The sequence below is a fragment of the Sciurus carolinensis genome, chromosome 7, assembly GCF_902686445.1.
Source record: "Sciurus carolinensis chromosome 7, mSciCar1.2, whole genome shotgun sequence".
Taxonomy (NCBI): Eukaryota; Metazoa; Chordata; class Mammalia; order Rodentia; family Sciuridae; genus Sciurus; species Sciurus carolinensis.
Window position 1 is genome coordinate 37,297,870 of NC_062219.1, and position 121,896 is coordinate 37,419,765.

At 36.5% G+C, this 121,896-nt stretch overlaps 2 protein-coding genes across 6 annotated transcripts; both read left to right on the top strand.

The window, feature by feature from the left end:
• The first annotated feature begins 31,957 nt into the window (after positions 1-31,957).
• Positions 31,958-80,445, top strand: Soga3 (SOGA family member 3). Of its 3 annotated transcripts, XM_047558666.1 has the most exons (8): positions 31,958-32,504; positions 34,425-35,545; positions 36,004-36,228; positions 37,937-38,095; positions 72,012-72,083; positions 77,767-78,942; positions 79,649-79,687; positions 80,313-80,435. In XM_047558666.1, exons 2-7 carry the CDS (start codon positions 34,442-34,444, stop codon positions 79,661-79,663), a joined length of 2,751 nt encoding a protein of 916 aa, XP_047414622.1. In that variant the 5' UTR covers positions 31,958-32,504; positions 34,425-34,441; the 3' UTR covers positions 79,664-79,687; positions 80,313-80,435. The 3 variants fall into 3 exon arrangements, with proteins under 3 accessions (XP_047414622.1, XP_047414620.1, XP_047414621.1); XM_047558664.1 differs by lacking the exon at positions 79,649-79,687 and having other exon boundaries at positions 80,313-80,445; XM_047558665.1 differs by lacking the exon at positions 79,649-79,687 and having other exon boundaries at positions 77,767-78,933; positions 80,313-80,438.
• A 42-nt stretch (positions 80,446-80,487) lies between these two features.
• On the top strand, positions 80,488-112,146 carry Kiaa0408 (KIAA0408 ortholog). 3 transcript variants are annotated; one of them, XM_047558670.1, is made up of 7 exons: positions 80,488-80,625; positions 97,261-97,511; positions 101,477-101,836; positions 101,925-102,004; positions 104,276-104,679; positions 104,917-105,614; positions 107,718-112,146. In XM_047558670.1, exons 2-7 carry the CDS (start codon positions 97,377-97,379, stop codon positions 107,889-107,891), a joined length of 1,851 nt encoding a protein of 616 aa, XP_047414626.1. In that variant the 5' UTR covers positions 80,488-80,625; positions 97,261-97,376; the 3' UTR covers positions 107,892-112,146. The 3 variants fall into 3 exon arrangements, with proteins under 3 accessions (XP_047414626.1, XP_047414624.1, XP_047414625.1); XM_047558668.1 differs by having other exon boundaries at positions 104,276-105,614; XM_047558669.1 differs by lacking the exon at positions 80,488-80,625 and adding an exon at positions 91,808-92,010 and having other exon boundaries at positions 104,276-105,614.
• The last annotated feature ends 9,750 nt before the right edge of the window (positions 112,147-121,896 follow it).

Here is a 121,896-nt window from a genome sequence, read left to right on the forward strand (position 1 = left end):
TAAAAGCATGAGTAGCTTTCAAAAGTATTACTAGTACCAAAATTTAGTACTGAAGCTTTACTAGTACTGAAGAGTAACTTTTTTTGATGCCTTCATAAGATTTTTTCTAAAAATTACAGTGTCCTAAAATATACATAATTTTCATAGACAGCAATCAAACATTGGATATTTTCTTCTTCCTTAACAGTATCTCTGTAAGAAGGCAATACAAAGTCCATTGGCAATCTTGACAAGGAAGTCTCAATTAACCATGCCCCTCCAATCAGACTGTAGGAGCCTGGTTTTGCAAGAGCAGGATGCACAGCCAGGAAGAAATCAAAAGGTGGTGTTCAGGTGCTGCCACCATGTGACAAAAAAGATTAGGCACAGCGTCCCTAGTAAAAGACCAAGGAGAAACACAAAGAGGCTTCCACTGCTATCTTTGCAGTCACTTATGCACAGTCCACACCTGCCATGTGGGAAATTATTTATTCAATCATTTATTTATCAGTACAGATAATAGATTTATTTTTATAACAAGGGTTCAATAGATACTTTGTTGTTCACTTTCTTGCCCAAATTGATCTAGTTTTAGCCTTGGAGAGTTCTTTCAGTTGTCTTCTATGCTTCTTTGACATGTCCCTATCATTGTGTTTTATGTACCTTGTGGGGTTTTTGTTTATTTGTTGTTGTTGTTGTGTTTTCAGCACTTTGTTTTCTGGTGGTATGAGATAGTCAGGTTCATCTCCCAGGTTTATTTGCTGCAGTCTAAGTATCAATCATTTTTTCCAAGGTATCCTGGTTTCTTATATTAAAGAATGGTATTAGAAACAAAGGTCTGGGCACTGGGTGTGCTCATTATTACTGTGGTGTCATTTCTTCTAGGATCTCTAAGCTAATAGAACCTAGAAATAAGTGTTTATATGCCAACCCATGTTCCTACAACTATTTCTCTAAATATCTATCTGTATCTCTATTAAGCTAAACAGGAGTTTATATTGGTGTCTTTAACTCCAGATCAATAACAATGTACACTATTCTAGCCTTTGCCCTTTGCTTGTCTGTGACATCCAACTCCAAAATTAAGAAACCAAGTTCCCATTATCTGTTATGCATTTACTTAATTATTCAGTTCTCAGGTATGTTCAGGTATTTCAGAATTGTTGACCCATACTCCATGGACGCACTATTAACAAATGGAGTATAGTGCTTATGTATAGCTCTGTTAGCCTTTATTCCACTCAGTTGCATAGAACTTAGGTCAGCATTTGGTAAGGTTATTGCATAATTTCATAGAACAAAAGTTTTAAATCTCAATGAAATGAAGTAACATTTATTTTTCTTTCACTTATCATCACTTTGGTATTATATCTAAGATTCATCACCAAAACCAGGGCATATCAATTTTCCCCTGTCTTCTTTCAGAGGTTTGACAGCATTAGGTATTATGTTTAGGTCTATGAACTATACTGAGTTAATTTTTGCCTAAAGTGCAAAGTCTAGGTCTAAGTTCCTATTTTTGCCTTGGAATATTCAATTTTCCCCTCACCATTTGTTAAAACAATATGTTCTTCAGTAAAGTGCCTGTGTACTTGTGTCAAAATTAGTAGAGCATATTTGAGTGAGCTTCTTTTGGGGTTGTCTATTCTCTTGCCATTGGTCTATATGCCTAGTTTTCTTTCAGTCTATATCACTGTGTCTTGATTACTGTAGGGTTATCATAGGACTTGAAATTACATTGTGTGAACCCCTCAGCTTTGTTCTTCTTTCTCACTATTGTTTTCTGTCTAATGTCCTTTTCTTTTATATGTAAATTTTCAAATAAAATTCTCATTGTCTACAAAAAGTTTACTGAGATTTCGATTGAAATTATTTTAAATCTGTAGTTCGAGTTGGTAAGAATTGACAATAAAGAATCTCCTAATCAACTAATATAATTGTCTCTCCATTTGTTTATAATTTTTCATCATTTTTTGTAGTTTTCCACATGCACACCCATATATATTTTGTTAGATTTGCACCCAAACATTTGCATTTGTAATTACATCATGGTGACTGGCTGGCTTGTTTCCTTGCTGGCTTTATCCTTGCAGTGCTGGGTATTTAACAAAGGGACTCATGCATGCTAAGCAAGCACTCTACTACTAAACTACATCCTCAATCCTGGTGATTTTTTCTTTTTGATTTTTGCAAAAGGAGGTCTCCTTATTTTGCTGAGTGAGCTTATATTATCCTCCCACCTCAGCCTCCTGAGTAACGAGGACACTAGGTGTGTTCCACCATGCTTGGCTATATTATGCTTCTTATTCCTCATTCCAGTTATTGTTATGGATTGACCTTATGCTGTTCAACCTAGATATGTTCTCTTATTCATTCCAAGGAAATTTTGTTGTTGTTGTTGTTGTTGTTTTTAATTTCTCTGACATTTTCTACATACAGAATCATATCATCTGCAAATAAAGATAGAGGAATTTTTTTATTTATTTACAATCTGTAGACATTTTATTTCTTTCCTGTCTTATTGCACACACTTGTGCTTCTAGTAAGATAATGATTAAAGATGGCTAAAAAAAAAATAAATGGCCTTCCCCCTTAAGAGGAAGATGTCCAGTTTCTCACCATTAAGTATATTGTTAGTTGTAGTTTTCTATAAATATCCTTTACCAAGTTAACAAAGCTGTCCTATATTCCTATTCTTCTAAAAATTCTTATCCTGAATGGGTATTAGACTTAATCAAATTATTTTTTAATCCTTTGATATAATCATATGATATTTCTTTTCTAGGCATCAAAATTAATTGATTTTTGAATATTGAACCAGTTTTGTGTTTATGAAATGAACCCCACTTAATTATGATAAATTATTTTACATATTGCGGAATTCAGCTTGTTAGTATTTTGTTAATTAATTTTTGTCAGTATTCATAAGAAAGTCTGTAAGAATATTTTTCTTGTAATGTCTTTATTTGGTTTTGGTTTTAGAGTAATGTTGCCATCATAAAATGAAATAAGAAATATATCCTCAATTAAGTTTTGGGATGATATTATAGATAATTATTATTTCTTTCCTAGTTTTTGTAGAGAATTTACTTGTGGAGCTGAATCAGGTACTTTCTTTTCTAAAAGGTTTTAAATTATTATTTAATGTCTTTAGTGCATAAATGTATATAAGGATTTTAATGTTATTCTATTCTCTTTGAATTGGTTTTTCTAGTTTTTGTCCTTCAAACAATTCACCCAAGGACTGGGGTTGTGACTCAGTAGTGGAGCACTAGCCTGGCATGTGTGAGGCAATGGGTTCAATCCTCAGCTTCACGTAAAAATAAATAAATAAAATGAAGGTATTGTGTTCATCTACAACTAAAATTTTTTTTTAAAAAATGCAACATTACCAAAGTTTTTTAAATTGGCCCACTTTTCTAATTATCAAAATTAGAAATTAAGTTTTTGTCCCTAAAATATAGAGAATGCTTTAAGCATCCACAAGCTCAATAGCAATGACCCTCTTTCATTTGTGATATAATAATTCATGACTTCTCCCTAAATCTTTGTCTTGGTTAACCTTGCTAGAGGTTTATATATTTATTGATCTTTTCAAATAATCAGTTTTTGTCTTTAAATTTACACTCTCACTTTTATTATCTTTCTACATAACAAGTTTATAGTAATAGATTTGAGACAAAGTATGTCCTCATACCGGGATGAAATTAAGTGAAAATAATAACAGAAAATTAACTGGAAAATCCCCAAATATTTGGAGATTAAACACATTTCTGAATAATAATAGGTTCAAAGGAGTAGTCTCAAAATAACTTAAAATATAGTTTGAAATCAAAATGAAAATATGCCAGTGAAGATTAGTGAGATATATTAAAAGTCATGCTTCAGTGGAAATTTATAGCTTTAAATGCTTGTAGAGGTATTTAAAATATCTAAAATTAATAACCTATGACTCCACTTTAGGAGACTAAAGAAAATTGAGTGAATTTAAAAATGAGCCTGTTTTGATCTCTGCTATTATCTCTGAAGTTGTCAGGGATTCATTGTCTTCAAATCTCATTACTCAAATAAACTTTAAGACCTGAAGCACACACCAAAAAATTCCGATCATCGTCATGAGGTATAAAGTTTTCTTACCAGCTTCTAGGAAAATGACCTTTTCCCATTTCTTTTCTTACTTTGTTGGCCCATTCTGATTGTCAAATCAAGCCTGTGTACTCACTCACCATGTAGGATTGGTAGAAGAGGATTACCCTGTGGTCCAGTCATACCAATGATGTTAGGAAATATGGCCTTCACTATGTATTATTCCCCACTAAAGAAATGTTATCATTTGAGTGTGATAAGTAGAATCCCTTTTCTCAAGTATGGGTTGTTATTTCAGCTTTGAGCCACTAGGTGGGGATGAGTTACATGGAGAAGAGTAAAACACAAACCTGGGATAGGGGTTAGTTTCCTAGCAATGTAGACTTAGCACTTAGTAGCTTGCTTCATCCTCTCTCCCCAGAGCTAAGGGGCCAAGACAGCAAGTTTTAAATGAACAGAAAAGTAATCTTGAAGTAAGTAAGAGTTTTAAAACTTTAGAATAGGCAGTGTCATTAAATATATAATTCAAAATACTCACACTTCCTAGGAAACTGAGGTCTAGTCTAGAGATAAGGATTTTCCCAAAACAACTTGTTGGGTTAGGAATAGAACCAGGCCTAGAGTCTAAGTTTTACAGATCTTTATCTGGCACTTTTGTTTGCAAAACTGGTGCCCTGTGACAGAGGGTAAGCTGGAGATGGTTGTGGCCACAAGGAAGAAGAAGCAGTTCCAGGGAACAGGTGGGCCTTTCCATCCATGGAGTGGCCGCATCATTGAAGCTACCAACCAGCAGGAAGCTTGCAGATGCCCTTTGGAAAAATGATTCAGTCTAAGAAACTACCAACTTGGTAAATCTTGATAGGGGACAGAGAGATGTATGTGGCAGAAGCATGAGGTTAAAGGAATAATTTTATAAAATGGACCCGCTGTGCCACCACTACATGCTATAGCCCTGGCTGGCTTGAGTCAACAGGAAATGTTACATTCCTCAGCAAACTACCTGCTATCTGCAGGAGAAATGCAGACCCCAAAATGCCAATAAGTAGAGCACAAGTTATCCTGAAGAGGGAAACTTTTGTGTCTCTTACACAAACCAGATCCCAGAACTCAGGGACATAAGCATAATTCTCCCTAACAATAAAATCTATAATAACAGTTTCCACTTAGAATGGGTCAGCATGGGCCAAATGACTTGAAGTTGTCATGGCAGCGAGGACTTGAAAATTTGGTATCATGCTGCTGTCAGTCAAAAATCAAGAGGCAAATCTAGACAGGATTCTCTGGAAATTTCCCTGGGATCCACATAAAACTGGAGGGCAGGAAAGGCATGCTGTCCCTCTCCTCTCTGAGAGGACCGACTGTCTCCCTGAGTTCCCCTTTTTCCCTTTCCTATTCCTTCTAATAAACTCATGCCTTACTGGGAGTAATGGCATACATCTATACCCAGCAGATTGGGAGACTGAGGCAGACAGGTTGTAAGTTCAAGGACAGCCTCAGCAACTTAATGAGGCCCTAAGCAACTAAGGGAAACCCTGTCTCAAAATTAAAAATGAAAAGGGCTGGGGATGTGTTAAGTGCCCCTGGGTTCAATCCCTGGTACCAAAAATAAATTAATTAATAAGTAATTAATAACATAAAGTCATACATTTTACTCTGAGTGACATGTCTGAAATATTTCTGACTTGATCACAAGAATTGATGAATGGGGTCAAATAGGGGTCTCTGTGCTGCTTCAGTTTCCCAGCAGATCCCAGCCCTGAAACAATCTTACTATCCAGTCTGTGTCATTGATGATTATACGCTTGGGAACTTTTCAGAATTCTGATATATCGGGGGCGATCCAAGATGGCGGCCTAGAGGGAGACTGCACCCCCGGTCGCTCCAGAACCCAGGAGTTAAGAAGGGGAGGCATTGAGAGACTCGGACTGAAGTGGAGCCACGGGTGAGTCTGCCCACTGGGTAAAGCTCGGCCCGGGTGGCAGGCCCAGATAGAGGTGGCTTATTGGAGCCGGGCAGGGCAGCTAGAGTCATCCACAGGCAGTCCTGCGCACTCCGGCGGTGGGCCCCGCCCACACAGCCAGCTTCTCCAGGTTCTCGGAACGGAACTGGCCCGCTAGTGAGAGCCTGTCTGAACAGAGCACGCTCCGAGTCCCGGAGCCCCTGCAGTGCAGTGTACTCCTGCAAAGAACCAGCGGAGAGCCTCGATCTGCAGTCAGCCTCAGGGATAAGGGCAGGGCAGCCGGAGACCTCTTCAGGCGGCTCTGCCCACTCCGGCTGCGGGCTCTCTTCACGGGGCGATCCAAGATGGCGGCCTAGAGGGAGACTGCACCTCCGGTCGCTCCACAACCCAGGAGTTAAGAAGGGGAGGCATTGAGAGACTCGAACTGAAGTGGAGCCACGGGTGAGTCTGCCCACTGGGTAAAGCTCAGCCCGGGTGGCAGGCCCAGATAGAGGTGGCTTAGCAGAGCCGGGCAGGGCAGCTTGAGTCTTCCCAAGGTAGTCTTCCACACTCCGGCAGTGGGCTCTTCCCACACGGCCAGCTGCACGGTGCAGGCCCACAGTGAGAGCATTTCCACACAGAGCCAGTTCCAAAACGTGGAACCAGTAGGGGGCTAGGGGCAGTATTCTTCGAATGAGCTGCTTTATCAGATTCCTCCAAGACATCAGGCTACTGAAGGCTGGGAGGTGATACACTGGAAATCTACTGGGACACTATAAGCCAATAGTGGAAAACTGCAATATCTCAGGGTCCCACTGACAACTGACCATTATGAGAAAACAAGGGAAGAAAATGTCCCAAACAAACCTAGATACTACATCAATAAAACCCAATGACAGCAGAGCAGAAGAAATGTCAGAAAGGGAGTTCAGAATGTACGTAATTAAAACGATCAGGGAAGCTAATGAGGAGATGAAAGAGCAAATGCAGGCATTGAAGGAGGAGATGAAAGAGCAAATGCAGGCATTAAATGATCGCACCAATCAACAGTTAAAAGACCAAATACGGGAAGCAAGAGATCATTTCAATAAAGAGTTAGAGATACTGAAAAAAAACCAAACTGAAATCCTTGAAATGAAGGAAACAATAAACCAAGTTAAAAACTCCATAGAAAGCATATCCAATAGGATAGAACACCTGGAAGACAGAACCTCAGACACTGAAGACAAAATATTTAACCTTGAAAACAAAGTGGAACAAACAGAGAAGATGGTAAGAAATCATGAACAGAATCTCCAAGAACTATGGGATATCATGAAAAGGCCAAATTTGAGAATTATTGGGATTGAGGAAGGCTTAGAGAAACAAACCAAAGGAATGAACAATCTATTCAATGAAATAATAACAGAAAATTTCCCAAATCTGAAGAACGAAATGGAAAACCAAGTACAAGAGGCTTATAGAACTCCAAACATACAAAATTACAACAGACCCACACCAAGGCACATTATTATGAAAATACCTAACATACAAAATAAAGACAGAATTTTAAAGGCCGCGAGAGAAAAGAATCAAATTACATTCAGAGGGAAACCAATAAGAATATCAGCAGATTTTTCAATCCAGACCCTAAAAGCTAGAAGGGCCTGGAACAACATATACCAAGCCCTGAAAGAAAATGGATGCCAACCAAGAATCTTATACCCAGCAAAACTTACCTTCAAATTTGACGATGAAATAAGATCCTTCCATGATAAACAAAAGCTAAAGGAATTTACAAAAAGAAAGCCAGCATTACAGAACATTCTCAGCAAAATATTCCATGAGGAAGAGATGAAAAACAACGATGCAAATCAGCAACAGGAGGCGCTAGCCTAAAGGAATAGCCAAATAAAGGAGAAACCGAATCATGTCAAAAACAAATATGAGTCAATTGACTGGGAATACAAATCATATCACAATAATAACCCTGAATGTTAATGGCCTGAATTCATCAATCAAAAGACACAGACTGGCAGATTGGATTAAAAAGAAAAATCCAACAATATGCTGCCTGCAAGAGACACATCTCATAGAAAGAGACACCCATAGACTAAAGGTGAAAGGATGGGGAAAAACATACCATGCACACGGACACAGCAAAAAAGCTGGAGTATCCATCCTCATCTCAGATAATGTGGACTTCAAACCAAAACTAGTCAGAAGGGATAAAGAAGGACACTACATGCTGCTTAAGGGAAGCATAAATCAGCAAGACATAACAATCATAAATATCTATGCCCCGAACATTGGCTCATCCACGTACGTCAAACAAATCCTTCTCAATTCCAGAAATCAAATAGACCACAACACAATAATACTAGGCGATTTTAACACACCTCTCTCACCACTGGATAGATCGTCCAAACAAAAATTGAATAAAGAAACTATAGATCTCAACAACACAATCAGCAATTTAGACTTAACGGACATATATAGAATATACCATCCAACAAAGAACGAATACACTTTCTTCTCAGCAGCACATGGATCCTTCTCTAAAATAGACCATATTTTATGCCACAAAGCTACTGTTAGTAAATACAAGAAGATAGAGATACTACCTTGTACTCTATCAGATCATAACGGATTGAAATTAGAAATAAATGACAGAATAAAAAACAGAAACTTCTCCAATACCTGGAGACTAAATAATACACTATTATATGATGAATGGATAACAGAAGACATCAGGAGGGAAATAAAAAAATTCTTAGAAGTAAACGAGAACAAAGACACATCATATCTAAATCTCTGGGACACTATGAAAGCAGTACTTAGAGGAAGATTTATTTCATGGGGTGCATTCAAAAAAAGAAGTAGAAATCAACAAATAAACGAGTTAACACTACAGCTCAAAGCACTAGAAAAAGAAGAGCAGACCAATACCAAAAGTAGTAGAAGACAGGAAATAGTTAAAATCAGAGCCGAAATCAACGAAATCGAAACAAAAGAAACAATCGGAAAAATTAATAAAATAAATAGTTGGTTCTTTGAAAAAATAAATAAAATTGATAAACCCTTAGCCACACTAACAAAGAGAAAAAGGGAGAAAACTCAAATTACTAAAATTCGGAATGAACAAGGAAACATCACAACAGACACGAGTGAAATACAAAACATAATTAGAAGCTATTTCGAAAATCTATACTCCAACAAAACAGAAAACCTTGAAGACATCAACAAATTTCTAGAGACATATGAACTACCTAAACTGAATGAGGAGGACATACACAACTTAAATAAACCAATTTCAAGCAATGAAATAGAAGAGGTCATCAAAAGCCTACCAACAAAGAAAAGTCCAGGACCAGATGGGTTCTCAGCCGAGTTCTATAAAACCTTTAAAGAAGAGCTCATTCCAATACTCCTCAAACTATTCCATGAAATAGAAGAGGAGGGAACCCTACCAAACTCGTTCTATGAAGCCAATATCACCCTGATACCTAAACCAGACAGAGACACATCAAGGAAAGAAAATTTCAGACCAATATCCTTAATGAACATCGATGCAAAAATTCTCAACAAAATTTTAGCAAATCGCATACAAATATATATTAAAAAGATAGTGCACCACGATCAAGTGGGTTTTATCCCAGGGATGCAAGGTTGGTTCAACATTCGGAAATCAATAAATGTCATTCACCATATCAACAGACTTAAAGTTAAGAATCACATGATTATTTCAATAGATGCAGAAAAAGCATTTGATAAAATACAGCATCCCTTCATGCTCAAAACACTAGAAAAAATTGGGGTAATGGGAACATTCCTAAACATTATAAAGGCCATCTACGCTAAGCCCATGGCTAATATCATTCTAAATGGTGAAAAACTGAAAGCGTTCCCCCTAAAAACTGGAACAAGGCAGGGATGCCCTCTTTTACCGCTTCTATTCAACATCGTCCTTGAGACTCTAGCCAGAGCAATCAGACAAACCAAAGAAATTAAAGGGATACGAATAGGAAAAGAAGAACTCAAACTATCCCTGTTCGCTGATGACATGATTATATATTTAGAGGAACCTGGAAATTCCACCAGAAAACTTTTAGAACTCATAAGTGAATTCAGTAAAGTAGCAGGTTACAAGATCAATGCTCATAAATCCAATGCATTTTTATACATAAGTGATGAATCTTCAGAAAGAGAAATTAGGAAAACTACTCCATTCACAATAGCATCGAAAAAAATAAAATACTTGGGAATCAATCTCACAAAAGAGGTGAAAGACCTCTACAATGAGAACTACAGAACACTAAAGAAAGAAATTCAAGAAAACCTTAGAAGATGGAAAGATCTCCCATGTTCCTGGATAGGCAGAATTAATATCGTCAAAATGGCTATACTACCTAAAGTTCTATACAGATTCAATGCAATTCCAATTAAAATCCCAATGATGTACCTCGCAGAAATAGAGCAAGCAATTATGAAATTCATCTGGAAGAATAAAAAACCTAGAATAGCTAAAGCAATCCTCAGTAGCAAGAGCGAAGCAGGGGGTATTGCAATACCAGATCTTCAACTCTACTACAAAGCAATAGTAACAAAAACGGCATGGTATTGGTACCAAAATAGACAGGTAGATCAATGGTACAGAATAGAGGACATGGACACAAACCCAAATAAATACAATTTTCTCATACTAGACAAAGGTTCCAACAATATGCAATGGAGAAAAGATAGCCTCTTCAACAAATGGTGCTGGGAAAACTGGAAAACTATATGCAATAGAATGAAACTAAACCCCTATCTCTCACCCTACACAAAACTCAACTCAAAATGGATCAAGGACCTCGGAATCAGACCAGAGACCCTGCATCTTATAGAAGAAAAAGTAGGTCCAAATCTTCAACTTGTTGGCTCAGGATCAGATTCCTTAACAGGACTCCCATAGCACAAGAAATAAAAGCAAGAATAAACAACTGGGATAGATTCAAACTAAAAAGCTTTCTCTCAGCAAAGGAAACTATCAGAAATGTGAAGAGAGAACCTACAGAGTGGGAGAATATCTTTGCCAACCATACCTCAGATAGAGCGCTAATTTCCAGAATCTATAAAGAACTCAAAAAACTCTACACGAAGAATACAAATAATCCAATCAACAAATGGGCTAAGGAAATGAACAGACACTTCACAGAAGAAGATGTACAAGTAATCACCAGATATATGAAAAAATGTTCAACATCCCTAGTAATAAGGGAAATGCAAATCAAAACTACCCTAAGATTTCATCTCACCCCAATTAGAATGGCGATTATCAAGAATACAAGCAACAATAGGTGTTGGCGAGGATATGGTGAAAAAGGAACACTCATACATTGCTGGTGGGGTTGCAAATTAGTGCAACCACTCTGGAAAGCAGTGTGGAGATTCCTCAGAAAGCTTGGAATGGAAACACCATTTGACCCAGCTATCCCACTCCTTGGCCTATACCCAAAGGACTTAAAATCAGCATACTACAGAGATACAGCCACATCAATGTTCATTGCTGCTCAATTCACCATAGCCAGATTGTGGAACCAACCTAGATGTCCTTCAGTTGATGAATGGATAAAGAAACTGTGGCATATTTATACAATGGAATATTACTCCGCAATGAAGAACGATAAAATTATGGCATTTGTAGGCAAATGGTCGAAATTGGAGAATATCATGCTAAGTGAGATAAGCCAATCTCAAAAAACTAAAGGACGAATGATCTCGCTGATAAGCGGATGAGGACATATAATGGGGGGTGGGAGGGGCTAGCATTAGGTTTAGGGTTAGGTTTAGAGTTAGGCTAAGGAGAGCAGTAAGAATGAAGGAAAGAAGGACTGTGTAGAGGGAAAAGAGGGGTGGGAGGGGTGGGAGGGGTGGAAGGGGTGGGGGGGAGGGGAAAAATATAATAAACATCATTACCCTATGTAAACGTAAAAAAAAATAAATAAATAAAAAAAAAAAAAAAAGAATAAGAAAAAAAAAAAAAAAAAAAAAAAAAAGAATTCTGATATATCAAGTTCCTTTAATCTGAAAACTATTGAAGAGGGTGATAATATTTTCAGGGTTTTTTTTTTTTTTTTAATTGTGATAACAGCTTAGTTATATAACAGTTTCAGTGAGCCTGAAAGTGGGGGAGTCAGTATAAATGCTCAGGATAACTAGGACAAAGACATGTCATGCTGAAATTCAGTTCCTGAAAAATAATACTATCACATCTTTAACACAGTCATAATAATGAATTAATGTGAAATTGTAGTATAGAGAAGACAATAGAAGGATTTAGAATTAATTTGACGCATCAGCCAGTTCTTACCTTGAAAATCAGGGAACTGGGTCAAAAAAAAAAAAGCAGAGAATTAGTTGAGGAAAATGAAAAAAGAAATAGGAAAGATTCTAAGCAAGAGGTGTAGACAGAGAGAATAGGTTTGGGTTAGGGACTGGAGTGTTGTGTAGCTTTACTAAAGGAATAAAATGAGAATATTCGCTGTTTGCAGAAACAGGATATGAGAACAGAAGTTGGAGTGCAATGATGTAGAGGCAGCATTCAAATTCATTTGAATTTTGAACTAAGTTTAAAAGTGTATGAACAAAAGAGAAAAGAGTTTTTCAAAGAAAAGAGTTTCCTTTGGTAGAAGAAACTAGTTTGATCAAGTATTACAAAATTATTTAATGTCCTTATCATACACAGGGGGAAAGTTTCTACATAAAACAAAAATTCTATGCATGAACTTTCATAGAAGAGAAATCATCCCCCTCCTCTCTCCATCCCCCATGATTCCCATGAAACCTAACAAAACACCATCCTGCCAAAAATGTGATTCAAACAATGACGACATTTCACTATAAAAGACACAAGGAAAGCTAGTGCTGCAATACATGGGATCACAGTAGTAAGTCTTTTGAAAAATCAGGCATTAATATGCACAAAACCACAGTGGTCCCACTGGAAAAATACTTCTTATTCACCCAGAATAATAAGAGGATTTTCCTCCTAGTTAGTATTCTGTGTTGATGTAAAATTCAACTTTGTTTCTTAGGAAAGGTCTTTACTAACATTAAGAAAATTTTTTTAAAAAATTCAGCAATAATTTAAGTAAGAAATACTCTTTCAGTACATATACTTGATTTTCACTATTCTTGGAAAGGAACAATTTATTAGTGTACATATTTTCACTTTATAAACACAGTTTTTATCCCAATGCTTATCAAATTAAGCCAGATAATATTTTTAAGGAAGCTACCATCCCTGATATGTTAGAAGCTAAACTGTAATGAATTATTTCTACCTGTCTTTATTACTTAATGGAGGATTCATATATATTTTGACACTTGAAAACTATGATAAATTTTACTTTTTGAATATGATAAATTTTTACTTTTCTAAGCATTTCAAGTGGGTTGGGTGAGCTTATTTGTTTACATAACATTCTGTCGAAATTCCAAATAACTATTACAAAAAGTAAGGGAATTCAGAAAAGGGTAACTTCAAGCAATCTCTAGAAGATGTGAAACTAATGAGATTGAACTTGGTATACGGCAAGCACTTCACTCACTCACCTGGAAAATCAATGCACAATTTTCAATAAGATCTGAAAACATAATCAAGCTTTACTGGGCTGGGAATGTAGGTAAGGCTAGCCTACAGCAGAGCAGATGGTAACGGAGGAAGGGCAAAGAGGGCTTTCTACCTCACCCTGTACATATGGCAGCCCTGGAGGCTGGTTTACAGGCTGTCACTTCCATCTTGCACTCGGCCCAGAAGGTAAAACGGTAAATGAATACAACAGGAAATATTATATTATATTTGATTGAAAAAATAAACGAAACCTATGATTGGAATCATAGAGAAGGTGAAATAAATATATATGATATCATATATGATATCATAAACATTCTATTACTGTTCAGCATTGTTTAGAAAGTTTTAACAAAGAAAGAAAGGGAAAAAGGGGGAAAAGAACTGATGGAAGGAAGGAAAGGAAATCTGTAGAGCATTCAAATTGAAAAAGAAGACCAATTTATGATCACTTACAAGCAATCAAATCATTTACCAAACAAATCCAAGACAAATAATGAGAAAAGAAAAAAGAAAAGGTAGAAAAATCTAGGCTTTTCAACCTTTGGAGAAAATAAAATCAAAGAAAGAAAATAGAAAAGGAAAAAAGATATTTGGTAATGGTTAAAGAACAAACCTACAGATGGAACATAAGAAGAAGACAAGAAATTGACCCAAGTATTTGAAAAATCTGGCATGTGATAAAAATGGAGTTTCAAATAATCTTGATTTTTGAACTGTATATTGGTCTCAGTTTCTGAAAAATCCAACTAGAACACTATCTCTGAAAAAATAAATGCTACCTCAAACCAAAAATAAATAAGAGGAAGGAAGAGGAAGAAGAGGAGGAGGAGGAGGAAAGAAAAGAAGCAGATAAAAAGGAAAGAAAAACATTTTTAAAAGAGTTAATGAAAACATGTAATTATAGAAATAGTAAGATAAAACACTGGAAACTCATTTCAGATCAAGAGAACCCTATCAAGTTATGTCACCAAAAGAGAATCCAAAAATGAACTTGAGAAGATCATTTTTTATGTAAAAGGAAACCTACTATACAGGAAGTGAAGATGTGAGAATGGGCTAGAGTAACCCACTGATTTCCAGCATCTGTTGTATGTCCTTCATGTTGAGCCCTTCATAAGCAGAGTGAATGGAGACTTTGATGACCATAGGTAACCAGAGCAGATAGAACAGATCCAGGAAGTCCCATGACAAGTCTTCAGATACATGCTTTTCAGCACTGGATCAAATATGGTGCTGCTTCAGTCTGCCCCAGGACACTTGGAACAGGGACCACCAAGGCAGACTAGTGGAAGAGGTTACTTAGATAAACAAAGACAGTGGGTATTTCACAAGGTCATTCATACAAAAGTATATCAGCTATCCGAAGAAATCAATTTATGAAAACATCCAGGGGAACTTGTGTTGTCTAAGAAGTTCTAAACATATGTTTAGATTTATTTATTTCTTAGTTATTTATGTCTTTCAGGGGTCTAACTTCACGAAAATGAGGACCATAAAGGGATTGCTGTACAAGTCAGTAGCAGTCTCTCATGGCATGGCATTGTCTGAAGAAAACATGATAGAAACATCCTTATTCAATTTTCTTCTTCAGGACAGGCATTGAAAGAACCCAAGAAGAAATGGATGGCATGAGGTTAATACAGTGCTGTGTCACTGGGGATGTATAACCCATACCTGCGCTAATTGTCACTCATTACTTCATTCTTAAGCCCACCTATGTTTCCCAGAATGCAGGTTCCCATACCAGACTATACATTGCAAACCTTGACATCTGGTTCTTTTCATATTGTACCTGAGAGTAAGTGCCTATTTTCTGCAAGATAATTTATCCCAGTTATTTTCAAAGTTATTGCAATGTTAGCACAAAAATGAGTTTTACAAATATTAATTATAATTTAGTGCTATTCTCTTGCTGAGCCATAAAATGTGTAAATATATGTTATTATAAATATATTTTCAATTTACAATGACTTTATAAAGATCACCTGAAAAAAAAAAAAACAACCTGCCTCAGATGTTACAAAATGAAATATCTGTAATGCTGAAATTCTCTAGATCATCACTAGATGGTACTATATAACTTATTCAAACTGGTATATTCTTCCTTGATTTGCTATTCTCTGCTTAAGACTTTGGGGATGGTTTCTTAGCAATTTCAAGTCCAATCACAATTATTATTTATCAACTTCTATAGACAATATCAAGTAATATTGTATTAGCTGAGTGACCTTGGACAAGTCACTTATCTTCCTTCTTTCTCAGTTTCCTCATCTATTAAGTATGCAGAAGATTTTGGTTCTGGTATAGAATTCCACAACATCGTGTCCTGATCTTGGTTGAATCTACCAAGCATGCTTCTATGACCTGAGAAAAGTGATTCAGAATCCTACCTGAGATTTTTCAAACTTGACTTAGGAAAAACTACCTTGTGTCTCCCTGGTAGTAGGAGCAGAAAGATGTGAAATGCTGGTTCTGAGGGAAGCTGATCTTGAGAAGGGGGAAAACATGAAACTGTAATGCAAAGAATAGCAGAGACAACAGGATGAGATAAGGAGTCCTGGCAGTCAGTGTTCATGTTCCTGGTTCTGGCTATTCCTGAAGCCCACAGCAGACCTACCTGTCCAGGAGATTACTCATTCTTTAATCATATTCAATAACATGGTGTCCTTCTAGTAAATACTTATTTTGCTCCAGCTACTTTGAGGTTACAGAGACTTTAACAAAAGGAATTCTTACCAATCCAGGTAGTTACTCAAGAGAATAGTCATTCAAGAGAGTAACTGAACAATTTAAGTCCTTACCTTATAGTCTGTTTAACTCCCATCATATTTAATAATACCAAAATAGGGAAAATGCGAAAGAGGGAAAAGGCAAAAGAAAGAGAATAAGATTGAAGCAGCTCACTAAAACTGACAAAAAGCTTGAAGGGATACACCTGCTTAACATGCCAAGCACTTTGCATGTGGGTGTTACCTCATAAAGCCATCACTAAAATCCTAAAAGTCTAAATGACTCAGCCTTCCCAGATACTCTGTTACTGAGGATTTCAATAGTTGTGGAAGGTAGGTGAATGGTGTAATTTTATTTTGTTCATTTATAAAGGTCCAGATTTGACCATTATAAACTAACAGGGTAGGGGCTAGGACTGTGGTTCAGTGGTAGAGTGCTTGCCTAGCATGTGTACGGCACTGGGTTCTATTCTCAGTACCACATACAAATAAATGAAAAAAAAAAAAAAAGATTCATCAACAACTAATAAAAACATTTTAAAAAATAAAATAAAACATAACATAATAATAGGGTAAGCGTATCTTTTAATGTTAAGTTCTCAGAAATCAAAAACCAAAGGTAATAGCAAAAGATACTAGGAGTTCTAGTCCAGTGCAGAACCTCAAAGCAATAAACCAATTCGGTATTGGATTTCCTCTCTCTCTCTCTCTCTCTCTCTCTCTCTCTGTGTGTGTGTGTGTGTGTGTGTCTAAAAACTACAGGATCTCGAGAATCCATTTTTCCAGTGTAGTACTTATAAAAACTCCTAGAATGAGAACAGAGCAATGGGGACTCATTGATTGGTTTTTTTTTTTTTTTTTTTTTTTTTTTTTTTTTTGGTGCTGAGGATTGAACCCAGGACCTTTTGTTTACAAGGCAAGCACTCTACCGCCCGAGCTATCTCCCCAGCCCCTCATTGATTGGTTTTATGACTCTGTTGGAGTCAGCAGAACCATTCCCTAAACTGGAGCTGACTAGTATGCAGGTCAAGTTACAACTACCTGCTTTGTGGTGGAACAATAAAATACAACAGAAGTAAAAACATGACTTGAAAAAGACACAGTTCTTATCACTTCGAAAGTGCTGTGTTCAACCCCCCTTCTCCAAGTCTTTGCAATAAGAAATACTATGGGTTAAATTTTTTTTTTTTTTAAAGATTCTTTCAGATATGACACTATTTTCCCCTGGACTAGGATGGTAGCAGTGAAAGTGGTAAGGAAAGGGGTTTCTATTAGAAATTTATTTTGTAAGGAGAGCTGACAAGATTTCGTGACTGACTGGGGTGGTGTGGTGTGCGAGGAGAAAGGAACCAAAGACTTTGAATTAAATAACTAGAAAGATGGTGTTTCTACTACCTGACAATGGAGAACTACTGAAGGTATCCAGTCATGCCTTCACAGAAAGATTGTGTGTTTCAGTTTGCCCTCCTTCCTGCACTTGTGCTATAACTCTCAATTCCTTTGCTTAAATTCATCTTCCCAGTCACAGTATTCTCATTAGTTAAAAACACTCAAAATGAATCACTCAAAATTCATGAAGTTTTGCCCCAGAAACTGAGAAGCATATGATGTGGCTTCACAAATTCCTAACCAATAGGTGAGAAAAACAATATGGTAATATAACAATATAATTCACATATGCAAATCTTTCTGGAAGGAATGCAAAGAATACTGATTAGGTTGAGAGACATGGTACCATGTAATGATGAGCGAGACAGTGCTGCTCTCAAGAAGCTTAGAACTTGTGTTGAGAGTTCAAGGACTGGAATCCACCTTTTTTGATGGGGATATAAAAAGTTTTTTCAAAATACATCAAATGAAAAAAATAATGAAACACCAAAATTAAAATGAAAAGAGATCAGTGTCAGTCAGGGGAATTAAGGAAATAGGTCAACCTGCAGTTTTTTCAAGGCTGGTGTGAGTAATTTAATTTCATGATGCTTTCCCTAATGCGATGCCCCTCCAGTAAGTTTCCTCATCACCTACATATAACCAGCAATAGTCCGATTTGCATTTACATTTAGGTTTGCTTAGAAGCACGCATTAGTTGCACTCTGGAGTTTGAATTTGAAAGCATAAGTTTCATCTTGTTTAACTTTTTTTTAACTTTATAAACACTAACCTGTGTGGAAAAGTTACATTTATTCTCGAATGCTGTAAAATGTCTGATATTACTTAAAAGTGCCATTGAAAAGGGAAAGGAACAGGGAGTCTTTCCAAAAGTCCAGGAAATGTCCTTCTTTTGTAAAATGCGCTTTATAAACCAAGATAGAAATATACTAAGTGTTCAAGAGAATCAGTTAAGTAATGTTATTGTGAAACTGTAACAGGCAATGGCACTACTTTACACATTGTATGCAATTTGAATCAATCTTGAAATGTATGGTGTAAACACTACTTCTATCAGGCATTTCATGATATTCTAATTTCTTCTGACATGTTTCTGATGTAAAGCATGAATGAAGACTGATTTTTCTATACCTCTTCAGTGGGAGTGAGCATTACTCTTGACATGCAGTCAGAAGACTTGTTTTGCTCCAGTTCTTCAGTTTACTAATCTTGTGTTCTTTGACAACTCAGACTTTAGCAATTTGATCTCTCATCTAGGAAATAGAGGAATTGTTTTGTTGTTGTTGTCTTTTTTTTTTTTTTTTTTTTTGCAGTGCTGGGGATGGAACCCAGGGCCTTGTGCTTGCAAGGCAAGCACTCTAACGACTGAGTTATCTCCCCAACCCGGAAATAGAGGTATTAATCCCTGCCTATTTCATATATAACTAGGTTGTAATGAAGATTTAAAAAAACAGTATATGGAAACATTATCAATTTGAAAGCATTACACAAAGGTAACTCTTTTCATTCAGCACTAAAACATGCAATTAGACTAGTTCTGTATTCTCCTAGGAAAAAGGCGATTGATTAAAATGGGGTATTCCATCTCAGATGGCTGACACCAATACGATGTCTGGATATGAGGTGTTCCCCAAAAACTTCATGTGGCAATGCAGAAACATTAATCGGTGAGATGATTAGATTATTACAGCTGCAACTTCATTGGTGGATTAATCCATTTGATGGATTAATAATTTCAGTGAAATATTGACTGACAATTATAGGCAGGTGGGGCAAGACCATAGAAAGTAGGTCACTGTCGGCATGCCCTTAGGGATTATATTTTGTCCTTGGTTCTTCATTTTTTCTCTCTGCTTTCCAATTGTCATGAGCTAATCAGTTTTTTTGCCACACCCCTCTGCTATGACATTCTGCCCTATCTCAGTCCCAGAGCAATGGAGTTGGCCAACCACGGGCTGAACCTCTAAACTGTGACCCCACCAAACGAACTTTTCCTCCTCTGAGTTTTTCTTGGCACATATTTTTTTCACAGTGACACAAAGCTGCCTAATGCAGACACTTTGCTAGTTTTGTTTTTCTCATTATGTAGGTGCGCACATTTGTGTGCACATACATATACATATATATTTCAAAGAAAATATTCTTCTGTGTTTTTATGTCTCAAACCATCAATGATCTTTTATCTTTTAAAGGTTCTGAGGTTGGAAAAATAATTAAAAATAGTCACTGCACAGTGCTGATGTTTCCCTTTGAATCAGATACTTCTTAGTTATTCAAGTAGTATTTGAGGTTATCATAAGAAGGTAAATTGACTTGTCATTTTTATTATATTTTGTAATGCATGAGGAAAAGAAAAGGTTAAAAAAGAGCAAAGAAAAAAATCATTCAAGTGAGGTAAATTGGTTCACCTACATTTCAAGTAGCTCAAAATACATAAAATGTAGTTAATTTAATGGCAGATCTACTGAATATTATATCTCTTCTCTTTGTCCCTTTTTATTCATTTATTTGTTACCATAACAATTTTATATTATCCATTTTTAAGGATATCAAAATGCTTTTCATATCCTTCATTTCTAAACAAAATATAAAATAATAAATGAGAAAGCAATGTGTTAACTTTGTGTCAATTTGACAAAATGAGATAATCAACTTAAAAGAAGGAAAAGCATATTTTAGCTCATGGTTTCAGAGGTTTCAGACCGTAGTCACTTGCTCAGTTGCTGTTGGGCCCACGAAGAGGAAATACCTCATGCTGGGTGTGTTGCGTGGTAGAGGTTTGTTTTCACCTCATGTTATCTGGGAAACTAAGAAAGGAGAGGAAGAACCAGGGTCTCTACATCCCCTTTGAGGGCATACCATCAATAACCTAACTTCCTTCCACTAGGCCCCACCTCCTCAAGGTTCCAATATTTCTCAGTAGCATCACAGATTGGGGACCAAGCCTTCAACACCTTGGACCTTTAGTAGAAATTCACAATCCAAACTATAGATTCTGTCTCTATTCCCCAAAGGCTTGTGTCTATCTCACAGTGAAAAATACATTCAGTCTATCTCCAGGAGACCGCAGTGTCTTCAGAGTTTTAGTATTCCTTGAAAGTCCAGTCTAAAGCATCCTCTCAGACCCAAGACAAACTCTTTAGATGTGAAATCTTGTAAAGTTCTAAAGGAAAAGTTATATACTTGCCAGATATATGTTACAGGACAAAATTTCCTATTCTGAAAGGGAAAAATAGGAAAATAACAAGTCAGACGAAGGCAAAACTAAAACCCAGAAGTGCAAATATTAAACCCTATAGCTCCATGTCCAGCATCTAAGCACATGGTGGAATGATATGAGCTTTAAAGGGCAGTCCCTCCCCTACAGCATCAATGACTGCTGTCCATATGGCCATTCTCTTGTGCTGTCTTTGCTCACTGAGCAGCTTTTCAGAAGGAATTCCATGTTTCTGGTATCTCTAACTTCCTGAGTTCTCCATTGAAGATTCAGTTTCACTTCCACATCACACATTGCTCTGTCAGAGGCTGCTTTCAGGGAATCCAAACCAGTTACCTACTACTATGCCTCACAAGCTTTCCTTTGAAATATAGGTGGAGACTCCATGACCCCATAACTCTTACATTCTGTATACCTGCAAAACTAGCATAATACAAACAATGCCAAAGTCTGCCCCTGGTGTGAGTGGTAACTCAGCCCACTTGGATAATGGCTGCAGTAACCCCCCAAATGTCTTGAAAACTGAACGTGGTAAACAAATACCATGGAAACAATTCCCTATGTAGCCCTGTGATAGCAATCTGGAGGCTCTCTTCTCAAAAGGAAGTATTTGAAAGGAGTTTAGACTTTTTACACCTTTAAGTAAACTTTGGGGCACATTGAAGATCCAAACTGTAGCAAGAGATTACAATAGAATCTATAGAGTATTCACCTGTATGATAGAGACAAAAGTCAACTAATAATAGTTTTTGTATATAGCAGTAAATAATTAGAAAATAAAGTTTTATAGTATACTTTTTATAATTGAAAAAAATTTCTAATTCCTAACTGAAACTAAAACTGAAAGAAACTGCAACACTATAAAAATCCTGAAATATTACTCAGGGATACCTTTAAAAGTCAAAATTAGTAGATTTTGTTCCCATGAAAAAAATTCTAATACTATAAAAAACATTAATTTTCCCAAATAAATGTACAAAGTCAGATAATGACAGTATTGAAACTTGACAAGCTAATTCTACAGTTCACCTAAAAGAGAAAATGGATATGAATACATAAGAAAGGATTTAAATAAATCTAAAGGTATTTGCCTTACCAGATATCAAGTTGGTGTATAATTCATCATCATTAAGAAAGAATAGGTTAGCATAGAAATAGATCAATAAGCAGAGTAGATAGTGTCAAAATATATATATTAATATCGAAAGTTAGAATATTAAAAAATTCATAAAATCATGTATTCTGGAGTCAGAATGCCTGGATTCAATTCTTTTCTTTTCTTTTTTTCTTTGGCTCCAGGATTTTAACTCAGGGGTGCTTAACCACTGAGCCACATCCCCAACCCTTTTTATTTTTAATTTTGAGACAGGTTCTCCCTAAGTTACTGAGACTGACCTTGAACTTGCTATCCTCCTGCCTCAGCCTCCTTAGTCACTGCAATTACAAGTGTGTGCTACTGTACCTGCCTAGATTCAAATCTTATTCTGACACCAATGGGCTATGTCACCATTGGATAATTAGTAACCTAAATTTCTGTCTGTATAAAATGGGTCTATTTATAGGATTAAATTATTAGTTTTTTTATTGAGATGAACTTTCTATGCAAAATGCAAAGCCTCATAGCTAGAAATACAATGAATAAAAATGTATCTGCATATTAACTTAAAATATTGTCTGCAACACCATAATCCAAAAAAGTAAAAAAAACAGTCTAGGGAAAATATTTATGAATAGATTATATGAAAACATATTATGCAGATTTTTAAAAAATCTCCTAAAAATCAATAAGGAAATTGAATACAGTAGTAAAACAAGTAAGGGAGATAAAAGTCACTTCAAAAACAAATGATATATTTAAAAATGCTTAAAATTACTAATAATCCAGGAAATGTATGTCAAATAAAATTATATATAGTTTTAAAATCTAATATTCTAGCAATAGTTCTAAAAATCTAGTTTTATCAAAAAGATTTTAAAAAATCCTCTCATGCACTATCAGTAATAAAATTAATTAATGGCACTTTAGAGATTGTAAGCTCATGGCCCACAAATGACAGAGGCCGGAGACAGGAAGCAAATCTCAGATCAGCAAGCTTTCCTTTATTCTGTAGCAAAGTCCATCAGTCACCCATGGAAGGGTTCATTTTCTGGGTATGGAGCTGGCCCCTGAGTTACAGAAGGAGTCTGGGTTTTATAGTTTCATTGGAGACTGTGGACATGCAGTTTTGACAATCAGGGGCTAGTTGCACAGGTTAAAACTTTAACTTAGGAGAGTAGCTGTAAAAAGGCTGAAATTGGTTATTTGGGGAGATAGGAGTCCAGAACCCGAGGGATGAGTATTCAAATTTTGCCCATTGTTTTACTTTCTTTGGGATCCATTGTTTCCCAGAGTTTCAGCATCTGCTGTGCTTTTAGTTAGGACTAATTTGTGATGGGCGAAGGTCAAAGTTCAGGGCCCAGCATTCAGTATTTGCCTCCTTCCTTCAAGATGCATTGGGGTTAGAAAGGGGTAAATGTTTGCATTTGGTGGAGATGCTGGGGATGAAAGTTTGCTTTATCCCCTCAGGGTCCATTGTTATTGGGAAAGTGTACACTGGGAGAGGTTTAATGTTTGGTCAATTACCCCTCCCTCCTCCCAAGCCACATAGTCCCTCCATTTTTCTTGGGGAGCTATCTTGTAGGAATATTATTTTCCATAATCTTTCAAAGCGTATAAAAGCATATCTTCACAAAATTAAAGGAGGATGTATTTCAATAAGTAATTCACTTTTAAATATCGATTTCACAGAACAGAGGTGCACAGGGTTTATGTGCAAATTGAAGTTTTTTTATATTATTATTTGTAACAATAAGTCATAAAAAATAAATATTTACAACTTTTTGGTATATTCAACAGTATGTGTATTAAGCAGCAATTGAAAAATAAGGCATATCTGTATGATTTATAGGGAAAAGTATCTAACTCCTATTGTTAAGTTAAAATAAAGTATGTTTTAGGAGTATCACAGCATAATCACATTTTGCTTTCAAACCATGTATTTGTAATACAAATTCATAAGCAAGATCCTCAACACATACAATAAACTCTCAACAATGAACTCTTTTGTGTTAGCAAATGAAATGAGGGAAAGATGTGACAGTAAACTTTAAGATTTTAGTCTAAATACTTCCACATTTTAAAATTATTTCATAATAACATATATAGTCAGTATTTATGTAAATAGATGAATAAATAATATCTGGTAGATATTTCTATTCTGCAAGACTTCTTTTCAGCTATTTATGATTTGCATCCCCACAAAATGTTCAGTATCGCTGATTTCTCCAAGATTTTCCACCAACAAAGAACTTTAACTTTCCCTCTAGTACCCCTGAGACCCAGCCTCTTATTCTGAAAGTCTTAATTCAGATTGCTCCTCATCAGCAGTGTGCCTTATCTACTATATAGGCCTATGCCTATCAGGAATTCAACTTGTAGTGGCTATATCAACTCCAGCTCTTTCTCTCAATTACTACCTCGAGTCTATCTGTATAATTGTGTGTTTCCTGAGAGCATCCAATTGTGTCTCCTTTCTGACCATAGTAAAATCTTCATCAGTAGTAAGGATTCTGGGGGTTCTTGGATCTTTCATGAAGCCTGATTTTCCTCAGTAATTATTTTAGTATGAACTGTTCCCATAAGTTGCTACAACTGATTCAGATTGTTCAAAGTGCCATGCTACAGTGTCATGGTATCGTGTCATAAGTAGATAGTGATCTTTTCTCCCGCCTGCTAATTTCTACTAGGCATCCTCATGACTCTGCATATTAACCAGGACCATTTGAAGGTCACTTTGCCCCTGGTTCAGAGTCAAAGTCATTGTTTGCTTTGAGAATGAAGTACAAGTCCATTGGGCACCTCAGCATCACTATCTAGTTTGATTTCTATACATTCCTCCCTACTAATATATTGCTTAGTTTCACGCTTTAATCTCACATGTGTAAGTTATTTAGTCATATTTTGTGACTTGCTTCTTTTCCTTAGCACTACATTCCTGAGAACCATCTGTTTTGTTTATAACTATAGTCCATTCATTTCCAGCATTCTACAGGAATACATTGAATGAATATATTATGATTTTACTATTCATGTACTTTTGAAGTTTTTGATGTTACAAATGTCTCTATGAATGCATATCCTGGTAAGCATATGAGATTTTCTATCACTGTGATTAGACGTATCAAATTGTAGAAACTTGTACCTTCCCAATTTCTGCATAACATCGCAGTTTCTCAAAGTGACTGCATTCATTTATACTCATACCAGCCATACAAACCTTCCTGTTGTTCCAAATCCATTGCAGCATTTAGTTTTACCAGAATTTTCTATAACATTTTAGAAGTATGATTGAAGTATATGGAAAATGCATTTTCCTGATATTTAAATAATTTTAAAATTCTGCCTTTCACATTAATACACAAATCCATTGTCAAATCATGTTTACGATATTATAGCATGTCTAAGTTTCTTTCATCTTTAGAGGCAACCATTTGTTTAGCACCATTTATTAAATATCTCATTATTTCCTGGTGACTTTAATGCTACTCTTGTAACTTACCAAGTCTCTTTCTCTAGTTTCTCTATCCCTGAGTCAATAGTTAATTAAATTTTCTACTATAAATATCAATATTTGTTAGGGCATGTCAACTCACTTGGTAACACGATTATGCTTGGATCTAGACACTTAAGAATAAAATACTAAATTTTACAAAATAAGTCTATGGTATTTTGATTGGTATTATTTGAATCTACCAATCAATTAGGAAAAATTTGACATAATTAAGTCAGAGTCCTATCAACATCTATTAACATCAATCTCTTAATTGACTTAGATCTTATTTAATTTTTCTGAAAGAAGTTGTTTTAGTCAGCTTTTTTGCTGCTGTGACTAAATGATCTGACCAGCACAATTATAGAGGAGGAAAGGTTTATTCGAGGGTTCTTGTTTTCAGAAGTCTTAGTTCATAGAAGGCCGGCTCCATTCCTCAGGCTTGAAGTGAGGCAGAACATCATGGCAGAAGATTGTGGCAAAGGGAAGCAGCTTGCATCATCAGGAAGCAGAGAGAAAGGCTCCACCTTCCAGATACAAATATATAACCAAGTGCCACACCCAAAATCCAATCTCCTACAGTCACACCCTACCATTTCAATTAATTCCATCAAGGAATAATTGACTAATTGGGTTAAGACTCTTACAACACAATCATTTCTCCTCTGAACCATCCTGCATTTTCTCACTTGTGAGCTTTTGGGGGACACCTCACATCCAAACGATAATAGAATTTTATCACCTCCCCAAAAAGATATATTTCTTGTGACTTTTATTAATAAACACACTATATATTTTGAGGCTATGATAATGTACATCTTTTAAAATGTTTTGTTTGTTTCTGGTGTAATGACATGCATTGTAATTGATGCCTTTATTACACAACAATATTTCCTAACAAGTGTCAATCATTTATAGATTCTTTAAAGTTTTTGGTAGATATGCTATCAATGTAGAACATAAAGTTATGACCAATTGTGCCTCCATTCCAATCCTTTAAATTAGTTTTTCTTTCATTGTTTCCCTGTAGAAACTTTAGCACAATATTACATAAAAATAAAGATAGTAGGTCTCCATGTCTGGGTTCTAATTTTAAATTGAATGTTTCTAATCAATCATCAAGTGTGCTACTTGCTATGGATAATTTTTGTCAATATATCATATCAACATAATTTTTATTTATTCCTAATTTCATAATTTTTAATTATCACTATTTTTAATTCAGTATTACACAAATGGGTCTTAGACTTAAAATAAATTTAAAACCAAAAGATTGGAAATCAGGAAATTAATATCATTTTCATATGATGTAATTATCTACTTAAGAAACAAATTATTCTCCAGAAAAAAATTTTTTATAAAGAATAAAGGAATAAGGCAAAATGTGTAAATATAAAGTAATTACATATATATAAATGCACACATTTGACCCCTTTAGATCTATTTCTCAAACCAGAGACTGGCCCAGATTGGCTTTGTCAGATGGCCCCATAGCTCTATGATTTTCATTTAACCAGCCAATGGAGAGTGCAAGCAGGAGACCAGAGGCAGGAAGGAAGCTGAAGTATTCAGTGAATATGCATGAACATTTACCTCAAACCCCTCACAGTGAGATCACCTTGAGCTGGTTATGTCATTCAATAGGAAACTACTGTTCTTTTCAAGGTAGCATGCTCCAAACATATATTTTTCTAGGTTGCAGTGACTGCTCTGTCTTCTCATCCTTTTAATGTGATGGTCAATGGTGCCATTTTTTCTTACCAAGTATGGTGATAGCATTTCACTCTTACTCAACCACAGTTTACTGAAATATCCATTATGATTTTTCCTACATTTTTTTCTATAATGGGATCAACTGAATGTTAGACTATTACCTTTGCAGTTTCCTTAATATTAAGTGTATAATATAAAAGTTTGCCATATTCATATACAACTTGTACTAAAATATACAATGAAATATAGAGTAACTTAGGATATTTATTATTCCTATTGCTTTGGCATAATGAGAATTGATCTATTGTGCTCATCTTAAGGCATAATAATTATCAATGAATGCTGAGAATTGCAGGAAGATACAAGATAGTTGAGATAAAGGTTATTAAAATGCTTATATAGAAAATTCAATGATTTCGAGTTATTAAGCTAGTGATATTAGAGGAAAATTTAATGATGATTCTGAAAGCATATAGCATTTATATAATAAATATCAGACTTGTTAAAAATCTCCACTAAGATTAAGATAAGATTGAAAATGAGGCCAATTTGAAATCAGTCATTGAAAAATATAATGGCTACACATTGGGTTGAATTATGAAAACTGAATATTCATGAGCATTTGCAGTAGTAATGTAATAGAAGTTTGACTATCAAGTCTCAACTGCAAATGTAACAACAGCAGAGACATGGATAACTAAACCACACATGGCAAAGGCAATTTCTCTCATTCGAAATAATTTATCTGATATAAGAATTAAACTAAAAGGTTTTGGTCATAATGTTAAACAGTAATGTTAAACTCTCACACGTATGCATTAACTTCGAGTGATTATAGAATAGCCTTTATTTTGATGCCTAAAATTAAGCTAAACCCAAAGTATAATAAGGTTTTGGTAGGCTGCTTAGATCTAAAAGGATGAATCACAGTGTTTACAACCCAAAAAGTCTATGATTCATTATAATCAAAAGTAATCTAGACAACAAATGTGGTGTGTGACATATGCCAGTAAAGGTCAAAGCAATGGCACATCATCAAGCTAAATTACTCTAAAAATTAAAGGATGGATCCAGAAACATCAGCTATTTTTTTTTTTCTGTTTGGACTTTACCAGTCAATTTGTACATATTTATCAGCTTCAATATGTCCAACTCTTCCTAGAGTTATCAAGAGAAACAGGAGTATTATCTTAAGATATTTACCATCTAGATGAATGATTATAAAATAATCCAAGATGACCACATTTTTCTATCAGTGTGACATTTTTTGTGTGCTACTGGGGACTAAATACAGGAGTGTTCTGCCTCTGTGCTACTTTTCCAATCCTTTTTAAAATCTTATTTTGAAACAGGGTCTTGATAAGCCCCTTGAACTTGAGATCCTCTTGCTTCAACCAGCAGAGTAGCTGGGTTTATTAGGCATAAAACACCATGGCCAAATGACATTAATTAACTTTATAGAAATTTGGGAATTATACAATTTGATTAATTAATGTAGTTATATTTATAAAATATTAATAGTAAAAATTATAGCTAATATTTATTGCCAGTTTATACTGCCAGACACATTGTAATCATTTACCATTGGTTATGATTACCACCTTCCATGCACATGATAAAGGACTACCTTCATCATTTTGTAATAGTAACCACTCAAGTTAGATACTATTATAACATGAATTAAGTAATATGTATTGCATATATGAGTACCCAAATGAATAAATAAGCTTTAAAGACTGAGGCTAGAAAATTTAACTAACTGACCTAAGTTTACATTATGGAAAGATTTGAAACTTAGACCGAACTTTAAAATATGGGCAGATTTTGGACAGAAGAGGAAGAACATGTGAAATAGAAGGAATAGCAAGAAAAGAGGAAGACAAGCAGAATGAACCTATATGTTTATGAGTAAAAGAGACAAAAAAAAAAATCTAAGAAGGTCAGGGAGGTGGATAGTGAAGTAGTAGGGAGAGCATTTGAGTACAGGATGGAAATGGTGCATTTCCTTGATGTCTAGGAAGAAGAGTTTGAACTATCAGCAGAGTGACATGAGGAAAGTATCATTTAAGAAAGGTGTAAAAAAAAAAAAAAGAAAGGTGAAAACTGGCAGCATTAGCACTATGGATTTGGCAAAAAGAATCTAGCATTTAGTATAAGAAGCATTTGCAGCAGTCTAACAGAAATTTGCAACAGGCTAAACAGAATTGTGAAGTCTGGATTTTGATATTGTTGCAAAGGAAATAAAGAAGAAAAGATAATATAAAAGTTTTTGAAAGAGGGGCTGAAAGTTTAGCTCAGTGGCAGAGTACTTGCCTAGCATGCAAAATCAGGCTTATACATATAGATTTGTAAATTGTGGTATTTTAAAAAGGCACTAAAGACAAATAAGAAGCAGGCTTGATGGAGGAAAGAACTAAGTTTAAGTTCACAGTAAAAGTGAACTTGAATAAATCACTTAACATCTCTGAAATTCAAGTATCTGTGTTTTAAGTGAGGAAGATAATATTTACTTCATAGTTTTTTTTTTTGTTTTTGTACACAGTGAAAGTTACTTAAAAACTATAGTCAAATAGATTTCAAATGCTATGTTATGGTTAAAGTCATTATAACCAAAGGGCAGACATTTTAAGCTATGTATTTCCTAAGGGATTCAGAGTTGAGCCTTCTTCTCTTGTTTGAAGATCCATATCTTGCTGTGCCTGCAGAGTACATGATTCATTACTCCGCAAACAGATATTAAAAGGTCAATTGATGATCCTGCTTCTGAAACAGCAAAAATAATGCCAATGTCTTTCTATACTCTGGAAAAATCTTTGAATAATCATCTTTGGGGTTTGTTTAAATGAAGAGGTATATACTTTGAACCAGTAAATAAGGGAATAAAGCAGACAAATTTTTAGTTCAAAAGTTCATGTTCTTATGTTATATTTATATAGGTAAAGAAATATCTTACTTAAATATCACTTTATAGTCATCCTATATTATTATAGTTTTCAACCTTAAAATTGTATACTACTAAATTATAAAGTAAAACATTTTGCTACACTGACCGTTTAATTTAAGCAGTTATGATAACCCATTCTTGATTCTTATTAGACTAATTTTTAAAGTTAGTAATTGCATTGAAATAAGTATTTATATCTCGGGAAAAAAACTAAAACAGAGCTGCCTGAAGAGAGTAACAAGTCAGGAGAAAAACTGACTGTTTTGTGTCCCTAGACTATGTTTACAATGTCAATATTTTATTAGAAGAGATTAGAGAAATATTTTAGGCACTTTGTATCTACTTTGGTTAAAATAAACCTGTAAATTTGATATTTCTGAAGTAGATTACAACTCAAATTTGGGTACATAACAAGATTACCTAACAAATTCAAAATAACTTGTAATTACATTTTCACTGTGCTAACCCCTTTGTTTGGGTGATATGCTAGTCAATGTTTGAGCTTTTTCATTATAGATGTCACAGATGTCACATTTTCCCCCATCAAAAAATACTTGAAGAAGAATAAGAAAATTATCTCAATTTTCACCAATAAGCTTGAGCCTCCCCAGCACAATTCTTGAGTTTTCTTTGTATACCCAGTACCTTGGACAGTGCCAGGCGCGCACCATCTCAACATCTATTTTAAGACAAGAAATGATTTTGTTATAATACCATATTTATCTCCTATGTCACTGGGGATATTAATCTCTGGTGCTTGAACATTTTTTTTTATTTTGCTGTAGTAATTGTTTGTATGCAAACGACTCCCAAATTGTTTTTATTTTATATTTAAGGCAAAATATGCACTAGGAAAATAAAATCTTTTAGACTAAAGTTCATCTTAGCTTAAATAATTCGTTATTTCAAATATTTTACCTGCAAAACCACCATACTAATGTAATAGGAATATAATTTTGAAAAATGCCCTTTCTCAAACAGTGTTTTGCTTTTATTCTCATCTTCAAGTTCACAAAACAATTTTTATAGGTAGGAGGGAGGTTCCCATGTCTTCCCCAACAAAACCATCCCTACAAAAATAAGTAATAGTCAACTGGGGAGGAAGAAGAGAATTTTCTACTCCAATTTTTAAAGCATTGTTACTGTGTAACAGTGTGGATAAATTTATGTAAAAGCATAAATTCTTAGTTCTTTTTTAAGCTGATATCCTATAACTTCATTCTTCCTGACTCCTGCTCCTGTGCACTACAATAAAGACTGTGGATCCCAGCAATTGCTCCTTGTTTTCACAGAAGAAGCTGGCATTCAATAAAGGAGACAGGCAAACGTATGCAGGGCGAACTGGTCTGCAAACGGTCTCCGTAAGCCGATGCTTATTCAGTTTGTATTAAATTGGTGGTGGCTTCGCAAGAACCCTTTGTCTGGAACGGTGGGTCTGGCAACCATTATCTCTTCGCGGAAACGACATCCGAAGACTCCGCCCGGGCTGGGGGTTGGGAGGGAGCACCTCGTGGGGAGCTCGACTGAGAATTAAAGTGTGTGAACAAAGAGAACTCCCAGCAGCCGCCCGCCAGCGCCTCGCAGCTGCATCTGGAGAAGCCAGTCACGCCAGGAAGGCTGTTCGAACCCGCCCCCCTGGGAAAATAACTCAAATAAATAATTGATGGAGATTGATCGGACCCGAAACAAAGCTTTGCAGAAAACCAATGCATCCGATTTTAAGCGGTTTTGGAATCCTCTGCCAAGTACGGGATATAAGAGTGGAGCCACGACTTTGAGGGCGGCAGCAGATCTTCCATCTCGGGCGTGGCTCTGGCCTTTTTGTCTTCCTGTCTCCCTCCTCCAACCCCCACTCCCCACCCCCTGTCCCTGTTTTCTCCTTCCTCTTGAAAGTAATCTCTCTTTCATTACTTCTACCCTGTCCTCCTTTGCAAACCCGCCCTCTCCCCTGCCCAGTCCGGTGAGGTCAGCTCATGAATACCACTGCACTTCCTGGGGAGCGTCTGGCACTGCTTGGTACCTCCAGCGTTCGCGTACTGGGAGCTGCAGCTCAAACCCTGCGGTCGACAGCCGAGAAGTAACCCGCTCAGAGGGCAAGTGAGTCTTGTGGTTACCGCCATTGTTTGGAGAAATCCAGTGGGTGTGAAACTGGGAAGAGTGGGCCCAAAGTCTTGCTCAGCCAGAAGTCGCAGATAATACCATGAACATGAATTTTCCTGGTCTCTGAAAGACAGTGGAATAGACCCTGAGGTTTCCGGAATGTCAGAAGGAAAACTCTGTTGATTTGCATCAACTTCTTCCAAACATCGCCTCTGCTGAGAAGTGAGCAGTTCCTCTGGATTTCTAAAGGGATGGGGATGAGAGATGGGGTGGGTCATAGGGCAGAAAAAACTCGATATTAAAAGTGTCATTAATATAGGCCTTGTCAGGTGACTTGGGTGGCAGTTTCCACAGGGGAAGACTTGAAGAAATGCAGCATCTTTTTACTTTATGGGAGTCAAGTGACAGCAGTCAGATGCCTTTGATTGTGGAGTCCAGTTATTTGACCCAGAGCTTTCTTCTGTGGTAAAGCTGTCTGGGGCCAAGTGTAAGCTTATGTGATGGCCTCTCAGCTCAAGAGTGGTTCTGTTAACTAAAAATGAGTTTCCATCGGCAATATAACTTTGTTGGTGGCCCACGTTAGGCTGACCCATGCTGATTAAGTAGGCCAGATATTCTAATAGCACTGTGGCTCCAGGAGAAGATGTAGAAAGAAAGTTGATGGAACCCTCATCCCCACCACCAGTCATCTTTGTTCACCTTTATATTCCAAAGTGATTTGGAAGGAGATCCTGGAAACAGAAAGAGAGGTGGAAAAGCTGGCTTTCAGTAATGTTTTGTTTTGTTTTTTTTATAAAATGAGTGATTAATACATGCTAAGTTGTAATACTTAAAATAGACAATAACAGGAATAATTCAAGTAAAATGACTGGAAGGTAATCTTCTCTTCTAAAAGGAGGAGTTTTATTTTGTTTTGTTTTTTAAGAAGAGCTTTATGCTTAGTAATGCCCTTTCAGTGCTTTAGAGAGAAATAATATACCCAAGGAAAAAGAACCAAACTGATTAGTGAACTGTCTCTCTAGCAAGAACCCATGAGGCTGTAGCTTGCTTGCTGTTTTCCAGATTACAGAAGGCAATGATGGATATATCTTGGAAAGATACACAATGGAAATTGATTTTACTATCATGAGGAAAATTGCAACAGCCTTCTGGGTGCTGGGTCATTCTGTCTTCAAATCTGACTTTATAGGAGGGAGTGGGCACTTAAACTTTCTTAAAACTTAGGCTATTATGTACCATCTATGAAGATCCTTAGGAATGAAAATAGATTCTATTTTACAATTATGCTTAAAACTAAAATGATTCACAAGAACCACAAAACTGGTAAGTGTAGGAAAATTCATCACCTGAAACAAGAAACTGCAGACCTGCCTATCAACTTTTCCAAAAGTATTTTTTAATATAAAAATAATCCCTTTAAGGCTAAAAATCACTAAGCCTAATGCCACTTTTTTCTTGAAACAGAGGTTTTGTCATTCATTATTTATATTTTTAATCCTACTCTAAATCAAATTGGTTACATTTCTATTTCTATAAAGACAATATTGGGACTTGGTGCTGCCTGAGAAAAGTGTCATTAATCCATTTCTGGCAAATTTTCTCCAGGAATCTACATCATAACCTTTTTCTTCAACTGATACTTAGGAATACTAATTAAATGAAACCTTTTCCACTAAACCAGGGTGTTAAATACAGATTCAATGGTGAGGCAGCCAGAGTTGAAAAAGCAGAGGTTTGACAACTCTGAAGCCTCTTTCCACTGTAACCTGTCTCCATTGATTCTTTTCTCATCCCATATGTTCTCCTTTCCAAAATTTGCTACCTTGAGAGTGAAAGGTTAGGTGTTTCAAATCTGTCATTTTACTGACAGACTGAGATGGAGACAGCGCCACCTTGGGCAAAATGAGAATTGACAACTCTACATCCTATTTCTAAAGTCAATGCTTCTTCCAGAAAGTGTCTCCCAAAGCTCATAATTTTCTGGGTCTTCTCTTGTACAGCAAAACCACCCTTTGCTCTGTAACAATGCAGACATGTTGTGCGTTGCTCCTCTTTTGTTTCTGTCACAGCTTAGAAGGAAGGTTGGTGGCGGTGAGGAAAATGATGATCTAGTGATGGACGATTCCAAATCTCTTCCGGTAGGGTCTTCCTAAACTGCCATGAGTCAGCCACCGACCGGGGGCGCTGCCCCTGCCGCAACAGCAGCTTCTGCCGCCGCAGCAGCCACCGAGGCTCGTCTGCACCCGGAGGGTAGCAGTAGAAAGCAGCAGCGAGCTCAGTCACCCGCTAGACCGAGGGAAAATTCTCTCCGACAGACAGCCGGGGCCAACCGGTCCCCAGTGGGGGCCGGCACCAAACTCAATTCTGTTCGGCAGCAGCAGCTGCAGCAGCAGCAGCAACAGCAGGGTAACAAGACTACCGGCCGCGCGGCGCCTCAGGCCTGCGCCCGAGGAGGCGGAGGCGGGGCGGAGAAGGCGGCGCCCCTGGCGCCCAAAGGGGCTGCTCCCGGAGCTGTCCAGCCCGCGGCTGGTGCTGAAGCGGCCCCCTTGGCGACCCTGGCCGCTGTGGGCGGCAGGAGGCCGGGGCTGCCGGAGGAGCCATCCCGGGAGCTAGAATCCGTGCCCTCGAAACTCGGGGAACCCCCTCCTCCCAGGGAAGGAGGAGGAGGGGACGGGGAAGGAGGAGGAGCCGGCGGCGGCTCCGGGGAAAGGGAGGGGGGCGCTCCGCAGCCGCCGCCGCCCAGGGGCTGGCGAGGGAAAGGCGTACGCGCTCAGCAGAGGGGAGGCAGCGGCGGGGAGGGGGTCTCCCCTTCGCCGTCCACCTCTTCTGCGGGTAAAACCCCAGGCCCCAGCAGCAGGAACTCCGGAAGCGGCGTTGCGGGGGGCGGCAGCGGCGGCGGAGGGAGCTACTGGAAGGAAGGATGTCTGCAGTCTGAGCTCATCCAGTTCCACCTCAAGAAGGAGCGGGCGGCAGCCGCCGCCGCCGCGGCTCAGATGCACACTAAGAACGGCGGGGGCAGCAGCAGCCGCAGCTCCCCGGTCGCTGGCGCCCCTGCCATCTGTGAGCCCCTGGTCCTCCCTTCTACCTCCCCAATGGCGGCGGCGGCGGAGGGCCCCCAGCAGAGTGCAGAGAGCAGTGCTAGCGGCGGGGGCATGCAGGCGGCGGCGCCCCCTTCGTCGCAGCCGCACCCGCAGCAGCTCCAGGAGCAGGAAGAAATGCAGGAGGAGATGGAGAAGCTGCGAGAAGAGAACGAGACTCTTAAGGTGAGGAGGATGGGGGAACTGAGTGGAGGAGGGGAAGCGTGGGCCTCGTAGGATTAGGGCGTGTCCCCGCGCGGGTTGCGAGGCTGCTAACCTGTTAGGGAGCCTTAAAGAGGGAGGAGAGCAATAAATGAGTGGATTTCGTAGGCCCGGTCCAGATTCGAAACAGAACCTGACACAGTCTGCATTAGGTTTTTCACTTAAATTCAAATCTGGACTGTCATCTCTCTGATTATTATGGTCTGTCCCACTTCCTGGAGACAGCTAGAGTAAGAGCTAGAAAAGACCTTAAGTGGGCCCTTTTAAAAAAGTTTCTTCTTTATTCAGCTCCTTGTCACTACTGCCTCTTGACAAGGGGGGCAAAAAGTTAAGAATCTGAAGCTAGGATGGGGTGTGTACGGTGTATGTCAGGGGGACTGGAGGCTAGGCTGATTTTGACCCGCGGTCTGTCGCCGCCTCAGAACGAGATCGATGAGCTGAGAACCGAGATGGACGAGATGAGGGACACTTTCTTCGAGGAGGATGCCTGTCAACTGCAGGAAATGCGCCACGAGTTGGAGAGAGCCAACAAAAACTGCCGGATCCTGCAGTACCGCCTCCGCAAAGCCGAGCGCAAAAGGCTCCGCTATGCTCAGACTGGGGAGATCGATGGGGAGCTGCTGCGCAGCCTGGAGCAGGACCTCAAGGTCTGCAACGCGGGGGCTTGATGGCGGGCGCCAGGGGCGGAGGGTGGCAACTTTGGTTGAGGGCTGTTTGCGCTGAAGGCCTTTGATTGTGACTGACAAAAGCTTTAGGGACACGAAATGACACTCGCTGAACACAAAATCTTAGGGTCCCAGAAGAGGAAGAACGAACAGGTGGGTCTAAAGAGTTCACTGTTGTGGAAAGAACACTATTGCAGAGATCAAGCTTGTGGGGGGCTCTACTGGTTTTAACCCTGACTCTTCCAGAAGTGGTGGGAAGAGCCCTCATTCCTAGCAGGTTGAAACATGGGCGTGGCACAGCGCAGACTGTGGCCTTGATCTGGAATCCAGTGTTTGTCTTCCAAATGAAGGCTAAGGGCAATAAGGCACTGGGGAGCATCGCGCGATTGACACCCAGGACAGGAGCAGTTGGGAACCTAGGGGAGTTAAGATTTCTTTCTCCAAGTTCCCACACCTCACCTTCCAGCACGCCTTCCTTTCTGTCGGTATCCCTTAAGTAACTCCTGGAAAGGAAAACGTCCAAATCATATCCCATGTGGAAAAGGGAGAGTGAAGCAAATGAAATTTGTTCCTTCAGAAACTCCCAGGGGAGAAATCCTAACCTTGAAATGCATTTTTTTAAGACGGTTGTGGTCTTTTCTCTTGGGTTCAGTTGGACTTTAAAAGAATTCATTGACAATGCAAACCAGATATTAAATTTATCAAACAAATATACTTTTAATTGTATTTTCACTAAAATATGAAAATAAAATGTAATTACAGTACATTTGTTTTAAAGAAAGCTACGAGTAAAATTTTATGAAAATCACTGTTGTATTAAAATTTTTTTTCTTTTCCTAAAATTTGTCAAATGCTCAGTATGCACCAGGCACTGTGACAAGCATTATTACATTCGTTACTATTCCACAGGGTTTTAAAAAAGAAACCCTAAAAGGTAGAGTAATTAAGGCAACCATCTTACAGGTGCAGAGGCTACACCTTTAACAGAGGTTAAATGCTCAGTCCTGGAACATATCTAGGAAGTAGCTGGTCACACTCCCCACCTCCTTACAACCACAGTGTGTGTTCTAAGCCTCTACATCAGATTATAGCCACTTTTCTTTCAACCCCTAAAATTTTCCAGATAATTTCAAAACTTGGGATAAAAAATTCAGTTATTAAAAAAACTAATGTCAGGGACTAAACATTTCCCTAAATTTAAGTACATGGAATTCTAGGTATAAAATCAAAGTGCAAGCCCATCCCCCACTTGTAGAAACTCCTCTTTTCCATTCTTTTATGTGGGCAATAATGGAAGCATCACCTCATGGTTTTGTTAGAGGAGATATGTGCAATTTTTTTCTACATGTGACTAAACACAGTAGAACGTTTATTATCATGGTGTAGTATAGAAGTTAGGGAACAAAGTCTAGAGTCAGATTGCCTGGCTACTTGTTAGCTGTGTGACCTTGAACATATTACCTTAGCTCTCTAAGATCCTTAATATGGGAATAAGTTTCTTTATTTATAAAATAGGAATGATAACAGTATTATTGATCTCATGGGATTAAATGGATGATATGTGTGAATGGTTTGTACATTAAGCATTTGGAACGCTGGCTGGCACATGAGAACCACTGTATAAATATTAGCTCCTAATACTTTAATATGAATAAAATTTTATTTTATTATTATGAAAACTTTATTTTAGGTTGCCAAGGATGTATCTGTGAGACTTCACCATGAATTAGAAAATGTGGAAGAAAAGAGAACAACAACAGAAGATGAAAATGAGAAACTGAGGCAACAGCTTATAGAAGTTGAAATTGCAAAGCAAGCTTTACAGAATGAACTGGAAAAAATGAAAGAGGTTAGTATTTGCTTATTTCATGATGTATGTCTATTTTTTGTTCTTTAGAAAAGAATTCCAAAGACCAATATGATTACTAAAGTACTTGTATTTTTAAATGATCTTAAGATAGTTTGCTATTCTTATCCAATGTAGTAACAAGTACCTGATTTCATACCAACAAATGAGTACCAAAGAAAAAATTCTAACTTGAGCTTGGCCTTAGCTTGACATACCATGAGTGGCAACTGATGTTTCATCCCTATGTCATCTAAATGTTTGTTAATTAAATAAATTACATAGCAAATCATATATAAAGGGTATCAAGAGTATGAAGGAATGACACTTGTGCTAATTGAGGGCCAGAGTTTTGTGAGATTACTATTCAGTTTATAGAAATGTAAACGTCTAGAATGAACAGGGCTGTAAAGGCCATTCAGTCTGCACTAATCATTGCTTGAATTTTCTCTCTAACAAGTCCCCCTACTCCATAGTCTAATACTTAGAATGTCACTAGTGACCAACCCTCAATATCTTCTATACCAGCCAGTTCTATCACACCATAGCTCTGCCTAAAAGTTTCCTGAAATCATTTAATTTTAACTTGAACCTATCCATCTTAGTTCTATATTTTAGGGTAGAAGAGTCAAAGTTCTCTCTTCAGTGTTAACAATTAGAAGATTCCTACCTTATTTACCTCAAGTCTTCTCAAAGAACAAAATAAATATCACAGAAAATAATTGGAGAAGCAGAAAAGTTCAATAAATAATTAGCTTCATGACAGATATTTATTTAATTTGAACGAAAATATTTTCTTTGAAAACTACCTGAGTATATAAACAAGTACAGCTTGTGAAAACTAATATTATAGAGAATTAAAATTATTTCAGAGACTAGCAGAAGCACAAGTGACCTACTGAATAAGTTCCTCTGCTTGGTTATACACAATTCTAAAGAAAATCCTGATAATTTTATGGACTGAGATACTGAGCCACCTGTAATTTTTTGCTTACCTCAGAATGGTACAAAAATGTATTCACCATGTAACAGTGAAAATATCAATAGTCTGGTTAAGAATATGAAAGTGTAAGGACTTTATAGAATGTCTTTTAGTGGAGTAAACTATTTTTTGTGGTCTTAGTGTCTGTTTATATTATACTGACATAGTGACTTTAAGCATCTTTTTAACATGACAAAATGGGGAAAATCATTTTGATTGATATGTGTTCCTTGGCTACTAGCTATGAGTGGCTCTGTGCTATAGTAGAAAAATATTGAGACTAAGAGTCATATCACCTATCTTCACCAGTGGGTAACTGGGTGACCTTAAAGGACCTCTAACCTCTACATACCTCTGTTCATTTAATTATAAACTATAAAGATTGTTTTAGATGATTCTCAACATTTGCCACTGCATACTTCTATCATGAAATTCAGGACATTGCCATTTAAAGAGCCGCATAGATTGTTTTTTCTAAAGTTAAGAAAAAAAATGAAATTAATATAGATATAAGTATATATTATTTTCAGCAGAAATGTACAATTAAGAGTGTCATTAAAAGTTTCATTTCCAGGGATTAAAAAAAAATGAAGTAGCTAGCTGTATTAGTTTGATAGGGCTGCTGTAATAAAGTATCAAAAACTCAGCGACTTAAATTACAATTTACTTTCTCCCAGGAGAGAAACCCTAAATCAAAGTTTCAACAGGGTGGTTCCTTCTGAGGGCTGTGAGAGAAGGCTCTTTCAGGCCTGTTCCCTTTGCTTATAGATGGCCATTTTCATGTTCACATGACATTTCCCTGTAGCTATTTCCAAATTTCCCCTTATAAGAACACCAGTCATTAGATTAGGGCCACGCTAATGACTTCACTTTAACTTGATTAACTAACTTCTATAAAGATCCTATCTTTGAATAAGGACCCAATCTGAGGTACTACAAGTTAGTGTGTTAAAGTCAGAGTTTGGAGAGGAGGATGGAACAAAAAGAACACTTTTCAACCCACATAAGTAGCCATTTTATAGCTTCCTGTGGACAAAGAAAAAATCCACTGTCAGTCTCATTAATTTCCATTTCCTGCTCATACATCACTTGAGTTCTCTCATATTCTTTATATAATTACAAACGTTCAAGTAAAAGCAATCATCACTTGATTACTAGAGATAAAAGAGAAACACCTTGTAATCTGGCCTCACGTGAAAATTCTTCCAGTGAATACATGCAAAGTTGTATTTGAGAATAGTGTAAGAATTTTCTGATTTTCATTTTGGAAGCTTTTCTGGTTTTCTGGGAAGGGTAAGTTGTTCAGATATCACCTGTCCATTAGAAAGACAGAGACCTTGCCCATATTAAAATAAAAACTAATAATACGACTTCCCAAGGAAGGAAGGGTTGGAACCTGGGAATGTCCTCAGGACAGTCATTGTGAAGACACATTTCCTTAATTCTGTTCCCACACACTTCCCTGTAACTTTTCCTTCTTCAGAGCCTCAGTTCTGGGCTGGGAAAATGCTGCAGTGCCAGGCAGTGTGGGCATATATGTTGAAGTCAAAGAGACAATTACCATTCTCCTTGGAGTTATAAAAGCTGAACTCCAATCGCTGATTAGTGAACACAACCATAAAACATAGGAAATTTAGGAGTATTTGTTCAAGACAGCAACTGTTAAAGTAACCTTTTATTAAGAAAAATAGTACTGGAAAATAGGCAGTGATGGGGAAGAAGAACAGAAATAGAAAAGGAGAGAGTGTCATATAAGGATTTGAGGAGTACCAAGTATAATAAAGGAAAAATGAAAGATATTCTGGCAGGAATGTTCCATAATCATTCATTTTTTGAGATGTGCCTTCATAGTGTCTAGGAAAGTATAAGAAGTTGAAAAGGCATTTTAAAATGTTTATAAATCAGAAATGTTTTAATATTTTTGTAAAGTTAACTTAGTTATCCTCTAAGAAGATAAATATTAAAACTGAGATGCACTAGTACTTGCTTACTTTGCAGAGTAGGTATTATTAACTCTGTTTCCTTGGTTATAAAGTAAACTCATATTCAAATGTCTTCGAGTGTTATCCACACGGACTTTGTGTCATTCTACCAGTGGAGAATAACAGTATCAGCCAAGTTCGCCATTATGAAGAAAAGACTCTGGTTATGGAGTAAAGTCATAAAATGTTTAACAGAACATTCTAAAGAGAAGCGGTCTTCTAGGTTTTAGTTCCTAATATGGAGTCACATAGATATTGAACAGCACCACTGGGATCAAATAAACCATCTGCTAGATTCTGGAACCATTTACTAAGGCTTTAACTAGATTCTAGGGTATTGACCAATTGCTCTCAGGGCTAGTGGTTGCACTAAGTCCAGTGCACCTGCTCATATCCATCTGCTTATCTCTCACCCCTGAGAACATGTAGTAGACAAATGGGAGCAAAGAGAACTGAGTAGTGGCAGGATGGAGGTAATTAGTTTAGTCTTCTGCAATGTGTTGCTGGTATGGAAGCAGCGGATATTCTGCCAACTGCAAACAAGAGGGACCTCTTAGAATGCTGTCTTAAAGTCTTAATAGCATTCTAATTCTGATTATAAAACACCAATTGCTACTAGCAGTATGCTTTCTTGCTGAAAAAAAGAAAAAAGCCTTTACCTTCTATGACCTGGGGAAAATTATAGCCTGTTTTTCAGCATCACAAATGATCAGAGACAGAGATTTCTTTAAAACTTATATTGTGAAAACAGCACCTAGCTCTATGACTGCCAGAAGGGGTTTATGCACAAACAGGATAAAGTGAGGATCTGGAGGAGGCTCCATACAACACATTCTCTGTGTTGGGTGAATTTTTGTTTCATTAGGTCAAGGGTCACTGCCCTTCATAATTCTGCTGCTGTGGAAGGGAAATCTAGTTTTAAAACTTTAAAATTTCCTATACTCTTTAGGAGGGAGGGATCTTCTAATGTCACTTTCAAGGTCTGGCACTTAAAGAAGCAATGATGGCAGACTTTTGAGCAAAGAAATCAGCAGAGGACAACAGAGAAGAAACAATGAGATGGTGATGAGAACTGTTGCTAGATCTTTTTCATTTCAGAATCTGTGTACTTTTTTCTCATTCCTCACCCTTGCATAAGAGTCTTAAAAGAAAATAATTTTCTTAACTTTCTCCAGTTTTTGCTGTAGAGGGCTATTAACTGGCCAACTGCAATAACATTGTATATCTTGGGACTTTATTTTCTGCACACTTGGTTAATATATCCTATCTATTACAATACACTTTCATTCTGGAACACCAAAGTAATTAGCACTATAAATTTTAACAGTCTCTCTTTTCTTTCTTCTTCTTCTTTTTTTAATACATTGAGCGTAAGTCTATATACTCAGATTCTTTTTACACTTTAATAGACAAATAAATAATTGATCATAAGTATACCTGATTTTGATAGGGCACATTAATCAAAGTTATAAAGTACAAAAAAAAGAGAAAGACTAAGTGATTAATCAATGAAGCTACTCAAGAGATTATTTTAATGGGGAATTTCTTTGGCATGCAAATATTTCCCCCTTGTTCTAGTAGTTTATTAAAGTTTGATAATGGAACAGTAATCACTGATATTTTTTAATAAAATGACCATAAATATTTTAAATGCCTCAATTAAACCATATTATTTTAGACCTATCTTGTAAAACCAATAGGTTGTTGAATAATGTAGATAGGAATAATAGAGACTAGATTTAACATACAGTGTACCAGGTAAACATTGAGAAGTTTGTCTTCTAGAAAGTGATCATGTGTTTTGAGTGCATTTTAAAGCATTAACCTATTTAGTAATTATGAACTTTGTTGAATTTTTGAAATGAAACTGATTCCCAAGATTTAGTGTTGGGTAAATGGCTGATTTACCCAGACACCAAGCCTCCAGCAGAATTAAAGTGCTATACAGATCAGAAACTGGTGGATTATTTTGTGAAATATTTTGAACTTTTATTATAAACTTCAAATTTCTGATTATTTACATAAAAATACAGGTCAGCACTATGCACCTCTACATATGTAATGAGATTCCAGTTCTTTTTCAGTCTGAAATTTTAAACTTTATACTCTTGAAACTGTAAAGCACCATACAAATATAGTTTTTACCTGATTAGTTATCTCTTAGTACATTTTCAGTACCCATCTAAAAAAGTCTATTGATTTTGATGTTTATAATATAATGAGCTTCAGCATTCAATACATGCATATTTAAATGTGTGTTACGTTTTCTGATGAACTGTGTTCATGGGGGCTAAGTCTCTACCTTTGTACTCTCCTTAGAGTCTAGTTTAACATGGTCCAAGGGCTCTGGGCTGAACTTTCAGTGACCTACCCTGAAAGGTTAGCAGTTTACCTGTACTAAATGTATTCATGGCAGTTATGTATAGAGTTATTGAAGGGTTGTTTGCATCTTTGACTTCTGTATTGACCTACCTAAAGATCTGACTTAAAATGTTTCACAATAAAAGCATAAAACTATTGAAACAAGGTTTAAAACTTAGGTCATGTAAATTCTCTGAGACGGTAAAGGAAAATGTAATGGAAAGGTTGTACATTGTTATGAAACATCTCTGAGTTTAGTAGCAACCAAGACAGCGAAAGAAATATTGAAAGAATTTCTTTCTTCTTTCTTAGCTATGATCAGAGATGGAGGCAATACTGAGTTTCACATTAAGCCTCTGAAGCAACCATGAAGAAAATCAATTATAGTACAGCAAAATTTTGACAATTATAAACAGATTTTACAGGACAAACAATGGATAAGCCATCCTAGAGTCTAGAAACTGATTTTGAGGTCTTATCAGTCATTCCTTGTTACCTTGAGCAAGTAACCTGAAATTTATAAGCCTCAGTTTCCTTATTTGTAAATGCAAAAACTAAGCTGAATATTCTCAAAGGTCCTTATAAAAATGTCATTTTGTACCTTGTCAGTATTCCATTTCTGTTCTCTTGGAAAGTTTCACAGTCAGGTATGAAATTCAATTCTGTTACTATTATTTAATTATGAAAATTAAATTTTATATGTTTAGTTAACATAATTTTTTGGTGCTATAGGTTATAGTTAACAGATATTCAATGAACAGTAATTTAATACCTGCTATAGTATACAGTGTGGCTATATAGAAGATATAAAGATATAGATGAGAAAATATTGTATTGAATTCCTCAGTTTTCTCTCACTGAAGAGCCCTACTTAAGGACTTTTAGCATAGATGTGAGGCATACAGTGACCTCTCTGAGGGTTGCTATTCAACAACCTGGTTTCATACTGTAGAAATCAGAATGAAAGACTGATTATGGGACTGAGGACAAGGGGAACCTACCCCATAATCTGGGAACTATCTGATATAGCCTTAACTTTCTACCCTAGGAAGACACAAAGACCAAGTAACCAAAGTGTTCACTGTCTTTTTCAATAAATAAACCAGTATATCAAATGATGGCACCTAGACACTCGAACTTGTGCAGAAAGTCTCCAAAGTTGGGTTCTTATGTAACTACACAGTTGTCTGGGGTGAAATCTGCCACCTCGAAGGTTGCTAGGCTCTCACTACTGAGTTTGGTGCATAAGTTAATGAGCATAAGGCCCCAGTTAAACATCCAAACATTTGTATTTTTTTTATTATTGACATTTAATTTATTGTCACTCCCTATAACTTTGATGGGTTTTGAAGTTACAAGTCTTTATGTTTCCAAAAGCCTAATAAAGTTCTGTTTGAAGTTGCTTGACTTTTGTATGTGTGACAGATTCATGCAGAAACAGCCCCTGTTAAAAAATCTTACTCTCTTTCTTAAGGGATTCTGGGGCTGCAGCTGTGGCCTAAATGCTCCATGCAGTGCCCTTAGGCTTTGGGATAGTAAAGAATAGCACTGTTCTCTACCATGGACACCATTTAATGCCCAAGAAGGACCTTGCCCCTAGCAATGGCTGGAAATAGCCTCTATCTCTGTCTCAGTCTTTTATATGAAGTTGAAAACCTATATACTTCAATCTAACTTTAATTTAGCACACATTTACTAAGCATATGTATGAATATATAAGAGACAGCAGATAATGTCACCTTGAGGGTAGTCCCTGTCTTCAAGTTAATTATTTTTTGCTGGAAAGACAGCCTTGTAGGGGTTGTTCTTTGACAGCAGCTACACACATTCATTACTGTACCAAATGCTTTGATGTTCACTATCTCAACAAGTCCTTTACAAACTAAACTCTAGATCTGGTCAATATAGCACCCTCCATATCGAGTTCAGTGCCTAGCATGTAGGCAATTAGACCCTTTTTTCTGCAATATGATAATAACTTATTTCATACTCAATTTATATATATATAGATAGATAGATAGAGAGAAAAGATCTCTTTTTTGATCAAAAGTATTTATGTTCAATTACATATATATACATATATACATATATATAAATAATATATATATATATAATTTTTCCTATGCTAGACTATAAAATCCCTCAGCCTAAGGACTGGATCTATCATATTGATTGTTGTATCCACACACGCACATGCAAAATAAAAAAAAACAAAAAAAAAAAACAGAAAATAATCTGACAGAAAGCTCATAAATAATAAGTAATTTTGAATAGAGATTGTATGGTTATTAAGCAAGGTGTTGTGCCTGAAAATAATAGAAAAAAGTGACTCAGAACTATGATTCTTTCCACTGCACTTAGTGCAATATAGACAAAATGAAAAGTGAGCAGATGGAGCCTCACCTGACTTCCAGGAGTGAAGGTCTCTTGAACCTTGCTACCTTCTAGAAACTTCTAATTCTCTACTTTGCTTCTTTCAATTCCAATCATCCCCCAGAAGCAGCAAGTGGTCCGGGAAACAGGGTCCCATAGGGGTTCTTGGGAAGGACAATGAGAGCACGAACTCAAGGGCAAGAGGACAGCTCTGACACCCTGGGCATCAACTCTTAGTTTAACTTCTGTATGCTTTGCTCACAAAATGTGAAATGCAGATCCTGTTACTCCCAAAGACTATTCAATTAAATTTGCATTAACATTTTGGATAGTTAACAATAAGCAGTTAATTTGACTGGAGAAATATAAGCAATTACTCCAGGGCTGCAGTTACTCAGTAGCCACCAGTGCGGAGGACTAGTTAGATGCCCATGACTGTACCAGATAATTTATATTTAATTATGTTGATAATAGTTTCCTTTTAGAGATGAAGACTTCAAGGCTCAGAGAGGTCAATAGCACCAGTATGCAGGCTAAGTCCACAGCCAGATCAGTCTGTCTTTACTAGCCAGTGGCTTTGCTGCAGACACTCGTTGCTCTTCCACAACCACTTCAGTGTTCTTCCAGACCTGTAAACGACTTGTCTTCCTTAGGAATCTTAAGACTATAGAAGCTCCAAGCATTGCATCGCTAGGGCCTATTAAGAAGAGATAGGCAAGCACAGGGGAAAAATGTATTTTTTCTCATAGAAAGGGAATCTTTGGAGAAAAAAAAAAGAAACATGAATTCTGCCTTCTTTTTTTACAGACATAATAGTTATGATATTTCAGATACATCATTTAATCACTAACTAGTTTAATCACCTCCTAAAGGAAAATATTTTCCCTATTCAGTCTGCTCACAAGTATAACAAGAGACAATGTAAAAGTGCTTTGTAAACATTGAGGTACTTACTGTATTAGGTGTTGTTGTTTTATTGTCACAACCTTAGTTTAGCTGATTAAGACTCAATTCTAGAAACAGCTTTTGAGTCCATAAGAATGAACTGTTGGATCCATCTAGGACTGCAGATACTTTACACAAGCCTTTGAAATGTTTTTGCCTTCTTTTTTTATGAGTATCTGTAGCTCTCTGAAGTGCCTTTTACTAGCTTGCTTCACATAAAGTCATTCTAAATTCTTTCAGTTGTTCCTATGCTTCCTTCACTGTGCTTGTCCTGAAGTCCTTGCTGCTTCACCATCCCTTAGCTCATGTTTGCAGATGTTCTGGGGGACAGGCAGACAATCCAGCTACACTGTCTGCTATACTACATGGCTTATGATCCGATGGGTCCCATTTGTCTGTCTCCTTCCCTTCTGCCCTATGAATCTTCTTCCTAAAGAGAAACACCTCAGAAGACAGAAGAGGTCTCTTTTTTGGATCAAAAGGATTTAAGTTCAAGATCCTTTAGGTTGCTTTGTAGCTTTTATTAACTCCACAGCTAAATCCTATGCTCTCTGAATTTAAGAACTATATTTCTGTTTAATTCCATACACACTATTATACATGAAAAACTAGTAATAAATGCTGAGGCAAAATAAAGAAGTTTTTAAGAAGATAAGCTTGCTGTCAAAGAAGCACATCATTAGTTTCCTAAATTAGAATTTACTTGGTTCCTTTGTTTTTCAATGCTTGTGTTATTTTTGAGTAAATACAGCAGGCAAGTTTCACTGCATGTTGGGAGGTATTTTCCAATTTGACAATTCAGTTATGTCTTGATGATTTTAGGCTCAACTGAATTTTAATAGAAAATAATTATTTATCTGCTATTTCTGTTCTAATTATGCTTTTACATTTCAAGGTCAGTTAAACTGATCTTTATCCAGATGGCAAATGACATTTTCAGATGACATTTGAAGATGTCATTTAGCTTCTCTTCTGACATTTTCCATTTTACACTTACTTATTTCACTTAATGGGACCATTTGTATTCAGTATGATTCAACTTAGAAGTGCTTAATATTAAAAATTCAAAGTATTCTATGTTCATCTTCTGCCTAGCTCAGTTATTTCCAATTTGTCCAGCCAATTTATCATAGGCAAAAATGCTTAATAACATTAACTATGTATTTTTTTCCCTCCCTTTCTTACCATTTCATTAGCCAAGAACCTTGACTAATAGTAGAAATAATTGGGCAACCCAGTTCTTTTTTGTGTTCAGGTACATAATGAGCAACTGTTATGCTGGTATGTAGTTATAGCCTTTGTGTCCTTGCACATGGAAGAATTTTAACAAGTTAATCCATCTATGTATGCTTAGGAGAATCTTGTATATGGAAAGAATTGTCTTTAAAGGATAAAATATAACTATTGTATTCACTTATTTAAAGATATGACTAAAATTAGAATAATTATGTTCTGAAATGATTCTGAAGGGAGTTATCCTGTTTTCAATTGTACTCTTATTAACTTTGAAGAAGTTTTTGGGTAGGAATACATATATGTTTTTTCAGTTTTCCTAATTACTAAAATAAAAAATGAAAGAAGGAATTTAAAATGCTTCCTTTACTTCAACCCCTTAGACTTTAGCCTGGTCTTTGTAAATTTAATGTAAACATATAGACTTAAGATTGTGAGTATTAAGTTATTCATTGTTATAGTAATAGTTTCAGTTTTAAAGCTAGCTTTCATGTACACATAGTCATAAACAATTCTATATATTCAAGCAATTTCAGTACTTAATTGACTTTAAACCACAACTTCTACATTTCTGAACTGTGTTTAAATAATCTTTAATCAATTAGCGAATGTTCCTGACTTGGTTTTTCAGAAAAAGTTTATGTTTTATAAGCTGATTTCCTTTTAACAATAGCCTTTGGTTGACTTAACACAGGAATGGCATTGTGAAATTATTGAGTCAAAAAAATTTCCTCATAAATTATGTATTCTATTCTATTAACGTTGGCTGTTTTATAGTGGACAGTATGAGATGTCTGACTTTGTAGACTAAATTATCTTCTCTCTCAATATTTCTGGATATTTATCTTTACCCTTTCTATCAGAATCCCCCAGTGGGAAAGAGAATCCACCCTACATGGTTGAAATGAATGGGAATTTCTCACAATGGTGTCTGTAGGATTAAGGGAATGAAGCAGAGCTGCTGAAACATTCAGAGACCAGAAGCACTTAGAAACCACCATCACCTCTAGAGACACAGTGCTAGAGAGACAGTGAAAACTGGAACTATGAAGTAGGGTCTACAGAGTGGGATCATTGTCCAAAGGGTAGCCTTACAATGGTGTTGGAAAAGTGAGGAAACCGAAGAAACACTCTGACCCATCTCTCCACCTTCCATCCTTCACCCTTCCTGCAAGTGTTGCTTGTTGGCCAAAACCAATCAGGTGTCAGGTGAGGGGAACTTGGGTAAAGCAGGGTGTGGAACTCAAATTCCTGGAGCACAAGATGGGCAGAGAAGGGAAAGAAACCTTAGTAGCTAAAGGACAATAACCAGTTCAAAATATTGCCCAGCTATATCTAGGTGATGGTCTTTGTTTATAAGAAGCCCAAAGCATATAAATCCTTTAATATGAAAATGAACATTTATTTATTCATCTCAGAAAATTTTTCTTATATTATGACCTGGGGATATTCACATGTGCTCTACTTTTTTCTTCTTAGCATTTCCTACTTTGTATTCCTTATTCCTGGCTTCTCATCCTTTCTTTGACTTTTTCGTTCTTTATCTCTGTGTCTTTGGACAATTTCTCAGGTTCTCAATATTTTTGAATCAATATTCTGCCTTGTCAATTCTGCTTTGTAAAGACAGTGCAAAATTTAATTCTTGCCTTGAATTTTAGTGTCCTTTGAGTTTTCTTATTCCTGGCAGCTGTCTAGTTTTCAGAGCTTAATCTCTTCTTGTGATCTTGTTAGTTCACAGAGACCATCTTTGTGGTCTTATTAAGAATACAGCATTCTCTAGAGCTGTCTTTTGTTTTCCATAGTAAATAGTGTTCACAGGTACATTTTTGTTTTTGCTGTTTTCTTTCCTTTTAGTTGATTTGAAAAAAATGAACCTAATGTATTTTAATAGCTTTATTGAGGTATAATTTACATAGCATAGCTTCACTTGTTTTAAGTGTACAATTTAATGGTTTTTAGTAAGTATACAGAATTATACAACCATTATCTTACCCCAATTTTAGAACATGTCTCACTCCATATGATCCTTTGTGCCCATTTGCACTCACCTTCTGTCTCAACCCTAACCTCAATCAACCATTAACCTGTTTTCTATATCTATAGTGTTTAATTTCCTGAACATTTCATATAATTGTAATCATTTAATATTTGGCCTTATTTGCATCTGGCTTCTTTCACTGAGACCAAAGTTTTTGAGGTTCATCTTTACAGCATATATGAGCACTTCATTTCTTTTTATTTACAAATAATTTTCAGTTGTATGTATCTGCCACATTTTATTAACATTCATCAGTTGATGACCATTATATATCTTCCAAGTCTGTGGTCATACTACTGTGAACACTCATATGCATGTTTTTGTGTGGATGTGTTTTCATTTTTCTTGGGTGGACACCTTTAAAAAGAATTTCTGGGTCATACAGTAAATTTATTTTAACTTTTTAAAATAACTACAAACTGTTTCCAGAATGGCTGCACTATTTCATATTCCCACCAGCAATGAATGAGGGTTCCAGTTTATCCATATTCTAGACAATACTATCTCTCTTTGTTGTAATAGCTATTCTGTTACATAATAAGTAATATCATACTGATTTTTGCATTTTCCTAATGATGTTGAACATTTTTCATGTGCTTATTGCCCATCTGTGTATTTTATTTTGTGCAATGTTCATTCAATTGTTTTACCCAGTTTTAGTTAGATTTTTGTCTACATGCTTTCTAGTTCTAATTTAGGTTCTTTTTATATTCTTGAGGCAAGTCTCTGTCAGACACAATTGGGAAATGTTTTCTTGTATGGTTTATCTATTTTTATTTTTAATTGACATATTTGTACTTATTTATGGGATACAGTAATTTAGATACATGTACATGCATATAATGTATAATGATCAAGTCAGAATAATTAGTGTTTTCATCTAGCTATCAGTTCTGTGTTGGAAACCTTCAAATTCTTTAATTATTCTGAAATGTATTGAAGTCTAGACTATAGTAAGGCTGTAGAATATTAGGACTAATTCCCTCATCTAACTGTATTTTGGTACTTGTTATTCACACTCTCTCTGTTCTTTCTCCCCATTACCTTTCCTAGTCTGTAGTAACTGCTGTTGTACTCTATCTGTGATGAATGTTTTAGTTTCCACAAATGAGTGGGAGCATGTGACATTTGTCTTCTGATTTCTGATAATGTCCTCCAGTTCCATGCATGCTTTCACAAGTGACAAAATTTGTGGCTGAATAATAGTCCATTGTGTAAATATACCACATTTTTTAATCCATTCATTTATGGATGGATATCTCACTGATGAGTATCTTGGTTATTGTGGGTTGTGCTGCAGTAAACATGGATACAGGTGTCTCTTTGATGTTAATAATTTCATTTTCCTTGGATATATATTCAGCAGTGGTAGTGCTGAATCATATGGTAGTTTTATTTTTAAATTTTTTGAGGACCTTCCATAGTGTCTTACATAATAGCTGTACAAATCTAAATTCCCACCAACTGTGTTTAAGAGTTCTCCTTTCTCTTCATCCTTGCCAGCATTTTTTTCATATTGTGGTTTTTTCATATTGTGATTTTTCTTATTGATGTCTTTTGAAGTGAAAAGGATTTAAGTTCAATTTGTGCACACTTTCATTTTATTGCTTGTGCTATTGGTGTCACATCTAAGAATTTTTTTTGCTTAATTTATAGAAAGATTTGCCCAATGTTTTACTGTAAGAGTTTTATGGTTTTAACTCATATATTCAGATTTAGGATCCATTTTGGGGCAAATAATGTATATGGCATGAGTTAGGGGTCTAAATTTATTTTTTTGAATGTGAATCTCCAGTGGCCACAGAAACATTTGTCAAAAAGACTTCTCTTTTCCCTATTGCCTTGACCAAATGCATTTTAATATCTTTATTTTTATTTATTTTTTAATTATTTTTTATTTGTACAGATTACATTTTGATTCATTGTACACAAATGGGGTACACCTTTTTGTTTCTATGGCTGTGCATGATGTAGATTCATACCAAATGCATGTTTATCTCTCTTGCTCTCTCTCGCTCTCTCTCTCTGGCAGACGCTGTTGTTCTGCCTAATAAAATTCTTGCGTGAGTTCCTGTCCAGAGTGGTTTGTCTGGGCCCCTTTTCACTCTATTCCTTTCCTCCTTCCTACTACCCCAAGTAAACACTCATGCACATTTGTTTTCCATACTGGACATTGAATCCAGACCTTTTGTTTTTTTATTTGAGACAGGATCTTGCTAAGTTTCTGAGGCTGGTCTCAAACTTGATAATCTTGCCTCAGTCTCCCTAGTCACTGGGATTAGGGGCGTGTGCCCTGACACCTGGCACTAATCTGCTTTCTATATTCATAGATTTGACTTTTCTAGATATTTCACATAAATCAAATCATACCATGTGTGATCTTCTATGCCTACCTTCTTTCATGTAGCATATTTTTGAGGTTGATTTGTTATATCACTTATCCATAGTTAATTTTTTAATTGCCTTATAATATTTCATTGTATGAATATCATATTTTACTTATCCATTTGCCAGTAGATGGATATTGGGTTGTTTCCAATTTTTTACTCTTCTGAATAATGTTTCTAATAATATTCTTCTGTGACTCCTTCATGGATTATGTGTTTATTTCTCTTGGGTACATGCCTGAGAGTAGAACTTCTGGGTCATGTGACAAATTTATGTTTAACCTTTCAAAAAACAGGGATGGTCTGCATGTACATTTTGTTCTGTTTAAGACAGTAAAGGCTGTATATTAAATAAATTATGTTTCTTGTTTGAATTTCACAGATGCTGTTGTTAAAGGAAAATATTCTCTGATTGTGACAGACTAGATAATTAACCTTAACTTCCAGTATTCCTGAGTTTTCATTTTTGTCTTTGCTTTCTAGTATATTTTAGCAATAAGTAAATGATAGCTTCATGTTTATTAACCCAGAATTCTGTCAGTTTGAGTAACAATGTGAACAGGGTTAATTTTCTTTACAATTCAAGACTTTGAGAAACAAATCTGACTCATCTGTGATTAATTTCTATATACTTCTTAGCATTATAGAATATTTTGTTGCTATTCCAGTGATGCCTCATACTCTTGTCTTTATGCACATATTCCTCAGGTATATGAGTTATTATTTATGATTTATTTATGCACTACTATATGTGGAGCTGTTAAGTTGCTCTCATGTCTAAAGTTGTATGTTCCTAGGTATAAATTATTTAGCATTTTATCAATGGGTTAAATGAGTCACTTAATCTAGAATATGGTACTTGCTTTTCTACAACTTAAATTATCAGAAATTTTACTGATGCCTGTTTTTTCCATAATAATTTTGAAATGAACTGACTGGATCAAATACAATACATTTCTAATGGTTATCAAGATGCCTTTTAATAGTAAGTAAAAACAAATGATAACATTTTCAATGGACTTGTGTTATCATGTATAATACAGATCAACATTAACTTTGTGTTATGTGGAAAGAAGTTGCAGGGATTTTGATTATCCTTGTGTTTTAGAATTCACTGAGAAATTCTTAAGGCGTGCTGAAATTCTTTCCGACCTTGCATGCATACGTAGGTACACATTCACGTGCACATTTGCTCTGAGTGTGAAATACACAAAAGAATATACGTCATAGGTGTGATACTTGATTTTTAAAAATTGATTTGACTCTTTGTCTTTTTAAATATACTGTTAATTTTTTAATGAACCCAGTTACTTATACCTTTATTTCACATTTTTTATAAGATGAGAAAAAGGCTGATTCTCTAGGATTAGTTGATTATCTTTGAACCAATCCATGGAGACAAAATTTTCTCAATCCACTTCAGATTTGCAGAGAAAACATTCTATAAGTAGACTCTATTCATGATTTTTACTTGGAACATAGGGAGAAGTTGTAGAGACTGTGATTGTCCTGCTTTATTATAATGTGTTCATAGACTCATCACCAGTAGTTTGCTCAGTCTTTCTTCTCATGTCTTTTATTCTCCAGTTACTCCAGTTACACCTCTAGTTAATACCTGTTCTAATCCATTAAGAATATTTAGGCATAATGCCCCTTATTAGGAATAAAAATAATAAGGCAAGGACAAAACAAAAAATCGGAATGGTATCAGCAAACTAGAGAATAAACTCAAATAAATCAGGTGAAATTTAATATGAACATGATGTCCTATAATCTGATTTTTATTTTTTAAACACAAAATTAAAAAAGGAAAAATGTATTTTAGCTATAAGAAAAAAGGCTTAGGAAGTTTAGTTGATCACAACTGGTTATGAAACCTGTCATATGAGGAATGCTGTAAAGAACTGGGTGGTGTATATAACCGGGAGAAGATATACTTGAGATGTGATCAGTCTCTTTCAATATCTGCTATACTGCATATAGAAAATAACGGAAATTTATTTTTAAATCCCTTTCATTTTTGATTTTCAATAGACTTTCATCCATTAGGGCCATCTGTAAACAGGAATCCATTGCCTGTCTCTTGTGAAAGCACACTTCTGGTCACTTGAACACAGGTGGGACTAGGGATATAGGAAGGATTTGTGTAAGGAATTGAATGGAAGGTTGGTTTCTTTTGTTCTTCCCATTTAGGTGACCCTAGCAATCCATGGCAGAGTTTGAAAATTTCAGTGTCACCAGGGGTCAAGTAGAATCATAAATGAGCGCAACTGTCAGTGTTGAGTGCTGGGATAAATTGAAGAGCATATGTCTCACTATGACATTTCAACCCAGGATTGCTACACAGTAATCTGGACCCAACTTTATCAGGTCTTCCAGTTTTTCAAATGAAATTGAAAATCTGAAATTTTCAAATGTAACTTATTCACATTTTAAAATTTGGCTGCTAACTCCAAAATTTTTTTTATTTAATTTTTTTGATTTTTTTAAAAGATTACTTTTTAACCTGTTTCAGGAATTACCTCCTGAAACTTGTTCCTAAATCCTTTTCAGTGCATTTTTGTGAATTATTGAATACACTGACTTATAAAATTATATTATTAAATATCTTAAATTATGTAATTATGTGAAGGATAACTTAAAAACACTAATGTAGTACCCATTCGCTAGTAGCTAGTGTTCTACCATTTTGTAATGGCAGCTTCAAGCATATTTCTTATCAGATTTTGAACCTGACACAACAGTGGTGTTAAGATTACTGTATTCATGAGTTAGAAGTTGGTCTCAACCACACACAAAGTTGTGTGTGGTTGTCTAGGCACAATGTATACTAGACAACTCATCCTTTCAACTTATAAATGCTGGCCACAGGTTTTTTTCTCTGACTCATTATAGTGAAACGTCATAAGGAACTACTGTCACTGCCCACTAATAATTTTCTAAATACGTTTTAATTGTTTAAAAGCAATGATACTTAGAATCCACTTTATTAACAAGAGCAAATTAGTAGGGAATATAAATCTCTGCATTTGTTGATGTCAATCATAGCTTAATAAGCATTCATTTACTGTGGATGGAATAGCTGAAGCATAAATTAATTTTTAATTATTATTATTTCAAGTGTCATTAACCAGTTTCCCAAATTAAACAAAATAATCTCAGCTGAGAAACCTTTCAGCATTAAATCCATTTTATTGAATAGAGTTTTCTGAGCTTTTGTATCATATCCATCCATCCAAGTGTAATATGGGCTGTGAATGTCAAAGAAGGACTTAACCATAATGTCTTTGCTTTTTTATGGCAATGTCGTCTTGCTGTGAGATCAGTTTTTTATTGGTATTTTGTCAGACCCTCTAACAATCTATACCCTGCTCTAAAAGAAGTTTCTACAGAAATGAAGTAGTTACTTGTTTTAAAAAAACTATCTCAGGGCATAGGCTATAACTCAGTGGCAGAGCGCTTGCCTAGCATGTGTGAGGCACTGAGTTTGAGCCCCAGCACTGCATAAAATAAGTAAAATAAAGGCATTCCATCCATCTACAACTACAAAAAATTTTTTTTTAATTTTTTTAAATCTATCTCACATCTTAGAGCTTTGAGATACCAGAGAAGCTTAAGAGAGTAAAGAGACAGTTCTATCCAAGGACCCAGGAAATGTGTTGATCTTGTGGTATGAACCACATAGTAGAAGTGATACCGCCATTTACCAGTGACGAGTTCTGCTCCTGCTAATGTTGAAGATTGAACACTAGAGAAGCACGCCAAGGCAAGCATATTAAGCAGGTTTTATTTAAAGGTAATAATACAGACTTCTCCCGGCAGGAAGAAGGGGGCCATGGCTGATGTACTAAAGTCCCCAGAAGTGAGTGCACCCTCTATCTTTTATAGGTTAAATTCTCTTTTGTTCTCCAGTTCTCTCCCCCTTATCTCTCCTTCCTGCCTATGTGACTGTGACTAGGCCTGGTTTTGCATTAAGTGAAAAGTCAAGGGCAGGGGGAGGGCCAGGGTGATTCAGGCAGGTAAGGGCCCAGGGGGCATTAATTAGCAGCTCCTTGCTTGCAGTCCTTGATAAAGGCAGGTAAATTTGGTAATCAATGGGCTCCGGAGCTCCTTGACATTCCATTCATTCCATTCCAAGTCTCCAACTTCCTGAGGCAGATGGCTTCATGACTTCATTTCCTCAAATTGACTGGATTCCCTATTTCTACACTAACTACCTGTCCTTAATTCTGGCTTCATTCCCCCTTTTAGCTTTAGGAACTCCTAACTGCTGTAAGGAAAAGAAAGGGGGCACCGATCGTTCTGGCTGCTTCGAAGCCGAAAGGGGGCAGCGAGGGGCAAGCAGTTTGGAGTTCCTTTTTTTAAAAATCGGGTCAATTGAGGGGTCCAAGGTAGAAGTCTGGTTGGGGAAGAGCAGGTTGTAAAGTCATCTGGGGGTGGGTGCTTCTATGATAAAAGAACAAAAAGACACGAGTACTGAAATGAGATTAGTACAAAGTAAATGTCGCAGCATCTGGAACATGCCACTGAGTATCGTGAAAATGACAGAAGTCAATCTCTCACCAGGAGGTGGAAGAACTGAGAAATTGTTCCCATAACTAGGCCTAGCAAAGGCTGGAGAGGACAAGGCCTTTATTTGGGGACTTTAACATTGTCCAGGTTATCAGGAATGTAAACACAACATTTAACTCTTAATGTCATAGATGTCCCCAGAAAATATAGTTAAGCTACTTAATATCATCTGATTTTTGTAAAATATTCCTTTATTGGTATAACCTGTGTTTAGTAGAGCTCTCTATACTTCTGTTACTTAGGGATAGATAATCATATGAGCAAACATAGATTAAGTCTACCTGTGTAGCTTAGGAAGGTCTGTAGGCTTTAAACTGACTAAAAACTTCTGACTCTGGCAGTTTCTCTTGATAGTTATCAGGCACATTTGCCTAAGAATCTCTCTTCTGTAGCTTTTAGTCTTTATTCTAGTGGACTAATACAAGTACATCTTAAGTTACATTTAACTATTATTTCTTGTAAATGCCCAAGAATGGCTATATTTTGGTTTTAACTGTTTTGCTGGGTGTCTAAGATCAAGCTGGTCAAATTGACCTGGTTCCTGTCTTGTTAAAGAATCAGCTGAGTTCCCACAGGGGTCACTCATAGAGAACTTAAGAGCGGCTTCTTAGCTCCACCAGTGCCTTTGGTTAGGCAGGGTCTCCTTGATGAGGTGGCTTCCTTTGGAAGCATCAAGAGATGTCTCCCTTTTTCCATTACCCTCCTCTGCAGCAGTTGCACTGAGTCATTTTTCATCCTCTAGTGGTCTCAACAATCTCCTTGATCAGGAGGTTGTGTGACCCAGAGTTGCAACGCTCCTTACAGAAGTCCTCTTATTCCATTGGTTGAGACTGACTTTGAGAGCAAGATACTGGTTTTTTCTTGGCCTCTGTATTTAATTCCAATCTCTAAGTTTGATCTTAATCATCCAGCAAGCCAGTCTCACCAGTCATAAAGTAAGAGTACTGGGCTTTAACTTCAATGTCCATAACTTTACAGTTATTTACCCTTTTATCTAACTGGAGTCTGTATTAATACTGGAAGTTACCACTATCTGTTCTGTAGGTGCTGGCTTATTATCACAAGTTACCTAGGTTGTGTGTTCTTGAAGCAGCAACTTCTGCAAAATATTAACAGGAAACAGTTTTACAAAATGAAATTAGCAAGAGTAAAAACATATTCAGCTTGTATAATAGCTATCTTGAATTTTGACTGAGAACCACATTATATCCCCTATTTGAGATCACAGTACTTTTACAACAAGAACCAATCTTTTGACTATAACTTTAAATAAGCTGAAGTCTGACTTATATTGGAGTCACTCTAACATGCAGTAAGGTGGGAGGCAAAGCCTTATCTCAGGTAAGGCGTGGCTCTTTACAAATCTTAAGTGTTCTAATTTTGATGTTCATCTTTGCTTCTTTCTTAAATATCATTTTAAGAAGTTTACATATATTGATTCCTGGGTCTATATGAACATTAGTTAACACAATTTAACATTATATCTAAAACATGAGTTAAAGAAAGGCTGAGAGAGCTTTTAACTTTCCTTGTGTGACAAAGTGGCAAAATGCTTTTATGTTTCACAATATTAACCTTTAAACAAATCAGACTCTAATGTTTAGAAATACATTTACATTTAAAATTCTTTATCACAGTGTAAAAAGTAACAAATTTAACATACACCCTATTGATAACAGGTCCTATAATAGAACATTAAATGATAGAAATAAATCCCCAATAAAATTTACTCTTTATAAGTTTAAGATTACCATTACAGACAAGTTTAATCTGGAGAATAGCAGAGCTTGATAAATTCTCTGCTTTAAAAACTTGTATACCTGGAAAATATAAACACATTTAATATACAACTAGTGACCATTTCACAATTGCCTTGACACTTTTATCTTACCAAATTTAGTTTTTAAGGAAAAATGTAGACTCTGTAACATAGTACAATACTCTAACAGTTTTTTAACCATAATTGTATAAACCCCAATTTTTAAGACTAATTGTTCTAAAGAATAAAACTTAATAGACACAAAGTTAAGAGTAAATTAGTGTTTCTAAGAAATCCTTGTCATTTTACCGTATAGATTAAACTTTGGTTTATATCAGAAAACATTAGTATTTCACCTTAGGAAAAACCTTAAATAGCTTTAACTGTCTCACATACATACAACCAACTTAGTTACCCACAAACTTGTTGAAACTTGCGCTTTACTTACACACAGATTTTCTTAGCACTTACTTAGACCCTCATGTATTTCATCACACAAGCACTTTCTTACCCAGAAACATTTCCTTTTCCCTTTTACTAAATATATTTCCATACCCAGAACCTTTTGTTTTCTCTTTCCTATTTGTTGACCCCTTTTTGTTCACATTCTGAAACAACTCTTATGAAATTTCTGAATTTAGATAAAAACCAAGATATCAGACAAGTGTCCTGAACAGTATTTGCTGTCTCTTTCCTGTTGAAGAAAAGTCCTAGAAACAATTGATATTAGACATTTTATTAACATCAATATTTTATTAGCTTGACCACCTAGAGACTTGCAAGTTATTTTCAAAGACATTTAACTTTTATTAGTTTACCCAATTTGAACCTTTTTAAATTACATGAATTGAGAGTATCTGGATCCATTTTTAAATTTTAATTCTAGGAGTGCTCAGTTTTGATACAGACAAAATATGACATCAGACAGCACGACATACAATTAACACAAAATTAAAGGCCTTGTAACTTTATAGGTGAATCTCCATTGCAATGTAACAGATGTTCAAAAACTCTAGTTGAATAAAAAAATAGAACTAATCAAAAAGTCATGAGCTCAAAAAAATGTAGAATTTAAAAAAAAAAAAAAACAAGAGTCCTGGAAAAATGATACGGCCGTTAATTACTTTAGTAAAGCACCATAAAACTTACTTTTGCTGGAGTTTAGGTAAGACTCTTTTTACCTTTTTTTCCTTGGGTTTGAGACCGGTCTCCTACTGAGCCTTTAGTCTTCCTTTATTTACATTTCAATGTAAGCCTTGACTGAGATCTGGAAAGATCTAACAGGTTTTAACAGAAACCTTGTGCCTAGAGCATTTTAGCCATCTCATCAGGACAGGTTGGATGTCAAAGAAAATTATGAGACCTTATTTTCCATTACTTTTGAGAATGAAGCTACTTTGCTAAGTTCCACACTGAGATATGCCATTGGTTATTGAGTTGCCTATGGCTGCTTATCCAGGATTTATTTTCCCCTTTGTGACAAACAGGTTAAATCTTGCTTCATAGGTAAGCTGAGGACAGGAGCTTGAAGTAAGGCCCCTTCTTGATATTCCTGGGGCAGAATATTGTACTATGGTGGCTATTTCCTGTAGTATTGAACCTGTTGATGACATAATTAAGCTTTTTTTTTTAGTTCTTTTAATTCCTATTAGCTAAGAAGTTTAGGAGTTCTGCAATGGCCTTTTGATATTCCTCCTGGGTGGAGGCACATAAAGGATGTCATTTACTTCCTGGAGAACAATCACAGATGTTTTATCTCTGAATTTTGTTAAGTCCTTAGCTAAGGTTTGTCCAGAACAGGTGAGGGCCATCTAAATCCTGAGGCAACACTGTCTAGGTTAGTTGAGATACAGTATCTGGTTCCTCAAAGGCAAACAGAAATTGCCATTCAGATTCTAGCATAAACAGGAAAAGTCATCTTTTAAATCTAACTTAGTAAACCAAGCAGCAGTTGGAATCCAAGATAAAAGTGTATGGATTAAGAACTACAGGGTGGGGGAAATTACTGCTTCATTATTCTAAGGTTTTGGACTAGGCAGTTTGCTTTTTAACTCCTAAAATGGGTGAGTTGCATGGGCTATTGCAAGGCATTAAAAGTTTCTATCAGTTTGAATGATCTTTAATAAGTCCTTTTTCTTGCCCATATGTTCCCTTTTCTTTCTTTTTGATGTCTATTAAAAAAACGGAAGATGCAAGCTGGAGACGATCATCTGAGGATTGATCAGGGCCACATGCCAATTTTTGTAATTTTCTTTAAATATTTGGGGCTGACTAAATGAAAAATTTATACTTTAAAAGTAGGTGGCCCTTTATGGATTCAGGATTCAGAGTGGTGTGTTTTCTTATTGCTTTCCTAAGTCTCTCCATGAAAATAGCAGGACTTTCCTGAAGACTGCATAAGTTTTTTTTTAGGCATCCTACTCATTATTTGAATCCCAGTTAGGATGGTTTCTGGGAACTGCCTGTTCTCTAGATGGTTAATAGCATAATTTTCCAGGTGAAGTCAAATACCTGGCTTAAGTTTTGAAACATCTCAATATTTATTAGGATCCTCCAAAAGCCTCCTTAAATTTATTTTTGTCTGTCTTAAGTTGGAAGGGTCCCCTCGATTTTCCTCCCTTAGTAGGTGATTCCTCAAGGCTTTCACTTCTCATGGTAGAGATCATTGATGGCAAGCATGGTAACATATGAAAGGCACTTTTCTTGATCATTTGTAATTTAGCAGTATGCAGGCTAGTGGTGAACCTGGCAATACTGTTGAGAGAGAAGCTCCCTTCTGAGTTAGAAGTAGTAGGGATGTCTCCCTAACTGAGCTTCCTTATGGTCCAGAAAAACCCATCTCTCACTACCTGGCTTTGCCAAAGTTATTTCTGGCCTTCTTCGGCAAAGTGCTAGGGTCCTAGTTTGCCCTATGCTAAAGACCCTGGAAGGATTCAGAGTTAAGGGCATTACTGCTTTCCTCCTGCCACTATAAACTCCTAATTATGAAAAACGATGACAAAAGTAAAAAGTGTGCCTTTTGCCTATCTTTTTGCCCTGTAGACTAAAGGAATCTCCGGAGGGTGAGGGGACACCTATTGGTTGTTAGGCGTATAACCCCCTTTGCTTGGAGGGTCTCACGGGAGAGGTTTTTAAATGCCTCCCTCTTGCAGCTTAAAGAGAACACAGCACATTTAAGCACAGGAACAGTAATGGGGAGACTCTAATGTCTAGACTAGTGAAGGCTAATGATGCAAACCAAGGGAACCTGGGCTTTTTCATACTCATCATCCCAGGCCTTAATCTTACAGTTTTAATTCCTAATGTCTGACCGGCAAGGGAAGGGGAGCATCCAGGAGGGAGTGGATGTGCGGGAGTGTTCTGCACTGTAGGGCCCACATGGAGGCAAAGGTAATTGGCGCTTTCCCTCAGTGCCATTGTCTACCGATCACCCTGGATACCCCTCAGGGCGGTCGGGAGGGGGAGTCAGGAGAAGGAACCTTTGGGGTCCACCCGAGAGTAGCCCAGGCCAAGAACCCCACAGTTGTTCCAACCCTTCCTCCTCCTCCACGCATCCTGGGCAGATCAGGACTAGGGATACAGTGTACTGGTGGCAATTGCACTCCGAGCCTGGACAGAAAAGTAGGAAATGGCTTCAGCACAGTCCAACAAGCCTATAGGGCAGGTGATTGGAAACTTGCCTGGGCCGGGAAACCTCTCACCCAAGTCTTAAGAATGGCGGCTGCACTAACTGCATTTAAGTAGCCGACGGGTGCCCATTTTGCCCTCCAAAAATAAAGAGACAGAAAGATGCACCTCAAACAGATGTGGGGTGCATGGAGAGAGAAGCTTACTTACCTTGGCATAAATTTTGGTGGTGCCTCCAAATCTGATACCGCCATTTACCGGTGACGAGTTCTGCTCCTTCTAATGTTGAAGAGTGAACACTAGAGAAGCACGCCAAGGCAAGCATATTAAGCAGGTTTTATTTAAAGGTGATAATACAGACTTCTCCCAGCAGGAAGAAGGGGGCCATGGCTGATGTTCTAAAGTCCCCAGAAGTGAGTGCACCCTCTATCTTTTATAGGTTAAAGTCTCTTTTGTTTTCCAGTTCTCTCCCTGCTTATCTCCCCTTCCGTGACTAGGCCTGGTTTTGCATTAAGTGAAAAGTCATGGGCAGGGGGAGGGCCAAGGTGATTCAGGCAAAGGCAGGTAAATTTGGTAATCAATGGGCTCCGGAGCTCCTTGACATTCCATTCTTCCAGGGGCAGTCTCCAACTTCCAGAGGCAGATGGCTTCATGACTTCATTTCCTCAAATTGACTGGATTCCCTATTTCTACACTAACTACCTGTCCTTAATTCTGGCTTCAGAAGGAGGCATTTATTGGGTTCAAACTTGACTTTTAAGGGAGATATTTTCACAAAAATTTTATAAGCCTCAACTGTTACAGTTTCCTTTCAGTTCTACCCCCTCTGGTCCTATAGCAACCATGTCCCATTAACAAGTGAAGCCTCTACTTCTTTTTTTCTCTGTGATAGTTCACCATCCTTAAGACTTCTTACATCTTCTGATCTTAAGTTCAACATTTACTTTCCAAGGTTTACCTAAATTTCACTATACTAGTCGTGGAGAGTGGGTTCCAGTCTAAAGACATTTAAGCAGTATTGGTAGGTAATACACTAGGAAAAATGATTAGTTCTAAAGTAATTATTGGCACCAAAATTTGACCTTTGAAAATAAAGGACACTATGTATAAGCCATTTGGTTTTAAGGAACAACCCTGATTTCCACACAGAAAAGAATTAGAAAGTTTACTTTCATTGGTGACCTGGAAAGTTCACTCATAAATGTTCCTCAGTAATACAAAATCATATGATGGCAGTCAGTCTGACCTCTTCTGCAGTGATCTACTTTAGAACAATGGAAAAAGGATGGAGGAACCAAGGAAAGGGAAATTCACTGGATACTTTTATTTAAAACATTATATTAAAAGCTAAACTTATAAAGAACTTGATTCTGGTGATTTTAATTTGGCCTTGGATCAAAGATTTTAGAACAGAAAAAATAGTTTTCCAGCTTTTAAAAGTTACTTTTATTTAGGCATTTCATTGGAAATAAGAAAAAGTAATTTTGGCAGCCTCATAACTCAGAAGATAGGAATGGGGCCTGGGCTTATGAGACAGGAGAAAGGACATGGCATTGGTGGAAGGAGGCTGATTTGTTGGTTGTAGATTTGGGTCTCCATCTTCATGACATAGGCACCTGCATGCCACATACACTTCTCCATCTCTGACATTTTCCTTTGCAACCCTGCCCAGAAGGGCATTACCATCTTCAGTGACAATGAAGAGTCCATAGCTTTTTCATTTATTCTTACCTTCTAGGGACAAAGCCCAGGTTTAAATTGTCAATCAACTTCCTTATTTTCACTGTTGATTCCTGGAGTAGATGAATTAAGGATATCTTTCTTTTCCTACCATCAACCTGCTGTTCTTTCTATATCCTGTCCTTCTTAACTACCAATAGAAGCTTGGAAACGTGATCCTTAAATTACATTTGAGAATTTTCAGGATATAGCTCTTTCCGCATTTGTCTTTATGTTTCAGCTCTGACTTAGAGAGTCTTGAGAAAATTTAAGTTATTTTTCTTCCCCTACATAGGAGAATTAGAGAAACAGACAAATAAAATTTGCTGAAACTGAGGTTGGAATTGACAGATTAAAATTAGAAACTGAGATCAGGGAAGCACTGTGAAGATGTACACCTTCTTTTCTCGAAAATAAAGAGTAAAAGCCGAGTTCAAACAGAAGGAAATACTTCAAAAAGGTGCTGATCCAGACCCAGTAATAAGCTTAAATGTTAGATGAACTTTATTAGCTTTTAACTCATATCACACCTATGGTGCTAATTGAACACCTACTTTTATTAAAAGAAGAATCTGCAATTTAGAACTGAAAAGTGAACTTTTAAAACAACTTCTAGTGCTTAATTTCATTAAAAAACCTTTTTTGGAATCGAAGCATTGGCAAAGGCAAAGAAAAGATACAAGGAAAATACAGTGATCTTCATTTATCCTATATTTGATAACCCCTTTCCACTCTTTCTTCTGAAGTTTTACTTTTTGTTCTTTTCCTAGGATTTGAAAAAGGAATATTTTTTGTAAATATGTACAAATCTCATTAACCTAGTGTCTTTTTCAATCCCAGTGGTGAAATACGTGTGGTAAAGGTATCTTTTAGCTTTTGCTGTATAACAAACCATCCTCAAACAGCAATCCCTTATTTATCTCTTAATAATTATGTGGTCCATTGTTTAGAGTATTCTGACCTCAGCTGAGTCCATGCATGTATTTGTGACCAGCTGATAATCACCTAAAAGGCTCTACCCTTACAGGTTGATTGGCCATTGACTCAGGCAATGGGAATAATGGGGCCACATGACTCATTTTATCAAGCAGGCTGGTCCAGACCTAATAGTTGGGACAGTCAGCTTCTAAGAGAAAGAATCCAAAAGTTTATAAGGAATCATGAGAATAAACTCACAGGTAGCATGCCATCTCTCTCATGACATTTTATTGCTCAAAGCAAGTCACAAAGGCAACCCAGTTTAAAGAGGGACAGAATTCGATGGTGCCTTTTTGTGGGGTACATTACAAATGGACCTATCTGGAGTGGAAAGATAAAGCCAGTTTTTGTAAACAATTTACTACGGAAAGCCTTCATCACTAATACATAATAGACACTAATTGGAGCCAAAGATTAGATATCTTTATATTTATAATTTCCAGATTATTTTTTTGTAACTCCCAGTGAATTACAGGGCATGGAAAATAATTTATCACATCAGAATGATCACATTTCTGGATGAAAAAGGAAAGAGAAAGAATCAAAAGAATCACTGACCTGACTCCTACCCAAACACCTCTTAAGCCATGACTGAAGGCAAAGAAGAGAGAATGTAGAACAGCTTAGAGAAGAGTCCCTGGACTTGACTTTCAGGGCAGGAAAATAGAGGCAGAGGTATACAGGTGCTTGGAGGGCCAGTGACAGGAGAGAAATCATGAGAGGGACTGATGAGTAGAAGCCACAAATGCAACAAGGCCATCAAAGAATGTGTGTACTAGGTGTCCATTACAAAATGATTTTGAGATTGAGAGTCTTAATTGGTGACACTGGCAAAACTGTAATGGTAGAAAATCAAACACAATAGTAAAGTAGGATGACATAGTTTTATGTCCTGTTTTAATACATTTTGGCTCAAACATATCTTTGTTCTTTAGGTTTTTTTGGTTGAAAAAGTTGAATGAGACATTTATACTTTCTCAGCTTTAAATGGAAGTTTTAAAGTGAAACTTTTTGTTTGTGAGCTTTTCTGTGTTTTAGTCATTTGTCAACTTCTTGCCATGCCTCCAAAACAAATCTATGTACAAAATAAGGCTAAAGGAGCTGATATTGAATAAACACCCACTTTGTGCCACACATACCTCCAAGAGCAAAGGTGATAAAAGATATCAGTGCCAGGAACCTGCTTTTGTGGAGCCTGTATTTCAGAGCAGGGAGGAAAACATGAAACAGACACAGGTCGAATGGGGAGAAGAACTGTGGAGAAAAACACAGCAGGATTAGGGAGACAAAGGACTTGCAGTGGAAGGGGATGGAGGAGGTGTGTGTTGTTTTATGTGAAGTGGTCTGACATGGTCTCCCCTTTTAGGTCCCCGAAGCAACAATGCAAATGGGTCCTGAGGGTGTATGAGGGAAGAGTGTTGCAGGCAGAGGTAACTGTAGCCTACAGGCCCCAAATCTGGAGCGTGCTCGACATGTTTGAGGAACTACAAGGATGTCCATGACACTAAAGGAGAAAGCCAGGAGGAGAGTGAGGACGATGAGGTTGAAGTGCTTGCTTGAAATTCGGGTGGGTCTGCTGCAGAGCAGAGTGGTGGTCCACCGAGGCAATCACACAGTATACTCTCTCACCCTGGGAGCTTTGGAAGTGCCTGTGCCCAGTCCAGAATATGTTTCGAAAAGCCTAATCAAGCCTTTATAAAATGTTACTAGGATAAATGCAGTGTGGAATTAAGATCTGGTGCTCTAGTAAAGCACAGCTCTGACCAGCAAAGTGGAAAACCACTGGGAGATTTTGTGGAAGAGAATGGCATGAACTGATCACCCAGGCATCAGCCTCCCTTTCCCCTGCATTCCCTTAGGCATGGCCTCCTATTAAGTTTGGAATCTTGTCTCACTCTTCTAGAATGAGAGTGGACAGTGTGTTCCTGAGCTGGGTCTCTAGGCACCCTCACCTGTTCTGCCTCTGTCATTCTCTCTGGGTTAAGTGTCAAGGATGTAATTGAAGGAAAGGAGGAAGATATCAGAGACAAGAGTCCCTCTTGGGCCTGCGGGAGGCAGAGTCCTGCGTCTTTGAGTTTCCTTCCAACCTTCAGTCAGATAGCCCTGGACCTTCCTCTTACTGTTACCTTGAAGTCGAAAGTATTTACAGATTGACTGTGAGAACCCGTAAGTTTGTATGTCACCTCTGCTGGCTCCTGTGTTAAAAATATAAAGACATGTTGTACATGTAGAATATGTGTAGAATATGTGAAATTAATGTCCCAAACCTATGTGACCATGCTCAGAGTATAGCAAAGGATATGCTCAAAAATAATAAAGCCCTGTTTGCTAGATTTCAGTGATCTTCCCTTGGAACCACAGTGTAATGTAGCTGTCAGGGCCAGAGCTCTGAAACTGGTTTCCTGGTTCACACACTTACTAGCTGGGTGATTTCTCCTTTGTCTTTCAGATAATGATGTCTAACTTGTAAAGCCATTTTCAGATTAAATGAGGAGAGGCAGGTAAAGTACTTAGGAAAGTTCATGGCACATATTTAAGTCCTAGATATTAATGTAGCTATTATAATTGATTTATTCACCATACAAATGGATCACTGATTTTATGCACATATACATGTCATACATGTCCATTTTTGCATATATACGTACCTTTTGGTAGCATTTTAGGCAGATTCTTTGTTGTTTAAGTGTTAAAAACATAAAGATGCTACCTATTAAGAAGTGGATCAGATTTCAAATGAGAAAGAAAGGCAATCTGAAAACATTTTTAGAACACAAACCATCCATTTTACATAACTGCTGTGCAAACATAATTATTGGCAAAACTCTCTCATTCCTGCCCTTCATATGTACAAAAAGAGCAGCATTCTCTTTTGGACAAGCTGAGGCTGGGAATGCAAAGAATTAAGACATGGACAAGAGACGTTTTCAACACATTTTTCTGGAGATTTGTGCTAGCCTTCCATGCCACTCCCCTCGTAGAGGTCACTAGATTGTAGCTGTTGAAGACCAGTCGGGATGACCACAGCAGAGATGACAGTTTTTTCCTTATGGAAAAGGGATTGTTCAGACTGACTATTTCTCTAACTTTCTCTAACCTTATAAATCTCACATCTCAGAAAGTCAATAAAAACTTATTGAAATAATAAAAGATGGTTAAATGTTTATTAGAAATTTGAATGTGACACTTAGAGGTCTTAATAGTCCTCCAGGCACCTTCAGATGATCTGCCTTTATTCAAGGGAAACCTCTTTTCAGAGCTTCATTCAAGTTTAACAACCCACTTGAGTGGTATTAAAATAAAAGTAAAATAGAAAATGCCTCTTAGGAAAGAATGCCCTGGTTTCAGCATGCCTCTTGTATTAATTCAGAGATCTCATTTTAACATTGCCTACAGGGCCAAGTCTAAATTTCTCAGCCCCCCAAACTGACATCAGTCTTTCCAGCAGCTTCTTCTACCCCATCTTTACAGTGGCTGTATCTCCATTACTTCTCTTCAGAAGTTAGTGCTTCTTTTGGACACACTCGCTCCTCCTCATCTTTCCTACTGATATTTTCTCAGTATTTGCCTTTTGAAATTTTACATGTCTTTCCAAGAGCATCCCTCTTGAATAATTTTCTCTGACTTCCTGGATCTCGAAGCATAGCTTCTTCCATTATTCTCTCAGTCTTTTGTTTGTTGTTCATTTATTTCTCTGAGTTAATTCTGCCTCCTCCTGTTTCAACGAATGACATCCTTTTTAGTCATCATGTATAGTTAACTCTGTAGGGAGAGAATAAGATATTTCTTGGTCACATTTGGGTACCTTCCAGCACATATTTATGCCAGAAACTCAACATGTCTGTGGAGTGGATGAAACACAAAGACCAAAGATGAAGTTTTCAGAAATCGATCATACTTTCCCTCGTAACCCTCACATGTCATCCCTTTATCTCATGGTCTTCTGGACTTCTACCTGCATTTTTGGGGTTTTTGGTTTGTTGTTGTTTTTGGTACTGGAGATTGAACCAGGGCTGCTTTGCCACTGAGCTACATCCTCAATCCTTTTTATTTTGAGACACTGTCTCACTGAGTTACTCAAGGTCTTACAAATCTGCTGAGGCTGGCCTTGAACTTGTGATCCTACTACCTCAGCCTCTTGAGTGGCTGGAATTATAGGTGTGCATCACCACCTTTGGCCATCTTTGTATTCCTTAACAGTGACAGTCCTTGTTTAAAACCCATCACTTCTGTGAGACAGAATCCAGCTTTTTTTTTGATGTCCTCAAAATTTGACCTTTGACACCAGCAAGTCTCATGTCATTCTACTGTGTTATATTGAATTTTCTTCGTGTGCTAGGTTTTCTTTCCCCTCTTCCTTCTCTTTCTCCTTTTCCTCCTCCTCCTCCCCTCTCTTTTACTCAAAGTGTTTTTTCTCTTTCTTTTCTCTGTTTTCCATTGGCTGACCATTCATCTACCAAACTTGAGATGAAGCTGTTTCTTCATTCTGGAAATCATGACGAGTTACCCAAGTGTCTCCAGCCCCAGACTGGATTAAGCCTTTCTCCTTTGAAATCTAATAGATACCAGAGATCAGAAGGACTTAGGTGAAGATCTGATTCTGCTATTTAGCAAGCACTAACTTTAGACGGTGCAAACATTGGCATCAGAATTACTGGCAGGGTTTAAGTCACAGATTGCTGGGATAAGCCTTTTCCAACAGCTTTGCAGGTGACATTGATGATGCTTTCTGATGATCATATTTTGAGAACCACTGCATTAGATAATTTATCTACCTTTCTTAGGTTTAGGTTCACCATCTGCAAAGGGAGGGTAAAAGGATTGTTTTAAAAATTATTCAAGATAATGTATGTAAAGTGTTTGACATGAACTTAATGCTCAATCAGTGCCAGTTAATATTGTTTTTATGTTATCATTGCTTTCATCCCACAGTAGTGAGTTGCAGACTGAACAGAACATGTCGAGGAGTCTGGGAACCCCATAGAGAATGGAGATCACCTCATATTATTATTATTGTGGCATAGGCACCTTATGAAGTATATTAATAATTACTAAATAAGCATATAATGAAATGAACTCAATATAAAAGCCCTTACAAATATTTAGTAAGATGACTTTAGTGCTTCTTATAAGTAGACTACCTAGAATGTTCCAGGTTCCCTATTCAGCTCAATATATTCTTAGTATTTTGGGGATTGTTTTTGCTAACTGATTTCTAAATCACTTTTAGATATGGTAAGTCAGTTCCCATAATTTCCATTTCTAAAAATAAGATTATACAAGCAACATAGAGAACTTCTTTCTGTAAAAAACTAGGATTGAATAACCATATGGACCACTTACCTCTGTGTACTTTGAACTATATACTGAATAAAAGCAATTGCAACAATATATTCCCCCGCTGTCTGTGCCTTAACATGTGTTATGGTTTCGATGTTAGATGTTCCCCAAAAACTCATGTGTGAGACAATGCAAGAAGATTTAGAGGTGAAATGATTGGGTTGTGAGAGCCTTAACCCAATCAGTAAATTGATCCCCTGATAGGAATTAACTAAGTGATAACTAAAGGCAGGTGAGGTGTAGCTGGAGGAGGTAGGTCTTTGGGATTGTGCCTTTGGGATAGATACTTTTTCCCTGGTGAGTGAGAGACTGTTTCCCTCTGCTTCCTGGGTGCCTGTTCCCAGCTGCTTTCCTCAGCCACACTCTTCCACCATGATGTTCTGCCTCTTCTTAGGCCCCAAGAAATGGAACCAGCCATCTGAGACCTCTGAAACTGGGAGCCCCCAAATAAACTTTTCCTCCTCTAAATTTGTTCTTATTGGACCTTTTAATAAGCAAAAACGTTGATTAAAACAATATTCCTTCACATAATGCTGGATATGGGTTAGAAATTGACTTGTGAAGAATTAAAATTTCAGTTGTTTACAAATTCACTAACTCTCCTATTCTGAGAAGCCATTCCTGCTTTTACGGTCAGTCTCCACTTCCATCATCCTTCTTTTTGACTTCAGAACTTCATAATTTATGTTTACTCATTAGTTCAACAAGTATTTTTCTACCATCTTCCAAGTGGCGAGCATTATTATCATGGAGGTGATGCCACACTAAGGAAAAGTCTGCTTCACAGACCCTAAAGCATGGCATTTACAGCATGTGCTGTGTTGGTGTGAGAAACAGAACTGAGCATCAAAGATTATTTGTTGCTGGTCCAGGAAACAATTTGGGACTAGTTAGTATCCTAATTATGAGGTGTTTATTTGAATTTTAATTCGGACCTGATAGTAAAATGTGGGAGATTTTACATAGCAATCAAGACTCCCAGCTTTTCCTGGAAAAGTCCACATTCCTGTATCATGGAGCTGTTCCCAGTCCACCTGCTCCTTGAGATGGAGCATACCCTCTTATTTCACTATATCATACCTCTCCTTATCACTTTACATGTTTATGTGTTTCATGCTTGTTTGCATAGATATGTTGAGAGAAGAATGTGACTCTTTAAATTCTACATAAACGCACTGAAAATTTGTCTTTACAAGCTTATTTCAACCTAACTCCAACACTGGAAATAATAACTTTTTTTTTTTTTGGAAATAATAACAATCTTTAATTTTCTTTAGTGATGTGTAGTGTTAACAAGCATTTGCCTTCATTAGAACTATATAGCATATTGATTCATTGAACTAAATTTTGACTTGCATTTTTACAGTAAGCTTCCAGTATTTATCAAATTAATAAGATAATTTCCAGGTACATTCTACTGTCATATTTATCTCAGTTTAATGTAAAAATATATCTTAATCTATCTGGTTTGGGTACTTTTTCTCCTTGTATAGTTATTGATCAAATTTTTTGTCTGGGTTTTGTCGTATGAGGTTAGAACATTTAAATATAAAATTGAATTAAGATTATAGTTTAACTAAAATTATAGTTTACCAAACTAAACATATTCATGGTTTGTTTCAGTTATCCTTAAAAAGAAGAGGAAGCAAAGATTTGCCAAAATCTGAAAAAAAGGCTCAACAGACTCCCACAGAGGTATGTGGAAATAAAATTTCAGCTTGGGTATAAAGCAACTGTAAGTGTGTATTATAATAAGCTACATTTATAAATAGGCATAATGGCGAAACAGACTTATGTGAAACATAGTCACATTATGCATATCAATTATGTAGCTATGGACACAGGAGGCATAAAGTATTCAGTACATTTGCTCAGAAAACAGTACTAACAGCCCCATTATAATTGCTTTTACATTGTAAGCACACAGCAACGTATCATTAGTCTTTTATGTGCCACTGTATTTGAGAACTATACACAGGATGCTAATCTCATTCTTTCATAATTAATAAGGTCAATGGAATGGCTGTTACTATAGTAACAGGAGAGTAAAAATGCAATGCTATAGGAAGGGATGGTAGAAGGAAGAGAGAGGAGAGAGAGGCTTATGACGTCTTTAGAGAACCTAAGAAGGAAATAATTCTATAAGCCAATGATAGGAGAAGCAAAAGAAAAGGAAACAAAGGCATAAAAATAAAATGAAAAACTTGTACTCACTATGGGCTTGGTAAGAACATTAGAAACAGTCACAGTAAAGACTAGATCTGCTTCCAAGGTGAGCAGAAGGTGGTGATGATTGTAATGAAGAAGATTTTAAAACAGAATAGGAAATATTTGGGACAGAAGTGACATTATGGTGTCCAAAAACACTTAGCTAGATATTGACTTTAAATGCATAAGTTGGAATCTGTAGTACTAAAGTATGCATTTTTAAAAAAATTATTACAAGATTTTTTTCTCATTAGATAACTTTAAAGTGGTATTTAAATATTTAATATATAAAAAGTTGATCTGATCCATTTTTAAAGCATAACTATTACATATATTATTTTCCCTTTTCCTCTCTTCCTCTTCTATTCTCTCTTTCTCTCTTTCTCTCCCTCTCTCCCTTCTCCCCTCCCCCCATCTCTTTCTTTCCATTTTCCTCCAAGTTCATTTACCACTGAACTACATCCCCAAACCTTTTTATTTTTTATTTTGAGATAGGTCCTCATTAAGTTGCTGAGACTAGTCTCAAACTTGAGATCTTCCTGCCTCAGCCTCTTGAGTCTCTGGGATTATAGGTGTGCCCCACTGAGTCACATCCCCAGCCCTATTTTGTATTTTAGAGACAGGGTCTCACTGAGTTGCTTAGTGCATTGCTTTTGCTGAGACTGGCTTTGAACTCACCATCCTCCTGCCTCAGCCTCCCAAGCTGCTGGGATTACAGGCATGCACCACCAGCCCAGCTCATCCTCTCTTCTTGATTAATTTTTTTCTAGTACTTAACAAAGAACATTTCTAAAGCCTCAGTATTTCTAGAATCCCAGAGAGTCTCATACCAAGGTCTTAATGCCTTTTTTTGTACCTTTCTGCCAATTGCCTTAATAAATCCAAACATAATCTATCACTAAACCTTCCTGCCCTGTCTTTGCCATAACTTTGCCCAACTCACTCTAAATATTTTGCTGTGGATCACTGCATGTGTTACCCTGAATCTTCTTCCCCACCTTAATAGGGACTCAATGCCATATTCTTCCTGTTCTAAAATCTTATCGATTTTAATGAGCAGTTTACTTTTTTAAAACCTACGTTTGATCTGTTGCACTTACTGTGTTATAGTTTGTATATTTCCTCAACAATATTCTCTAATGTAGGAATTCTAAACTTTGTTCCTGACTCTATACCACCACTCCATGTGCATGTAAGCACCTTTCCACCAAAGACAGCCACAGCTTCCAGCACTTTCTGAGTGTGTCTTAGAACTTTATGAAAGTCAAGATGCCTTGCAAGTCATCAGTTTTTATTTCATGGGCATGGGTTTCACCTGGGAAATTTATTCACCTGGGAAAATTATGAAATTTATGAAATTTATGAAATTTATGTGGCATTTGCAGTCTTTATTCTCATTTCCAAAACATTTATTTTCAGAATTGTGAATTACATTTTTCAAAAACTCCCCTCCTCTCCCAGATTGATTTGAATTGCCTTGGATGGGAGATCTCAGTTTTGAAATGGTTCATTTTTTATAAAATTATAAAAGGATTCTGTCACTCTGTCAAGGTCGAAGATCATTGATCCATGTTCTTAGATTACTGAAAGCCTTCCCTGTTGTTATTGTTGTTATGAATTGATATTCTCCTGTTTAGGGTATTTGGTAGACAGGGACCACCTTATTCAGCTTTGAATCATATGTGTGTAGTGTCTGGCACACTGTGCATGCTTAATACACACGTCTGAATGTTTCCATGTTCCTCCTTTTTATGTTGAACCATGGGAAATTGTCAACATGCTATTGATTTGGATGTACAGTAATCACAATTTTATATGGTCTAAGCTACTGTTATTCATATCACTTAATATTTCATTTTGTTAACTTGCTTCAACCTTTTTGATATATTCCTTACTTATTCCTCTAGAAGCAGGGTGACTTTATTTATGGAGAAAAGACATTGAATAGCAATTCATAATAGCAGCTTTAGGGACAGGTTTCTGGGATTGAAATCTCCCAACTGTGTAGTCTAGATAAACCACTTTTTCTTCCTATGCCACTGTTTCCTCATCTATAAAAATGGAGATTATAATAGAGAGTTGTTGAATAAACTAAATGATTTAATATATACAATTTATTATATTGTAATTTAGCTTCTAGCAGTGGCTTTTCAAGTCAGTGCCAGGCTCAGCTCACATCTTACTGGCCATTCATCATTTTTACATTTCCTTCCTCATGTATCATTTGTTTCTTCTTAGGAGTGAGTCTTTAACATATACAAAAATAACAACTTGTTCAGAATGTTTGATTTTTTTCTTGCAGAAAATAGGAGCAATATTTTCTGCTCAGTTACTTTGGACCAGGCACTTTCCACAAATCTGTTTCTTTCAACAATTATATATGGTATTTTATGCCCAGTTTCAAATACAGCCAATAATAGGTTATGAGTTAAGGATTCAAGGCATATTTGTGTACAGAGTTCTTAAACTCTCAGTATTGCAGAAGCTATTCTATTCACACTTTCTATTCTGAAAAGATTTAGTTTTAAATAAGTAAAATAATTAGCATGTCCATCATACTTTTGAAGCATCTCCTTCTCTCACAGTGACTTTGTTACAGCATAATATCTCCAAGTCTTAAAATAATTTTTATGTTTTCATTCTTTTGGATAAGAGAACTTACATACAAAACAACCAGATAATTTTCTCTTTTATTTGCTTAGCATAGCCCAGTAAAGTGTTGTTTGCTCCAATCTATGGCTCTTACCATGCCCATTGATGTTTTACTTGGATTCAAATTTCAGCATATGTCAACATGCCAACATTTTTTTTTTTTTTTGTAGTAGAAGATTAAAGGATTCCCATCAGGCATGTGGCCCAACAACAGCTACCCAGTCTCATCTACTCTTGCTTTCCAATGAAACTTGGCTTGTGTAAAAGTATATGGCTGTCAGCCATCTTTCTATTCAAACATTGTTTCTGATAATTGGCATTTGTGACTTTATACTCCCCCACCCAAACTTTTGATCATTTCTTATCTGTTTCTCCCTTCTTTTTTCTTCTTTAGTCACCTCTATCACCATTGAAATAACTTCAAGCGTCACCTCTGCCCATCTCAATCTCATGTCCTACCTTCAGGTCCCAAAGTGCGATGTTTGTAATCTTGAGCCCGAGATGCCTCTTGCCAGTTGCTAGATGTTTCTACTCGGTATCTGTGCACCGCAGCATCTCAAAGACAGCACTTAAAACCCCTAAACCCATATTCTCCACATAAAACCTGCTCCTCTTTGTTTATTCATATTCTCTCTCACTCTCTTTCTCTCTGTTGTTGACAGTACAATCCAACAGGATACCAAGCTCAGAACTTCAGAGCTCCCCTTGATTCCTCTGCTGATGTGGTTTTAAACTTGATTATGTGTCCTTGATCTCACGGTAGTCTCATAGAGTTTCTCTCCCCTTTGAAATGATTTTTCTTTTCAGAGTTCTACGTGACATACCCTTTTTTCCTCCTCTATGCCCTGGTAAAGTTCTTTCATCACCTCTTCTCTCTGTGCATCCCTCCTTTCCCCTATGCCCCTTCTAGAAGAAAGTATACAAACAACACATGTGGTTCCTTTAACTTTGCCCATCTTATCCTATTTTTCTTTTGTGCTTTTCAAGAGGCAGCCTGTGCAGGCCAAGGAATATATGTTTTTCAATCAGCCTGAATACAGATTATGCTCACACCCACTAACCTGTGCTCTGCTGGATTAAAGACTTCTACACAAGGTGCAGACATGGAGATATAGTGACAGATGGAATGTGATGTTCAGGTTCTTACATCAACAGCTCTCTACCACTTCACACTCCCATGAACAGACTTGTGCCCTGTTCACCATCCCTTCCGTCTCAGAGACTCTGGGCCATACTTACTGAGCACCTCTGAAACAAGCTCATTTTTCTCCTCACTCCCCTACTTCTTTACCAGAATGCAGCTCAAACACAGGTGACCCTGAGTGCTGGGTAAGGAAGGCATTTTTATTCCCACTTTAAAATGAGGAGAGCCAGGGGATGATAGCTCAATGGTAGAGAGTTTACCTAGCGTGCACCAGGCCTTGGGTTTGATCCCCAACATTGCAAAAAATAATAAAATGTATAAAAATGAGGAAACCAAAGTCTACAGAAGTTACACAGCCCAGGGTATATATTTAGAAGACAATTTTGAGAAACTGACCTTGAGAAATACATTCTATTCATAATAATGTGCTTCTGTAAAATCTCCCAGAGAAAAAGTAGATTTCCATTTCTACTTTAGTACTTTTCAATTTACTTAATGATTAGGCTTTCATAGTTGTCATAATAATGTGTGAAAGGACTTTATACAGGCTCTACTGCATTCAGCTTTCACCAGGCAGAACAAACTATCCATCTCAGTCTGGTGGTAGTGCATCCTATATTTTAAATGATTTAAATGGTCATCACTATTCCCCTTGGAGGGACCCTTCAGGGGTCAGACTTTCCCCTTAATTGACTTTAAAACAATTCTTCTTTAAATAATGGTGGAGGAAAGATTGTGTTCTGGATGGCAGAGTGATCATGACCCCTACTTTCAAACAACTAAACTCAAATTTCACCTTTCTTCTTTCCCACTTGTTAACTGTTTAATCTTGAACAAGTCCCTGAACATCTTTAAACCAGGAATCTTAACACCTACCTTTAAGTTTATTTTGAATATTAAAATTGATCTTATTTGTTAAAGAACTTTGCAGCATCTGAATCAAAGTAGTTGCCTGATACGTGCCAGTGAGTAGGTGCTTACTAACCATGTTCTTTAGAGTGGATAGTTTTCATATTTATTATAGTTAGGGGGATTCAACCATATTTAAAAAACAAACAAAAAGAACATTCTTGAAATGACCACCAGACAATTGTGTACAATTACAACATATGATGATCTCTGAATAGTGATGACCAGTTCTTTTCTTTCTTTCTTTTTATATTCCTTTCCTTGTGTTTCTTGGATCTAATAGGGTCCTACTCTTTACATGGCCAAAGAATATAAATGGTTTGGAGAAAACACACAGCATCTACTTCAATGTGCCATTAAATTTTACTTACAAGAAAAAGAAATTATTTTTGCAGGTGTCCTTTCTGGATTGTTTTCTTTGTTTACATAAAAATGATTTCCTGTTTCCCTCTTTCCCTAAATGAGGAGGACAATGAAGATCTGAAATGCCAGCTGCAGTTTGTTAAAGAAGAAGCTGCTTTGATGAGAAAGAAAATGGCCAAGATTGATAAAGAAAAGGACAGATTCGAACACGAGCTGCAGAAGTACAGATCGTTTTATGGAGATCTGGACAGTCCCTTACCCAAAGGAGAAGCTGGGGGACCTCCTAGCACCAGGGAAGCGGAGCTCAAGCTTAGGCTGAGGCTGGTGGAGGAAGAGGCCAACATCCTGGGCAGGAAAATCGTTGAACTGGAGGTGGAGAACAGAGGCCTGAAGGCTGAACTGGATGACCTCAGGGGCGATGACTTCAATGGGTCCTCCAACCCTCTTATGAGGGAGCAGAGCGAATCCCTTTCTGAGCTGCGGCAGCACCTGCAGCTGGTGGAGGACGAAACCGAGCTGCTGCGAAGGAATGTGGCAGACCTGGAGGAGCAGAACAAGCGCATAACCGCGGAACTCAATAAGTACAAGTACAAGTCTGGAAGCCACGACAGTGCCCGGCACCATGACAGCGCCAAGACGGAGGCCCTGCAGGAGGAGCTGAAGGCTGCTCGCCTGCAGATCAACGAGCTCAGCGGCAAGGTCATGCAGCTGCAGTATGAGAACCGCGTGCTCATGTCCAACATGCAGCGCTACGACCTGGCCTCGCACTTGGGCATCCGTGGCAGCCCACGCGACAGCGACGCTGAGAGCGACGCGGGCAAAAAAGAGAGCGACGATGACTCGCGGCCACCGCACCGCAAGCGGGAAGGGCCCATTGGTGGCGAGAGCGACTCCGAGGAGGTGCGGAACATCCGCTGCCTCACACCCACCCGCTCCTTCTACCCTGCGCCAGGTCCCTGGCCCAAGAGCTTCTCCGATAGGCAGCAGATGAAGGACATCCGCTCGGAGGCCGAGCGCCTGGGCAAGACCATCGACCGGCTCATAGCCGACACAAGCACCATCATCACCGAGGCGCGCATCTATGTGACCAACGGGGACCTGTTCGGACTGATGGATGAGGAGGACGACGGCAGCCGCATCCGGGAGCACGAGCTGCTCTACCGCATCAACGCACAGATGAAGGCCTTCCGCAAGGAGCTGCAGACTTTCATCGACCGCCTGGAAGTGCCCAAGTCCGCAGACGACCGTGGCGCCGAGGAGCCCATATCCGTGAGTCAGGTACAGTTCTGCCTATTGCGAGCCATGGCGATGGCGAGGCTGGCCCGTGGAGCTGTGGTCCCTCGTGGGTGGTCTCCGCGGCCTGAACACCAGACCCCGTCTTAGGGAAGTCCCAGTTCAGAACCTAATGGGTTTGAAGGCCCATAGGGCTCCTGATTCAGGCCTGAGATTTCTGTATCCCAATCACTTAGTAACTCTTTCCCCCCTTTCACTTAAAGGGCAAATTTAACACCATCACACTCAAGTTTTTGAATAAAGATTCAAAGATTTTTAATATCCATTATTTTAGGTGAGCATTTTTCAATATTACTTTACTGAGCCACAAGAAGATTCTCAATAGGAATCTTCAAATGTCAATTTCAGATTTTGGAAACAAGGTTCAAATTCAGTTTAAGATTTTTTTTTTTAAGTTACTAAACAAAAGCAATTGATGGAGAACTTCTGATACAGGTAGAAACCAGTGGTAAAGAGAACAATCTTGTGCTTAGAGACTTACCAAAAGGGACAAATAGACACCACCTTGTACTATAAGCTGACCTTACATGATGATTTCTAGAGACAATGATTGCCAGTTCTATAATGGAGAATCCCAGGACGAATAAGGTAATGTAACACCATAGCTTTAAGGCAAAACTAATTCAGAAAAATAGTAACAACTATTCCAGAACAGGGAAAACCAGTATTTTTCCTCCATCCTGATTTGTAGAGGCACACCGGATGAATTGGACTGACCTGCTTTGGCCAGGTATGGTGGCCACTGAAAGACCAATGCATTTTGTCAAAGTTAACCACATAAAAGAAAATTTATGAAACAAAAAAGGTAGTGCTGTCCCCTGTGGCAAGCCCAGTGACCTGTATCCACTGGAGAACCCATGGAAGAACAACAGCGTGCATGGCTTTTTAGACTGCAAGACATTTTATATTTAAAAATCAGTTTACGCACATAAGCATGACATAGATTAACCGCCTGTTAGTTGCAGCTAGCTAATTTCAACCCCTTTGCTTATTTATCTTGCATGTTGCTGTGCTTTGCCATGAAAACAAAATGTTTTATGATGAAATTTGTTGGATTTTGAAATGTTAAAGCTTACTTTTTTTCTATTTCTTTTATCAAATACTTGGTTTTTAGTTTCCTTGTTGCGTTTTTTTTAATATTATGAGCATGTAGTTTTTTTCATTATATCCTTAAAAAAAGAAATAAATGAGAGAAAAAGCACTGTGTATAAGTATAGACTTTAAGATTTTGTAAATATAGGCTTATAGAAGAATTCCTTAAGTTGAATGAATACCTTAATTAGTTGATATGAATGGAAGTTTTAAAAATTATTATTAATTAACTCTTCTCTTTGTCTTTGCATTTACCTTCCCAGATGTTCCAGCCTATCATTTTACTTATTCTCATTCTTGTATTATTTTCATCACTGTCTTACACAACAATATTTAAACTTGTCTTCCTTTTTACACTGTTTTTTGTACTGTAAATCTTTCATCATTTACCATTCATTGTAGTATTTTCAGTTTGTTTTATTTTGTTCACCCTTCAAGACAAGAAGTAAAAGAAGTCTAGTTTCTGTAGTAACCAATGCTGTAAAAACACTGAAGACTGCTTATTTCTGTAAAAAGACACAGCTCATCTTACCTCTACCCAATACAACAAGAAGGCCAAACATAAAAATATTTCAGGTAAGAAAGTAAATTTGACTTTTTGGGGGGTGAATCATCTTAGTTTTTGCTTCTTTCTTTTATATATTGATTTGTAATCTATATTTGTACAGATAATTATTGACAGATAATTGATAATTTCTGAGTAGTTGACTATTATAATTCAAAGCTGAACATTCATAAGTTGGTTTCTTTTCCAAAAATACTTTATAAATCTCTACAGATTATTTAGTCTCTACTATAAATTATAGATTTATAAAATATATTATTAGTTGCATCAGACTGACAAGATAATTTGACCTGCAATAAATATCTGTGAAAAATATGGTCAATAAATAAAATGTGACCCTCATGGAAACTAAGTAATGCATTGTAAGGTTGACATGTTCTGTCTGCAGAGATGTATTTGGAAGCATGAAGGTGGATTAGGCCTTAGTTCATCAAGAGAATAATTATTTCCATCCTCTTGTATTTGATCAACTTCCCACCAAATCAGTTATTTCTGCATTTACTTATTATACCTGAAGCTATGTATTACTAATTGAGCTTATTGCCTGGAGTCCTAGCCTCCATAATATATTGCCACATAGAACTGCCTTCAGAGTAGGAAATGTGGTAGAAATATGGTATGTGAAATATTTCAAGCATGAAAAAAAAAATACTTTCTCTAGAATTCCATTAAATCACGATTCAAGGCCAGAAGCATAGTTCCAGTGGGAGTTGCTCTCTAGATATAAACTTCCTTTGGGAAACCTGAGTATCCCCCTGTCTCCTCATACCTAAAGTAGACTGGAACACACTGTGTGCCATAAGTTTCCTGTTTGGTCCATCTTGTTGGTAGCTTACCCAGTGGAAATCTGGAATGCACCAGTGCCACTTAAGATTCAGAAATTCAGTACTAGTTGAAGTCATGTATGTGTAAATACTCATGGGGTGACTAGTGGATGTGAAAATCTATGATAAAGTAAGAATCTTGGCATCCACAAAGAGAATAATATGTAGAAAAACTTTGCTCTGCCACAGGAGTTGGGTACTGTTAATGACCATTTGAATCCCAGGAATTGAACTTGTAAAAGACTGTGATTCATTTATAGCCTCATCCTCCTAGAGATCCATTTCCCTTTCAATATTAATATTTAAAAAATTAACACCAGTTCAAATGTTCAATTTAAAAATAACTCTTCTTACTTTCCAGACCAATTGTCTTGGTTTGGGGGATTTTTTTGTTTTTTGCTTTGTTTCGTTTTTAGTTTTGGTTTGGTTTGGTGTTTTGGGTATGAAGAAGAAAAACTGGGGTTGAGAAGTGGTTAACCAACAGTTGGATCCTGACAATACATACATCTGGCTTTCCATCCTAGAGATTCAAAGAGCTAAGAGTTTAAAAAGAAATTGAGATAAGTTCTGTTTGAGTTGACACTTAATATTCAAGTGTTTACTTTTTACAGTTGCATCTCAAGGATAACAACCACCTGAATAACCAAAATTATATACATTATAAGTCTCCAGGTCTCTATCTTGAACAGAAAGTAAACATTAGGAGGTTAAAATTTTTCTGGAATGTTTATGGCATTCAGAGTCAGACACCCCTAGGCAAGCAGTGGTTCTCAGCTACCTATGGAGAATTTGGAAATGTATGAAAATGTGGCAGGTGTTCCAATGACTTGGAAGTTCTCTGGAATTTAGAGGGAAGGAGTTAACACTTCAAGTTTCCTGCAATTCCATATCACAAGTAATTCTCTTGCCCTTATTGCTTATATTGACTCTATGGGTAAATGATGTGCCATGCCTTATTCACTTCAGAAGCATCTTGCCAATTCACTACTCTCTGCGGTTTTAAGAAATTGACTTTGAGATTTTATGTTCCTTTATCAAATAAACAAGAATTAAATACCTAGATAATAGTTTTTCAATCCTAGCTGTACAACAGAGTCCTTTGGATGCATTTAGACTTGGAGACCAGCCCCATGCTAATTAACAATGAATATGGATCTAGGCATTTGTATTTTTTAATTCCCTAGAATCACTGCTTTAGATATTTGAGTTATCTAAAATATGTATTCACATTCTATATAGCCCTAGCTAAGGTTACAGTAATGTGTTAATAGGATGTAGGGTTATCAGTTGTCTGGGTTGGAGTAGATCTTAAAGATCCAGTCGTTCAGTGGAGTCTGAATCCAACAAAATCAAAGGAGACAAATAGTAAAAATACCTACAGAAAGGAGAGCCAAGATGAAGAGTGTATGAGTGCAGGGTCATGTACATTCAGAGATATAGGCATATGTGCATCCTGAATGAAGTCCTCATGGTGCCCCATGATGATCTAATGTTCCATTATCATAAACTCCTAGGCATTCCTAAAGGACACTGAAAATATGTATGGGGGTGGTACCAATACCTCAATAATAATTTGTGACCTGAATAAGGAAGAAGAGGTGTCTGGGCTTATGAAAAGCACCAGTCCCATCTTTGGATTTCTTTTTAGTAACTATGATCACCTTGATAAGAAGAGTGTTCATCTTACTTATGAATTCCTAAGGCATTGATTTTATAGAAGAATTTCATAAGAATGTTGAACCCCATCCATGCCTTGAATGTATGGAGCGCTCACAAGATATTAGTGAGGAGAAAGTAGGCTGAAACAGAACTGGCTAGACTGCTATTCACAAATTCTGGTTTTGAAATCCCTCTGAAATGTCCTCTGATTTAAGTGAGGCAGCTTTACTGTCCTGTTGAATTCTAGAAAAGATCTTTCCAGCTCTGCCCCACCCACTACACAGCCAGCTTCCCAGTTGTGCTTAAGTGTACACACATACATCCATCAGACTAAATGTGTCCAGGATCAGGACATTCAGACCTACCTGTGTGTCTCAAGGAACATGTTAGGGGCCAGTGACCTTTTCTGTGGCTGTCTTCTCCCTGTAGTTGCAAAGATCTATAAAAGAGAGTCCCCAGCATCTCCTTCTCTCCCCTCTGAGCCTGTAGCTTGCCTTGTTTTTCTTGTACTAAGCAAGAACACCCAGGCTTCTTTGTGCATCCAGAAAATGGCATCCCCCAATTATTGAGAAAAGGGATTTTTTTATTTACACATTTGAAGCTGAGACAGTTAAGCATGACACTGAAAATAAACTCAAGTAAGCAAACTTATTGTAGAAAATTCCCTTGCATGGCACATTCTTAGGCCTAGGAAGGAGTGTCTTTGTTAATTTGACCTAGATTTAAGAAAAAAGGAATTCAGTTGGCTATTTTTAAGCATAAAATGACTTAAAACTCATAAAACAAAGGAAAATTCAGTGCTGAGTCTGGAATGTGTATTGGCCTGGGTTCCCCAATCTTCACTTTGATTTGTATAGTAGGATGAGAAATGGTTATTTAATCAGCTGCCAGCAAAGTTTGGAATATCAACTTGGTAACTTAGCCTTAAGTCTAAATATCCATGCAGTATTCATAGCTACATTCTTAACTGCTGACAGCCCAGTTTTTTCTGGTAGAGTCGTGCTTTGGATCAGATGCTTTAATTGAATGTAGAGGTTAAACAGAAAGTTGTGGTGGATTATATTAGAATGTGAGAAAATTTAACTATTTTTAATTTTAATTAGCTATTACCTATTAAACTAATGGGGTTTGGTACCATTCAAAAACAGTATGCATGAAGAGATAACTGCTTAAATCCTAGTTGTAAACCACTTAGGTCTAAATCAAAACTAGTTTTGATTCTGTTTGCAATTTTTATTTGGTTTTGGTAGACTAAGTGATTGCACCTACATTCTGATGAAACAACATTTCATGGATGTGTCCTGATATTCTCAGCAACATAAAAGTGAAATTTCAGGGGGAACTCATTAAGAATGCTTTATGATCTGGACATGGTAGAAAAACCTTTGTAGTTATAGCAAAAAGTGTGGGACATCCCAAGTACTTCTAAAACATACTTCTGTACTGCTGTATTGGAAGAGGGAGAAGTAATGGTGCTCATTTTTCATGTTGGCCATTCTGAAAGTGCAAAAATCAGTCTCTAAACCTTCTTTCCATTAACTTAATGATACATTTTGCCCACTCCTTCTCTGCTTGAAGGTATGGATGATTTTGTAGAAACTTCAAGGAATACCTTTTGAGTAAAGTACTGCTGTAGCTCACTTGAACAAAGACTGTGAGCAACAAATGTAACCCTTCTTTACAAATAAGGAGATGCCCCAGAAAACCCCACTTCCCACAGCTCATTCTTCAACCAGATTGTGTTTTCCTGAAGAACACCCACTATTTTATACAGTGGTAAAGCACTCCAAATTGTTCAGAAATGCTGCGATTTCTTGACTATTTATTATTAAATTATCTGAGTTATTGAAGAGTTTAAATATCCTGAATTCTTCAGAGACAGAGCTGGAAATTATTGATTCAAAACAATTGTGCTTTTGTGTTTATTTTCTGTACCTGCCTGTGAATATTTAGAGTTGAGTTGCCTATATTGTCTGTGTTGACAAATGAGATGCATAAGTGATATCAAAGACTGGGAAACAACTTTCCTTTGTAAGGTATCCAACATGTTGTACCTTTAAATTCAACTAACTTAAGTCAAAAGTGCTTACCTTAACTTAAGTGCTCAAACATAAAAAGAACATAAGGGGAAGACAGACGCCCGTCTGGTTACCTGCCTGCCTCAGATAATTTAATAAGCAAAGAGAATTTAAGAGCTTTTTAAAAAATAAAAATAGCTTATATTTCCTAAAAGTCAGAAAATTCAGTTTAGTGTATGATTTATAATTCCCTTCCTTTCATGAAGTCTACAGGTTTTTTTTTTACATTCCTTTTCTTTCATTTCTTTATCATTAACTCCTAGACAAACAAAATAGAGTTAGACATTTTAAATAGAAAATGTGTTAGACTAGATCCATCATTTAGAACTTCAGAGGGGGAGTCTCAAGATGAAAAATTACCAAAATTAATTTATTCCGAGGTTGGGGTGGCTCCTAGGAATCCTAACACTTTTACCTAAAATGGAATGCAGATCTACCAAGACTCCTAGTAGAACAGGCCACAGGGAAGCAACCCAAAGGAAGCAGTTGAAGGAAAGTGAGGATCCCCCCAGCCTTGGACTTCATGAATCTAGAGGTGAGAAAACCCTCTAAGAGGGGAAACTAATGTCTCTGATCATACTTACTTTAGAAGAATACACTTGATCCAGAAGTAGCTGTGTGTTTGAAGTTACTGATATTTTTAGAAAGTGAATGGATTCAAAATAGTCACATAAGAAAAAGCAAATTTGTAGGAATATTAGTATGCCAATTTATTGATGACATCAACACCAGAATATAGTGTAAGAGCCAGGTACCACCAATTTCGGGGCTATGCTAAGTACCTACTGTTTGCTTCCTGCCCTTTAATATCTGTCCCATTGCTTGATACCACCATTTTACACTATGTTCTGTTCCCTTGTCCTTTATGGATTTTTGTGATGCTCATGGGCAGACTTCCCACCAAGGTATTAGGATTGCAGTCTTATGTGGACTTACTGAGAGACCTTGGCCATGATTGGCCATGAAGTAATGGGTCTGGCTTACTTTGCAGAAACCCTTTGATTAGAGGAGGAATTTTAGTCTGCACTGAAGTATGACTCTGGGCCTCCCTTTCTGTACCTTGCCTCCTAATCCTTTTTTGTAGCCTTCTCACAAATGATGCCATAGTTCTTTTCACCTGAGCTCAAAATCTAGCACCGCTCATGTTGTTCCCCCATTTGGATCTTTCCTCCCTTTCCCAACTCCATATTCCATAAATGAAACAGATAACCTAACCAAGCTCCAGTCAAAGTTTACTTATATTTGCTCATTTCTTCCAGTCCTTTTGTGTGCTAGCTGTTCTTTTCTGTGCTGGGATGTGACTAGTCAACAGTTCCTTCCTCTGTCACCGGCATGTTAATAGACAATTACTGGAAATGTAATGTTATCACCCAGTAGTAATAACTGTAACATTTTCAATAGAAGATGTAGGTGGGCTAATAACTCTCTATAGATTAATTTCAATGCTTTTCAAATCACACTCACTAAATGGCTTCTCTTAACCATGCTTTCTGCTGGAACTTTCTAGCAGAGAGAAGTGACTCAGGGTGGCCCTCTGGTGGTTGAGAGGCATTCCCAAGGTTCTTTTCTGGTCACTAAATAAGAGATAACCCTAGAAGAATCCCTTTAATATTTTGATTTTATTGTCATTAACGTCTCCCAAGTCATGAATCTGTAAATAATTTAATGAGAGGTTAAAAAAATAAGTTTGAAAAATGTAAGCAAGGTCTGCTCTAGTTTTAAATAGCCCACATTTCTCAAATATGTTATTGTTTTGTTCAGAATTTGGACAACTACTTAAAAAGAACAGATAGTTCAGAACTGTTTCTTTTGAATTTTTCTGTCATCTGGAAATGCCTATACATAAGCCCCATGACCGATCTTCTTGGCTAAAATATCTGTTGACATGTCACCAGCCCTCAGAATAGAAGGAGCCAGCATCCCATGATTCTTGGGGAAAACATCCAGTAATGGGAAAATAGAGCATTAGCTGAAACACAATAATCTAAAAATGCAACTTCCAAGGGTAATAAATACTCTGGGTGTTACCCTCATAATTTTATACCCGAAAACAGAGACTTGGAAGTATCAAAATTACACTTATTAACACACTGTTGAAACTGCCATTCTGGAACTCAAGTAACATAGACCAGATTTGGAAGAAAAAAATTGGACCTTGCCACTGTATGGTTTGGTTCAAAATGTTCACAGTGGGGGAAGTTCCAACTTGAGTATTTCTTTAAATATAAATCTCTGAGGGAGTACAGTATGCAGCTGGGGCTCAGAAGAAAACTAAACTGTTGTCCCCTTGGTGGAGTTATATAGGAACCACTGGGAGAAGCTCTCCAAATTTGTAATTCTAGGTGTTAGGCTGCTTATGATGCAGTCATGTTGCAGGTCACATTTTAGGTCACCTTTAGAGTCTTATTCTTCAAATTCTCATGGTCTAACCTGGCACAGAGTTAGTGCTCACAAATATTTGTTAAGGGAAGTACCCAAGACTCTCCTTAGGAATTGAAGATTGTTTAAGATTCAAGAGTTCTGCTAAGCAACTGAAATCCTGTATCTTAAAATGCTGTTAAGGTTTAAATAGGAGGTGTCCCACAAAAACTCATGTGTGAAATAATGCAAGAAAGCTTAGAGGTGTAGTGAGTGGGTTATGAGAGCTTTAGCCTAATCAGTTAATTAATCCACTGATAGGGATTAACTGGGTGGTAACTGTAGGAAGGTAGGGTGAAGTTAGAGGAGGTGGGTCCCTGAGGGTGTGACTTTGGGGTTTATATTTCATTGCTAGTAGGCAGAGTCCCCTCTGCTTTCTGTTGCCATGTCCTGAGCTGCTTTCCTCCACCATGTCCTTCCATGTTCTGTCTTCCCTGGGTCCCAAAGCTATATGGAGTCACCTGTTTATGGACTGAGAGTGAGTCCCAAACTGAAACAGCGAAATCCAAATAAACTTTCCTCCTCTATTGTTCTTGTTCGGTCTTTTGGTCACAGTGGAGAAAAAGCTCGCTAAAACAAGTACTTTAAAAAATCGCAAAAGATAGATATTATTCTAGAAGGATTAATTACTTAAAATATGTCATCTAATAGTCTCTGATCTTTAAGATGAGTAAGAACTAGTTTTGTTTTTAAAAAGGAATTTTAATATATTATTTTTCTCCTTCTTAATGAAAATATAAATACCACACCCTTTAACTTAAATCCTTAAATATGGTTAAGGATAAAGGATTAAGGATAATGGAAAAAACAACTAAAAAACTATGTAAGAAGTCAAAATCTACCCAGTTTCAGAACAACCAGGTTTGTAGCATAAAGAGGTTGAATAATTACTCTACAATGCTTCAGAATCATCCTATGAACAGAAAACTATAGGTTAAATAGGTACTGGCATGCTTAAGGTCATGCTGCTTTGATTATCCCCAGATTTCTTTTTTCAATTACTAAGTTGAAATAATTTAGTAATCAACTTAGTAAAACACTTCTGTCTTTGTATTTGGGTGCAATATTTTATTAGCTAAGGACCCAAGTTTCTTTAAATAGTTATCAAAATAAATACTCTCTTTTATGATTCTTATGCCATACTTGAAAGATAGAATATCATGTCTCTTGTCCGGATATAAAAGAAAACTGAATTTAAAATTTGACAAAACCAAAATTAAACCTCTCACTCTGCTCTCACGCCAACACTCTTTATCCCTGGGTTGGATTCACTTCTCTGGAACTGCTTGGAATTCTAAACTTCAAGGCCCTCCACCAAGAATGAGAAGACCTGGATTCTATTCTTGGCATCCCTAGTGGATGGCTTTGTGACCTTGAGCAAATGACTTAACATCAGGGCCTCTTCCCTCAGCTGTAAAATGAGAAGGTTAGCTAGATGATTTCAGAGGCTTTTTCTGGCTCTAAATTCTATAAGTCTGAAATTACCTGCTAGTGACACTTATGCAGTCAGTCCCCTCTTTCACCTTCTCCAAAGTGCTCATTTGTGACTTAACACTATTATTAATATAGATCTTTTTAAATCCTGTTTAGAATTTTCCTTATGGTTTCTTGATAGCAGCTGGTCTTTCTACATTTATTTTTTCATTAAGCATTTTTATATACATTTCTTTACATACCTGTTATACATTGAAATCAGACTAGTATGTCAACAGGTGTAAATGTTATCATTCTTTCCAAAACATAGAGCAGTAATTTATGTGAATTTTATGTTTGAAGATTGAAATATTCAAATGACTAAGGAGTAACCTGGATTATGCAACAAATTCCTTTTTCCTATGGAAAAGTTTTCAGCCATTCTGACACCTGCATGGAAATGTCAGGCAACTTGAGATATCTGAAAATCAGTCTTTTAAATCCATTGATTTTATACATGTAACTGTAGGGTCTTTTCTTAAACCAAGTTTTCTTAAACATTTTTAGGGAAATGTTTGAAAATAGTTGTTGTCTTTGTATCCAACCATGTCTTTTGGTATGAGACAGCATGGAAATTGTGTGTGTGTGTGTGTGTGTGTGTGTGTGTATACATATATTCAACAGAAAGATTTAGTAAATCCTACAAAAAGTAGTAAACATGGATTGAAAGCTTTGTCACAATCTTTCACTGGTTTTTAATTTTATGTACAATTTAAGATCAACTTTCCCAGTGAGAAGCTGATAAGTAGTTACTGGGATACCCAGTAAAAGTGTCATTGAAACAGGTACTTTTGAGTGACAGTCTGAAGTATGGTCCAGTATAATTTCTCCTGTAGTTTTCTGATAGGACTTAGGAAAGAGTTTTAATTTGATTTACAAAACAACACATAGAAATTAAAAGATTCAAAATGAAAGAGAATGGAGAAACAATGTCACATGATCGTTCTGTAATGATGCTTTAGAGCAGCTCCTTCTTCACCCTTCTGTCCAGAATCTTCTATTTTAGCTAACATTTATTGTGTGCCTACCACTATATGTATCCCCTCTTAGTCTCATAGTCTCATAAAGTAAATGTAATGATTCATTTAAAGAATAGAGGCTCCATGATCAGTGAAGTGATGATAGTAAAATTGAAACCTAGAGCTCTGTGACAAAATTCCAGTGTCTTCAATTCGAAAAACCAGTCCCAAGCCCTTTACTTGGAGTGTTTCTATGAACTTATTACCTCTCTAAGCCATGGTTGTACAATTAGATTAATAATATCTACTTAGTGGGGCATGCCTATAATCCCAGTGGCTCAGGAGGCTGAGACCTGAGATAGTGAGTTCAAAGCCAGCCTCAGCAAGGGTGAGGTGCTAAGCAACTCAGTGAGCCCCTGTCTCTAAATAAAAAATATACAATTGGGCTGGGGATATGGCTCAGTGTTTGAGTGCCCCTGAGTTCAATTCCCAGTTACCCCCATAAAAATAGGGTGAACTAAGATTAGGATTTATTTGAAGTACTCAGTGCAGAGCCTTGCAGAGAGCTGCCCCTCAGTGAATAATTACTATTATACTTATCATAGTTGGTGTTTTTGCTATCGAGATTAGGAAACCAGGGTTTCTTGTAGTTGTCCTATGTATTAAAGTCCCATGAAGAATAAGTTACTATTATTAAATGCTTTAGTTATCTATGAAATAGAACCTAGAAGGAGTCAAAAATGATGTGAAAATGATTATATAATGCTTTAAGGACCAGACCAGGAAGCTCTTCAACTTGAGGGAAGATCTTACTATTCAAACTTTAAGTTATTTGCTCAATTACACAAAATTACTCTAGAGACTCTTTTGACTAAATTAAACCAAACATCACCATATGCACATGTGTAGAACCCCCTCCACACACCAACACACCCTAGAAATATTACCGAAGGACAGAATTTCCTAGCACTTCCACAGTAAACCAATTTTATGTTTAGGAAGCTTTTCCATACACACGGGCTACCTTTTGTCCCTATTTGGTCTGCAGTGCGCCTCAACTGAAACTGGGTACATGGGTACATGGGTACTTAACTGTTGTTTTTCTTTCACTCCTGTTACGAGTATTCTTTCCCACGGACTCTAAATTCCTAAAATGTAAAGACATCATTATTATTGTAATTATAGGCAGCATACTACCAAGGAGCTATGAGGTTAGTCTTTATATAGTCTATATATATATGCCCTATTTTATCAAAAGAATTTTTTTAAGTTTTTACAAACTTTGAGATTATGTATGCACACACCCCCCACACTCACCACACATTATTTCATGTGTTTGTGTTTGTGTGTGGGTGTGGGTGTGGGTATGTGTAATGGAATATATAATCACTACACATTCTGCCACATCTGGGCACAAACTTTATAATGGCACTGAAGAGAACATCCTGACTTTAGCTGAGAAGGAGAAAGAAGCAAGGAGAGAGATAGTTCTTACCCATAAGAAATGAGTTTACTTTCCTAATAAAACAAATCTAAAATTGGCTGTTGTCATCGTGTGATGTTAACAACCAGTTTTTCTGGCAAGTTTGAAAATACTGGGCTCCATTATAAAAGTTAAAAATGTCCTGGACCTGGAGTTGTTTACCCAGAGTACGAGCTGCTCTAAAGTTACAGAGCTCTGGTTGGAAGCAGTGGTTTGAAGGCCGCCTCCAAGTAACTGACGTCACAGTAGTCTCAGCTGCTGCTGTGACAGTGGACTGAGCAGCTCTTTGACTTGTGAAAGTGTTGAAGGATTCAAAGGGACTTGTCAGTACCGCTCTGCAGAATGGTTGGACTTACGCTGCATGCTCTTTTCTTGTAAAGAATCAAGACTCACTGAGCTGAGACTTTGCTCTTTAGACAACTAGCCCTCCACTCTACTGTCTTCCATTACTAGATTGACCAGTGGCCCAGCTGCTGTAGGATTGCCCCCCCAGGGCAAAAAGGTATGTTTCTTTCTGGCAAATTCAAAAGCAAGTGACTGATTATGCAAAACACAGAAAGACTGTTGCTGACACATTTTAAGCTATGGCTCTTGTTTAAGTGATTTCAGTGTGATTTCAACATCTGCCTGTGCTGGTGTCTGTGTCTGGGCTAAAGAACAGTGGGCGGGGTGCATAATGGATCATACTGACTCCGGGAAAGAAGCCACTCAGCTGCTGTGGTGGATTCCCGAAGTCTGGATGACAGTGCCATTGGCTTTCTGAGGCTGTGTTTCTCAAACACTGCTTCTCAGTTGTGCAAAAAGCACTTTGCCCACCATGGGAGTTTCATTAGCTATCCTTATTAGGGTGCAATTATTATTAGAATGAAGGTTTTTCAAATTAATTTGCAAATTAAAGTTCATGAACCTTGAGATTGCTAGTTTTTGAAAGTTGCAATGAAAAAGAAATAAATGTAGTTTTATCCAAAACAATGGTTCACATACTGCAGGATGTGTTTCTGTAATTGGAGCTGAAATCTGAGACTTTCCTAGTGGCTTAACCTATGTTACGAGGAAATTTCACCACAATATCTTCTGTTTGAGGTGATTTATTTCAGACATTTGTCTATCTACCCCAGAAGTTTTTATTAAAGCTTTTAAGTTAAGAAAAGTAAAACTGGTGTGCCTATAACTTGGATGTTTTCTAAATGAGTAAATAACTGGAGAGATAGTAAGGAAGAAGATGATGATTAAATAAAAAAGCAAAAATGATTTGTTTGGAATTGCATGTGATTGTCTTTGACCTTGTTGGAACATGAAGAATGTGCTGAAAGAGCAATAAATGGTATTAATTTTTTTTTCCATCTAAGAAAATCAAATCAGGGTGATCTCTAGATAGATGCATTTACTAATGAACAGTACAGGAAGAATTCAATCAATTAATTAGTTGAAATGATACAAATGATTGCTAACAGCCTGGGAAGAGGGCTAGAGAATTTTAGAGGCCGTGGTGCTTTTCTCTGATAGATATACACTTGGGAATTCTTAATCCCTCAAAGTTAATCAGATGCAAAGCATTTGAGACCAAATGACGACTTCTAGGAATTGTGAGATTGACAGTACCAGCTGTGTATAGCATTCTTGTTGAAATATGCGACCTCTTAAAACTGGAAAACTTTCAACTATATGAAAAGCAATGTTTAGAAATAGGAAATAAAAGAGCAAGAAAAAGTACTCTGAACTACAATCTCCAAAGAGAAAAGTAGCCATGGAGTAACCACTATCACGGCTCACTTTGTTTTGCTAACATCTAGTTTTCAGTGGGCAGGATGGAGGTTGAGATGGTAGCGACCAAGCTCAGTAAGAATAGAGGACCTTTCAGATGGAGAAGTGTCATTATGACCCAACTGAGGCTACTGTGGGGTATGAAAATCATCTTGTGAGACCCCTGTGCTGGCCTCACAATTTTGCTTACTGGTGGGGCTGAAAGGTTAGCAAAACCATTTGCCTCCCATCACCATACTTACGCAACCCACTCACGAGTCCTTACAATCCTGGACTCCAGCCTGGGAGAGGGGAAGTAGGTTAAAAGTGATTATGTAATGCTAGCTTAGAGTTGTTAGGGGAAGAACGTGTGCATGACTAAGTAATGTAGCTCACTCTGTCCTTTTTACATTTGCTCCAATAAATTGTTATTCTGAATGAAATTCTGGAAGGAGTGAAATGAAATGGAGAGCAAAGAGTCATGAAGAAGGGGGTGCAGCACAGAAATCCTCCCTCTTCTCCCACAAAGATGCCAAGATCTGTGGGAGGAAAAGAGTGACAACTGAAAACAAAGAGAACTTTTATATTTGCCTTAGTGGAAAGCACTAAAAATGAGTTTTTGAATCTGTTGAACCACTTTACCCCATAACTTCTTATCACAGAACACTCTGTCCCAACAAAGTTACTCCTTTGGATTTTTAAATATTTAATTTAGAACATTAACAAATGCAGTTTTCTATAGATGTATTCAATGTTTTACTAACAATGAAAAAAATTTCCTAAATATTGAACTTGACATGTGTCTTTATAAAACTACTTGAAAAATAGTGAAGGCAAAGGAAAATCATGGAGAATTTGGGCATTTACACAAGCAAGTTAGATTTTTTTCTATCAATTTTCTAATTAAATAAAGGTCAAAATAATCAGTTTCATTTCAAACAAAGAAAGAGGGATAGTGAAGGAAAAGAGGGAAGACACGAGGGAGGGAAAGGACAGCAGGAAGAAACCAGGAAACAGTCATTTATCAAGTGTTCATTATGGCCAAAAGGAGCATTTAAGCACTTTTATTAAGGAGTCTCTCTTGCTCACTTAATCCTCAGAACAATTCCATGGTCTCCCACTTTACATTTAGGGGTGGAAGCAATATATTCATCTGTATAGCACTTGATGTTTATGTTTATAAGACTTAGATGCTAGAAAGATGAACTGAATCCTCCCACAAGAATTGGCACAGACTTTGCTCTATAGAAATGTTCTTGCAAAGGCTTCTTTTTGATCCATAACTGTTATATTTCCTGGCACTATATGTTACTCTGGCTCTGGAAAGGGGAAAGCTCTGTAGATTGGCCTTTCTCCATGTTAAGTGATGAGTCTGGCCCTTTGCAGATAAGCACAGGATTCAGACTGCTTCCGGAGCATGACCAGGCCTCACATCCAGCTCTATTACCAGGAGCAAGACTGATTTAGAATATCTTGGGGTGATCTTCTAGTATATAAAAAAGAGGAGCCTGTGGTGCTTTTTTAATCCTGATTTGGAAGTTATTGAAGAAAAGTTAGGACTAGAAAGAAAAATTAGAACCATTTGCCGCAAAATTGTGGGAAAACTTTACGATGATGCATTCTGAACATTTCCAGTGTTCAAGACAATTGGGATAAAGATGAACTGTCATAGCACTTCTTTTCCAAGTTTCTTAAAATTAGTCTACTTCCTTTTTATAACTTCTTTGGTTAATTCTTCAACTGTCCTTTAGAATCTCAAACCATTCCACCATTCCTAAGCAGTACCAGTGGCAAATAACTTCTAGTCAGCAAGATGGTTTCAGTTCACAGTTAATTACATATAGTTTTAAAGCAGTCTGCCAGTCTCAAAATAAGCACTGTCTGCATTTCCTATGAATAGTTGCTAGATGAACCTAAAAGATAACTAGGTAAGGGAGATCAGTTAATCTAAACAAAACCCAAAATTCTGTAAATTATTTACTATGTTCATTTTGTTAGATATTCATTGACATTAAGGATAAATATTTGCTCCTACTGGCTTGTAAGTATGGAGGGTGGTAATAAAAAGACGGCATGACAGAGGGAATGGAAAATGAGGTTAGAACTAGTCTGATTGTGTGAATAAAATGAGACATGATGGCATCTTTATATCTAAGCTTGAGATTATTTTCTTGACCGAATTAATCATGATATTGTGAGTGCCAAAGAAATAGATAAAATTCACCAAAGTGTCTTTAGCAAATAGTTTGGGAGAAGAATAAGAATATATCTCCCAATATTATTAGGGTGCTTTTGAAGGTAGAGCCCTGCATATAGAACTAACATTTTTTATCCTCATTAGTGTGTTATGATTCATTGATTACAGTCCAACATATATATATATATATATATAAATGCATATGTATATAGACATATATTCAAAACCATTTACCACTCAGATATGTAGATACAGAACAATCTGACAAATAAAATTTAGCCTTTGATATTTAGCTAATATTTGGGATATGAAATGTGCATGTATTTCCTGTGAATATAAACTTGTGCCTGCTGCTTGGTTATGTAGGCTTAATTCTGCAAGGCCTGCACGCATTGAATATTGACTTTTGAGAACTTTGTCCATAATTAACATAAGTGGCTATTGGTAAGTTATGGCATTTTGGTAATGGCTTGGTAAATTGACAAATTAGATTTCGCGTGTGTGTGTGTGTGTGTGTTGGTGCTGGGGATTGAAGTTAGAGCTTCACACATGCTAAACACACGTTCTACCACTAAGCTATACCCCCAACCCTAGATCTCTTATAGGCTTATTTATTTAATTATTTTAAACAGATTCATATATTTTAAACATACTTTTCTACCCATTAAAAGTGAGTTTGTTAATAAAATTATTTTCAGTTGAAATCAAAGTAAGATTTGTAAGGCAAAAAATTGAGAAAATCTGAGGTTTTTTTTTTTGTTTTGTTTTGTTTTTTTCCCAGTGCTGGGGATTGAACCCAGGGCCTTGTGCTTACAAGGCAAGCACTCTACCAACTGAGCTATCTCCCCAGCCCGAGAATTTTTTAACATTACCTTGTATTCAGTATGTCAGATAGTGTTTATAACAATTCTGTGATTATCCCCATTTTAATGCAAATAAACTAAATATCAGACATTTTAGATGACTTATAACAAACTACATATCTGGTACTTTAAATTGTATCTTCAAGCCCTAAATGTTTCTTCCCTGAATTTAAAAAAAATCTAAGTATTTCATTCACTACTTAATGAACTAAAAGATTCCCTGCAAACTGAGCGGACGTTTTTCTTCAGTTCTCTTTATGCAGTATTCTAAACATATATAGCCTATTAGAAGAAATTTTGAATAAGTTTTAACATACATCTCACAGGAGGATAGTTTTAATGCTTTATGATCTTAATGAGGTAAAAGAATGATATTTTTATGATTTAAGTTGATTTCTTGTTTATACTTCTGTCTCCCAAATCAATTACTAACTTTGGAGTCTCGGTACAGTAAGCACATTTGGCATGGCTCAGTCTAAATACAGAATTGAATTGAGACTGTAGTTCAGCACTGGCTCAGGACTCTAAGTCACAAGTATATAATCAGATTGCATCAGAACAGAGTCATTCTGTTGTAGCAGAATCTGCCATAGTTTGTGTAGATGTGATCATAGAGCTGAATTTCATACCTAAACTCTTAGATATTCACAAAATATTGTATTTTTAGATTAGGTGGTTAGTTAAGGGACTATTTATATCTTAGATGTGCACTTAACCATCTGTCTGTCCACTATAATTTTGCAGTCTGGTCCCCAAAAGGGAAAAAAATCTTTGGACAATAGTTATTATTTTATTGACTATGTTAGTTTCTTCTTAAGCAGATGCTGTTACTTCTTTTGAATCCAGTTTTCCTATAGCTTGTTTACATCAATGGCCTTTGATAAAATGATAAAATGTGTTTCCTGAAAGCAAATGAATTTGGAACTCTCCCTTGTTATGTTTATATTAGGCTTTATTTTAAAGGCAAGTGAGACTGCTTCAAATAAAACAACTCCCAGCTTCCAAGAAACAGTTAAGAGAAGGTGGAGACGAGCAGAAACACTTCTTCGCTGACACCCGGTTGCCATGGACCTACATAAGCAGTGGGAGAACACAGAAACTAGCTGGCATAAGGAAAAGATGGAATTACTGGACCAGTTTGACAATGAGAGAAAGGAATGGGAAAGTCAATGGAAGATCATGCAGAAGAAGATAGAAGAGGTACAAGTTGATTGTTTTAAATGTACTATAAACTTCAAGTTCAGGATGAAAATTCAGTTGAAGTTTGTTTTATATTGGAAACAATTTTTATTTTCCTTATTCAAAGAGATTGCATGTCTCACTGATATTTACCATACCAAAAATAGCATAAGCTTACTTAATAGTATCTTAGGGAATATGCTTATTTTATAGTCTTGCATGAAAAGTAAGACCTTGAAATATCACTCTAAAATTTATTAATCTACCATATTCTGGCAAGAGAGGTTTGATGTCCAAAATGATATATGTATTCTACATGAGTGTTCAAATATTATAGCCTTGGAAGAAAATGCAAGAAATACATAATTAGTAGAACATATATTAGCAAAATTATAATTGAGCATTAGAATATATATCTTTCCTGGAATGATTTATAAGTAATGCCTACTAAAGGAAATTACATGTCAGATAACTCTGTATAATAAAAAGGAGTGTCATATATCAGACAGGATATGGTAGTAGACATGAGATTTTTTCTGGCAAGGTGTGCTATATTTATTAGGAAAGGAGTTATGAAAAATGACATAGCATGACTCTAACACAGTCATTTTATTTCCCATTAACCATGTCTTAGCCTGTTGGGCCTGGATATTTCCTTCAAGCATTTGCACTGGTATATATTCTAACTTGTTCTAACTGGAAGTTATTTATACTTATCATGCTTTATTCTGATAAAATCCACAGTATTGACTTACTTGGTTTTATGCACCGGACCAAAAAAGTTATTTTAACAGACTCTTGGACCTTTATTTATAAGCAAAGTGCCTTATGTGTGAATAGTGTAAAATTTTTCTTAATAACAGCTAACAATTTATAAACAAAGTACAAACCATCAAATTGGTATGCCAAAACAAAAAACAAAAAAAGAAATGAGGAGAAAAGATAGTCACCAAGTATCTGACTAGAGATTAGAGGACAAATTTACTTCTTCTTCCTTTATATTTTGGAAAATTTGTTCTACATGCTCTCTTATCCTCTCTCTCTTTCCAGAGACTGATATTAGAGCAACAAGGAGATGCCTAAGTCAAATCAGAGTCTAAAATGCTAATTCAATCAGAAACTGACACAGTCATGGGCCACTTGCTCCCAAAGATTTGGGAGGTCCAGTTGGTAACAATCTCAGACAGTTCTAGCATCCAAGCAAAATGATTAAGGGATACAATCAATTTTTTAAGCCATGTTGTTAAAGCAGTCTGCTGTCTGGTCAAATTTGTTATTGTTCAATAATTATTCTGACAAGAGTACAGATTCCACATATGGTAAACATTAGCTCTATCAACCAACAGGCAGTAAACATGCTAGAAGCAGAATTATAACTACCAGAGATACTCTTCTTTTCTGCATTAGGAAGACAGAAGGGCTATTACATTTTTCCCTCATCTTAGAGTAGCCGCATGCTATTGGATATCTGACTATCTGTGATATATAGCTACGCAGTTGGGAATATGTTTAGATAATGTGCTTCTCAACAATACCTAGGGATACTTTTAGATACCTGAAACTAATGCTTGCTCTCCCTTACTTTATACACACACACACACACACACACACACACACCACCTTATAGGCTACAAAACTGGGGTAAAAAGAGTAAGAAGAACAGGAACAGCTTGATATGATAGCACATGCCTATAATCCTAGTGGCTGGAGGCAGAGGCAGGAGGATTCCAACTTCAAAGTTAGCTTCAGGAAATTAACAAGGTCCTGAGCAACTTAGTGAGACCCCCATATCAAAATGAAAAATTAGAGCTGGGGATATAGCTCAGTTGGTAGAGCGCCTGCCTTGCATGCACAAGGCCCTGTGTTCAACCCCCAGCACCACAAAAAAAAGAAAAGAAAAATTAAAAAAAAAAAAAAAACTGGGATGTGGCTCAGTGGCTAAGCCCCCCTGGGTTCAATCCCTGATACAAAAAAAAGAAAAATAGGAAAGTATTTTCACCTATCACAAAGAATCAAGACAGTTTTTTCAAACTGAAATTTAGAAATCAGGACTTGGAAATATTGCAGCATGTTCCAAGCATTATAGACAGAATTTGTTTAACATTTCACCAAGTTCTGTGTACAAACTCAGATGCAAATTATTGAATCATGCTAGAGAATTGTAAACTCCCAGGCATGTACGTATAACTTCAGAGATTTCAAGTGATTCATCACCCAATGAGAGCATCGAGCATTGGGCATTAAGATGCTCATGAATCTCTGTTCAGCTACGATCCATAATCATTGCATTTGCTGTTGGAAAGCCAAGAGACATGCATGCTTGAATTATTTGAAACTTGAATTAATTCAGATAGAAACTCTGAATTATTTAGATACTATTTTTTTTAAAAAAAAACCCTTTTTTTTTCACATTACAATCTTTATGGTTTGTTTTCTTTGGTAGAAAGATCAGAACACTATTGACAAGCACTGAGTGCCAGATAAAATAGAGTTGTTTATGCAAAGCAAATGGTTTTCCATTAATTATAGCATATTATTTGTGTATTCTTTTCTCAGCTAAGTACCCAAGAGAATATATGATGTCATAAAATTACATAGATGTTCAAGTATGCAAAAACAAAAATAAATAAGATGAAGACAGAAGGAAGAATCATATGTGAAATGCAGAAGTAAATCTGTCTTTCTAGTAACCAATACAAATACTACCTGTTGCATGTTTCTCAATATTTAGTAGACAAAAAAACTAACCTATTTCCTAGGAATAGTACTTTTTCCCCTGGTTTTGAAACTATAGGAATATTGTTTTCACTTATGACATCTCAAAAGGAAGGTAACATCGCCAACAGCATCCTTAGATTTAACATGGCACTTTTCAGTTTCTTCTTATTCCTTTTTTTAGTAAACGTTTCTCATTGTGACTAAAATACATGACCAGAACAACTTTGAGAAATTTATTTGGGGCTCACAGGTTCGGAGGTCTTAGTTCATATGTGGCTGACTCCATTGGTCTGAGTCCAGGGTGAGATAGCACATCTTGATGGAAGGGCCCACCAGAGGAAAGCTGGGGTCAGAAAGCAGGGTCTGGGGGGTCAGGGAAAATGAACCCTTTCAAGGCATGCTCCTAGTGACACACCTAACCTAGCCACACCCCACCTTCCTACAGTTACAAGTCAGTCCATTCAAACTAGAATTGACTGATGAGGTTACAACTCTTACAATCAATCACTTTACCTCTGAACATTCCTGTATTAACACAAGAGCTTTTGGGTGACACATCATATCTAAACCATAACAGTCCTCATGGTGAACTCAATCATAAAGCCATCAGCAGCTCAGTATAGGTAATTTTTATAGGTACCAAAACAATTGAATCACAAAGCTATTTGATGCTATGCTGCTTTATACAATGAATGCTTATAAATTTATAATCATTAGGGAAGTAAACGTACCATTTATCTTTCAGGGATCAACTGTTTGTAGTGCTTTTCTCAACTGAGTGCTGGGAAAATACTGAGCAGCAATATATCTGTAGTTGAAGTTCTTGAATAATACATGTCATGCAGATATTGATAATAGCTGTGAAATGGAGTCATTTGCTTTAATATTTTTCTGACAGTCTCTTTTGATATTTGAATAACTTTCCCGAGATTCAAGCCTAAAGAGAAAGCTACAACTTTTCTCTATTTATGAGTGAGCTGAGTGTCTGCAGACTTAACAAAGATCTCAAGAAGTAATTTGGGATCTATATTTACACAAATAAATGATCAAAGCCTTAGAACTTTATAGTATAACATGGGTCATTATCACGTTTTCATCAAAGTTGTAGCCAATCCGTATTTTAGAGGCACCATTTGGAGAAATAAGTATCAACACCCAGAGTAGTATATTAGTAACCTGGCAAAGAGAGTTCAAAATGATCTGCTTAGTGTCAAGAATATTGACAAATGAGCTAAGGAGAAAAAAGTTTCCATTTTGATTTCTTACAGCTTTGCCAGGAAGTAAAGCTTCGGAGAAAAATCAACCTGAATGAACGTTCTAAGGTCCTTGATCTTGATCATGAGAAAGCCATTCAAGAAATGTTGGAATCTTCTTCAAACAACCCCAATTCAGGAAAATGTGAACTTACAGGGATAAATCACAGGGATGGTCCAGAGAAAGAAAATAAATCAGAGCAGTGCTTACCCTGTGAAGGAAATCAGTTGGGTAAGGAACAAAAAGCAACCAAAAGAGCAAAAGTAGGGTTTATGGATCCTGCCGCCACAGACAACCAAAAGGAATTCCAGGCCTGGCCAGGCCCCAGGACTTCTGAGGAAGAGAGGAAGAGCTGTTCTGGAGCCCTCAGCACCGTAAGTAAGATGTGGTTGGCTGTGAACTGTTTCTAAAGAAATATTTACATTTCAAAGTGCTAACCTGCTGTTGCTTGTGTGTGCAAAGGCTCTTGAAGAACTTGCCAAAGTTAGTGAAGAATTATGCAGCTTTCAAGAGGAAATTCGAAAGAGGTCTAGCCACAGAAGGTAGGCTTGTACACCTGTTTACATTGCATGATCACACACAGCATTGTTTTTAGTTAATGAACTCAAACTGCCTCCTCCTTACAATTTGTTAGTGAGAAGTTATGCACTATTAAAATTTTATTGTTGAATGGAAAATAGACACTTCAGTTTTATATTTCTCTGTTCACTCATTCTTTAAAAACGAATCTTCTAATTCTCTTTGTAATTTGATTGTTAGGAATACTTTATTCTCTTGGTGTTTAGTTAGGATACACCTTCCATAATAAATTAACAAGTATCCTTTAACTTAGTTCTCTTTTTTTTAATTAAAGTATGTTTTATTTACACAGTGTTGCTTGAAGAAAATTCTTATTATAATAATCAACACCTATTAATTGTAAGACTGATGGGATTCACCGCCATATTTCCATACAAGCATACATTGTACATTGATCATGTTCATCAAACCGTATTCTATCCTCACCCTTCTCCCCTCCCTCAACCTACTCCTCCCATCCTCTTCCTAGACCCTAGTATTCTTCTACTTTCAGGTCATCTTGTTTGTTTGTTCCACATATGAGAGAGAAGATGTGATATTTGTCTTTCTGTGTCTCACGTATTTTGCTTAACGTGATATCCATGCAACATTTTGCTGCAAATGACAGAATTTCATTCTTAATAGCTGAATAATACTCCAATACATATATGTATATATATATATATATATACCACATCTAACATAGTTTTTTTCCCCCGTTTTGAGTATTTGGTCCATGGAAGAGTATACAACGAGGATAATCCAGTTATATACATCTCAGTTTTATACATCTTCAAACTGTGTCAGAGTTAATAATGTGATGTGGTCATTCTATATGATGTTCTACTGAAATAGTTTATGCCTGAGAGTCACTTATTTCTCTACAAGTAATATTAATATAATAGAGGAACACATAGTTTTCAGAATAACACATTGTAAATATTTCTATACACATGCAACAAAAATGCTATTTCATTTCAGAAACAGTATATAATTTCAAGAGTATGTTTTAACCAAATTGTAAAATTAATTTGGAATTCTCTGTATAGTAAACAAAGATGGATTATTTGAAGAATAATATGCTTCTCTTATAAAGCTACAACAGTATGTTTCCTTACTTTTCTTTAGCCTTTGAGAAGTTCAAAGAGAATTTTTGTGCTGATTCGAAATAGATTTTCTTAGCCAAGTATATTTCATACATAATTTCCCTGTTGGCCCATTTAGCTTCTCCTACCATTCTCAGTGGGTATTTGTCTGTACTTTATAGTCTGCTACTTTGTAATCTTTTATAAGTTGCATTGATATAAATGATTAAAATGTATGGATATGATTAAGCTTTATTTTGAATCCATATTGTTGCTACATTTAACTTTTTACTTAAATATCTCAGAAAAGATTCAAATGCCAGTTTTCTTTTATAAACCACATCTCATATGAGGCTCCATTATCACCTGATAGCCTTAGAAAAAAGTTCAGTATCTTTAATATGTAATTCAAAGACTTTACAACCTGTCCTGATCTAATGTTTCTTTCTCATTTTTCATCATCCTCCCCACTTTGCTTTAAATCCATGCATACCGTGGTGCTTATTGTTCTTTGAATAGCCACACTATTTTTATCATACCTCCCTTTTGCCTATATGCCCTTTACTAGGCTCACCTAAGAAATTTTTTTAAAAATCTCACTTTTCTTTCAAACCCAAGTGAGACCTTCCATTTGGAATTATTCACATAACCTTTTATTTGGATTTCTATCTTACTACTTAAATGTTATTTCAAAATCAAGGGGATGAGGTTGATGTCACATTACATAATAAATAGGAATTTCATAGGCAAAAAGACAGTAAGGAAACAGCATGAGAAAAACTATAGAAATGAGAAGGTCAATAGCAGAAACAAGAGAACATAATATAGTTTAAGTCTAGTCTGAAGTTTCAGGTAATATAGATAATGAGAGAGACATGATCAAAAAGATAGTTTGAGACAGAGTACATAGAGTTGTAAGTTGCATAGATATAAATCATTAAAATGTATGAATATGATTAAGGGCCTTGAATGTAACACTGAGAAGTGGACTTTATCATTCAATAAAGTGAACTTGAAGTTTTAACTTAGGGGAGTTAAAGAAAAATTGTGCTTAAAGAAATTTTGATTCCATTTCCTGATGCAGAAATCCATTGCATAAGCCATATTTTATTTTAAGAGCTTGTTCTAAATAAAGTCATCACTAATATACCTTGTTTTGTAATTTTTCAGAATGAAGTCAGACTCTTTCCTTCAGGAAATTCCAAATGTAATCAGTGTGCCTCATGGCGACCCCTTGACCAAAAATGGCCAGTGCATTCTTCCAATCAGTTTAGAAAAAGAAAAACAGAAAAATAGACAGAATATGAGCTGTACCAATATGCTCCAAAGTAATTCTGCGAAAAAATGTGGAATCGATACAACTGATTTGCAAAGAAATCAGACCCCACCAATTCCTCCTCCAAGAAGCACCTCTCGAAATTTTCCCAGCTCATATTCTGAACTAGCCCAAGAAAGATTGAAGGAAAGTTTAGACCACAACAGCTGGGTGGCCCAGAAGGGTCAAGGTGAAAGGAGCTGCAGTCTTCATTCCCTTATGAGGCTGCAGGAGATGCCTACGTCATATCCAGAGGAAGGTAAGACTATGGAAGATGATATGATGTTTTCCTCTTTGACACGAGGAGTCAAAATAGACAGCAAGCCTCCAGTTAATGAAGATGGACTTGGCATATGGTCAAGTGACATTGAGATAGGTGCAAAAAAGAGCCCCTCTTCTTTGTGGTTTCAGAAAACCTGCTCTACCCTCAATATGCCAAAATTTGAAAAAGGGATCCCAGATCATCCTGCTAAATCTCATTCTGATCTTTATGTAGGTAATGACCGTAGTTGCTCCGTGACACAGAGTGGTGGTCCACCTAGAAGTTTCAGTTGTGGCTTTGAAAGGACTGCAAGGAATGAAAAGTTAGCAGCAAAGACTGATGAATTTAACAGAACTGTATTTAGAACAGACAGAAATTGTCGTACAATACAGCAAAATCAAAGCTACTCAAAATTGTCTGAGGATCTTAAGCCCTGTGATACCTTAACTATTCCTGTTGGTAGCTTATCAGATATATCAAGTAGTGACAGCGTGACTGGTATTCTGAAAACCAGTGCCCACATGCCTGTGCCTATGGAAAATATGGCCGATAATCCCACCAAAAAATCCACAGCAGGTCTGGTCAGACAAATGCAGGAACACATAAATCCTAGCAGTTATCGGAATATGCTCCATGAGCATGACTGGAGACCCAGCAACTTGTCTGGCAGACCGAGGTCAGCTGACCCCAGGTCAAATTATGGTGTTGTGGAAAAGCTGCTGAAAACCTATAAGACATCAACAGGATCTTCACAGCAAAATTCTAAGTGTTTCCTGGATAATTGGACCAAATGTAATTCCAATGTCAGTGGTGGTGCTACATCAAAACAGCATTTAGAAATGCTTCAAATGGAGCAAGAGTTGCAGCAAAAGACAGCTTTGTGTGGGCTACAACAAGTGAAGCAAGGAGTAGATTGGAAAAAGGTAACAGAGGTAAGAAAGCAAATTACACACTTTGGTTGAACAGCATCCATATTTAGCAGTGGCTCTAAGTTTGGTTCATTTGCCCATTCATGTAAATAGAATGTAGACACATGTTTGGCATCTTCTTGACTTCTTGACTCTTTGTGAATAAATGTAACTCAGCATGAATTTAACACGTAGTTTTTAAGACCAGGGAATAGTACATTATAACTTTAAAAAAAATAACACCAATATAATGAGTGGACTTAAGAACATCAGGAATATCAAATATGTGCTGTTTGTTTATTTAAAATTATTCGGAATGTACATTTCTGATTTACAGAATTTTCTTTTAAGGATTATTTTTAAGTATGTGGAAAATATTTTTAAATAATTTAACTTTTCAGTTATTAACTGTGATTTAATCATTCTCAGCATTTGATTCATGTTCTCATAAGATTTATCACATGAATGTGAATCTGGGCAAGACACATCACTTAAACCAGTGTCTCCCAAACTCCTTTATCTATAGAACTAAAAGTCAGTATATGGAAATAAGGTCATTCCTATGTGTATCTATTCTTAGCATGAAAATTGCCAAAAAAAAATGAATGGGTATTTAAATAAACTGTTATCCTCCTGTTGTTGTTGCCCATTCACAAGAGTACAGTCTTCATTAAGGAGAAAAAGAGGTCACAGAAATTGGAATTTACAATGAAGAGTTAAACAATAGTACCTTCTTGTGCATGTAATTTTAAACAATATAACTTACAAGAAGTTACAGGGTGACAGGTTGTTATCCAACATTACAAAGACCAAAGTTTTGCCTAAAGTGAAAAGTATACAACATGGTTTTAAGTTATGTAGATTGACTTCTGTTGTAAAAATTTATGTTTATGTCTTTCAAACTCTGTAAAAATATGAGTTTTCTTCCATTTTATCAGAAATCTTGCCTAATTACAAAGGGTAGAATTAATTACCTTGCTTTTGAACTTTTCTACTTTTTAGTTAAGATCATAAATACCAGGAAGATCTTATAGCTGGAGATGGGAAATGAAAACATGCACATTAACCAGCAAAAATTCTCACTGACTAACAAGAAACATAGCATTTCCTTTTTGTGTGTATTGATTGAGGGTTTGCAAGAGGGCTACTCTACTATAGATCTTTAGGAGTGGGTTTTTTGTTTTGTTTTCCCCATGAACAAATTTGAAAAGTAAATCTCCAAGGAGAAAAAAAGACAGATTATTGTCAGACCAAAACTAAAATTTAGTAGAATTGACTGCTCATCTCAGATGAAAGAACACAAGTTTTGTTTAAGGTCAGTTAGAACCAAAGGGTATAAAATGTATAATGGAAGCTTTTTATTTAGGATCAATGCATGCTTTTCTTCCATTAAATAAAAAGAATGAAAGAAAGAGGAGAAAAAGTTTTTCACTCATCAGGTGCCCAATATAGGTAGCAACACTTTATTAGCAATTAAAATAAAGTTGTATTTAAAAGTATTTTAGGGTTGGGCATGTATCTCAGTAGTAGAGTGCTTGACAAGCATGCATGAGGCCCTGTGTTTGATCTCCAGCACTAAAAAAGAAAAAGAAAAATATTTTAATGATAATTTTTGAAGCTTTGTATGATAGTAACACAATGGTCATTAGTTTTTAAAAAAGTGGTCAGGTAAGTCATTTAATTTGTGTACCTCTTGCTTATGACCTCTTAAAGTGTCCAGTAACCTGACATAAATGGACAGTTTCTTTTAAATTATCTTTATGTTCAAAAAACACTAAAACATCCTAATATCCCACTAAGAAACATCTGCAGTTCCGTCACATTGGAAGTTATTTTACCTGAACTTTTGAATCTTGCATTTGTAGTTCTGAAATGACATCAACTCCATCATGATTAATCAGTGTGAGGAGACACGACAAGATTATAAAGTACCACATTTCATATTAAAATTGGAATTTTGATTAAAATACTCAAGGGCACAAATATTAGGCAAATGCCTTCTTCAGTTTTTGGTGCTTTCCTTTGCTTGTAAATTTGCTATTACATGACTCCCATAGTTGAAATCCATAATGTATTAAGCCCGTTGTTGGTTTTGTAGTGAGATGAATGCCTTCATTTGTGTCATAGGAATCCATGGCGGTGAAAGTCTCACATGGAAAAGGATTTTCCCGACCTGCCAGACCAGCAAATCGCCGTCTCCCATCCCGATGGGCATCCAGATCTCCATCAGCACCACCTGCCTTGAGAAGAACTGCCCAGAGCGATACCAGTTCTCTGAGATCTGAAGTACCCATGGTCTAAGTCTCTAGTCTGGATTGCTAGATTACGAAACTTCTAGTCCCAATTGCCAAACTGAACATTCTGAGTGTTTACAGTCAATCCTGTTCTCTTCGGTATCGTTCAAGATCACTGGGACGAGCAATTTCAATCTTAACTTTCCATCAGTCTTCAGTGTTTTTAATCTAGGGAATAATTATCTCCTCGTATTTTGATTTCTTAGGTCAGAATTTCTTAATGCCATCTTCATTAATTTTCCAATATGATTAAGTTGAAACAATGTACAATATTGTATATTCTAACTTTCTTGCAAGTGCAGAAAGCAAGGTTATGTGCATGGCCATGTGTTTGTAGGTGCATGTGTTGTAATAGGAAGCATTCTAGTATGTATTTAGGTAAGAAAAACATATGTGCTCGTGTTGACTTTGAAATTATAACGTGTATACCTATGTATTCTTCGTGTTTATTTAAAAGTTTTGAAAATATACAGTACTATTTTGTATACCTTTTAATAGGTATCACCTAAGGCATTTGAGGTTCATACATTAATTAACCACTCCCTTGACCCACAACTACATTAAAAAATAAGAATTATAGACATATCTAGCATTGGTAGTTTTCTAAATACAGCTCATAAATGGCTTCTTAACCCATATTAGGACAAATTAATAGCATTGACTTTCTTGTTTATTTTAAGTAAAGACATCACACATTTAACAGATGAGCCTTCTAAAGCAAGCATAAAATGTTCATAATGCTTTTATACATTGCTTGGTAGTCTTGTATGGCTTTAACTGTATACTTGATTCTCAGAGCCAGTGTCATAAGACTGCCTCATGAATGAAAGGACTAAATAATGAATTTATTTTGTCAACCTCAGTAATAGTCCTTAAATGGGATGCACAAAGAAATTAAATCATGTTGAAGTTTACCTTTTCTTGACATTATAGTAAGCTTTTAGTTTAGCTACTTTATCTGGATTCATATACATTTAGAGGTAAGTTATTTTTCCCCTAATCTTTTCCCTTAAAATTAATAGATAAAAGACTAATTCACTTTTTTAAAAAAGTAAGATCAGGAATAATTTCATTGAGAGCTGAATTGTAATATATTTCTTAGAATGTACTACCAAAAAAATAAAAAGCCTTAAACTAAACTTAGGCATTTATAGGAGTAAAAGGAACAGAAATGTGTATCTTGGCTACAATGTCCATACAGTGAACACATAAAAACTGTGTTGAGAACTGACAGAAATATAGGTATATTGAAGTGTTTGGCATTTTACATGGAAGATTTTAGAATCAGCTTTTTTCTCCATTGTCTTTATTTAAAAATAATAATGTTATTAGTTAGAGATTAATTTTATTTAAGCTGTTCTTTGCCAAAAATGGCTAAGAAATACTTAATGACAAATGTATTCAAAGAGTCTTCTTCCTTTGATATTCTAACCACTTAGAGGAATTTACTTTATTATACCATGCCCTGAGGTAACATAAATAATTTGCAAATCACAATTGCCTTAAAAGGCTCAAGACTGTACCATGGTGATGGCTAGATTCATGTGTTATGACAAGAGCTGAATTAAACTTCTAGAATGTGAGCTGGATCCTTTGGTAAGTAAGGGCTACAGATTCATTCTCCTAATTCTTGTTTCCATCAGGAAATATCTTTCCCCACAGGAAATACATGAAAGAAAAGTAGCCTATATACCAAGTGATATTACTCTAATTATATGCTTTTTGATAAGAGGGGAGAAAAACACTAGGAAGTTGCTACCTTGGGTCATGAAATGATGGACCTATTAAGGAAATGTTACCGTTGACAGTGGTGCTCAAATACTGTGCACACATCTGTTCCTCTTCATCCCTGTACCCCAGGCAGTCTGGTATGATCTGTGGTCCCACCTTTACCTGCAAATTAGAATATTGAAACTCTCTTTTAAAAATGAATTCCCAGATCTCCCCCCTAATTATTACAGAGAAATTTCTAGGAGTGGAGAGCAAGAGTCTTTAATAAAACAAAACAAAGCAATGCAAGATATTTGATAACCAGGCAGATTTGGAAGCAATGACTTTGATGATAAGTCAATGGCGAGGTGTCATGGGTGGTCACTTTTCTTCCCTGAAACTTGCCTTCACTATCTGTAAATTAAAAGTTATATTGCCAGTCTTCACAATTTTAAGCCTCTTTTTCTATTATTTGACTGAACCAGTGGGACCATTTTAATGTCTTTTAGGTTGACTAAAATCATAGAATATTAGAGCTTAAAAAAGAACTAGTATCTAGTCCAACCCCAGAACTGTAAAACTGAAGAAACTAAAACATTGAGTACTCTTGTGTTTTCTTTTAAAATATTTTATAGTTTTTTATGGAAAAGTCTGTCGGGTAAATGAAAATCATCCTTGAAAAATATTTTTTGATGTATCGTGATTTTTAACTGATAATTTTTCTACTTTGGATGGGCATTTTCTCCCCAAAAACATATCCATTATATCATCATTGCTGGATTTAAAGGATTTGTAAACATTCACAAAAATGTTTGATTAGGAACATATTTATAGATGTTTTCCTAATAGACTTTTGAGAGGAAATCTTATATTATTTCACAGGGGATTACTGATATTATTAGCTGATCTCAGAAAGGAATAAGAATAATGCAGAAAAGAGTGCTTGAGTTTGTGTGTCTGTGTGTGTGTGTGTGTGTGTGTGTTTTATGTGTGTGTGAGTTAAGCTTGTGTTTGTGTGGTGTGTGTGAATTTCTGTGTATGTTTATGGTATGTACATACACTAGCCGCTCATCTAAGTTTTCCGTATTGCTTTAGGTCCCAAAGCCAAATATAACCACACAAAGATGATTTGTAGAATTTACTGTTTCAAAATTTATCCATAACTTCATTTGTTTTCATATGCAGTGAACATAATATTTCATTTTGCTAATATTTCTCTAAAAGATGATTTACTTTTACATAGATGATTTAAGCAGGCTCCATATCACCCTGAGAAAATACACAGACCTAAAAAAGAGTACCTACCTCCCTAGAAAGATCCTTCAAATTATTTTTAAGCACATTTGCTGTTAAAACAATCACTTGCTGTTCAAATTTCCTCCAGCCACTGGAAGCTATGAAACAAGTTTGGAAACAGCCACTGTAGCATTTATATATACTGAGAATATTTGTATTTTTCTCCTTTTCTATAATGAACTCTAGTAAAACTAAGAGTCTTATAAAGTCTAAACTCAAATGTATACAGTTCAATCTAGCTTCTCCTAGAATATTGCTAGATAGTAGAATTTAAGCCAATCTGCCTGACTTCCTGCTGCCAGCCCCATACAACCCCTGGACAGTTCCTCGTACGCTGACATTCACTGTGCCCTCTTAGCTGCTAATTAAGTATGATTAAAGTTTTCTTTGAAAAGAACATTCACCTCTGAAACTTGCATTTACATGATGAAATTAGGTAAATTATTTTTCGGCAGATTCAAATTTCTAGCATAGCACCATTTTGCTTCAAAATCTGCATGTTTTTCTTAAGTAGCAAGTGCTTTTATTAGAAGTTACCACTATGTCTTAGTCATCTCACCTAGAAAGTATGCTCCTTCTAAAAATGGAACATTATACTGCCAAAAAAATCAAAAAGAAAATTGGAGGAGTGGTCCTTCAGGCAAGAGCCAAAGATGACTGCTACTCTATCACTTTTACTCCACAGATTTTTCTTATTGCAGGAAACAATCTTTGTCTCAGTGGAAAGGAAATCACAAGACTTAAAATCAGATCCGTATGCCAATTATCCTTATGAATCCTACAGGTCAGATTGATACATGCTGGAGGAAAAAAAATCTCATATGTAGCTATGGAGAAGACTAGAAATTAGGGAAGAGTCCAGGTTTAGAGGGACCTTAGAAGTCACTCAGAACAATCTCGTTGAGAGTGAGAAACCTGAGACTTGAGAATTCTGTGTGACTGCCAGGCTTACAGGGATGAAATCTGAATCTTCACTTGAATATTCGTGGCCTGTTTCTGCGTATAAATGTTCTATATCCATCTTTGACTTAAAGTTTGCAAAGCACATTTGTATTCGTGACTTGCTTGCTACTTAGAATAAACTTCAAGGCAGGCTTTGTGATTTATAATTGCAAAAGAAAAAATTAAATAGTCAATAATTAGAATAAATAATGTCTCACAATGATGTTTTGAAAAACAGGTGGCTCTTCAGACACCTGGCTTAGGCTCTTTTTCAAAAAAGAAGAAGAGAAAGAAAGAGGGAACAGGTTTTTTTTTTAAATTTTGTTATGGTTATGCATGATTATTTTCCTCTCTTTGAGCATTTCTCTTGATTCTGCCTTTCAATGATGTTATTCAAAAATCATTACTCTTAATTTATATGGTTTTAACAAATTCAAGAAGTTGTGAACAAGGCTCACTTTGGAAAAATATTTTCTACTTTTGATGGCTATGCTGTTTTTGTATCAATTTTGTATGTAGGACATGATATTTACGGTAAAACCAATAATTGGCTAAGCAATCTTTAACTAGCATCACTGAATCCTGACCTTCTCAGTCTTTAAAAGAATTACAGAAAAGTTTCACGCTGTATAACTTACATGTACTCCAGAATAAATGAGAGCATTTCACTTGAAGCATTGTCTTAGTCCATTTGTGTTAATTAACAAATTACCCGAAACTGGGAAATTTATAGAGAACAGAAATAATCTTTTTGCAGTTCTGGAGGCTGGGAAGTTCAAGATCAAGGTGCTAGCAGGTTTGGTATCTAGTCAGAGTTGCTCTTTATGTCCAAGATGGTGCTGCCTTGTTGTGCCCTTACATGATGGAAGGGGCGAGTGCTGGGTCCTTACATGGCATAGAAGACTAGCAATCCTGTTCATGAGGGAAGAGCTTTCACGATCTGACCACTTCCTAAAGTGCCCACCTCTTAATACATCTTAATACATTGCATCAGACGTTAAATTTCAACATGACTTTTAGAAAGATGTATTCAAACCACAGCAATCAAGCAGTTACTTCCAATTTAAGTCTCACATATTTAATTGTGCTCCACCACCAGTTTCTTTTTAAATTTATTTTTTTAATTTATTTTTATTGTAAACAAATGGGATACATCTTGTTTCTCTGTACATGAAGTAGAGGCATACCATTTGCATAATCATACATTTACATAGGGTAATAATTTTTGATTCATTCTGTTATTTTTTTCTTCCCCCCACCCCTCCCACCCCTCTTTTCCCTCTATACAGTCCCTCCTTCCTCCATTCTTGCCCCGCTCCTACCCCCCATCATGGGTCATCATCCGCTTATCAGCGAGATCATTCCAAATTTATTTTCTAATTATTTTCTCACACCAATTTTATAAGAATTATTAAACAAATTTCATCCAACCAGTTGGAATCTGTAGATTTTTTCCCCTACCTAATGCTGATCAGTCTCAAAGTAGTGCCCAATTATCTAGCCTGAATCATAATTTTTGTTTTAATCTTTACTTGAAATTTTGTTTAAAATTAAAGGGTTGTCTAATTTGGTATCTGGAATGAAATAGTTAATTTATAGTGAAAGCCAAAGAAGCATTCACAGTATTTTTAGAAGGAAGTTACATGTAAGTGTGTAATAATCTGTTAGTCTCTATCTGTTAACATTCAGGAGACAAATCACTGGTAATGAAGATTGCCCTAGGAGAGCGCTGGCCGAGAGAGGAGCTGAGACCTGGTGTGTCATCTTACCTGAAAGGAAGTTGGCAAAGTAGCCCAGGAAGCTGGAGCAAAAGGAATTTATGAGGTGTCATGCTCAGTAAAAGTAAGCACTAAGCTTCTCTGGCATATCCAGGACTTGGGAAATCACCACATTAAGGACTCGAGAGTGGACAGTGCTCAGGAGTCAAGTGGTCATCCTCAAGGAGATTTCTGCTTAAAGCAGCACCAGACACTAAGTCGAGGGCCTGAGCAGAAATAATGTGTCCTGGAAAGGACAAAAGGAAGAGTTGAGCTCAAAAAGCCCAAAGCTATGAGCTAGTATGTAGGAAGTAAGGACCCACTTGTAGACTATGAGGAGAGAAGTCACCCCTAAGCTGAAGCAAATGGGTCAGTGCACCTTCAGGAACCAGAACTGACAGAAGGCCATCAGAGGACCAACCTCACTGCAAGAGGCTGAAAAATATGCAAAGATGATGTGGGGACTGTTCCTCTCTTTTCTCTCTGTGCTTATTATTTTCTGTTCCCAAAACCTAAAATTTGGTCTGATACTATGATAAACATAATAAAACTACCCATTACTTCATGTGCTAGATAAGGGCAAAATTAGATACCCTAGAAATTAAATCACTTTTCTCCAATTAAAATTAAAATTAGGTACATAATTAAAAAGGTAATACTATATTTAGAACTTAAAAAGTTACACAAAATTATATATATTTATACACACATACATATATACATATATACATACACACATACATATAGAGAATAAGTGATCATAAGGGTTACTCATATTGCTTTGGTGAGAATAGAATATAGTTTCCAGGAAAAGAAGTGAAATATGATTGTAAGTAAAGAAGGTGAAACTTGGAACTGGGGATATGGTTCAGTGGTAGAGCACTTGCCTAACGTGTGAGATCCTGGGTTCAATCTACATTACCAGAAAGAAAAAAATAGAAGGTGAAACTTAATTACTCTGAGCCCTGTCTGAATGGAAGGAAGATGAACTTCATGAAGTCCAGGGAAAGGGCTTTCAAGAGCAAGGATATCCTGTGTTGACCCACTGCTGTCTAATGGAAAGGACCCAGATAAAAACAGAAACTTCCTGGTAACAGTCTCCCCCAGACAGATGTGCCCCACACGGATATCTCTGGAGGTCACCCAGTTGTATCAGCTCCCTTATTCCACTTACCCAAACAGCCCTTGGAGTCTCCTTAACTACCTTGCTACTTAGAAAAGTTAGCATCTGCAGCAATGCTTCCTGAATGTTTCCACCAAGTCTTTTCTAATGCAGAGAAAAGAAATAACCATCCAAATGTCTGTAACAATCTCTAAGATATGGACATTGCCAAATTCTTTTTATTCGAGGGATTTTTAACTTGAACATAAATACACAGGGATTTTTGTCTCCTTTGTTCACTGAAGCACTTAGGAAAGTGCCAGCAGATAGGTTAAATAAATTAATGAGATTTTGAAGGATTTTAATCACTTGCTACCAGGAAAAAAATAAAAAGATGTTACTCTCTGCGTCCTTATTTAATAACAGCTGGGTTGAATTTACTTATTTCATAAAATTGAGCTGACCTGAGTTTACACTGTTTGGCAATTTTTTATGTCACTGTATTTTGAGAACCTAAACCCAGAGAAATGTGCCCACAAATTGAAAAGCTTTTATCCTTGTTTTGCAAAATTTATAAGCATAATTACTAAGACTGGATGAGTAGAACATTACCAACGAGATGGTACGTAAGAGTGTTTCAGATGACTGCTGGGAAAAATTTTGTTACACATCTTTTAACTGAATGATAAAAGGACTTGTGTCATATAAACTATTGTAAGGCTGTCTCTTTCATTGCCTTACAGAAAAAAATAAAGTTGAAGGGCCTTTTGAAAGAAGGGAAATAATAAATAGATTATAATGACTTTTATCACTTTTTGAAATTTCCTTGTCAATAAAGTGAATTCTTCTCAACTCTCACACTTTAATTCTGCTGCAATCTTACGACACCCATTGAATGTTTTTATATTTTCACTTTCATACAAAGTGTCCCTTCAAATGCCTTTGTTAAGTAAACCAATTTTAAGAAGCACTATTTATCATTAGACATAGCAATTTTTTTAATCCCTGTTTTAGCCATTGTCCTACATTTTTAATTCTCCCTTTTTAAAGAGATAATATTAAACCAGGCTTGGTGCTACACACCTATAATTACAGCTAATCAGAAGGCTGGAGCAGGAGGATCCCAAGTTCCAGGTTGGCCTGGGAAACTTGGCGAGACCCTGTCTTAGAATACAAAATAGAAAAGAACTGGGGAGGTAGTGCAAGGGTAGAGCACCTGTGAGTTCAAACTCTTATACCACTCCCTCAAAAAACAGTAATTTCAATAATTTAAAATCTAATCAGCATTTTTTTCTAAGCCAGTATCCATATATGTCAAAGAACAAGTTTCCAAGCTCATTACTCATTCCTTTAAAAATTAAATTAAAAGTGATGTGTTATGGTTTAGATATTAGGTGTCCCCTAAAAGCTCATGTGTGAGACAATGCACGAAAGTTTAAAATGAAATAATTGGGTTATAAGAGTTTTAGCCTTATCAGTGCATTAATCCCCTCATAAGGATTAATTTGGTGGTATCTCTAGACAGGTAGGGTGTTCCTGGAGGAGGTAGGTTCCTGGGGGCATGCCTTTGGGGCTTATATTTTGTCCTTGTTGAGCAGAGTTCTCTCTCTACTTCTTGGTGCAATGTCCTGAGCTGCTTTCCACCACCATACTCTCCCACCATGATACTCTACCTCATCTAGATCCCCAAGGAATGTTGGCCTTCAAAGAACTGACACCTGTGAAACTGTAGCCCCCAAATAAACTTTTCCTCCTCTAAATTTGTTTTTGTCAGGTCTCTTGGTCACAGCAGCAAAAGTGCTGACTAAAACAATAAGAATTAAAAATTCTTATGCTAATTTAAAACAAAAACCAGCAGACTGACACCAGAGATCGCTCCCACCGCCAGGCCCCCCCAATGCAGATGGACCTCTTTGTGCCTCCTGCCCCCACGCAGGCTTGGCACATCCGTGCCTCGCTCCCCAGCTTCTTTGGAGGCTGGTGTAGACATTTTTAATTATTCATGAGGGTGTGGCCACCATCATTGGAGGGACAGCTCCCTTCCTGAGACACCTACAGGAGACTGGAGGTGCTTTGACAGGTACTGCACTCACATGGAGATACTGAGGACTGGGTGGGTTGAGTGGTGGATGACTGTGAACCATAGATTTCTTTCTTTTTTTTTTTTTTTTGCTTTAAATCTTCAATTTTTTATTTCTTTTTTTTTCCCTCTCATTCTATTTTCCTTTTACTTACCTATTCCCTTGGAGTCTCTTTCTCCTTTTTCTCATGCTAAAGACCAACTTCTTTTGACCCCACTCTCACTCTTCCCTTCATCAGGTACCTCTATTTACTCACTTACATCCTACGCCCCTGTTTTTCTTTGTCCACCACTAGAAATACTGTTGATAATCGAACTCATCCTGTTTTTTACAATAATGTTAAAGTCTTTATAGGGGCTATCTGGTTTAGGGCTGCATATTTTTTGTATTGGGTGCTGCTAATATTGATCTCCCCCTCAAAGGAGAGGTACTGGAAACCTGCAGGGTCAAAATAAGCCTGGAGGGGGGAATCTGCAGTACCTCAGATCTTCACTGCTAGAGGGGAATATAAGGAGACAATATGAAAAAACAGGAGGAGAAAGTGTCCCTAACAAACCAAGATGCTATTTTGATAGAATCCAATGACAGCATGGCAGCAGAAATGACAGAAAAAGAGTTTAGAATCTGCATAATTAAAATGATCTGTGAAGCGAAAGATGAGATAAGAGAGCAAATGCTCACTCCAATAAATAGTTAAAAGAGCAAATGTAGGAAGCAAAAGAACACTTCAATAAAAAGATAGAGATTCTGAAAAAAAAGCAAACAAATACTTGAAATGAAAGAAACAATAAACCAAATTAAAAACTCAATAGAAATCATCACTAACAGAATAGATCTTTTGGAAAACAGAATCTCAGACAATGAATACAATATATTTAATCTTGAAAATGGAGTTGAACAAACTGACAAGATGGTCAGAAATCATGAATGGAACCTCCAAGAATTATGGGATATAATGAAAAGATCAAATTTAAGAATCATTGGGATTGAGGGAGGTACAGAGATGCAAACCAAAGGAATGAACAAACTGTTCAATGAAATAATATCAGAAAATTTCCCAAAACTGAAAAATGACATGGAAAATCAAATATAGGAGGCTTAAAGAACACCAAATGCACAAAATTACAACAGATCCACACCAAGACACATTATAATGAAAATACCTCACATACAAAATAAAGATTTTAAAGGCTACAAGAGAAAACTGTCAGATTACTTATAAGGGGAAACCAATATGAATATCAGATTTCTCAGCCCAGACCCTAAAAGCAAGAAGGGTCTGGAACAATATATTTCAAACTCTGAAAGAACATGGATGCCAACCAAGAATACTATATCCAGCAAAACTAACCTTCAGATTTGATAATGAAATAAAATCTTTCCATGGTAAACAACAGTTAAAAGAATTTACAAATAGAAAGCCTGCACTACAGAACGATCTCAGCAAAATATTTTATGAGGAGGAAACGAAAAACAACAATATAAGTCAGCAAAGGGAGGAACTACCCTAAAGGAAAAGCCAATCAAAGGAGAAACAAAGTCAAGTTAAAAACCAAAAAGAAGCCAAAATGACTAGAAATACAAATCATATCACAATAACCCTGAATGTTATTGACCTAAACTCATTAATCAAAAGACAAAGACTAGCAGATTGAATGAAAAAGAAAGACCCAACAATACATGGCCTCAAGAGACTCATCTCATAGAAAAAGACATCCACAGACTAAAGGTGAAAGGTTGTGGAAAAAGATATCATGCACATGGACTTAGTAAAAAAAGCAGGGGTCTCCATGCTCATATCAGATAAAGTGGACTTCAAACCTAAGTTGGTCATACTGTTCCAGGGAACCATAAACCAGCAAGACATAATGATTTTAAATATTTATACCCCAAACAATGGAGCATATATGTACATCAAACAAACCCATCTCAATTTTAAGAATCAAATAAACCAAAACACAATAATAGTGGGTGACTTTAACACACCTTTCTCACCACTGGATAGATCCTCTGAACAAAACCTGAGCAAGAAATTAGAAAACTAAGTAATACAATCAATGATATAGACATAACAGACATATACAGAGTATTTCATCCATCATCAAGTGAATATACTTTCTTCTCAGCAGCTCAGGGATCCTTCTCCAAAACAGACCACATGCTATGCCACAAAGAAGCCATTAGTAAATACAAAAAAGTAGACATACTACCTTGTATTCTATCAGACCATAATGGAATGCAATTAGAAATCAATGATAAAATAAAAAACAAAAATTACTCCTATACCTAGTGACTAAATAATATGCTATTGAATGATACAATGATAACAGAAGACATTAGGGAAGAAATAAAAAATTCTTAGAGGTAAATGAGAACAATGACACAACATATCAAAATCTCTGGGACACTCTGAAAGCAGTACTAAGAGGAAAGTTCATTGCATTGAGCTCATAAATTAAAAAAATAAAAAGTCAACAACTAAATGACCTAACATTACATCTTAAAGCCCTAGAAAAAGAAGAACAAATAAACACCAAAAAAATGGAAGACAGGAAATAACTAAAATCAGAGTTGAAATCAATGGAGTTGAAATAAGAGAAACAATTCCAAAAAATTGACAAAACAAAAAGTTGGTTCTTTGAAAAAGAAAACAAAATTGATAAACCCTTAGCCACACTAACGAAGAGAAGGAGAGAGAAAACTCAAACTACTAGAATTCTTGATGAAAAAGGATCAAGACAGACACCATTGAAATACATAACATAATTAGAAATTACTTTGAAAATCTAGAAGACATTGACAAATTTTTAGAAACATATGATCCTCCCAAACTGAATCAGGAAGACATACACAATTTAAACAGATCAATTTCAAGCACCAAAATAGAAGCCATCAAAAGCTTACCAACAAAGAAAAGTCCAGGACCAGATGGATTCTCAGTCAAATTCTACAGGACCTTTAAAGAAGAACTTATACCAATACTCCTCAAAGTATTTCAGGAAATAGAAAAGGAGGGAACCCTTCCAAACTCATTCTATGAAGCTAGTATCACTCTGATACCAAAACCAGACAAAGATGCATCAAGAAAAGAAAACTTTAGGCCAATACCCATGATGAACATAGATGCAAAAATCCTTAACAAAATTCTGGCAAATCACATACAAAAGCTATTAAAAAGATAGTGCACCATGATCAAGTGGATTTTATCCCAGGAATGCAATCAATAAATGCAATTCATTGCATCAATAGACTTAAAGCTAAGAATCATATGATTATTTCAATAGATGCTGAGAAAGCATTTGGTAAAATACAGCACCCCTTTATGCTTAAAACACTAGAAAAAATAGGGATAGTGGGAACATACCTCAACATCTTAAAAGCTATCTATGCTAATCCCATGGCCAACAACATTTTGAACAGAAAAACTGAAAGCATTCCCTCTAAAAACTGGAACAAGAGAGGGATGCCCTCTTTCACAACTTCTATTCAACATTATCCTAGAAACACTAGCCAGAGCAATTAGACAGACCAAAGAAATTAAAGGGATACAAATAGGTAAAGAAGAACTCATGCTGTCACTATTTGCCAATGACATGATTCTATATTTTGAGGATCCAAAAAGCTCCACTAGAAAACTTCTAGAACTAATACATGAATTCAGCTAAGTAACAAGATATAAAATCAATACATATAAATCTAATGTATTTCTATTCATAAGTGATGAATCCTCTGAAAAAGAAATTAGGAAAACCACTCCATTCACAATAGCCTCAAAAAAATATGTAATAAAATATTTGGGAATGAATCTACCAAAAGAGGTGAAAGACAGACCTCTACAATGAAAACTACAGAACACTAAAGATGGAAAGATGTCCCATGTTCTTGGATAGGCAAAATTCATATTGTCAAAATGGTCATTCTACCAAAGGAACTATACAGATTCAATGCATTCTCAATTAAAATCCCAATGACATACCTCATAGAAATAGAGAAAGCAATCATGAAATTCATTTGGAAGACTAAGAGACCCAGAATAGCCAAAACAATCCTTAGCAGGAAGAGTGAACTATACTACAAAGCAATAGTAACAAGAACGGCATGGTATTGACACTAAAATAGACAGGCAGACCAATGGTACAGAATAGAAGACACAAAGACAAACCCTCATAAATACAGTTACCCCATACTAAACAAAGGAGCCAAAAACATACAATGGAGAAAAGATAGCCTGTTCAACAAATGGTGCTGGGAAAGCTAGAAATCCATGTGCAGTAGAATGAAATTAAACTTCTATCTCTCACCCTGCACAAAACAACTTGAAATGGATCAAGGACTTAGGAATTAGACCAGAGACACTGCACCAAATAGAAGACAAAGCAGGCCCGAATCTTCATCATGTTAGCTTAGGATCAGACTTCCTTAACAAGACTCCAAAAGCATAAGAAATCAAAGCAAGAATTAATAAATGGGATGGACTCAAACTAAAAAGCTTTTTCTCAGCAAAGGATACAATCAATAATTTGAAAAGAGAGCCTACAGAGTGGGAGAAAATCTTTCCACATGCACTTCAGATAGAGCATATATCTCCAAAATTTATAAAGAACTTACAAAACTTTACACCAAAAATACAAAGAATCCAATCAATAAATGAGCCAAGGAACTAGACAGACAGCTTACAGAAGAAGATATATAGGCAATTGATAAATATATGAAAAAGTGTTCAACATCTCTAGTAATTAGAGAAATGCAAATTAAAACAACTCTAAGATTTCATCTTACTCCAATTAGAATGGCTTTTATCAAGAACATAAACAATAATAGATGTTGGTGTGGATGTGGGGGAAAAGGCACACTTCTACATTGCTGGTGGAGTTGCAAATTGGTGCAGTCACTCTGGAAAGCAGAGTGGAGAATCCTCAGAAAAGTAGGAATGGACCCTCCTTTGACCCAGTAATCCTGCTCCTTGATTTATACCCAAAGGACTTAAAATTAGCATACTATAGTAACATAGCCACATCAATGTTTATAGCAGCTCAATTCACAATAGCTAGATTGTGGAACCAATCTAGATGCTCTTCAACAGATGAACAGATAAAGAAACTGTGATGTATATACACAATGGAA

Bases quoted from the DNA above. Each gene is read 5' to 3' on its own strand.
- Soga3 (XM_047558664.1), top strand. From the start codon at position 34,442: ATGAGTCAGCCACCGACCGGGGGCGCTGCCCCTGCCGCAACAGCAGCT. The intron at 38,096-72,011 runs GTTAGTATTTGC...GGTTTGTTTCAG, and splicing joins AACTGGAAAAAATGAAAGAG to TTATCCTTAAAAAGAAGAGG. The intron at 72,084-77,766 runs GTATGTGGAAAT...TCCCTAAATGAG, and splicing joins CTCAACAGACTCCCACAGAG to GAGGACAATGAAGATCTGAA.
- Kiaa0408 (XM_047558668.1), top strand. From the start codon at position 97,377: ATGGACCTACATAAGCAGTGGGAGAACACAGAAACTAGCTGGCATAAG. The intron at 97,512-101,476 runs GTACAAGTTGAT...GATTTCTTACAG, and splicing joins TGCAGAAGAAGATAGAAGAG to CTTTGCCAGGAAGTAAAGCT. The intron at 101,837-101,924 runs GTAAGTAAGATG...GTGTGTGCAAAG, and splicing joins GTTCTGGAGCCCTCAGCACC to GCTCTTGAAGAACTTGCCAA.